Source organism: Tenrec ecaudatus, unplaced genomic scaffold (assembly GCF_050624435.1).
Source record: "Tenrec ecaudatus isolate mTenEca1 unplaced genomic scaffold, mTenEca1.hap1 Scaffold_3720, whole genome shotgun sequence".
Lineage (NCBI taxonomy): Eukaryota > Metazoa > Chordata > Mammalia > Afrosoricida > Tenrecidae > Tenrec > Tenrec ecaudatus.
In genome coordinates this window covers 1-137,201 of record NW_027459140.1, presented here as the reverse complement: position 1 = coordinate 137,201, position 137,201 = coordinate 1, and the positions used below count along the sequence as shown (strand labels likewise).

General features: G+C 42.8%; 1 long non-coding RNA gene across 3 annotated transcripts; it reads left to right on the top strand.

The window, feature by feature from the left end:
* The first annotated feature begins 65,551 nt into the window (after positions 1-65,551).
* On the top strand, positions 65,552-132,053 carry LOC142436506 (uncharacterized). 3 transcript variants are annotated; one of them, XR_012781976.1, is made up of 7 exons: positions 65,552-65,685; positions 65,980-66,022; positions 111,674-111,874; positions 117,862-118,007; positions 123,055-123,166; positions 126,871-126,997; positions 130,964-132,053. It is a non-coding gene; the product is annotated as an uncharacterized LOC142436506 (long non-coding RNA). The 3 variants fall into 3 exon arrangements; XR_012781975.1 differs by lacking the exon at positions 111,674-111,874; XR_012781977.1 differs by lacking the exons at positions 65,552-65,685; positions 65,980-66,022 and adding an exon at positions 109,645-110,096 and having other exon boundaries at positions 111,701-111,874.
* The last annotated feature ends 5,148 nt before the right edge of the window (positions 132,054-137,201 follow it).

Sequence of the window (137,201 nt, the reverse complement as noted above, 5' to 3'; positions counted from 1 at the left end):
GATTAGAACAAAGAGTCAAGAAAAGAAATGGAGGAACCAATTGGTTTGAAAAGCTACTTAATTGGTCAGCCTGGCTAACTACCCTATGAACGGCCCTAGCCGGCCCCTAATCCTCCTCCTGCTAAGCCTCACATTTGGCCCAGTAATAACCAATAAGCTAGTGGCATTCCTTACACAGAAAGTACAAGCCACAAAACTCTTAGTGCTGAGCCCACCATACACTGGGCTGGCTACCAAAGATTCAATGATTTGAACTTGGCTAAGAACAGGAGAGTATATAGCAGCTCTGGGCAAAGCTTAAGTAGCCTTGACAAGAGAAGTCATTTTGAGCTTTCAGAAGCCATTATGAATAGTAAATAAACTAGCTATGAACTGCCAATGAACTAGCTGATACTGGGGAGTTAGGCTGTGCAGACGTAGCCCAAGGGAACGTACAGAAGGAAAAGGCTGTTCAGAAGGCTTGCGAGAACGACCAGAGCAGTTTTGGTTCAACTAAGAATGGCTAACCACAATACCCCGCTTCTGAGCTCTGCCTGCTTGCACACCTGCACATTGCAAAAGTATAAAAACCTTTGGAAAATTAGACTGGGGGGCCGCTCAGTCTCCCCTCAAGAGAGCTGATGGTCTGGTCCCTGCGCAGGAAATGAAACTTGTTCTGCTGAACTTTCCGGCAGTCTGGGCGGTTTGCTGTCTGGGAATGGAGTGTAGCTACAACAGACACAGGTGGTGCCATTCTGCCTGTGAGTGGAGTCACGTGGCTGGGAAAATGGAGGCCCCAGGTTGTGGCCTAGCCGAAAGCCAGCCTGGAGCCGGCCACCCAGCCAGAGTCCTGCCCAAACCAACAGGGTGGACGCAGGCGCCCCCAGGCCTGCTGCTTGCCGGAGCCGCGGCACAACACTGTTTCCCAGTCTTGGCACAACAGACTCCATTTTGAGTCCTGCACCTCCATCTTAGCTCTCAAGGCTGACCCCTAACCGACCTCCCCTCCCCAGCTCAACCCCAAATTCCTGGAACCAGCTCGTCACAAAGCCAGAATGTTTTCTGAAGATATGGTCACTCCACGCGTCCCTGACATATAGGTAAGATTAACGACCTTCTCCCTTCTGAAGCACCTGTGTGCGCAGATCCTCCCCAGCTTTGATCCTCCCCAGCTGTGCCTGCCAGCAGTGGGCATAAAAACGCTGCCAGGATTTTTTCCCCCTGCGCGGCTTCAATAGCTCAATACCCTGAGTTGCTGAACCTGCCCGCAAGCTTCTCAATAAAGCCTGCTTCTAAAACTTCGTTAATTGCATCTTTGATTCTGTTTTCACGTCCAAATAAACCTTATACACTGAGCCTCGAGAAGGCTTTTGGAGTCAAAATCCTCCCAGCCTCCAGGCAGCAGCGTCCCAGCCCCCTCACAAATGCAGCCCGGGAAGGCAGGCGAGTTCCTGGGAAAGCAGGCACGTCAAGTCCCGCACACCAGCAAGAAACGGCGCAGAGACGGACACCAGCAAGAAACGGCGCAAAGACGGACACCAGCAAGAAACGGCGCAAAGACGGACACCGTGAATTCAACCCAACAATTCTCCCGAGGGTGGTGAGGTAAAAGGAGCCCAGAGGGGCACCCAATCCGTGAGACCAACATGGGAGGGCCCACTCCTGGGGCCGGCTTACCTCATAGCTCCAAATCACACAGCACCGCTTCTGTTCGACCTCTCCGGGGACAGGTGTGCCTCAGTCCATGGCTCCACGCGAGAAACAGCTCACAGCGAGGCCTGGTTTGGGATCCCCGTGAGTTTTATGAGCGGTTAGGGAGGCGTGGTCGATGACGTGGGTCAACCCCATTGGCTGAATTGTTGAATTGAATTCACCTGGCCTAGGTGAGCCAATGCAGGTACAGCCCCACCCAGGCATAGCTCCCCCTCCTGGCTGGAAACCTGAACTGCTGAGCATGCAGTGAGCCACTGCTTCATGAGCCGGTAGCTCGGACCTCTGAGCATGTGTAATAGGCCTGCCAGTCCCTATGCTAGCTCCCTAACAGGTTTTCCAGCCAAAGGTCTGCCTTCTGGAGCTGTTCTACAGAAAGCATTTAGTTCCTGACCCCTATGCATTCGGGGTAATGGATGCCCTCGCTTCCATGCTTGCTTCTATTTCATTCTGGAATGGTCCTTGTTTCACAGGTCGGCGAGGTCAGGAATTCTGGGCTGGTTGGCTACCAAGCACAAAATAAATAGCCAACAGATTGAAATCTCAACCCCTATATTGGTTTATTATCGACCACACAAACTTGTCTTCTGGAACTTCCCTCCTAAATTTCTGAACCCTTGAACTCCTTGACACATGTACTTGGAAAGCAAGGATTCCAAACTCTGATCACCATATCTGACTGCTCCCCCAGTCCCTCTGCACTGTCAACCAGCAAAGTCGGGCCTCTCCATTTCTCAGAAGCTGCAGATTGTTACGTGACATCACCCTGTGTTTAAATGTTAGTGATTATGCCATTTAAAAAACAAATGTGTGAGCCAACTGGGGGCAAACAAGACTCGTTTCAAACACCAGCTCTGTCTCCTCTAAGGGCCCGTGTACAACTGCGACAACACAACAGTGGGTCCTGCTGGGTCTCCATTAGCATCTGGGAGGAAGGTTATTTATTACAGGGAATCCTACCTTTGTCCCTTGGTGTTAATTGCAGACTCACTTGGTGATGGATTGTATCTGACACGCACCACGTTTGCCGCAGCAAACACCAACACTTTGTCAAACTCCGTTTGGTATTGCTCCATCCCTCCATTATTCTCCCTAAAGACAAAAATAATTAACACATTCATATAAAAGCACAGGATGAGGATAGCTTTAATTTATGCATCTAGTTCAGGGTCATCCCTCTTATCAAGATATGACAATCTAATGAGGCTTAATTAAAAGTAGCAGTGAAGCAATTTAGGAAACTGAGGGATTGTCACGAGTCCTGGTTGTGACAGCATGTTCTGTGCACCATGGAAGATAACAGATTTGTCTTCTGTGGTATCTCATATCCATCATCCCCAAACTACCTGCTCTTAGGGGTAGAGAGAGCGAGCTTGTCTTTGAAAAAAGTGCCTGGCTTTGGTAGCTGCTCACAGGATGGCAGGTGTAATGTATTATGAGAACTTAACAAGGCTCTGAGAAGATGGCTATTGGAAGGTCTGGCTGGAGGGCAAGGTCATGGCCCTGAAGGATTCAGGATCCAGAAGTCAAGTCAGAACTGGATGCCAGAGACTTTCTCAATCCAGCCCTCTTTGCCCCTCCCCTAAGGCCAATACATTTCTAAGGGTTATGGATTCTACTTCAGAATCTTTCTCAAACCCAGGGCCCTCTTCACCATTATTGTCTAGACCTGGTCACCTCTTGCCTTATAAATACAAATATGGGTTTATTGTAAGTCTGGGTCTGTTAGGTTTCTCGGGTGGGAAATGTCTCGGTCCTTGGCTACACACTGGAAAGAAATTCACACCAAAGCCTGGGTGGTAATCCGAGTGGGTTTATATACATGAGAGAAGAAGGTTCCGGCGTTACACTAAACTGAACACGGGCACCCTCATGACACTGCACACTCAGCCCTGCTGAGTGGAAGGCAGAGAAGCAGCTGAAGGGAAGGGGCAGTGGTCTCCAGATTCCAGCCTTGTAAGGGCTTTCAGCTGGGAGGCATCAATTAAGCTCTCCTGGCTTGGGCTTAGCCCGCATTGGCTTCCAACCTCCTGTAGGGGGCCCCCTAAGCATGGAGAGGAACAACCCCTTGTCTTGCTACCTAACCGGTCTACATTCCTGCATGGCTACATTGAGATGGAACTAGCCCCTTTAGACAGCCTGAGGGGTTCACCAGGAGACACGGGCCCCAGTGTTCCCTGTGACCACCTTAAACCTTAAACTACTGTTGGAGTTTATATTACCTGTGTGGGTCTGTGGGCATGGGACGTTTCCATGCCAGAGACCTGAAGTTACACAAATAGGCATCCAGAACAGAACTCATACAGGCTCTAATAAGATGCTCGGATGCTTCTCGCTAGGATGAGAATTTAACGAAGTGTGTGAGCAGTTCAGATCTTGTAAGGGAGAACAGGTCAGTAGGGTATCCAGAGAAGAGAGCAAAGGTCAGGGGAAAGGGAGGGGGCCCACAGACATCTGTGCTCTGTGTTTGGCCACAAGACAAGAAACCGGGTCTCCTTGCAAAAGAAAGCAGAACAGCAAGTCCCTCAGAACTACGACATTTTTAAACATGACCTACACAACACTCGGCTCTGGGAGGCGCCTTGGAAAACCATAAAAGCCCCAAAAGAGGGGCAAGGAGGAAGCCCAAGTCTTTGATTTTCCCTGCTGTGCTTTCAGTGTTGAAATGTCTGTGCACGGAGCCTTTGAAATTTCAGAATCAGAGAGTGGATTCACAAGCCAAGCTCCTGCTTTTTTCTTCAATGCATTTTGGCCAAGCTTCTCCTTGGTGAGACATGTAACAGAAATTCTGGACTTAGGAGCCACTTGGTCCTTGGACACTAGGAGATTTCAGTGGAATCTGAAACAGGGCTCTAACCACCAGCTGGACTGGCCTAGGAAGCCCAAGTATTCATTCTCCCAAACACCAACCTCCCGTTGCTCTTCATCTGCCTGCACCTTGTTCAGCTTTAGTTGTCCGTGGAAGCGTTTGGCACCCATCTGATGCTTTGGAACCCAGAAAGGAGGAAAGGTAAAACTGGGATTCAAATGAAACAGACTTAAGCAGGACCATAGCCAAGATGTGCCCAGGGCTCCTCGCAGCATTTGTCACCTTCATTTCCCTCTTCGGACTCAGACGTGGCAAGGTTCAGAAACAAGCTTTACCAGAAAGAACAGCTGTGAACCCAGCCTGCTTCCAAGTGAGAAAAAGCCCTTTACACATGAGTTCCTGAGGTCAGCCCAGCCCTGTGCGTCCCCACCCCTCCCAGAGTCCCTGGCTCTCTGGCGAAGCATTAAAGCAAGTGGAAGCAGAGATTTGCTCAGAATAAAAATATCGTTTTTCACAATAGCACGGCACGTTCTGGATGGCAATCACGGCTGCACAAACCATATCCATCCTCCAGCCATAATGTTGGCGCCTCAGTGACCATGCACATACATTGTGTGGCGAGACTCAGAGCCTGTTCCATTTGTGGTCAATTGTTTCCTCCCTCTCCATACTTTGCACTTAGGAGACATGCTCTCTGGAAGTGGTTGAGGCTTGTCACCAATAATCATCTCCTACACCTTCCTTTACAGTCACTAATTTGATGTGTTCACTCAAAGAAATGCCAATAATATGAGGTTTCAGAGGAGAGCTCCTAGAGCTCCCCCAGACAACAAGGAGGCCGAGTGTCACCGTCATTATCCTGAGCTGGGAGGGGGCACTAGTGTTCTGGAAGCTGGGGATCCGTCACTGCCTGCCCACCGCACAGACAGAGCAGGTGCTGGTTATAATTGCTTCTAGACGTCCTGCCATGCTGAGTTGAAAGTCAAACCCGTAAACGCTGCCCGACTACAATAACACTGGAGTACACAGACATTTCTGCATCATTGCTGGGTGAAAATATACTGAGTGGAGTTGGATGAGATGGCAGCAAGTGCCTAAGGAGGGGATGCTGTGGGAATACCAACAAGATGACTGTCAGTCGCCGTTTCCTCCTCTCGTCTGCTTTTCCCCCCCTTTCTTTCAGGCCCAAAAGACATGACAAATATGTAAGCAAACAAATTTGTTCATTTTTAGAGGAGTCTCCCACCCCACCCCACCCCCATCCAACTCTGGCCTCCTTTGAGCAAGCCAGTAGAACTTTTTTTTTTTTTTTTAAACCTGGCTTCTGCTATGGCAATTTCCGGAGTTGCTATGTGGCTGTGTTTAAAAGTCGCCTTTGGGATCCAGAGCACAATCCTTGTCACAAAGGCATTCTCCCAGTCCCAAATAGCAATGCGACCTCCTTTCAGAAGGTTGTTCTTGTTTCTGTAGACCCAGAAAGGAGTTCAAGCTGTTGATCTTGACCGTGGTTGTCGAGTCAGCCTCTCATGGACACCTCATGGGAAGCAGAGCAAACTATGACAGTCTGTGCTATCACCAGGGCTGGGAAGGGAAGCCAACCGTGGAGGGCCATAGGTCGATGTGTGGATGGAGATAATCAGGTCTTTCGTCCTTATTCTATTTCAGTCTGGAAACATCCCTGAAGCCTGCTCAGTGTCATAGCAACACACAAACCTTCACTGACAGTCTGGGGCACATTGGCTGCAAATCGAACCCGGGTCTTCCCGGTGAAAGACGATGAGAGATCTACCACTGAAGCACCGTGGCCCTCACCTCAAACCAGGGCAGTCATTTCCCACAGATCTACCAGAGTTCAAACCAGACCACAATGCGTGATGACTGAGATTGCCACCAGAATCTGATACTGATGCAGAAAAAAACCTAACTACCATTTTATTGACTCCCACTCATACCGGCCCAATAGGACAAAGAACTGCCCCTTTGGGGTTTTGAGACTTTAAATCCTTACAGTAGCGGTTCTCAACCTGTGGGTCGCGACCCCTCTGGGGATCAAATAACCCTTTCACAGGGGTCAACCATTTCATAACAATAGCAAAATTACAGTTATGAAGTAGCAATGAAAATAATTTTATGGTTGCAGGTGACCACAACATGAACTGTATTAAAGGGTGGGGGCATTATGAAGGTTGAGAACCACTGCCTTACAGAAATAGACAACCTCATATTTCTCCCACGGACGGGCTAGTCAGTTCAAACCCCCGACCTTGCGATTAGCAGCTTAATGCACAGTCCACTACACCACCTGGGCTCCTAATGCTATAATAAGAGATACTATTGTTAGATCTCTCCTGGGAGAGATATACCTCAGGCCTTGGCTTCGCGCGAGAAAGAATTCAATTCGAAGCCTGGATTGTGATCCAAGTGGGTTTTTTGAGAGAAGAAGTTTCAGGTTTACACAGGCACCTCGGGGCCCCTCACGGGGCACAGCCTACCTAGAAGCTGCTGGAGAGAAAGTCACTCAGTGGGCTCCGGGATCCTGCCTTTTTTTCTTTTTAAAAAAATCGTTTTATTAGGGGCTCATACAACTCTTATCACAATCCATATATACATCAATTGTGTAAAGCACATTTGTACATTCATTGCCCTCATTATTCTCAAAACATTTGCTCTCCACTTAAGCCCCTGGCATCAAGTCCTCATTTCTCCCCTCCCTCCCCGCTCCCCCATCCCTCAAGCAACCTTGATAATTTGTGAGTGGTGATACTGAGAGGATTGTGGGAGGGTGGATTGGAAAGAGGGAACTGATTACAAGTATCTACATGTGACCTCCTCTCTGGGGGACGGACAACAGAAAAGTGGGTGAAGGGAGACATCGGAGCGGTCAAGATCCTGCCTTTTCAATTCCTCCATAGGGAGGCATGGTTGACGGTCATGGTCAACCCCAATGGCTGGATTGAATTCACCTGGCCCAGATGGGCCAATCCAGGTGTAATGCCCACCTAGGTGTACCACCCCTTCCTGGCCGGAAGTTTGAACCTGAGCATATGTAATGGATGACCCAGTCCCTATGCTAAACCACCTAATAGTATTTGCAAGATGCCAAGCACCGTTCTAAGCTTTTTGTGTATAGTAATTCAATTATTCCACTTAACAAGCCTATGTGTGGACTCTATTTGGCCTCCTTTTACAGATGAAAAATCAGTGGCACAGAATGATAAAGTCATGAGCCTAGGACCACACAGTGAGGAAGTGGGAAGGAGAGATTTGGACCCAGGCTGCAGAGCCCATGCCTTGGGTGCCTACAGCTGCCATGTAGGACACAGAAAAGCATGGAGCAGACTCGGCGTAAGATATTAGGGAGTTGGGAGGACTGTAGCATGAATGTATGTGCTATGACTTCATGAGAGTAGCTGCTACTCAGATCCAGAAGAGAATACAAGCCTTTTGCAAAAATTATTTTTCCAAGAGAGGGTGGAAAACTGCATCTTGTGCGAAATCCCCCCAACCTGCACATGTGCATAGCTATTTCAGAAGGTTCCAAACAATGTGTGCTGTGCGGCAAACCAAACTGAGCTCAGGGGGAGCTGGTCTGTGGGTTATGTTAGCCAGAAAGTGAGCAGTTTGAACTCACCAGCCACCACTCCAAGGGAGAAAGAGGAGGCTTTCTGCTCCCATGGACTTACAGCCTTCGAAGTGGCAGGGAGCATTTCCATGCGTCCTATGATTAGGATCTCAGAGGGTGAGGGTGGAGTTGGTTGAGACCTGTCTTCAGGGCATTTCCCAGAAGGGCTTCCTGCAGTGGCTCTGCCTTCAGGAATGTCTGATGACCTTGAGGGCAGCAAAGTCCTAAACACACTCGGGCAGTGGTTCTCAACCTTCCTAATACAGGTCCTCTTGTTGTGGTGATGCCCCCCTCCCCCAACCATTAAATGATTTTCTTGCTACTTCATCACTGTAATTTTGCTACAGTTATGAATTGGGTGAGCCCTGTGAAAGGGTCATATGACTCCCAAAGGGGTCGCAACCCACAGGTTGAGAACCACTGCACTAAGGGTTCCCCTCCCAGGCAGCCCTACCAGTGTCTGGTGTGCATAGTTCTGTGAGGTGAGAGAAATGGACTTAGTGTCTGCTTCTGGTGACAGTTGATGTGGGTGGGCTTTCTCCCTATGTCAAATCCCTCTCAAGCCATTTGTCACCACAACAGAGGGAGCCATGCACTAAAAAGCAAGAAGAGGATGCAGCACAGCAGGACAGCAAGCAGAACAAAGATTGAATAAGCACAATTCACTTCAATCATGAATCGGGTGCCCTTGAGATGTGAGGAAGACCCCAGTCTAGTGACATTAGATCAGGTTTAGGGATTGAGTGAAGCGACCCCTCTTGGCTCCCCTCAGCCCCTATTTTGCTTTCCCATTGATCCTGACCCTTGCATCGTGATTGGTCCTTATTCCAGCATGATGGTTGGTTTCATAACCACGGCATATGGGAATGTGTTAGTCGATAGGTTATACAGGCACAGCCTCTGGAATGGGTAAGTGAGGAGGCGATTTGGGCTCGCTCATGCAGACCTCTAGTTGTCCTTGACATGACTGGTAGAATGGATCATGTGAAGTGATTTGAGATCGGCGTTGAGATCTGATAGGTCATGCAGACTTCTAGCTGATCCTGGCAGTACCCTATTTTAAGGAAACAGAATGTTTGGCGTTTAAGTCGTATTTGAGCTTAAATTTTGAGCAATAGGCTGTGGCTCACAGTGAGAGTCTATGTGGAGACCCTACATCCATTTTGAGGGGCCACAGATTCAGCCACCATTGAGTTCTTTCCTACTCTGACTGGCAGTGGAAAGCTTGTCCCTCAGGCAGTGTGCTTGCGTCCACTCCCCGGGCCACACTCCACGATATACGGTAGTGTGCACATCCCAATGAAGGTCCCGCTCATGCTCTCACAGGCCCTCCTGAAACTCCAGGAATTGATCTGTCTTCAGTCACAATTTTGTGACAAAGTTGTTTGTTTTCTATGTCTTATTTAAGTTTTCAGGAGCCCAGGTGGTAATGCTGGATAGTGTTGGACTATTAAGAGCAAGGTCGCTGGTTCAAAGCCACTAGTCATTCCACAGGAGAAAGATGAGGTTATTGCTTCCTGTAAAGGTAGCAACTTCAGGATCCCTACACAGAGTCACTATGAGTCAGAGTCAGCAGGACAGAATGGGTGTCATTTTATTTAAGTCACTGTGGCTGTGGGTCCTTCCAACACCATTGTGGCCTCATGCGGATGCTCTCCTTCATCCAGAACAGCAGTTTGTGCCTTTTTCTTGTGTAAAACTTAGCAAAGGAGTTCCTAATAAAATATAATTGGATTGGGAGTCTTTTTCCCCTAAAAACAAAGTAAATACAAAAATAGAAATGAGACTATGGTGGTAATAACAAGTTGGAGAGTTGAGAGAGCTGAACTCTCAATCCTGATAGAAAACCATTGTGACTGAGCACCTGCTCAAGGTCATCCACAGCCTATGAGGTTGAGCCTATGTGTTGGGGAGTAATTGTGTACATAAAGTTAACCATTTCTCTTTCTAAAGATTCTGTCTAAAGCTTACATTAAATAATAAGCTTTCCCCTGGGCTAGGTAAAGTTCAGGGAGTTTAACCCCCTAGTATCCACCCCCTCTCAGCATTCATCATGTTAGGCCAGAGGAGGCAAATCACACCCACTACCCAGAGAGCACTGCTTCCAAAAGCACATTGCCTGTGCCGGGGAAGAGGGGAGGTACCCGGACCAGAAATGCTGACAGAGTGGAACCAGAGAGCTCAGCCCCCAGCTTCCCGAGGGAGCAGCTGTGATGGTTCACTTCTGGATGAATATGTTTAAGCAAAGGCCAAGGGCATGACTTGGGCAGCACGAAAAGCAGATGTGCAGAGGTTGTTCACTGCATTCCAGAAGTTCACACACTCTCCTGAGGCTCCTTGGCTCAATGGCAGGAAGTCATTGGTGGCTTCCACCTTCAATCCCAAAAGGTCACTGCCGTCCAGTGGATTCCAACCACAGTGACCCTATATGGAGTTTTCAAGACTGTAAATTTTCATGGGAGCCAGCAGTCTCATTGTCCCCCTTGGGACAGCGAGCTAGCAGCCCGTTTTGCCACCAGGGCTCCTTCCTCTCAAATTCTGGATCCAGTCCCTCCGAATATCCTGCCCTGCCCTTGTCTAGGCTTCTTAAATGCGTTCCACGCTGCTTATGTTAGTCTGGGTGCATTCGAGAAACAAATCCACAGAAACACGTATGTATAAGAGAGTTGTATATAAAGGGTGAGTGCACATCAAGAAAACATGCTCACATGTGCTTATGCACCCGCTTTGTCTTCAGCGATCATGTTGGTGTAGGCTGGTGTGCTTTTTCCATGTGGACTTTGTTGTTTCTTAGCTACATGGCCCCCTGTTTGTCTTCCAGCCTTTAAGACCCCAGACGCTATATGCTTTGATAGCCGGGCACCATGGTGCTTAACTACTACACCACCAGGGTTCATTAGCATGTGACTTATCTCCTGTCATTCACACTAGATGCTCAAAATGGCAGAAGACCAGGTTTCTCCTGTGTGGCCACACCAGGTACTGACAGAACCAAGAACAGAGACACAGTTATATATCTTGACTATCATTTGCATATTATATGCCAGGAATCCCTAGGAAGTGTCTTGGAATTGTTCTACTCTGGTTCAAATTTCACACACCCTCCCAGTTTCCATACTGACTCTGCCAAACCCCTAGTAACTGATTTGCACCTCCTATCAACTTGGAGAAAACACCCTAGGCCAGATATAGAAGTGGACATACTTGGTACCCAGAAAAACTGTTCAGTGTTTTGAGGGCGGCTCAGCAAACAAAATGGGCACAGTGATTAAGCATTCAGCTGCTAACACAACGCTCAACTCTGTAGTGGTTCTGCAAGAGAAGGATATGGTAGTTGACCCCCCAAAAGAGTTACAAACTTGGAAACCCTACGGGTATTTGTATAGGGTCGCTATGTGTTCCAATTGAGATGATTGTCATAGGTTGGGTTTGGTTCAACCCGTCTTACTGAGGAGACTCCTTCTTTACATGCGATCAGTTACTTTAGAGGAAAAAGACATGCCTGTCCCAGAACAATCCAAGGACTGGTAAAGGCAACACCCACAAAGACACTCCCTCTGCCTGCCTAACTCTAAAATGCTGCCCATAAAACACTCTGCCTGGTAATATCTGGGCAGCACACTGGGGAGGTGCAGCAAATGTGTGTTGAATGTATGAGGCCTTTCATAGTTTGGTTGCACGATCAGGGTGTCTGTCATAAAGCCCATCTCTTTGACTCCACCTCTCAGCAGAGATGAACACAAGCTTCCCGTTTTTTTCTCGGCAATGTCCTTGTCAAATAAAAGTTCCTTGTAGATCAGTAACTTGCCACAGAGCAAAAGATATGGGAAGAGGCTCATCTTTCTCCTGGCTATGAAACAGAATGGCAAGCCCCTCCCTTCAACACACACACACACACGCACGCACACACACACACGCGTCCACGCACACCCCTGCCTTACAACTACATTCGGTTGATTAGCAAACAAAGCTCTACAACCCAACTATGTGTTTTTCTTCTCCAGAGGAATGACGGACTTATATACCCTGCATTGTCTTTTTTTAATGGAATTGCCCCAGTTCTCCTCACCTTTCCTTAGATAGTGCAGTGAACTATTAGATGACTGCAGGTATTGAAAACTAGTATTGATTTCCGGTTTGTGTCACCTTTGGCTTTTAGCACCCTCCACTTCTCTAGTAAGCTTTCCATTGCTTTGGGGAAATTTTCTCTCTCTGAATTTATTATGTGAGGGTGGTAGTGTAATAATCAATGTGCCTATGGAGGACTATCCTTCATGACCTAAACTCATTAAGGGGCAGTGCCTGATGGAGCATCAGGTTGGAGGAAGGCCTATTAACAACCTGCATTATACAGATGACACAATTTTGCTGAAAATGAGAAGGACTTGATTCACTTGCTGATGAAGATGAAGGATTGATTAAAGCCTTCAGTTTGGATTATGACTCAATGTAAAGAAAGCCCAGACCCTCACAACTGGACCTATTGATAACATCATGATCAATGGAGGAAAGATCGAAATTGTCAAGGATTTTGTCTTGCTTGAATCCACAATCAATTCTCATGGAAGCAGCAGAGAAGAGAACAAATGACACATTTCACTAGTCAAATCTGCTACACGAGACCTCTTTAAAGTGTTGAAAAGCAAGAGATTACTTTGAGGACTGGGGCGGGTTGACCCAGGCCATGGTATTTTCAACTGTCTCATATTCATGTGAAAGTTGAACACTGAATAAGGAAGACCAAAGAAGAATAGATATATTTGATTAGTAGTGATGTAAAAGAGTAATGAATGTACCATGGACTGCCAAAAGAACAAACCCATCTAACTTGGATGAAGTACAGCCAGAATGTTCCTCAGGGCAAGGATAATGAGACTTCGCCTTAACTTTGACATGTTGTCCGGAGAGATCAGTCCCTGGAGCAGGACATCGTGTTCTGGAAAGTAGAGGGGCAATGAAAAAGAGGAAAGCCCTCAACAAATGGGATTGACACAGTGGCTGCAACAATGGGCTCAAACTTAAGAACAACTGTGAGAATGGTACAGGACCGGGCAGTGTATGATTATGTTGTATGTATGGTCACAATGAATCCAAACCCTCACTATGACACTGAACAACAACAACAACAACAACCTGACTGAATCCTCTAGGAGGACTCTTGAATGTGAGAAAAATGGAACGAAGCCAGAGGAAGGATTGGAGGATGTCTTAAGTTTCTGTCTTAATCTCCTTAACCAAAAATTATCCAACAAGTCAGTAGCCTTAAAACACTTTTCCCCCTGCTTTGGAGCTTACAGGTTCAAATTTGGGGTGCGACTCTAGGTCAGGGTCCTTCTTTGTGGATAGCAGAAAGTTCCTTGGCATTCCTCGCTATCTTTCTCCCCGTACTGTGTGTTACTGGGTCTATCCTGGCCTTTAACTCAGAAGTGTTTAGGTTTAGGCTCAAGCCTATTCTCATATGGCCTCATTTTTTAAAACATTTTATTAGGGACTCATACAACTCTTATAACAATCCATACATATACATATATCAATTGTATAAAGCACATCTGTACATTCTTTGCCTTAATCATTTTCTTTTTTTTACATTTTATTAGGGGCTCATACAACTCTTATCACAATCCATACATATACATACATCAATTATATAAAGCACATCCGCACATTCCCTGCCCCAATCATTCTCAAAGCATTTGCTCTCCACTTATGCACTTTGCATCAGGTCCTCTTTTTTTTCCACTCCCTCCCCGCTCCCCCCTCCCTCATGTACCCTTGGTAATTTATACATTGTTATTTTGTCATATCTTGCTCTATCCCGAGTCTCCCTTCCCCCCCTTCCCTGCTGTCCATCTCCCAGGGAGGAGGTCACATGTGGATCCTCGTAATCAGTTCCCCCTTTCCAACCCACTCACCCTCCACTCTCCCAGCATCGCCCCTCACACCTTTGGTCCTGAAGGTATCATCCACCCTGGATTCCCAGTGCCTCCAGCCCCCATATGCACCAGTGTACAACCTCTGCCCTATCCAGCCCTGCAAGGTAGAATTTGGATCATGGTAGTTGGGGGGAGGAAGCATACAGGATCTGGGGGAAAGCTGTGTTCTTCATCGGTACTACCTCGCACCCTGACTGACCCATCTCCTCTTCTAAACCCCTCTATGAAGGGATCTCCAGTGGCCATACGGCCTCATTTATATTACAAAAGAACTCCCTTCTTTTCAAACAGGATCATGTCGACCAAGGTTCAAATTTCTCACATATTTTGAAGGGGCTACAGATCAATCCATAATGGTTCTTTTGGGTAGCTGTAACAAATGGCTACCAATCGAGTGACTTAAACAGCAGGCATTTGTTCTCTCACTTTTCTGAAGGACAAAGGGTTAAAATTAAGGTGTGGGCAAGATTCATTCCTTCTGAGAGCTCTGAAGGAGAATCAAAGTAGCCTCTCTCTGCTTCTGGTCACTGCTGCTAATCCTTGATATTTCTTGGCTTATAGATGCACTGATCCAATCTCTGCCAGTGTCTTCACACGGGGTCTCTGTGTGCCCACTCCCCTTCTTATAAGAACACACCAATCAGTGCATGTAGTATCCATCTGAAATCTAAACCCAGAAAGATGGAGCTCTTGAAATACTTATCTAAGCACATCTGCCAAGACCTCCTCTCCAAGTAAGGCCATAGCCTCAGGTCCCATGTGAACATGAATGGGTGTGTGTGAATGTGATTTAATGTACTACAGAGGGCACGCTTTGGCCTCAGGAGGAGTGTTTTGCCATTACCTGCTTCACAGCCCTGAGATTGCCCAGGCATTTGCCACATTTTCTTGTCTTCCCAACATTTATCCACCATTAGGCCTTTTTCCCTAAGTTAGTCAAGCGTCAGTTTCTGTCACTTGTGATCATGACCCTCCCTCCCGCCCAGCTCACAAATTTAAAGTGACACAGGCAGTTTCTTTAATGGGCACTATGTTATCCTGACTAGCAAGCATTGCTAAGGAGGGAGGATGAATCAGGGAGAACCCGCTTGCTTCATCTATCTTCGGGGCAGTCCACAGAGGATTGATCCCTGAGCCACTAACGAATTTTGCAACTGTCACAGAACAATGCAAATAAGTAAGATCCACATCTGCTGAACACCATCATGAGGTCAAACTGTGTGTAAATCAATGCCTGTTTCAAAGAGTGAGTAAATCCTAAGGTAAGGAGTGACAGGGCTTTGTTGGCATAAACCCAGCAAGGCATTATGGGTCGGATATTAATGAACTCATGCTCCTGGGCCTCACAGAGCCCCAGCTCAACTGCTTCAGCTTGTTGACAAACTGAACTCAGGGTACCCGGAGAGAGCACTACCATTTTGATGAACAAGGTTGGTTGGGGATGATGCTTCCTAACTTGCATTTTAATATAAATTTGATGATTCATCTGAGCAATGTGGAAAGAGCATTCAGATAAAAGAGAGGGACAAACATCAAGTGACCAGAGGATGAAACTTCTATCTAATCTGTGCCCACTGGAATTGCTTCTTGGGAAGGTATATTTTGGGGGTGTGGGGTTGTTCCCCTACCCTGCTCCAAGCTTTCCTCCTCATGCCCACCCCCACCCCAGCATACATCCTACTGGGAGAATGTCTCTGAATAATGAAGTTTTAATAAATGAAGCTTTAATGAGCCTGATAGTCTGCCTAAGACCCCTTCAAACTGTAGTCTTTCATTTGTATTCTTCCATCCTTTCTGAAGAAATGAACCTGATGGCAGGTAGTATGTTTCCTTTCCAGGATGAGCTGATAGAGCCTCTCGCTGCTGCAGTGTGAGGTGAAACATTAAAAGGCCCTCTGTGGCCATGAGACATGCCCACTCTCCAAGAGACACTGGGCAGGTTTTCTGAAGCTCCTCAGAATTGACTAGTGGCCCTGGTCCACCCATCTCAACCAACCCAGTCTTCATTTGCACTGCATGCCCTCTCTGAGCTCCAACTGCATGCTTCATTTGAGGATGACAAAGCCTCTATTGTCTGAGAAGATGCGCAGACATATGAACTAATCAATGCTCCCCCTGTCCCCGGGGAGTGTGAAATTCTCCCATCATGACCCACCAGCTTCCCTGGAAATTCCTGTCTTAACTCAGGCACTTAATATCAATGGTGTCTCTGCTTCCTTTCTTCTTGCACACCCCCCAGGCATTAACTGTCATCCTTCCTCTCCCTAAAATATACTTTGAATCTATTCACTTCATGCCATCCCTACTGCCCCAAGGTGTGTCTTGCATTGACTATGAAACTAGATTCTGTATCCATTTTCCAGTGCTGTCAAAACAAAGCATCGTAAATCAGGTGGCTTTTAAGAACAGTCCACCACCTGTCTATCAGTTCGTGGTGCAGTGGTAGCTAGAGTGCTGCTGTGAAATTGGAAGCTGTGCCACCGATATGACAAACCCCAGAAGGGTCAGCAATGATGGGCAGGCTTCAGTGGAACCTCGAGCCCTGTGGTGCTCAACCTTCCTTTAATACAATTCCTCATGTTGTGGTGACCCCCAACCATAAAATCATTTTCCTTGCTACTTCATAACTGTAATGTTGCTACTGCCATGAATCGGGTGACTCGTGTTAAAAGGTCGCTGGACCCCAAAAGGGGTCACAACCCACAGATTGAGAACCACTGCTCTAGCCTAAGGCAGACTAGGAAGAAAGACCTGGTGATCTACTTCCAAATATTAACAAATGAAAGCCTTATGGGTCACAACAAAATATGGTCCTATAGAGTGCTGGAAGATGAGCCACTGACCTGCACACAACAGCTACAAAAATAGACTCAAACACACCAACAAAGGCCTGCTGAACTCCAAAGCCCTAACAAACCCACTGCCCTCAAGTCCATGCCAACTCATAGCGGCCCTATAGGACAGGGGCGAACTGTGTATTAGTCTGGGTATGCTAGAGGAAAATCGAGGGAGACTCATGTGTATGAGAGAGAGTTGGTGGTTTTTAAAAATCATTTCCCTATTATTTAATCATTATATTAGGGATTTATACAACTCTTATCACAATCCATCCATCCATCCATTATAAAGCACATTTATACATTCATTGCCCTCATCATTGTCAAAACATTTGCTCTCCACATAAGCCCCTGGCACGTGCTCCTCATTTTTCTCCTCCCTCCCCACTCCCCCCTCCTTATGAACCCTTGATAATTTTATTGGGGGCTCATACAACTCTTATCACAGTCATTCCATCCATCCATCCATCCATCCATCCACCCATTGTGTGTCAAGTACATTTGTACATGTGTTGCCCTCATCCTTCTCAAAACATTTGCTTTCTACTTGAGCCCTTCGTATCAGCTCCTCATTTCCCCACTTCCATCCTCCTCCCCCTCCCTCATAATTCCTTGGTAATATATAAATTATTTTGTCATATCTTACACGTCAAACATCTCACTTCCCTCACTTTTCTGTTGTCCGTCCCCCAGGGCAGAGATTTTATGTAGATCCTTGTAATCGATTCACCCTTTCTACCCCACCTTCCCTCCACCCTCCTGGTATTGCCACTCTCACCACTGGTCCTGAAGGGATCATCTGTCATGGATTCCCTGTGTTTCCAGCTCCTGTCTGTACCAGAGTACATGTTCTGGTCTAATTCTACCTTATAAATCCAGAGAGAGAGTTTTATATCAAACAGTAATTGTACATTAAGCAAACATCCCAGCCCAGTGCACATCAAATCCATAAGTCTGATATTAGCCCATATGTCTGATACCAATCTATAAATTCCTTTTCAGACCCATAAAACATGTGCAGTGATGCTGAATGCAGGATAATCACAGGCCAATGGGTGGAAAGTCTTGTGGATCCAGTGGCATTGTAAGCATCTCAGTGCTGGCTGCGATCTCTCTGAGGCTTCTTTGGCTTCAGAGGTCTGGTCGCATCCATTTGGCTTGCCTTCTGCAATGTCTCCCAAGGAGTAGCAGAGAGAGAGAGAGAGAGAGAGAGAGAGAGGTGTCTTCCACCTCCAAGGAGGAAGTACCAGATTTCTCAGAGTTCTCAGGAGAAGGCTATGCCCACATAAAAATCTCACTGACTATCTCCAGATTGGCAGCCTAGACTCCACGCCTACACTCCTAATCCTTAACTTGACACAAGATTAGGTGACTACCACAGGCTCCTAATCCATAACAAGCCCATTTATTTTTTCCCTGCATACCGACACCAATCCAATACCCAAAGCTTTACACAATGGGTGGAGATCTACTTCTAAAACATGAATATAGAAAAATCGCTTTTGCTTGAAGGCTCTCAAGGAAATGCTCACTGAAAACTCCATTCCTATTATCTCACCTCCCCCAAATTAGTCTTCTTCTGGGCTTTCAGTCACACCAAGATCTCTCCTGCCCCAAGGCCTTTACATGCACTGTCACCTCTTCCAAGCCCTGAAGTGCCAAGTTCAAAGTTCCAGTTAATCTCCCTGATCCTGAATTTTAAGAACGGTGTGTGTGGGAGGGAAGGGGTTGGGCTGTTTGTTGAACTGCTGGGTTTTGGAGCCATTTGTCATGCAACCTCATTTTGTCAATGACTGGTTAATTAATGCAGCATTCATTTGCCCTTCTTCCACTCACAGCACATGGCTTGTATCTTTGGGATCACTCTTCCACCATGCTCCATCTCCATGCTTCTGCTGGCATTGACCCAATCTGCCAGCTCCAGGCCTGGCTAGTCAGGGCATGACTTTCCTCTGTCCAAAGGGACTGGGTCAGACTCAGTATGAGACTCATGCTAGGTTAATGATATCTAACCCTAAAAAATGCCCCAGAAACAATTTCCCCATTGCCAATGAGTCCATTTTGAATCATAGAAGGTCCCTGTGGGGTTTCTCAGACTGTAAATATTTATGTGAGCAGAAAGTTCCATATTTTTCCCTATGAGGTAGCTGGTAGGGTAGCACTGCCAACCTTGCAGTTAGCAATCCAATGCTTACCTGATAGTACCACCAATGATTAGAAAGGAAAAGAGCCTCTCTCTAATAGAATTCCTGAGCTTCTAGATAAAACTACAGCTGTCATCAGGAAGCCTGCGTGAAACTCAAAAGGAAACAGCTCTGAAAGGAAAAGGTTCAAACTCTGATGGTATCAACTGAGTGCCAGAACCCAGCTATTCCTGATGCTCTGTCTCCAGACTTACAAATTCCATAAACCTACCCATTAATTCCTTCTCCTGCTCCTTCCCTTCTCACGCCCCAAGGTACTTTGACTTAGCTTTGAAGGCACTCACAACTTCACGGGTTCTGCCTTGCACAGGTGTCTGCTTGCTTCCAGTTCAGTCCTGACATTGTCCCTATCTTTAGCCATGTTAGGCTTGCGTCCTAGAGCTTTCCTTTGCTTGTCTCCCTATTGCTCTTGTCCTATGAAGTCTGTGGCTTTATCTTTAAGTCTAAGTCCTGCCCTTTCGCTTTCGTAGAAATCTGTCTCTGTATCTTGGCTCATGGCAGGTTGTGTCCTTCAAAGATGACTGTCCTAACGTTGCACATCGCACATTCTCTTGTTACAAGATGAGTTTGTGTTCATTTTTCCAGAAACAGGGCCTGCTTTCCCTCTTCCTTGCATCTTGGCAGGCCTTTGACTATGGCAGAAGTGTTGCTCTGTGACTTCCACCTGGTCGTATTGGGTTGTTCACCATTGGGACCCTATCAGGATGTTGCAAGGAAGACCAAGCCAAATGAAAATGTCACATATAGGGTTCTTCTTGAGCTCCAACCAATAGAAGTATCAGTCGTGTGAGGGAGTGAGTCTTAAGAGAGCTGCAGCGTCTGTCCTTTGAGCTACCCCAGCTAATGCTTGATGAAGCCAAAACTAGTGTCCTCACTGAGCTCTGCCCAGATTGCAGATTTGTGAGCAAAATTGATATTATCATTACTTTAAGATGTTATTTGTGGGGATACTTTCTGTTAGCAGCAGATTATCAGAATACTGCCTAATCAGACTGCATTGCCAGTTTTACTCTCTCTCTCTCCATATATAGATATAGATATCCTCCACTCATCTGTCAGTTGGTTGTACTATAATGGTTTGTGTATTGTTATGGTGCTGGAAGCTCTGTTCCCAGAATTTCAAATACCAGCAGGATTGCCCATGGTGGACAGGTTTCAGTGAAGCTTCTAGACTAAGACAGACAAGGAAGAGGGGCCTGCTAGTCCACTTCCAAAAATTACTGAAAGAAAACCTTATGGATCACAAGAGAACACTGACTGACTAATGTGTTTTGGACACACTATCAGTGGACAATTGCTAGAGGAAGACATCATATTTGATGAAATAGAGGGACATGGAAGATCCTTATTGAGGCAGATTGACCTAATCGCTGCAACAATGGACTTCAACATTCAGGAATGTGTGACAATGGTGCAAGATCAGACAGCACTCCATTCCATTTCATATAAGGTCTCCATGGATCACAGTAGACTTGATGGCACTCTCTATATGTTTGTCTTCAGTGACTTCCCAGAGGGCTGCTCTGCCTGGCAGCCTCTATTCTTCATGCTTCCAAATGGGGAGCACAACAGGTCCATAGTCACTGATATTCCCCTCAATCCCCAGGTCAAGTAAGGAGGCATGAAACTAACTATGTTGTTCTCTTTGCCTTGTCTCTCTTCCTTTTCCCCTCCTCCAACAGGGCTAGAGGGGGTAAATACTTACCTTGCAGTCTAGAAGAGAATTTCTTCCACACCAAAATCTTCTCCTTCCTCAAAAGGCACATACATGCTTTTCTCCCTGTTTTGAATTAAAATGGCAGATGGGATGGTAGGAAAGAAAATGAACTAGTCTAACAGAATGGCCAAACAGATTTACCTTCCACATAAGAATGCAAATAACTCCTCAATCTTGTTATAGAGTCATGATATGATGAGCTCCATCAAAGCAGAGTAGAACACCACGGAGGTCAGACCAGAAAGACCATATTGAGTTGATTTTGTATGAGAGATTCTAGTTGCTAATTATACTTTTCATAACAGACAGATGGCAGGTATAGAAGCCCAGACTTAAAATGTCTTTATCTAATTGCCTGCCTAAATATATATTTGCAATATGGTCCTCAAAGGGAATACTTTCTTTACCTTAAATTCCATTTCTTTGTCCCCTTTCTTATGTAATTTTATTGAAGTATCATTGATGTACAATAAACCATAGTGTGTTTTGCTCTTTGAGGTTTTTAAAAAGAATCATTTTATTGGGGGCTCCTACAACTCTTATCACAATCTATACATACATCCACTGCGTACATTTGTTGCCATCATCATTCTCAAAACATTTGCTTTCTACTTGAGCCCTTGGTAGTAGCTCCTCATTTCCCCTCCTTCCCCCTTCCCCTCCCTCATGGACCCTTGATAATTTATAAATTATTATTCTGTCCTATCTTACACTGTCCGACATCTACCTTCACCCACTTTTTTGTTGTCCCTCCCTCATGGAGGAGGTTATATGTAGATCCTTGTAATCAGATCCCTCTTTCTACCCCACCTTTCCTCCATCCTCCTGTTATTGCTACTCTCAGCACTGGTCCTGAAGGGGTCATCTGTCCTGGTTTCCCTGTGTTTCCAGTTCCTATATGGACCAGTGTATATTCTCTGGTCTAGCCAGGTTTGTAAGGTAGAATTGGGATCATGATAGTGGGCGCGGTAGCATTTAGGAATGAGAGGAAAGTTATATGTTTCATCGTTGCTACACTGCATCCTGACTGGCTCATCTCCTCCCAGCGACCCTTCTGTAAGGGGTTGTCCAGTTGCCTACAGATAGATCTTGGATCCCCTAACTGTACCCCCCCTCATTCACAATGATATGATTTTTTTGTTCTTTGATGCCTGATACCTGATCCCTTCTACATCTTGTGATCACACAGGCTGGTGTGCTTCTTTCATGTGCGCTTTATTGCTTCTGAGTTAGATGGCCACTTGTGAACCTTCTAGTCTTTAAAACCCTAGACTCTTTATCTTTTGATAGCTAGGCTCCATAAGCTTTCTTCACCACATTTGTTTATACACCCACTTTTTGTCTTGAGTGATTGTGTCGGGAAGGTGACCATTATGGAATACCAGTTCCTTAAATTCCATATCTATAGGCTTAAGTCTTACCCACAGGAAACCTATTTTTATTTTATCCCTGGAACAAAATCTTGCAATAATTTTCTCTTTTTGGGCAAGTCCATCCTCAATCACTTATCCTTTAACATTTACAAGAATTTATCTGTAACCAACCCCATTTACATAGTCTCATTCATGCTATTTCCACAATAATTGCTAATAACCCTATTTTTTAGAATTGGCAGAAAGCATCAGCATCAATATCCCATTGCCACTGGGTTGATTTCAACTCAGTGGTACCCTATAGGACAGAATAGTATTGCCTCATAGGTTTCCAAGGCTGAAAAAAAATCTCTTTATTGTGAGTTGGGTGAAGGTTTACAGAATACATCTGTTTTCCATTTGACAGTTCACACATATTTTGCTTCATGATATTGACTGCAATCTGCTCAACGTAATATCACTTATCGCACTTCCTCCTTGTATTTCCTGTTTCCATTCCCCCTTCTTTCCTGAGCCTTCTGAACTTTATCTTTGAATAAATTATATCCTTTTGATTCAAAGAGTTGATTAGTGTTACTTTTTACCTTATAAATCTACCTATTGTTTGGCTGAAGATTGAGCCAAGGGAGTGAGTTCAGTTCCAGATCTGAAGGTGCCTAAGGACAACAGTCTTGTGGGTTCCAAGAATCTCTCTCTGAGCAATACCACTGAAAATTTAAAATAAGTTTAAACTTTGTTGCTCATATTTCTCCTATTCTATCCCAAAATTCCAAAGCAAACTCATTATCATTGTGTTGAAGCTGACTCATAGAGACCCTACAAGATAGAACAGAACTTCACCCTTTGATTTTCCAAGGCTTAAATCTTTACCAGAGCAGACAAACTCCTATTTCTCACATGGACCAACTGATAGGTTAGAACCACTTTCCTTGTGGTTAGGAGATCAATGAGGAGTCCACTCTGCCATTAGAGCTCGTTAAGAATGCGATCCAGCATCCCCTAATGCTATCCCTCTCAGATCAGTTGGTAGTGGTAATCAATGTAAATCTTAAGGGGGTCAGACTGCCACTTCGTAACTCTTCCTTGGGGAAGATGGTGGGTTTGAACTGCTGATTGATTAGCCCTTAAGTGCTTAATTACTGCCTCATCAGGGTTCTCCTTAACATCAAAACAGTGGACACTTATTGGTTTATCTTACTGGTCTCTGTTCCCTAAAAATTGCACTTCATCCACAGGGTTTTCTTCTACAACACACAGCTGCTAGTGTTTTTGGTTTGTTTTTCCACATGACTTCACCTTCCTGGTCAAAGCTGATTTGTCCAGGGCTAAACACACAATGAAAACATAGCCATATTTGCACACTACAAAATTTGAAGTGAGACAGCAAGCTATTTGTTGAGTTTTTTGAATGACTGAAGTCTAAAAGGAAGTGTTATGATACAGGAAACAGTGAGTTTTGATGTCCAGGATCTATGCTGGGGACCCAGTTGGCACTCCGAATGACTATTCAAAGTGATGGTATGAATTCTCCTCTTCCATGACCTACACATATAATAGCTATAACCACTAAGTCCATGATTTGACAAATGTCTTGTGTGATTGAGTTTGGGTTCCCCATAGGATTAGATCCTGAGACAAAGGTTTTAATTAAGCCATTTTCTGGGGAGATATCAATAAGGAAATGGGAAATAGAAAAGAGAAAGAAGGCAGCCAATGAAAAGTACATTATCAAACAATTTAAAATTGTGAGCAACTGGAGGTTAATCTTACTGGAGACACTGTAGAAAATCCACTAGTTATTCTGCCCAGAATGTGAGGGAGTGTGGCTATTTGTCCAACAACTCCTATGGGTCATTGGTTAAGGGTTACTCCAGGAAGCAAGAATTAACTCCACAACCTCCTAAGCCATGCATGCTCAGGTACAGTGGTCTACAGAAACTAGAGAAAGCAAGAAGAGAGATGTGCTGGCCATTCGGAATTAGGCTAGCATGCCAAGTTGTCAGACATGTCAGGTTCTTGAACTATCATAACTTGAAAGTCATCATGATCCTGTGAGATATACCACTGGTATTTCAAACACAAGCATAGTTACCCGTGGTGGAAAATTTTCAGAAAAGCTTACAAGCTAAATAGACTAGAAAGAATAACCTGCCAATCTACATCTGAAAAAAATAGTGGTGTTTGTGGAGCACATTGATAGCAGTGGAATATTGTTTCATATAGTGCAGGATGATGAACCCCTCAAGTTGGAAGACACTCAAAATATAATTGGGGAAGAGCTGTCTCCTCAAAGTAGAGTTGACCTTAGTGATATAAAGTTTTCAGGACCTATATTTGTTGATGTGGCAATGACTCAAAATGAGAAGAAACAGCAGTACTGCAATAACCACTAACAAGAAGATGGGATGCATGAAATATGGATCTAGAAAAATTGGAAGCCATGAAAAAATGGAACACATAAAGATCAAACACTCTAGGTGTTATTGAACTGAAATAGACTGGTATTGGCCATTTTGAATGTCACAATAATATGGTTTACATACCAGAGTAACAAATTTGAAAGGAATGGATGACTTTCATGTTAAAAATGAGAATGTTTCAACATCGATTCCAATGTTCACCATTGTTAGGTGTAGGATATATTACACCTACAAGGATGAATAATTAATAAAGCTATTATTCAAATTTACACACCAACCACTAATGCTAACAATAAAGCCATTGAGGATTTTTACCAACCTTTTCAGTCTGAAATTGATGAAACATGCAATCAAGATTACTGATGACTTGAATGCAAAAATTGGAAACTAAGGAGGAGGATCACTAGTTAGAAAATATGGCCATGGGGATGGAAGCCACATGGGAGATCTCATGATAGAATTTTCCAAAAAGGATGGCTTATTGATTGAAGATTTATTTTTCAGGGATGTAAACAGTAACCATAGACATGGATCATGTATATTCGATAGAAATACACAGGAATTAAATCAACTATATCTGTTGAAATAAACTACTATACATACTCGAGTATAACCCAAGGCAACTAATTTTACCCCCCAAAGCTGGGGTGCTTTTTCAGCATAAAAAATGTGCTGAAAAAACCTCGGCTTATACTCAAGTATTTACGGTATAAAGAAGTTCAATATCATCAGTCACGAGACTGGAGACGAACTGTGGAACAAACCATCAATGGCAAATTCAACTCGAATTCCAACAAAATTAAAACAAGTCCCCAAGAGTCAAAGTATGAATTTGAGTATATCTCATCTAAATTAGAGGATACTTCAAGAAGAAAGTTGACACATTGAACACAAATCACCTGAGATGATACGAGTTCTGCAATAATATCAAGAACATCATAAATAAAGAAATTCAAAGATAATTAAAAAGATAGAAACTAAAGAAAAGACAAAACGGATGTCACCTTGAATGTGGAGTAGCTGAAGCCAATGAAAGAAATGATGAAGTACGAAAAAGAGAGAGAGAAATATAGAAATAATTGATGAAGTAAAGACGCTGAATAAAGAAGCTGAACATAAAATTTCAAAGGGGAATTAAAAAAGATGGAATAAAGAATTATATGAAAAGGTGCAAAGACCTGGAATTAGGACAGCAAAAATTAAAAGCATGTGCATTTCACTAGCTGAAAAAATGGAAGAGAAATTCAAAATACAGAATTACACAGATAGCATCAAAAGAAGATGAAAGGGATTCACTGACCACATGAAGCCCAGGCTCCACAGCGCTGAGTCCATAAGACCAAGATAGCATAGGGTTCTCACTGCAGATTGCTCTGAGAGTGCTCACAGTAGTAGGCCCTGGATCAACTGGGGAAAATGTAGAACTCAAAATAAGAAGACTAACCTTAGGATATGATAGGCACTAGTGGAATTCCCATTTGACACCTGACCTCACCTCCATGGCTCAACTTTCAGCCCCCAAATAGGAGACCTATACTGTCAACGATGTACAATTCAGAGCCCAGCATTTGTCAGGGAGTTACTCAGAAGGCAGGAAGGCATGGGAACGAAAGACCAATGGAAACGGCAAACAAAGGGAGGGAATAGGAAAAGTAGTATTGCATTGTAGGTATTGCAATCAATATCATAAAACATTGCATGAATTGTAAAGAAAATCAATTTACTCTGTAGATTTTCCCTCACATCACAATCAAAACAGTGTAAAAAGAAAATAAGTCATATGACCGAGTACACTGGTAGATCTTGCTGAAGACCAATTTCCAGTGTTAAAAGATGTCACTTTGAGGAATAAGGCACAGCTGAGCCCTAGTGGTATAGTGGTTACAAACATAATGCGTCAGAACCAACCAAGTTGGGTTGCTCAACACAAGATCAGCAGTTCTGCTCCCATACAAAGTTCCAGTATTGGAAACCCACAGGGATATCTCTCCCCTGTCCTATAGAGTTGCTAAGGGTTGGAATCAACTTGATGGCAGTGAACTGGATGTAAGCCAGGCTGACTAGAGACACAAATCAAGTGACACTCATATATGTGCAATAAATAGTTTTTAATCAAGAAGTCATTATAGTATTTCTATTTCAAGGAAATAGCCCAGGCCAGTCCAACTCAAGTCCATAAGTCCAACACTAGCCCATAAGTTCCTTTCCAACTTACGCAGTTACATGCAATGATGCAGAATGCAGGGATGTCAAAGGCCAGTGATTGCAATGTCGTGTGGACCCAAGGTCGATGGAAGCATGGCAAGACTCTGGCAGCTCTCAACGTGGGCAGGAAGCAGTCAGGTGAATGCAAAAAGAAGGGGAGGTTCCCAGGGCCCTCCTTATGAGAAGGCCATGGTCACAATGAGGCACCATCAGGCTATGGTGTGATTGACAGATTGGATACCAACCTTACACTTTTACATATCTTCAAACTGACATAAAATTATATACCTATCATACTATGGCATTTTCAATCACCTCATATGTACTTGAAAATGGACAATAATTATGAAAGGTAAAATAAAAGTTGATGTCTTTGAATTATGATGCTGGTGAAGAATATTGAATATTCCATGGACTTTCAGAAGAAGGAACAAATCTTTCTTGGCGGAAGTAGAGCCAGAATGCTTCCTAGACGTGAGAATGGCAAGACTTCATATCACATACTTTGGACATGTTAACAGCTGAGCATAGTCCCTAGAGAAGGATATCATACTTGGTAAAGTGGAGTGGTGAAAAAAAGAAGAAGGTCCTCAATGGGATGAATTGGCATACTGGCTGCAAAAATGGTCTCCAACATTAACTGTGAGGAAACAGGCTGTGGGTGCTATGAGTTAGAGCCAAATTAACAGTGTCTAACAATGAAAACTCCCCTCCCGCGCCCCATCTGTCAATTTGCTGCACTGTGGTAGCTTGTGCTTTGCTGTGATGCTGGGAGTTAGTCCACTAGTACTTCAAATACCAGGCAGGATCACCCACGGTGAACAGATTTCAACACAGCTTCCAGACTAAGAACTGACAGGACGACAAAACAATCAGTCCATTTCTGAGGGATTCACCATTGAAAACTTTATGCATAGCAGTAAAATATTGTCTGATATAATGCCAGAAAATGAGTCCCTCAGATTGCAAAACAATCAAAATATCACCGAGAAAGAGAGCTTCCTCAAAGTAGAGTCCACCTTAATGATAACTCAAAACCTCACAACAGGAGCTGTAGATAACATCATAATAAATGGAGAAAATATTGAAGTTATCAAGGATTTCGTCTTGCTTAGATTCACAGCTAATGCTCATGGAAACAACAATCAAAAAAACCAAATAACATATTGCATTAGGCAAATCTACTGCACATAACCACTTTAAAGTACTGAAGATCAAGAATTTCACTTAGGATTAAGTTGCGCCTGGCCCAAGGCATGGCATTTTCTGCCACACCTTATGCATGTGAAATTTGAACATTGAATGAGAACGACTGAAGGAGAACTGGTGCATTTGAATTAAGGTACTGACAAAAAAATACTGAAAGTACCATGGGTGGAGAGAAGAACAAACAAATCTGTCTGAGAAGAAGTGCAGCTAAATGTTCCTTGGCAGATAGGATGGCGAGACTTCATCTCATGTACTTTGCAGATGTTATCAGGACAGACCAGTCCCTGGAGGACATCATACACATTACAGTGGAGGGGTTGCAAAAAGAGGAAGACACCCGATCAAATGGATCGAGACAATTCCTACAACAATGGACTCAAACATAACAAAATTTTTGAGTATGGGGCAGGACCAGGCAATGTTTCATTCTGTTGTGTAGGCATTATTATGAGACAGAACTGACTTGAAGGCATCTAGCAACAAAGTGTACTAAAGCTTCTTCTGGCACCTTCATTTGCTAATGGATTATAATTCAAAATGAGAAAAATCATTGCAACCATTCATTAATAATCAGAACATGAAACGTGCAAAATAAGAATCTAGGAAAATTGGAAATCATAAAAAAACGGAATCTGACCTACAAAGATCAATATCCTAGGCATTGGTGAGTTGAAATAGTCCCTTTGAATCTTAAAATGATAAGAATGACTATGCTGACAATGACAAATTCAAAAGAATGTCTCTTTCATCCTCAAAAAGAGCATTTTCAGATCTATCTTGAAGTGCAATGCTGCCTGTGACAGAATAATATTTATCTTCATACACAAGGAAGGCCGGTTAATAGAACCATTATTCAAATTTTCTCACAAACCACTAAAGCCAATGAAGAATTGTACCAACTTCTTTAGTCTGAAATTGACCACACATGTACTGAAAATGCATTAATAATTGCTGACAATTGGAATGCACACATGGAAACAAAAAGGAAGGAAGAGTAATTAGAAACTATGGCTTTGGGGATCAAAAAGAAGCTGAAGACTGCATGAAAGAATTCTGCAAGAGCAATAACTTCCTCATTGCAAACACCTTTATTCAACAACAGGAGCGGCATATATACATGTGGAATACACAGGAATGGAACTGATTAAATCTGTGGGAAGACAGGATAGAGAAGCTCAATATCATTGAGACAAAACAAGACCGGGGGCCAACTATGTAAAAGACTATCAATTACTAATATGCAAGTTCAAATCAAACCTGAAGAAAATTAAAATAAGAACGCAAAAGAGCCCAAATACAGTCTATATTATATCTGTGGTCGGCTGGGGTTTCTAGAGAAACAAACCAGTGATACTGATACATGTAGAAGAAGGAAATTTATATCAATAAGAATTTTACATTAAGAAGTCCACACAACAAGAAACCCCAGTCCAACTCCAGCCCATAAATCAGATGCAAACTAGAGGCCCTTCCAGACTCCTGAAGCTGTTGGAGGAATAGCCCAAGAAACAGGAAAACCACAGGTTGGTGGAAGCAGAGTTGGGAGAATCCAATGTCAACAGGCAGTTGGCAGGCCACAGACAGCTCTTAGGGTCAGCAGGTCTCATGGTGATTGCCATCCCAAGAAGCCAGACGTAGGGTCCAGGGTCATTTCATCAGGAAGAAAAAGAGTGAGCCCATTCTCCACAGTCTACTTATAGCTATGAAATAGGTCATACCCCCAAGGAGAGTGTGAGCTGCACCTTCTGAAGATCCTGGTCAAGCTAAATTGACACGAAACCTTACTATCACAATATCTCACCTGAATTTAGAGCCTATCTCAAGAATGGTTCGCACATATTGAACATTAATGATCAGCTACCAGAAGACTTGTGAAATAGCATAAAGGTCATCAATCTTTTTTTTTGTCATGTAAACTGTGGCAATTTATTTATTTATCATAAATCATTTTATTGGGGGCTCCTCAAAAAGATCATTAATAATACAGGAAAGAAAGAAAATACTACAGTGGATATCAGAGGAGACTGGGAAACTTGTTCTTGAACCTAAAGCAGTTAAAGCAAATGGAAGAAATGATGAAATAAAAGAGTTGAACAGAAAAATTTGAAAGGCCAGCTTGAGAAGATAAAGTAAAGAATTATATTGTAACGTGTAAAGACCTGGAATTAGGAAAGCAAAATGAATGAGTACAGTCAGCATATCATAAATTGAAAGAACAGAAGAAAAAATCCAAGCCTCGGATTACAATGTTCAAGGATTATTTATCAAACTATTGAATGATGTAGGGAGAATCCAAAGAATATGGACGGAGTGTACAGAGTCTCTGTTCCCAAGAATTAGTTGAGGTTCTACTAGTTCAAAAGGCCAAGAGGAAGTTGAAGCTGCAATGTAAGTATTAGTGAAAAGCAAGGAAGGGATAGGAATGGAAATATTTCAACACGCTCATGCAGTGATAGTCCATGTCAAGAAATTTGGAAGATAGCTCTCTGGCCAACCAACTGGAAGTGATTAATATTTGTGTCCACTCTAAAGAAATATGACGCAACAAAATCTGCAAATTAATTTAAAATAACATTAATATGACATGCAAGTACAATTTTATTGACGATACCTTTAAAAGTAGTTATAGCAATATGTCAACAGGAAGCTGCCAGAAATCCAGGCTGTATTAAAAGAGGGCATGGGGCAAGGTATATCAATGCTGGTTTCAGATGGACCGTGGCTGAAAACAGAGGATACAAGGAAAATGCTTACTTATGTACTATTGACTATGCAGAGGATTTTACTGTGTATCATAACAAACTTTGGGTAGCATATGAATACATATGAGAACAATGGGAATTCCCGTACATTTAATTGTGCTCCTGTGGTACCTGTACACAAACCAACAGGAAGTGGTTCGAATAGAACAAGTGGATAGTGCGTGGTTTAAAATCAGGAGAGTGTGTGTTGTGGTTATATCCTTTCACCATATGTGTTAGACAGGGTTCTCTAGAGAAACAAAACCAGGACATTTATGATTTGATAGATAGATAGAACACGAAGGAATATAACAGCTAATTAGTCCACATAGCAGTACAAAGGACTCAGTTTAACTCACTTCCATGCAACAGTAAATATGGCAGTACAGCCAGGCAGCAAACTGCAGAACTAGGTAAGGCAGCCACACACTGGTCTGATCACCAGAGAGCAACTGAGAGATAGGTGTGGCTTGCTGAGCCATTTATCTCTTTGCCCACGAATCAAACTGCGAACTTATTAATCCCACATGTTCTTATTGGCCAGGTTGGCACTATAAACCTACCTATCTATCACACTATACTTATTCAAATAATCTGAGAAGCTGCTCTGTATGAAGAAGTTGAGGCATCTGGTTTGGAGGAAGAATCATTAACAACCTGTATTATGCAGATGACCCAATCTTGCTGGCTGAAAGTCAATAGGCCTTGAAGTACTTACTGATAAAGCTCATATAGTACACCTTCAGTATGAATTAGTCTTCAACACTAAGAATACAAATGTCTTCTCAACTTGACAAATATAAACACACAACATCATTACAAATAGAGAAATGTAGCTAAACTCTATTTTACTTGGACCCACAATCAATACTCACAGAAGCAGCAGTCAATAAATCAACGTATTTCATTGGAAAAATCTGTTGTAAAAGACCTCTTTAAAATGTGAAAGAGCAAATGTTTTACTCTGGGGATTAGCAAATTATGCCTGCTTTTAGCCTTGATATTTTTAATCACCTTAGATGCATGTGAAAGGAGTCTTAATTTCAGTGTCTGGTATGGGTTGAATGACTAACAGCAAGGTTGGTGGTTCAACCCACTTGCTGCTCCACAGAAGAAAGAGGAAGCTATTTGACCCTGTAAAGATTTACAGCCTTGGAAACCCTATATGGTCACTATGAATAAGAATAGACTTGATGGTAATGTTTGACATATGCATGTGAAAGATGGACCATAAATAAGGAAGACTGAAGAAAATATGATGCCTTTAAAATATGATGTTGCAAATAATATTGAATATACCATGAATGCCCAGCAGAACAAAGAGGTCTATCCCGGAAGAAGTACAGCCAGAATGTATTTTAGAAGTGAGGATGGTAAAACTCCATTTCATATACTTTGAACATGGTATCAGGAGAAATTAGTCCCTAGAAAAGAACAAAATACTTGGTAGAGCATCGTCAAAAAACAGGTAAGCCCTGAATGAGATGGATCAACACAGTGGCTGTAACAATAGGCTAAAATATGACCATTGTGAGGATGTCACAGGACTAGAAAGGCTTTTATTCTATTGTGCATAGGGTCACTATAAGTGGCAGTGCGTGAGTTTTTGTTGATTAACAACACTGGGATATGAGCAATGTGCCCATGGCATATGCTAAACTGTCACCATGCTGGACACAGTTGATCTTTGTGGCTTTAGAGGGTAATTATTTAGAGGGTTATGATTCCACTGAATTTTTTTCTGTGTATTCAAACTATTCCATCCTAAGATTCCACAGATCTATCCAAACCAAGCTCACTGCCATTGAATCAATGCTAACTCATATCGACCCTACAGGACATGGGTAAAATTGTACCTGTGAGGTTCTGAGACTGTACCTCTTTACAGAGGAGAGTCCCATCTTTCTCCCGAAGAGCAGCCGGTGATTTCAAAATACCGACCGTGCAATTAGCAGCCCAATGTGTAACCAAGAACTATTCAGGGAAGCTAGAGGGAGAGCATGAAAAGAAATGAGTAGTTGAGGTGGTTGGATGCGCATCCGTCCCTTTGTTCTACTCTCTATGACTTTTTCTGAGTTCATTCAAAATGTAAATTAAGACACAAAATAGAATTCTACCCAACCCTGCTATATGCCTAAACAGTATCCATTTTTCTCATTCTTACTACTAATAGAAGCTCAGTTTTGTTTAGGGTGATAATGTACCTACTTAAATCGCTCCCTCCTAGGCTCCCTTGCAGCTATGCATAAGCATTTGACCCAGTTTGGGCCAAATATGTGTAGGTGAAAGATACTGAGTAGGACTCCCAAGAAAGTTTTTGTTGTTGTTTAAGGCAAAACACTTGTCTGGCATAACCCATTTCATTTTTGTCCTTGGCTCTTCTGCTGTCATGCTCCCTAGTCAGAATATTGAAAGATGAGAGAGTCACATAGGTTACATGAGTTTGGCAGACCAAAAAGCATGCATTCTCCTATATCCAAGATGAGTCCCTGAGCAAATACGCCAGACCTAGGCTACCTATTTCAAGACTTACTATTGTATAAGGCAAACCCCTGTGTGGTGCAAAGGGTTAACACAATTCACTGCTAAGACAAAGATGCCTTGGAAGAAAAACCTGGCAATCTACATTTAAAAATTCAGCCCTTGAAAACCTTATGGGGCACAGTTCTACCCTGAATCATATGGGGTAACTGTAAATCAGAATCAATTCAGTGGCAACTGGTTTGGTATTTTTGGTGTTAATATAAGAAAAATGAAGCTTTTGTGATTAGACCACTAGTGTCGATTTGTTTTTTCCCATGTAGCCAGATGCAATTTGGACTGATAGAGAAATAATTAAAAGAATGTAGAGTTAAGTAAGCGTAATGATTATGGAACTAATCATTTAGCAATGGGCTGTCACGGTGTATCATATGAGGTCAGCCAGCAGGCCTTGGGGGCCCTTCCCATTATCCATAGATATTTGAAATAAATGGAGGCCCTCAGCAAGATGGGCTGCAGACACCTCCAGGACTCACTTGATCCTTGGGAAGCTCCCTTAGCCTTAGGACACCACCTGCTGGAACTGTGGCTTTGCTGCCTCTCCTGGCTCTCAACTTCCCTCCTAGAGGACTCCAGCCACCCTTCTCCTTCCAGATCCTTCCAGCAGGAGGCAGATATTGGTCTCTATGCTTTTGCATGTGGCCAGTTTTCTAGGGACATATCAGCCTCTCCCAAGAATTTGGGTTGACCAGAGTGAGCGTGCCCACAAGTCTGCAGAGCGTACGGCCAGGCCTCTGAAGAGAGAACTGCTGGAAGATTTGCCCCTTTTCAAAAGCGCTAATTCCATAGTTGAGAGCTCGTCTCCTGGGGACTCAGCTTGAGTCTTAAGGAGCACATCCCCTTTGACACTGCTGGCAACTCGAGGTGCTGTGGATCATTTTCTTGCCTTTGAGGAGTGCAAGGGAAATGCTACAATCTGTCCCTTCACATGAACCACAAATCCTTATCTGGAGAACTCTCCGAGATGACAGGGATGGGAGGGAGATGTTTCTGGGGCACGCTTTCACCTGCACATCTCTCAGGTGAGTCAAACATTTGACCCCCCAAAAGTTGAGTGTGATGGTGAGAGTTCAGGCTGGGAGATAGAGTGTCTGGGTTCAAATCAAGAGACTGCACATCTCAGCTCCCATGGTTCTCCTGCATAAAACCCAAGCCAAGCAGTTTATCACTTCCTTGCTGAGCATCCTACTGAGGCCAGCTAAACTCAATCTTTGCTGATGACAACGTTGCTTGTACCAAATGGCTTTGCCATGTAGCCCTTAGCAATGGCCAGAAGGGCTGCTCATCAAACCGCAGAGCAGGGCTTCTGGCGCACATGTTAAGAAGGGGGCTATTCACAACAAAGTCGGTAGTTCAGAACCCACTAGCTGTTTCTCTGGAGAAAAACTGTGGCTGTGTGCTTCCATAAAGATGCCCAGCCATGGAACCCCCCTGGAGAGGGCCATGATGAGCTGGAGTGAGCTCTACAGGAGTGGGATTTTTTACTGTGGATGTAATCCCACCCGGGCAGAGATTTTCTTTGTGACATTAAAGAGGCTGTACCTTACACCAATCACTTGGCTGATACAAAAGGATTCAATTCAACACTGAAGCAAACCAACTCCAAGGGAAGAAGGCAGAGAGCTCCAAGGACCACCAACCTTGGAGGTTTTTGAAGTCAAAACAAGAATACCGCCCACGAGCCCTCAGCCCCCAGGGATGGACAAAGAGAGCCTGCCCATCAAGCTGGTGCACTGGCATGATGCTGTCAGCCTCCGGTGCTGTGAGAACATTGACTTTAGTGTGTTAAAGGCACCCACTTGCGGTATGTTTGTGATGTCAGCGTGTGGAAACTATGGCAAGCCCCCCTCCCTGCCTCACAGCAGCAAAGCCTTCGCATTAAAACCCCATGCCTTCTGTGGCGCTTGCCAGCTGTGAGAGGGCAGTAAATGCCCTTGGCTTTTCTGCTCCTTGTTGCGACCTCCCGCTGAGGCAGGGAGCAGAGGATGTGAGGTTGGAATCTGTTTTGTTTCATCACTACCCTTTGTCATCTCTCTGAACACTGTCATGTGCTCCTCACCAGTGCTTCGCCCTCTCTATCACCAAGCCATGTGCTCTTTAAAACATGCACACACACACACACACACACACAGACACACCTGATGTTCACATTTTGAGGCACATTTGTCTTTAATTCACTAATAATAACCATAATTATTCAAGCCCCTTTACCATCTGAAAAGAAATCTCTATGCATACACTTAGATCATGGATGCCAACTGCCTTCTTAAGAACATTTCCCAATGAAATATTCAGCAGCGATTATATTAAGCCTGAAGCTGTTCATCCAGTTTGTGTTAATCAAAACAAAAACAAGAGACGAAGGGATCCAAAAGGACATGTAAGATCATAGACTGAAAGTAGCCCCCTCGAGCACCAAAGGCTTGTCCAGAAGGGCAGAGCCACAGGTAAAAGCTATGTCTCTCTGGAGTTGCTGGCATTTAACTAGATGCAAAATGTCAGCGCAGGAAATTGCTTGCCCAATGCAAATACTAACAAGGGAGGCATGTGTTCCTGTGTAAATGGAGCTTCTGCCAATCCGGGCCTTCAGGATCCAGCTCCCATCGCAGCATCCACAGGAAGCACCAGGGAAATGTTCCGTTTGCTTATTTTCCCTCTCTTTGCTAAGAAGAAAAAGAGCCTTTGTGGCCTAGTGGCTACAGGTTGGGCTGCTAATTGCTATAACAGCAGTTTGAAACTACCAGCTGCTTTTTGGGAGAAAGATAAGGCATTCGGCTCCCATAAAGAGTTCGAGTTTCAGACATTCACAGGGGCAAACTTACAGGGGCAGTTCTACTCTGCCCTATAAGTTGGCTGTGAGTCAGCATGGATTCGATGGCAATGAGTTTTCTAAGAGTAAGGAGTATCTAGGGGTGTAAACAGTTAATGAGCTCTGCTATTAAGGGAAAAGTTGTCATTCCCAACCCACTTAGAGGAGCTGTGAAAGAGAAGCCTGGCAATCTTCTTCAGAATCCTCGGCCATTGAAAAGTTTATAGAATGTATTGGCCTTGGTTGTTAAATAAATCCAGGTATATGGTGGAGCATACAGGGACCAACGTCATAAAACTGGGTGGGGGTGGAAAAATCTCTGAGACAGATGCAAAAACTGTGAGGGAATGAGTTGTTGAGCCTGGGGGATCAGGACCATCGTCTCTGGGATTTTCAAAGTTCCTGAGCAATCAGGAAAGGGGCAACAGTTGGTCTCTCCCCATCCAGAGGACAGCAGAAGAGGAGAACTGATTGAGCACAATGAATTAATGACTAGTGACTCAAGCAACGATCACCCTCCACCACTGGAGACCAGAAGAACTAGATGGTGCCTAGCTCTCACTATCGACTGCTATGAAAGAGATCACATTAGAAGGGCTTGATTAGAGTAGAAGGGAAATGTGGGGCAAAACTCAAAATCATGATAAAACACCAAGCTTACTGTTTGGATAAAGGCTGGTGAAATTGCAAGACTATGGTGCTTAGTTACCCTGCAGGTCTGGAACTGAACTCATCATGGCTCGATGTTCAACCAAACAATAGACAGGTCTATAATGGGAACAATGACATTAGAGACATACAAATACCGTAGAATAATAGATCACATGAGATCAAAAGACAGCATTCCCCCAAGAACGAAGTTCAAAAAAGTTGAGAATGAAGGAAGCTTGGAGACAAGAAACAAGAAGATGTGGGGGAAGTGATGGTACATTGTGGGAATTGCTGTCAATGACATGAAACAAAATGTGTATGCATTGCTCAATGGACAGCTGAGCTGCTCTTTAACCTTCACCCAAATCACAATAAAAATGTTTTTAATCAAAGAAAACTTCATGGTTCACTTCTACTCTGACACACACGGGGTGATGAGGAAAGAGTGTCAACCGGGTTTGCTGTGGTCCAACCACCAGACATGTGCTTATGGGAGAAAGAGCATGATGACGCTGGCAATACCGAGCAGGACCAAGATGGTTTTATTTGCCTGCATCATGAAGATGGTAGCCTGGTGGTGAGATGATTCAGAGCTCAAGTGCTAACCAAGAAGCCACCCAGTTTAAACTCACCCAGCCCTACTGAAGGAGATTTCCCTCCTCAAAGGTGTTGTTGGTTGTTATGTGCCATTGAGGCGATTCTGACTCCCTGTGACGGGAAGGAAAGGCACACTGTGCTATAGTGTTAGGGTTTTCAGCGGCTACTTCCTCTGAAGTGGGCAGTGGGACCCTTCTTTGTATTCTGTTCTAAGCCTGGAAGTTTCCCTGACACCTCTTCACTTGGGGTAACCCTGCTGGCATTTGAAATACCAGTCACGTGGCTTCCAGCATCACAGTAACACACAACTCACCACAGCACCACAAATGGATAGACAACAACAGGCTAGGAGTCTTCATGGGAGCAGGCAGTCACGTCTTCACTCTCTCGATGGGGATCAGCGAGTTCAAACTGCCAGTCTCTCTGTTACAGCCGCACATGCAACCCCTGTGCTGCTAGGTACATTTCCTTAAAATTCTGCCTAGAAAAATCTGTGGAACAGTTCTTCTCTGTCACAGAGGGTCACTGTGAGCCAGGATGGGCTCTGAGACACACAAATGCAACACCATGAAGCCACCTTACTCTGTCCTGCTCTTATTTAACTCTATTCTTTTCTGAGCTATCTTTTCCATATATTCAGAAGAGACTGGCACTGAGCAGTGTTAATTCCACCAAGGCCAGGAAGGACATCAAAGAGTCACAAAGGACTATCTCTTTGCTCTCATGCCACTGCACTAAGGAGGCTTGGGTGGCAGCTGGAAGCTGCACATTTCACTCCCTGTCCCTACACTCCTGGCTGAGTCTCCTCAGAGTGAGACTGCCCCTTTACCCAGCTCACTGCATTGACTGTCTTGCTCTGAAAAGAGAATTCGCACATGTGAGTCTGACTGGGTGGCAGATGGGAATCTTAATGCTGCTCTTTGGAATATGAAAGGTCTTGGATCAGAGTGCTGCAGGGGAGTGATGTCTGCAGAAGACCTGCTGGTCTCCCAGTTAGAAAGAAGCCTTCCCCTTTGCCTCAGAGGTGTGTTCACTGTGGGTGGCAAGTCAGATCCTTGGGCTGGCACTCTCAGTAAACAGATCATATGGGCACCTTGAGAATCGCTTGCTCACTGACCCAGCTCCCCAAGGATGTAAATATACCAACCAGGATGACTAAGGACACCAGTGCCAAGAATGATCACATTCTTTACATGTGTACAAATGAGGTGGGCAGCCACCTTCGCTGATGGTGGCTGCACAGTGAGTGTCTGGAATCACACCTGGCTAGGTGGACCATTGAAAGAGTTGGTGACATGATAATAGGGAGTACACCCCCTTGCCAGTAAAGCTGAGGAAATGGCATTTGAGGAAGCAGGGGCAGCCGGGTCGCCAGAATGAGGTCAGCGAGAACCTTGCTTGTGCCTCCTTTGTTCACTGGTGGCTGCTGGCATCTGGGTAGTGAGGACACCATGGCTACTGCCAGAATTCTCCACGGTCCCTGGTTCCACTCTCAAGTCGCTGGCTTCATCACTACCACTGCCATCGAGTCAATTCTGACTCACAGCAACCCGAAAGGACAGAGTAGAACTGCGGCTGGTGGGTCTGCGGGGACTGTGGATCATTATGAGAGCATTTCTATCTCGCAGTAGCTAAAGGGTCCAAAATGTTGACCTTATGGTTAGCAGCCCAACATAACCCACTTGGTCATGAACCCTTGCCAGCTGATCCAGGGAGTCCATTCCCAAGTGCATATCTAAAAGAATGAAAGACGAGTACCCAGATGGATGCTGTACTAATCACTATGGGCAAAAGGTAAACAATAAGCCAACAATACCCATCAGTAGAAGAATAGAGAAAATATGATCTACACAGAGTGGGGTATACATATAGTCTGTCACAAGAAAACTAAGGCCTTTGATTCGGACAGACTCTGTAACACAGGTGAACGCAAGACATGAAGTGAAAGACGCCAAACACCAAATGCCATGTATTGTGAGTCCATTTAGAGGGAAAATGCTGGACAGGTAAATCCCGTAGAGCCATAGAGTAGATTGGTGGTTTCCCAGGGTGGGGTGGGAGGGGCAATGGGGAATGACTGCTTAATGGCTGCAGGGTCGATGAAAATGTTCTGGAACTGGATGGTGGGAAGCTTTCACAGTGTCCTTAAAACTACTCTTAAAAAGGGGAGAGAAAGAATCTGCAGAAAGCACAGTTCTGATTGACTCACATGAATGCGGTCACCAAGAATTGGAATCCACTAGAATTGGAATGGCAGCTAGACTATTGTTTCCTTGGGAGGTGCCTCCAGGAAGGACCAGTAGAGAAGGGTAATACTGATAGAGCAAAGGGAAGGGGCCGATAAAGAAATGTCATTGAGTAGGTTCCCAGAGACAGTATAAATCCTCTTGTAGTTGTCCCACCCAAAGGCTGAGGGAACTGGAGTGTGGCTCCACCTATCCCCATGTGTCATTGGTTAAAGTGGCATTAGGTCCTGGAGGATGTCAACTCCCCTGTCTGCTCAATGACTGTTCCCTGTGTGGGGAGTTACATGTGCTTCCTGTGAGACCATTGGCATTTATGGGAGTGGTGGATGCCAAGTGCTAATACATGGGCACATTAGCAGCTGCTACAGCAAGTGTTGTACATTTTTAGCTGCTTGAGTGACAGGTGGGCCCTACCTCCTGCCTATATTCAGTGGTAGGGTGTTCAGATGGGGGGCATTCGAAAAATAACAAGGCCCTATTCTTTGCAAATAGACATTATTATTATTTTAATCTGTCCCAACCCCCTTTCTTATCTCTCCCTGTGAACTACCTCACTGGCTGAAATATCAGTTCCCTGGGGAAGACACCACATTTCAATACGGTCACAAGGCTGTTTTCATTGGCCCAGTGGAGACACTGACATAAGATGGGTCAACTAGATGCTTTTTCTGGAGCATTTCCAACCAAAAAACGAAAAAGAAAGTCCCGCTTTTGCAAGTGGCCTGGCATCTAAGAAGCATAATTCAGAAGCACATGTCCTGCCACGTGGAGGAGGCGGTCTATGTTGCGAGATTACAGCATGTGCCCTGAGAGACAGACACAAAGAACACAGGAACATGCCAGTGGTGGTCAGGAATGGTCGACAGAGCCAGCTGTCCTCTTGTTCTCCCCACCTTTCCATTCTCCTAGGATTCTCTCTTCCAAGTATTGGTCTCTTTGCCTGTTTACAACCAAATGAGCCCCAAATAAGATCCAGATCATAGAAATAGAAGGAGGAAGTTGGATGGAGACTGCAGTTCATACTCCCTGGAAGCCATTCAGACTCCCTGCAAGAAGGAGACACTGTGATGGAATTAGCTCTGGATTCCTGACATTTATTGAGGAATGCGCAGGGAATAAGCACCTGTGGGGGGAATCAAGGAAGGGCACAAGAGGGAAATATCAACAGAGGTCTCAGCCCTGCCTATGGAGAGTGTCATAGTCAGTGTTCCCTAGAGAAACCAAACCAGTTATATAGCTGTAACTGGAGATATCGATATATCCACCAGGGCTCCTATGGTTAACCACTGCACCAGCCACTCATTGCCATCAAGGTGGACTCAAAGTGACTGTGTAAAACAGTATAGAACTGACCTTTTGGGCGTTGGAGACTGTAACTCTTCAGGAGATTATGAAGCTTCATCTTTCCCTCAAGGAGCCCTTGGTGTTTTCAAACTGCTGTCCTGGCTGTTGGATGCCCAATGGGCCACCCACTACGACACCAGAGCCCCAGAGAGTGAGGCTTATTTCTAGGAATTGGCTCACATAGGGAAATGGCAAGTTCCAAATTCATAGGTCAGGCAACAGCCTAAAGAGCTCTGTAGATGTTCATCCTAAAATCGATAGGTTAGGTGATGGGAAAAGACAAGAATAAGAATGGTCAGAACACACCCTAGGGAAACTCCCTTTCTGCGCTGAAGGCCTTTGGCTGAAAGGTATACCCCTTCCCACATTATGGAAGGTATTCTATTTTGCTTGAGACCAACTCCTTCATAAGAGCAAATAGATGAGGTGAACAAGCGGCCATCTAGCTCAGAAGCAATAAAGCCCACCTGGAAGAAGCACACCAGCCGGTGCGATCACGAGGTGCCAAAAGGACCATGTATAAGGCATCATGCAAAAATAAAAGAATATATATATATATATCTGTGTGTATATGGGTATATATATATACCATAGAGAATGAAGGGGGAAGTGCAGAGTGGAGACCAGAGGCCCAAATGTCGACCACTGGAGATCCCCTCATAGAGGGCTTTAGGAGAGGAGATGGGTCAGTCAGGGTGCGATGTAGTACCGATGAAGAACACAGTTTTCCCCCAGATCCTGGATGCTTCCTCTCCCCAACTACCAGGATCCAAATTCTACCTTGCAGGACTGGATAGGGCAGAGGCTGTACACTGGTGCATATGGGAGCTGGAGGCACAAGGAATCCAGGGTGGACGATACCTTCAGGACCAGGGGTGTGAGGGGTGATACTGGGAGAGTGGAGGGTGAGTGGGTTGGAATGGGGGAACTGATTACAAGGATCCATATGTGACCTCCTCCCTGGGAGATGGACGGCAGAGAAGCGGGGAAGGGAGACTCCGGAAAGGGCAAGAGATGACAAAATAACAATCTGTGGATTATCAAGGGCTCATGAGGGAGGGAGGAGCGGGGAAGGAGGGGACAAAAAAAGAGGACCTGATGCAGAGGGCTTAAGTGAAGAGCAAATGCTTTGAGAGTGATTAGGGCAAAGAATGTACAGATGTGCAGACCTTCAGATAGGGCTTTGGTTAACAGGCTCATGGCCAAGAGTCTCTCTTTGTGAATAAAATTCTATCAGCACACGGCTATGTCCTTCTCTACTGCTTGCTGCTATTTTCACACTCCATCAGTTGGGTTCAGTAATAGTCTCCAAGAGTATATGACCAGTGGAATCATAAAGTATGATTTTCAGGCCTTTTTCAAAAAAGAAATTTGCTGATCCTTGATCTAGGGGAAGAGTCAGGAAGAAAAACAGCAAGACTTTCGGAAATATATAATTTTAAACTATAATGATTATTTGACAGAATATAATATTTTAAAATTTTCACTTGAATGGATAGGTAAGAACTACCTACCATGGTTGTACAGTGGTGACTTGCCCAGTAGTTAAATGAAAAGTCAATCATTCAGACCCAGCAACTGCTCTGTGGGAGAAATTTTTGGTAGAATAACCTCATAAGGAACTACAGGCTTGGTATTCTTATATGAGAAGTTCTCATCTGTCCTATAGGATTACTAGGAGTTGGAAATGATCAGTTTTAGCAGACTTTTAGTTTGGGTGAAAAGCAACTTTTTTCAATATATTATACTTGAATAAATGACACCAATTTTCAAACCACCAACTTTACAGCCATTAGTTGAGTCCTTAACAGTTAGCACTACCCAGGAACTTCACTGAGTCTGCCTGAAAGCTATTCGACTGTGGCAGTTAAGTGATTTCCTGTCAACTTGCAAAGGAATGAACTCTAGCCTGTCAATCAGTTTGCAGCTAAATGACCTAATTTGGAGGTGCAAATAAGATAAACATCTCACTAGAGGCCACATACATTCTCTCCATGCGAGGCATTCCTGTTCACAAGTCACATGGAGCTACGCAAATAGCAGCCAGAGCCTTGGAGCTGGAGGAGTCCCATGGAAACCCATGTTAGCACTAAGATGCTTTCAAGGCCACTGGATCCACAAGACCTTCCACCCACTAACTAGCCTGTGATCTGCCTGTACTCAGCGTTGTTGCATATGTTGCATGAATCGAGAGGAATTTACAGATTGGTGTCAGACATATGGACTACTATTGGACTTATAAGTTTGATCTGTCCTGGGCTGGTATGCTTTCTCAATTTACAATTGCTGCTTCTATAAAGCTCTTTCTATACACATAGAAGTGCCTATGAATTGATTTCTACAATCCACCCAGACTAACATACTGACCTCAAGACATATGCTGATCACCCCTGACAGAGTAATATACACTCCCTGTAGAACAAGCTCATTTGTTTGTTTTCCTCTCCAACAGAATGTTTTCTCTTCTTACAACTTTGAATCCACAAACATTAAGGGTAGGCACTGAATCATAAACAATATAGATTCCAAGTGGGAAACTATGAGATGAAGAACCCTGGATCAAAGTAAGAAACCTGACTTGAAACTCCCTCTCCAAATGCTCCAGAGTCAGAATGCTTCCTTCTTTTCAGGCCCTTACAGCACCCTACAATACACAGCTCCCTCCCTGCATGGGCGGTTCGTATCTGTACTCACACTGACTTCCCTCCGTGTGTCTTACCCACCGTAATACATGGAATTGTGATTGACTTTTAGACTGTCCATTCGCTGATACAGTGTGTTCTTGGCAATGTTTCTAGAGATGGTACACCAGCCTTCACGGAATCTACATAATATGCGATAGCAACAGTACTAATATGTGAAACCCACTGTAGGCCTGGAGCATGACTGATACAGGTCACAGCAGTGCTACTGAAAGTGAATCCAGAGATTGCACAAAAGAATCTCAAAGACATCTTAAGCTCCCTCAAGTCTCCTTCAGACCCAGCCGGTTGCACATTAGTGTTGACACTTGCAAACATAGAATATGCTGGTCATGAAAACCATGACATATTTCCAGTCTCCTGCTCCACACACTAGCTCTCAATAAAATGACTTGTTAAAATACCTGAGTGAGACAAGTCTGTGTTCATACAAACTACTGAATGGGCTTACCTGGGGACTCTGGTACTGAGGATCTTTGCCCAGAGCTGTATGGTTGGGAATGGTGTGGATTTTATTAGCAGAAGGGGGGGGGCGGTATTTGCATATCTTCCTAATATACAGTGGCAACTATGGCTGAATATTTTCAAAATGCTCACTGTTCCACCTTAAACGTAAATGAGTCTCCCAGAAGGATTCATTGGGATTATTACTTGGAAATGGTTCCTTATTATGTGATTGCGATACACAGAATACAGTCCTGTTCATATTGTTTCATACACAATAAGCGATTTATATATAGCTGATTTAAGACAGTATGTATGCTCATTTGCTTAACATATTTCACTCAATTTATTTCATTTATGTGGCAATAGACCCATAAGTTTATATCTAGTCAGCATGAAATGATTTTAATGCTTAACATCTTAGAGAAGGAACACGCATATACTACAATTTATCTCTTTTTAGACATTTAGGTTATTTCTCATTTCTGGTTTTATAATGAAAGTTACTATTTGGGTTGAAATAAAAGAGAAGAGAAAAAAGCATTCACATTAATATTACAAGAAATCACAGTAACAGACATGGCCTTACAGTAAACTTTTCTTCAACACAATTGTAATATTAACAATAAATACCATATTTTTAGTGAGAGCGTTCCCATTAGGACAGAAACACACCAAAGTCTTAACTTTGCTAGAGAAGATGTCTTAGATGACATTGGAACTGCATAAAGATTTTTCTAAAATATTTAATAGTTTAAAGCCTCTTGTGTCAAAGTCAATAGGATCTCCCAGAAGCACAGACTTACGACAATACTTGTTTTATTGCAGAACATATCTTAAGATGTAGATAACAAATGTGGCGAAGAAAGCTGATGTTGCCTGGCTATCGAAAGAGATAGTGTCTGGGGTCTTAAAGGCTTGAAGGTGAACAAGCGGTCATCTAGCTCAGAAGCAACAAAGTCCACATGGAAGAAGCACACCAGCCTGGGCGATCACGAGATGCCAAAGGGACCAGGTATAAGGCATCATGCAAAAAAAAATGTGTATATATATGTGTGTGTGTATATATATACATACCATAGTGAATGAAGGGGGAAGTGCAGAGTGGAGACCCAAGGCCCATTTACCGGCCACTGGAGATCCCCTCACAGAGGGGTTTAGGAGAGGAGATGGGTCAGTCAGGGTGTGATGTAGTACTGATGAAGAGCACAGCTTTCCCCAGATCCAGCATGCTTCCTCCCCCAACTACCATGATCCGAATTCTACCTTGCAGGACTGGATTGGGCAGAGGTTGTACACTGGTGCATATGGGAGCTGGAGACACAGGGAATCCAGGGTGGATGATACCTTCAGGAGCAGGGGTGTGAGAGGTGATACTAGGAGAGTAGAGGGTGAGTGGGTTGGAAAGGGGGAACTGATTATAATGATCCACATGTGACCTCCTCCCTGGGAGCTGGATGGCAGAGAGGGGGGGTAGGGATACTCCAGATAGGACAAGATATGACAAAATAACAATCTATAAAATATCAAGAGCTCATGAGGGAGGGGGGAGCAGGGAGGGAGGGGAAAAAAAGAGAACCTGTTGCAAAGGGCTTAAGTGGAGAGCAAATGCTTTGAAAATGATTAGGGCAAAGAATGTACGGATGTGCTTTATACAATTGATGTTTGTATATGTATGTACTGTGATAAGAGTTGTATGAGCCCCTAATAAAATGTAAAAAAAAAAGAGGTAAGTAACAAACAAAATTGATTTCCTTCTAATCGCTTGATCGTGGCTAGGGTAGCAGGAGAGTAATCACTGACAAAATGCAACCAAACTTACCTCTCCTGAAACTCAACAGAATAAAATCACTGAAAGGCTAGGTGTACATTCATAAAAATCTATATCTGACACAGATAAGAACAAATCTGAAATTATGTCCAGAAGTTACTCTTCAGTTTGTTTGTGTATGAAGTCTTCCATTTCAAGAGGAACATAGACATTTGTAGCTGAAAATATTTTTCAACAAGGGAAAAAGGAAAGGGCAGGCACAGCTTCTCGACCTTTGCAGGAGGAAAGAAACAACGAGAAAGTCGTATCTCAGATGCAGGTTCTAAAAGGAAAGAAATGGGCTTACTTCAGGCAATGGTAGTTACCTGGACTTGAGGTGGGTGATCTTCAGTGGGGCCTTATACCCTGGGTACCATCAATCCTCCAAGGCCAAGCCAAGCAGCTCTTCTACTGAGGCATCTTGAGCAGGTTGCTCCGGAGGTGTAGTGGAATAAACTGTACCACACACTTTGTGTTCAGTGGGGCAGTCATTTCCCCAGCAACCTTTCTGTTCATACAATGGACATTACTTTCTTGGAGGTAACAAATTAGGACATACATTTGCCCATGGCCCCGAGTGGGAGCATCTGAAGCAGGGTGCTCATGGTTAACTCGTGGGCGGCCCAATAACTAGTTTAGATACACCCACTCGGTCCTGGAGGGCACTTGCTAACATTTGAAATTTAACCTTAAGTCTTGATAGCTTATATAACTTTTCCTGATCCTCGCTACTGTTGAAAACTTTGAATGCTGCACTGCGATCTTGCTGTGAAGTCTGGGGTCACAGTCTAACTTTTTAAGGTTTCTTTTAATGTCTGGAGCTGATTGTGAGATGAAATTTGAGTGACGTACAATGATCCCTTTTGGTGTAGTAGGGTCTACTTTCATGTATTTAAACCTTCTGGAAGATGATGTGACAGAAATTTGGCAGAATTTTCATTTGGTTCCTAAATGATTTCCCTAATTTTGTCATAATTGGCTGCTTTATTTGAGGCTTTTGGCAAGCCCTCAATGAGATGAAAATCATATCATTTTGAAGAATTGGGTGCTCATGATCATCTGATAATTCTAATTAGGGTTGTGCTTGGGAACTGCCTTGAAGTCCACGGGCTTAACCCAGTCTGGGCATACCCTTCATCAGCTCTCATTGTGCAGCTATCCAGATTCTCTCCCGATCTTCAGGGGTCAAGGTAGTTGTTAAAATCATATGGATGTCATGGCAGGTAAGATCATATGACTGAGTGACATATTTAAATTATTTTATTGTTTATCTTTTATTTCATAATCATAAACTTAACTCTGCTTTCCAGCTGGACACAGGAGAAATAAGGAAAGTAGGAAACCTGAGTAACTGGAGGGAGAGCACAAGATTAAACGATACTGCAAGCACATTGGGAACAGAAGGGTGATTTCTCAAGCTACAAAAGGAATGGTCTGGTGCTTAAGATAAAACATGAAAATTCAGATCAAATTTAATTAGAGTTGTCCACAGTCAGCAATGGTGATTTTCTTGCTGGTTTTGCCATTCGTGGAACCAAAACGATCCATGGCTTCCACAATATTCATGCCTTCTTTCACCAGACCATCCAACCACTCAGTCTTTGCGGGACAGATAACTGACTGGGAACCGTTCGTAGTGGGCCCAGTATTTGCATAGACAGGGTGCCAGGACTTGTGTGCTTCAGGATGAAGTTCTCATCTTCAAATTTCTCTCTATAGATGGACTTGCACCAGTGCCATTATGGCATGTGAAATCACCACCCTGGCAAATGAACTCTGGAATGCGCCTGTGAAAGAAGGAGCCTTTATAACCAAAGCCTTTCCCCTCAGTACTCAGAGTGCGGAAGTTTTCTGCTGTCTTTGAAACTTGTCTGCAAACAGCTTGAAAGAGATGCAGCCGAGGGGCTCACCATTGACAGCTATGTCAAAAAACACAGTAGGGGTGACCGTGGCTGGACCAGAAACCCTAAAAATTCAAGCTGCAGCATCTGCAAAGCCGATATTTAAATTCTTTAATGTAAGTGTCTGGGTCCAATGTATAGCATCTAAGATGTTTTCCTAAGCCTGAAAAATAATTTAACAAAAAAGGGATCTGAATTTTTACTAGCCTCTCTGCTCCTGCAACATCACAGAGGGTACTGAGGGGGGATAGGATTGAGCATGGATGCTTTGGATTTGAAGGAGCTGTCTTTGTGCTGGAGAGGGCTGGACATAAAAGAATGAGAGGTGGAGATGGTGCTGGCAGTAGGGGACAGGTGTCAGATGTCTTATAACATGGCAAGGGTGGGAGGGGAACTGGTGACAGAGAGGTGGGAGGACTGGACAATCATGGTATGGACAAGGGAGGAGTTTGGGTAGGAAATGTATGAGGTAACAGGGTAGGGGATACTGGATTACAGAGTGTGGGCTCAGAGGTGGTGGGAGGGTGTTGAAACAAGGCAGGAGTGGGAGGAGGTGGTGAGGAGGAAGGCTGAAGAAGAATGAGACACTATAGCAAGAGATATAGGGTTACAGTCTGGCAACTGGGAGAATGTAGCAGCATCCTGTGGGTTGGAGAAACCTGAAGGAGGTTGTAAAGGGGAGGGAAGAAAGAAGGCACAGCTGCAGTTTGGTCAGAGACAATAGGCACTGAAATTGGCGGCATATCATGAACAGAAGGATCACAGACTGATTCTTAGTCTGAGAGAGGAACATTCTCCTGAACCAGTAGGACTTGCATAGTGGAACAATTCTGAAATAAATGAGGTTGAGCACAAAGGAGAAAACTTGGATATACGGAATATCAGAATATATTTTGTAGATTAAAAAGAAATTATTGAGATCTTGAAAAAATTTAAAATCAAGTATACCACTTGGTGACCATCTTGAATTGTTGTCCAATTTGTACTGCAGTCATGCATTATTACATGAGAAAATCAATTTTCCCCTATGAATAACTGATTTAAGACCGAGTGAATTGAAGTTTGCCAGTACACAAACTAGAAGTATTTTATGCCATTGCTTAGTGTGGTAGTTATATAAACATTTGACAATTTGATGATTAAGACTGAAGGGGTGGAGTCCAGCCTGCCAATCAAAATATAACCAATGGCCCCTGTGTGGGTACGGCCTTCTCCTGACAATTTTGGAATTCCGGAATTTCCTTCTTGGAGGCAGGAGACAGTCTCTCTCTCTCTCTCTCTCTCTCTCTCTCTCTCTCTCTCTCTTTCTCTCTCTCTTTCTCGGCTCACTCTCTTAGAGACGCTCTACTGACCAGACACATGATACTATGCTGATAGACCCCATGCCCTGGGAACTAGAGAAGCCACATGGAGACCCCTGCCAATGCTGAGATGCTTACACCACCACTGAATCCAGACTTTCTACCCACTGGCCTGTGATTATCCTGCATTCAGCATCATTGCATGTGTTTCTTACGTCTGAAGGGGACTTCATGGATTGGTATCGGACATATGGGCTAATATCAGACTTATGGGCTTGAACTGGACTGGGTGGGAATGCTTTGTTAATGTACAATTTCTCTTTATATAAACCTCTTATACACACGACTTTCTATGAATTTCTCTAGCCTACCTGGACTAACACACTGAGCATTCTTACAACCCATTTTAAAATGCTGAGTGAAAATGTGAGCTCTGTTATATGAGGTAGTAAAACAGGAGAGCATCCTTACACTGGGTAATTACCACCTAAGCCCCCGGGGCTGGGAAGACAATCTGACTGAGCAAAGCTTTCTGGTACGTGGACATTTTCAGAAAGGCCAAGAGAAAATGAGCAGATGACCTTGAAGTAGGGAGCTTTGGATTTAACACTCACCAATGTGTTGTCAGAGGGTCTTTAGCTGAAGATGTGGAGATCCCTCTGTTAGGCTCACTGGCTTGAAGGGGGTCCAGGAAGGCTGCTGGGAACTTTAGAGGCTAGGGAAAGGAAAGTGCCGCTCCAGTCCTAGCCTCGACAGCCCCCCACCTCCCCCGTGCAGGCCACCATATCTCAGGTTTTACAGAGATAAGAGACAGAGTGAGACCTTTAATTTATAGACTTATTGAGGGAGGTGTGGTTTGTAGGGAACAGGAAATCATAGGGGTTTAGAATAGTTAGGTAAGAAAGGTTAGAGCTGGCCCTTCGTCTAAAGCCAGAGGATTAGCTAAATTAAAATGTGTAAAATCCATGAGACCCACTATTACATAAGAGAACATGAACGAACTACAGTAGAATTGGTGAGGAAGGGGTTAAACAGCTCTAATGTCTGCTGTAGAACCTGCAGAAAGAATCTAAGTGGGAGGGAGAGCCAGCCTTACAGGTAGAGAGAAGAGGTGAGAGCAAAAGAGGCCAGAGCAGCAGGAGGGTAGAAGGAGCCCAATCCAATCCAGGCTCAATTTGAGTGTGTAAGTCTATGGGATATCTGTACTCTTTTTGATAGGAGGGTTCCCCCACATCTTTGTGGGTGGTCTGGATAACTCCAATGGACTGGCTGCCAGCTTCCACAGACTGACAACACAGCTGGGTGGCAAGATAGATGGAGGAAGCTTTGTAAACATAAAAACCTATGCTTTCCTTAGTAAAGGCTTCCAACGAACCCTAGAAGGGTTCTGGCCCTTCTAGAGACCTATAAGCTTTTCCCCAAAATACTGGGTCTCCCTTTGACTGAGTTCCAGGTCACTGAACCCAATCTTTCTAGGGCAGGGCGTGTCTCTTCTTCTCCTGCCAGCTGCCAAGGTGTCCACTAAGAGCCACCGAACTGGGCCATCTCCTTGAGGCCCCAGTCCTGGAAGGGCTTAGCCCAGCAACCTGGGAATGCCAATCAGTTTCAGTGCATGGTGGCTGCACTGGAATACCACTTCTACACCCACAAGGCTGAGGCTCCCTGCGGCCACACAACAGCTGGCACTAAGAGCCAGGGAGTTTCTAGAACTGGACCTTGGGTTCTCCCCCGGCCCTGCTTCAGAAGAAGGTACCGCACAGGTGACAAGTCTTAGCAAACCTCCGGAGGAAGCCCTAATGTTTTGCGCACCAGCTGCAGCCACTAGCTTCTGGAGACGCGTGCTCTTCTTCGTAGTGAGAGAAACAACAGACCCCAGGGCTCACCGTTGAGCTGATGAGGTGCAAGGAGTCTCTGGGAGAAGGTATCGATGTATGGAAACAATGAAAAGGGGGGTGAGCAGAAACCCACAAGGCAACGAACCTGGGAACCTCGAAGACAAGACCCCCAGCCTGGGATTACCTTTCTCCAACAGGGATTTCCACCAAGAACCCCAACCAATCCAAAAGTTGGGGGATGGGACACCAGCTCACCTCTCACCAGGAGAGGAGCGTCCCCTGGGGAAGGTGAGGAGAAGAGAAAGGTCGCTTACACCCCAGCAGGACTTCTGTGTGCACCAGGGTACCCCAAACTGGCTGCTGCCCACACGCACATGCTTGGGAAAGAGCGGCCCTCACCTGGGATAGCTGGCTACTACGCAGAACTAAGGTACCAGGAGGTTCTCTCGCACCACATGCAGCGCACAGTAAGTAGGACGCTAGGACGCGCCCAATAAGCCACACTTCCAGCTGGGACATCGCCACTTCCACCCCATCTCTGAGCACCCGGGTTAGGAGGAGCCGGCGGGGTTGGTCTCTGCCTTCACTTCACCTTTGAGGCGGTTCTGGACCGGACCATTGGCTTGGATGCACACACCCAGGTGTCTGGGGAAGGGAAGAACCAGAGTGCTGTTTAGGCTGGGGGCGGGGCCAGAGGCGGGGCCTGGGGCGGCGCAGGGAGGAGCCAGTGATAGTCCTCCCGCAAAAATGGGCCCTCAGACTTTGATAATGATGGCCAAGTCACCTGAGGGCAGAAACGGTACTTTCTCCCAGCACCGAGAGTGTGCATGGGAGACATAAAACGATGTACAAAGTACGTGGACTGTGTAAGCTTGTGATCAGATTCCCCAGATGGGGCATCCTCCTCACTAACATGAACCATCCAGCCATTCAACCCTGCCACGGTGTTAATGGTGCTGACGCAAGAACCGAAACTAATGACCTTTGAGGTGAAGGGCCATTCTGCTCCCCAAAGCATTGTCATGTATGAAGACTGCCTTTAGGAAAAAAGAAGTAGCTGCCATCAAATGCTCTAGGTAAATTTTATGTCAGAGTAACAAAATTTAAATATAAAACAAGCGGGAGCACTAAAACGTGATGGGAGAAGGGGGAGGGGAGTTGTTAAACTTGACTGTCCTTAGAGTTGGAGTTTGTACTTTTATCTTGTTTTATTTTGCTTGAATGCTATTGGGGCAGTTAAACATGACAGTTTGATTCAATTATGCATATCATGATTTCCCCACTCTGCTAATTTAATTTATCACTCACCAGAGGTTCTATCAATCCAATGGTTTCAAGTGCATGGGCAGAATATTTGTAGAGACTCTTCCAAATTGCGAGGTCTGGAATTTAAATTTAATTCCTCCAAGTAACTCTGTTTGGTCTCTCACAACAAGTGCTTATGGGACAGATCAAAGTGAAGCATGTCCCTATTAATTTGCATCCATAAAGACTATGCTTCTTTTATGGCTGTTATACTAGATAATTTCATTATGAAAGTTCGAGTCAGATTCCAAAGTTGCTGGCTGAAAATGGAGATACAAGAATTTCAATATTGTTACATTTCCCAATTTGGTGAGATCATTCCACAGACGATGGAAAACTGTCGCCTAACTTTATAAGGAATCAAAAAAAAAGTCACTTATCAGCAAATATTTACTGAATTAAACTGATTTATGTTGCCAGTTCTGATGGACTCGCCATATCTTTAAATCTTGGGAAACAGAGACTAGATTTTGCAAAGAAAAGGGGACTTCTCTTGAAATACCTGCCCTGTTCGACTGGGTAGGCTAGAGAAACAAATCCAGGGACATTCATAATGTATACGAAAGAGCTTTATATCAAAGAGTAATTGGATATCAAGAAAACATCTCAGCCCAGTCCAGACCAAGTCCATAAGTCTGATATTAGCCCATTACTCCAATACTAGTCCATATATTCCTCTTCAGACTCATGCACCACATGCAATGATGCTGAATGCAGAAGGATCACAGGTCGGTGGCTGAAAATTCTTGTGTATCCAATGGCGGTAGACTTTCTTAGTGCTGGCTCAGGTCTCTATGCGGCTCTTTTGGCTCTCTGAACAGTGTGAAGGTGAAGCATAGAGAAAGAAGTTGGCCAACTTCCAGGGAGAAAGAGTGGAAGTTCCCAGAATTCTCATGAGAAGGTCAAGCCCACCAGGAAGCATCATGGAGCTGTGACATGAATGACAGGCTAACCTTCACCCCTAGACTAATTTATCAGGGGAATATGAAATTATGTAACTACTACACCTGCTTTCATGTGAGGTTTTCTGCCCCCATGGATAAATCATGAATTGTCAAAAAAATAAAACAAGCAAACAAAAAAATCAATCACTGCGATCGAGTCAATATGGACTCAGAGGGATGCTTATAGGACAGGGTAGAACTGCCCTTGTGAGTTTCCAATTCAGCGTCCAAATTAAGTTCCCATGGTTCAGATGTTTACATATTTTTGCAGTAGTTGATTTCACAGTACATGATTTTACATTTACCCTGTAATTATAATTCATGAAGTGTTGTTTTACTTCCAGTATTGCTGCTTCCAACCCAGTAGCTGCTTTTAACAGACTAGATACTTTCAACACAGCAGCTGCTCTCTACAAAGTAGCTGCTCTCTACACATGTGTTACTGGTAAGCAAAAGCACATTATGGCACTAACCCTGTCACACACACTTGCATTTGTACGGGGTGTATGTGATTGGGTTGGAGTTATGATATCATTACGCCAGTTACTCATATGTGGGTGTTTTTTGCATGTGGGAGGATCTGCCTGGAGACAGATAGAGGATTGGTGTCTTGGTTCCTAAGACCATCAGAAATATGTGTTTTCTGATGGTCTTAGGCGATCCCTGCAAAACGGTGTTTGTCTGGGTATTTTAGAGAAACAAATCCAAAGAAACTCGTGTATCAGAGAGAGTTTTATATAAAGGTTAAGTACACATCGAGAAAATATACCAACCCAGTGGTACCCAAGCCCACAAGTCCAAGATTAACCCTCATGTCTGACACCAATCCATTAAGTCCTCCTCCACCTCACAAAATACACACAATGACTGGAGGAAAGCCAAATCAGAGAACATGTAAACATCTCAGTGCTGGAAGGGGTCTGCCACGGCTGCTCCAGGGCTGTATTGGGGTAGGTCCATGCGACTTCTCCTTGGGGATGTCTTGCAGGAAGTGAACCTTGTCAGCTTAAGCTGAGAACTGGCCAAGGCCGCTGCACCCTGGTCCGACCATCACAACGCAAGAGACTTGGGAACTAGAAAGGCAAGGCTCACCGAGTCATTTATCCCTCGGCCCTTCAAACAATCCCACATGTGTTTATCGGCCAGGTAGGCACAATAAACTAATTACCTTGAGTAGTTCGACCTTCAAAGGGGTATCGACCCTCCAAGTTGAGAACCAGTGCTCTATAGGGTTTATATCAGTCTTAAGTGACTGGACAGATGTGAATTGTATGTTTGGGGTCCAGCCTCTAGCGTTGCACCTGAGATAGACCCAAGGTAACAAGGACAATCACAGTTAGCCATGTGTTCAAGAGGAGCATCTCCCCACTCTCATGTCTGAATTCCTAAGGTACTCTCCTCTGGAAACAGCTCCCAGAATGGACTCACTTGATTTGATTTTTCTAAATATAAATCAACCAGTTTTTAGGGAAGAGGCTGAAAAGAATTTATTTCTACATAAGTCCAATGGTCACAAATCATAATATGCTTCATAAAGGAAAGGCAGATGAACCACTCAAGAGAGATTTGAAAACAGTTTCCCCTTGCAAATTAATGGATTGAAACCTGAGGACACAGGCTTGAATGACCCAGCAAACTATAGTGAAGAGCAGTCATTGTGAACTCCAATGAGGCTAACCCTACTCTCTACCCCTGGTTTTTCCAGCTTTCCACCTGACCACTTTTTAGCACTTATTTCATGGAATATATTTGTTTTCCCTTTCCACAACGTTTTACCTTATGCTACTATTTCCTTTCTAAAGCTTTACAGCAATCCCTTTCTTGTTGTTGTTCTACTAATTCAACTACTTCTGCTTCATCTTCGTTTTCTTTTACATTAAGAGAAAATAGAATGGTTCCTACTGGAATTCCTACTAAATCTGTTGCTAAAATCCAAATTTTGTTTGAACAAAATAAACTAAAAACCACAGCAGACCATCCTATTTGTGCTCTCACTTGCACCTACTCCTGGATCCTGGGCCTGTGCTTTTTGGGCCTGAGCACACCCATTACCCTGAATTCCCTTCAGTTCAACCCCAACCCTGTGCTGCAGGGTGGTTTATATGGGAACTCACATTAACTTTCCCTCACTGTGTCTTCTTGCACAGTCATACGCAGCTGGGTCCTCCACGGTCACAGTGCTCAGGTGCAGGGAGAACTGGTTCTTGGATGTGTCTGGGTTGATGAATAGATGATCTCTGAAGGATGGTGTGTATTCGCTAAACCACTCTTACCTGTAGAAGCTCCTTCCTATCCACCCAGGGCCTCTCCCAGGGCTGCCTGATCTGCTCCCAAATAGCGCTGCTTCTGGAGCCTGAGTCCCCAGTGATGGTGCAAGTGCGCGTGAGGGTCTGTGATGCCCTCACCACCTCATGGTCTGACTCCTGCAGCTTCACTTTGGACGGGACACAAGGAGACTTACAAAACAAGTATTAAATATCCCACCTGTCATTAAAACTGCTGTGACCTACTGTATCTCCCTGCCACTGACACGATGGGAGACACAGTACCATCAAAATGAGAAAAAGAATGCAAGCAGACCTTTCTGTATCAGAGTCTCCCTGGTACAGCAGGCTCTGGAATTCTGCTGGTTCCAGAGGGGAATCTTGAGGGTGGGGTGGGTGTTCATATCATTTAAATAATAAACCACACCAGGCTTTTGGTTATGAGTGTTACTGGCTGTTATCAGGGGGTCAGAGGATGACTATTAAGAGTGTGCTAATTGACAGGGCTCACAGCTCCACATGGAAGCTTCTCCAGAGCTGGTTCTTGAAGCACGTTGTATGGCAGTGATATGTAAGCAATGAGAGTGGGGTGGCCCACAGGCATACACTGAATTTATACCCTCCCAGATCCTAATATTTGCAATCATAAAATTATCCGAGTTCCAGTGTACCTTGTATTGTTTGATTTGAAAAAATGCATCCACTAGTGTGTGCATTAATTTATTCATTTGAGTTCTGAGAGCTATGAACACGCCAGACATTCTTCTGCACTGAGGGAAAATCAGTAAACCACGCAACTGAGCTAGGAAATGAATGATCTCTTCCTCAAAAACTAAACCCACTGCGAGTGCACCTGTCCTGATTCATGGGAACCTTATAAGATTGATTAAAGCTGCTCATAGAAATTCTCTGACTGTAAATAATAACAGGAAAAGACAACCTCATCTTACTTAGGAGGAATGGTTGGCTGGTTTGTGGTGAGCAACCCAATACTTATCCCATTACATCACCACATCTCTGTATATCTTTATACTAAGAAGCCCATATTAAGGGCTTTTTAAATGTCACTTTGAGAAGCCAAATGGTGATACTTTCAATATTATTATATGAATATGAGCCCTGGACTATGAATAAGGGGGTCCATAACCAAATTTATGGCCATTCACTTACCTTTTGGAAAAGAATGTTGAAAGTACCGTGGACTGGGCTATCAATATAACAAGCAGATCTCTTGTGAGGGAAACATAGCCTGGGAGTTCCTTAGAATGAAGGATGGTGAGACTTAGTTCCATGTACTTGAACATGTTATCATGACACCAGTCCATTGAGAAAGACATCATCAATGATAAAGGGGATCAGTAAAGAAGAAGGTGATGGACTGACACAGTGGCTGTAACAATGGGCTCAAACATATTTATTGTGATAATGGTGCTGAACTAGGCATTATTCAGTTCTGTTTTGCGTTGAATCACTGAGATTTGAAATTGATTCTGTGGCACTTAACATCATCAAAATTAAATGAAAAGACACAATATTCTTCCAAAGTTGAATGACAGTGCTGGGGAAAGGATATATGTTTTATTTTCCGTAGCAAAAGGAAATATGTAACAGACTACACTCTTTATAATTGTTCTTATGTGGAATTTCATTTTGCCTTGGTTAAATATTGGTTGCAAAAGTCTTGTCTTCGTATTTATAGAACATTAAGCATCCAAGGTTGTTTGGGTGCAGGAACATAAAGACTCTTAGTGACCCTACATGAAAGAGAACTCTCTGAAAGGATTTTCTTTTCTGTAATAATGATGGGATAACCTTATCAGGTCTTTAACCAACTGAGTCACCATGTGGTTTTGAACTGCCAACCTTTTGGCTAGAAGTTGAGCATTTAATCATGCCCACATAGTTTCGTGGTCCAGGTTCTACTACATATAATTTACATGTATCTACTTTTACTTCCTACAGGTGAATATTTATGTGTATGTTGACTGGTCTTAAGACATTATGTAGAGTTCTTCTAGGTCAATACTATTACTATTATTTGTTCCTTGAGTGTTTAATATGGGATTCTGTCCAATGCATTGTGTGATTTTAGTAGTAATCCTGGGCACCGTCTTCAGTGCCAGAAACACCTCCCAGAATTGTGAAAACTAAGAGTGACTCCTGTAATGGCCAAATACCCCATAAGACATATCAAGGAATTGATGCATTTGGGTTATGTTGTGGCAGTTTCATCATCTCTTGTCAACTTGGGAAGGGATGGAGTCTAGCCTGTCAATGAGATCTCAGCTTGATGACTTCATTTGTAGGTGCAAAGGAGATGAATATCTCCCTGGAAGCCAGACCCAGATAGCATCTCTTCTTGTTGAGACATTCCTGTTTACAAAGCCACATGGAGCTACACTGATGCAGCTAGAGCCCTGGAACTGGAGGGGCCATGTGCAGACCCATGACAGTGCTGAGATGCTTCCATCACCATAAGAACCACAAGACTTTCCACCCACCGGCCTGTGATCTACATCATTGCATGTGTTTCATGAATCTGAAGAAGAATTTATAGACTGATATCAGACATAGGGGCTAATATTGGACTTATGGACTTGATCTAAGCTGGGATGTTTTCTTAATATACAAATACTCTTTGATATAAAACTCTTTCTTACACACATGTGAGTTTCTCCCTGGATTTGTTTCTCTAGTATACCCAGAATAGCACATGGTGTTAGAGAATAATATTAAATCTGTCATGGGCTGCCTGAAGGACAAGCAGGTCTGTCTTGGAGTAAACACATCTTGTTTAATTCTTGTAATCATTCAAATAAGATTGTAACTCACTTATTTGGGCATGACATTAAGGAGAACCAGAACCCAGAGAATGATCTTGTACTTGGTAAAGTAGAATGTCAATGAAAATGTGAGAGACTTTCAATGGGACTGATTGTCCTAAGGCTGCAATGATGAGTCCAAAGAGAGGGATGATTGTAAGGATGGCGCACTTTCGGGCAGTATTTCATCCTGTTTGTATTAGTCTGGGTACTTTAGAGAAACAAATCCAAAGAAACTCATATGTATAAGAGAGTTTTATATAAAGGCAAGTGCACATCAAGAAAACATCCCCAACCGGTGCTGCCCAGGCCCACAAGTCCAACATTAGCCCATACGTTCAACACCAATCCACAAAGTCCATTTCCATCTCAAAAATACATGTATTGACACCGACTGCAGGAGGAAAGCTGAGTCAATTAATGTGTAAGCATCTCAGCTCTGGCAGAGGTCTCAACATGGCTGCTCCAGTATCTAGGGTGCATTGGGGTGGGTTCATGTGGCTTCTTCTCAGGGATGTCTTGCAGGAAGTAACCCTTGCCAGCTGAAGCAGGGAACTGACTAAGGCAGCTGCACCTTGGTCCAACCATCAGAAAACAAGAGACCCGAGAACTAGAAAGATGAGGCTCACCGAGCCATTTAGCACTCTGCCCTTCAATTAAAACCACGTGTTTATCCGCTACATTGCACAATAAACTAACCACCTCACTGTTGTTCATGTGATCACTGTGAACTTAAGCCAACTTAAAGATCCCTAACAAAATATTATGCAGGTTATTGTAAGTTAAAATTATTACATAAACATATATTTGTGAGTATTCACTGGAAGGAAAATATTGGACATGCAGCTGATGGATTGGAGAAAATTTGAGGCTCACATAAGAATTTTATACTGCATTAATATTTTTATAAGGAGTTTTGGTGGCATAGTGGTTATGCATTGTGCTAAGATTTGCATTCACCAGTTTGCAACTACTAGCCACTCCATGGAAGAAAGACAGGGGATTCTACATCAGTAAAAATCAGAAACTCACTATAAATTGGCATTGAAATAATGGCAGTGGGTTTGGGTTTGGTTTTCTTTTAATATTTTTAACTTGACAACAAATGGCACTAGTTAGTGTCCTGAATTGTAAACTGAGATCTGAGTACATATTGTTGTGAAGTCTGCCTTTGGGTAGATGGTAAATAAAGGCCATCCCTATAAAAAGAAGTATGGTCAGATGCCTGGAGATTCCCTAGAATCACACTCTGCACAATGCTCCCTAGAGAGGTGCTGACAAGGCGAGGGAACCACAGCTTCTGAGAGGAAAGCATCACTGACCTAGTCTCTTGCATCTGCTTAAACCATGACCTGATGTACTAAGGTTTGTGTCTGGGCTCACACTGACTTCCCATCACTGTGTCTCTAGCACAGTAATACACGGCTGTGTCCTCAGGATTCACAGAGCTCAGTTTTAAATAAACTTGGCTCTTGGAGGTGCCCAGGTGATGCTGACTTGGGCCTGGAGAGCTGGATTATAGTCTGTGCTCCCATCACCCCGTATATCACCAACTCACTCCAGTCCTTTTCCTGGGGCCTGGCAGATCCAGTACACATCATAGCTGGTTAAAGAGAATCCAGAGACAGTACAGGTGAGAGACAGGGTCTGTGAGGGCTTCACCAGTCCAAGACCTGACTCATAATTGCACCTTGGCCAGGATACCTGGGTATAAAGACAAACACAGTGAGTCGTGTGCTCAAATGCTGTAATCTCAGACTTCATGTACGAATCTCTGAAGCACTCACCTCCCAGAGTTGCCACCAGAAACAAGAAAAGCCATACACAATTCATGTTCATGTGGCTGAGATTCATGATAAAGGAATGCTCTCCAGGGTGAGAAGGCATATGACTTTAAGTACATGTATGCTGTGGTTTCATCTGAATGCATATTAGGTATTTGCATGTGGGAGGTGCGGTTGTATGTAAAAAGGTGGAAAGGGCAGAATGGTGGTGTCCAAGTGTGTAATCTAAAAAGACTTTTCCCCAGCTTTGTCTTCCCTAAAAATATGCCAAACATTAGAGGCTATTTGCCAGCGTATTGTGGGAGGTAATTGTTTCCATGGAGAGCCAGAGAAGTGGTCAAACCTGCTCAGTGACATCCAAAGTTAGGCTGCCTCCTGAATCTGAGATCCGTCCATCTTGGCACAGGTATACCCCAATCCCTCCCCTTCCTATTGCCTGTATACCCCTAGATTTTCATCCTCTCATTACTGTATTACCTATAGTATGACCCCTCCCTGTGATGTGTGTCTTTACCTGAAATTAGGGGGCTTGCACACCCTCAAAGGTATATAAATCTTGGTTAGAAATAAAGAATCTCTCTCCCGTGGTGCTCTCCTCTGCGGTCCTCGCTTCCATGTCCCCTCTCCCCTTGTTCTCCTTCCCCTCACTCTCCTGCCCTCAGGTCTCCCATCTCTATGGGAATCACCCAGCGGGGCTACGGTGAGCATGCTAACATGAAATTTGTCTGATTCCATCATTTTACTCTTTCTTCTATCGCCTGTATTTCTCTATGAGTTTACTATAATCTTTAATTATTATCACTGTACAATTGTGCCTACCAGACCTGGGATGATTTGTGAGGCGCTGGCTACCCTGACAGCCATGGGAGAATACAGTCTTCTCCCTGAGGTCTTCACTCTAGCAATCATACAAACATCTGTGCAGATTTCATGTTTAATGTAGCTTTATGTCATTTCCATCAAAATACCCAGATGTTCTATTGAAATTAAAGACAATCTCTATCCTCACGATATTTAGGTAACAAGACCAGGCCTACCTGAATCTTTCCATACATCTGAACACATAGGGAAACTAGAGTATGTCATCCATAAAGCTCCTTGGCCCTATGATATTTCAGAATATTTAGAAAGGAGTAAAAATACTTTAACCCTATCTTCTAGATTTAGAGTTGGAATAAAAGGTTTCCTAACAATATGGTTATTGTGTGGTTAAAAGAAACCACAGAAATAAGAAAAAGTGCATTTATCCTCTCATGAGTTATTACCGAGGGTGGGCATTGGGCTCAGTGTATTTTGAGAGGCGCCTGCTAACAGCGAGAGGCGTTTCCTGGACTTACACTGTCTTCCACAACTGTGGGTACCTCAGCAACATTCTTTTCTGGTACTGAGCTTTCAGACTCTTGGTCAGGAGTATTACCTGGAGTTGTCTCTGCAGGTTTCCTGCCATGGGCAGTAGAGCTACCATAGTGGTCAGCACAGCAGTTCTAGCTGACCAGGCACTGCAGTCCTTACCCAGACTCCTGTCTTCACTTCTATCTTCTCTTGGTCCAGAGCTGGTGGGTCCTTAGCATCCATGCAAGTCTGCTTTCTCCCTGAGACTGGTTTTCTGTCTGGACTCACACTGACTCTCACTCACCGTGAAAAGCTTGGGCCATAGAGAATGATACAAGTTGCGAACACTCTGAATTGTTTGCAGTGAAATGAAGTGAGATCGATTCATGTAGATATTTATATAGATATTGTTATGAGATATATGCCACAATAAAATATCAATCAAGAAAGACATTTGCATGAAAGACAATCAAAGTATTAAACAGAGGTTAGGGTTCATTCTGTCCACAGAAATAGGAACCATACTTAAAGCAGATTTCTATTCAAAGTAATTCAAGCAAGAGAGTTATAGAGTTATTTATTCCATGTTAAGGAAGAAATTGTCAAGTGAGAATTCTTTTTATGGGTTTCTGTGATGCGTTTGGGAGGGAATTTTGCAGCTGTTGGTAATTGTTGAACACAATAATAATCTAATGCCATTTGTGTTAGTCTGGGTACATTAGATAAATGATCCACAGAAACTCATATGTATAAGAGAGTTTTATATAAAGGTTAAGTGCACATCAAGAAAACATCCTAACTCAGTGGTACCCAAGCCCACAACTCCAACATTAGCCCATATGCCCAACACCAATCCACAAAGTCTTCTTCCATCTCACAAAACATGCACAATGAGGCCGATGGCAGGAAGAAAGCCAAGTAAGAGAATGTGTAAGCATCTCAGCACAGGCAGGGTCACCCCTCAGCTGTTCTAGCACTCAGGGCTTCATGGGGGTAGGTCCATGCAGCTTCTCTTAAGGGATGTTCTTGCAGGAAGTGAGCCTTGCCAGATGAAGCAGGGAACTGTCTAAGGCAGCTGCACCCTTGTCTGACCATCAGAAAACAAGTGACCCTAGAACTAGAAAGGCGAGGCTCACCAAGCCATTTATCCCTCGGCCCTTCAATTGACCCCATAAGTGTTTATCGGCCAGGTTGGCACAATAAACTATGTACCTCTCCATTGAATTATGTATGAGAAGAATGTTGAAAATATTATTTTGTAGCACATATATGATAAAAATAACAGAATATGACATAGTTTTCATTTTTTACTCACAATTAGAAACTGATGGAGAGTGTTGCTGGTACAACATTTCAAAAGACTAGCTAAAATATTCAATCAGAAAAGAGATTATGATATAAGCCAGAAATTTGAATTTATAAAAAGTGTTAGCAATGGAATAAATATTCTTTATTTAATATTTTATTTATTGTCTCACTTTTCCTCCAAAACTGTTTTATTGGGAGCAAATGCAGTTGTCATATCCATCCGTAGTTCAAGTGCATCAAGCAGTATTATACAACTGCTACCCCAATTAGCTTGAAAACATCATCTTCCTTTCTCAACTAGTGGCACCATCTCCCTTTATTCCACCACCACCACCACTCCACTGTAGTCCCAGAAACCCCTATTCTACTTGCTGTCTCTTTATGTTAATCAATTCTGGCTTTCATCTACCATCAAAAAGAAAAACATATCGCTGAAATTCAAGAATGCTATCCCCCAATGACAAAATACATGAGATAAACTCCAATAAGAATTTAAATTGAGGAAGCAGGCAGTCCAAGTGCAGTCAGCAGCCCTTCCTCGGAATCCATAACAGACCTAGGTGTGCTTCGGATGTGTCAGTCTGGCTACTGGAATGTGAGGATCTTGTCAGTTGACTGCCTTTCTCAGGATATTCTGGATCCAAAAGCACTCTTTAGTAGTTGGTGTCCTGCAACACGCCCTGTGGCTCATGCTGAACACGCAAACTGCTTGTCATATGCATGATATTGAATACAGCAAGAAACAACAAAAAACACCTACTCCCTGCCTTCAAGGAGATTTCAGCTCACAGCACAGCCTTATTTCTCTATGTTTGCTGTTCTTCAACTGCAGCACAAAGGAGGGATGCTTGCAAACCTCCCTCCCTGCACTGGCCACAGAGTGAAACCACTGGCTGTGAGGACTGCTGCCTACTCTGATGGTGAGCCGGCTCTGTCTCTTCTCTGTGAGCAAACTACTGTTGCACACAGAGCCTGTGTGTGAGCTGAGCTTTTGTCAGTGACTTCCGACACTGGTTTAACAGAAATCAACAGTTATATGTGTGCAGTACACAAGAAGGGGAGTAATTCAACTGGAAGGGAGAATAAGGTTATTTTTATAAAAGAACCTTGTAAATTGAAGCACAATCAGGAAAAATATATTTAAAAGGAAAACCATTAACATGTTAAGAAAGATTTTTAAAATAATATAAAAGATGTCACAGAAAAGGATGATATAATTAAAATGAGAATACGATATATGAAGTTTTGTGGAGACCAGGATGATGGAAAAAATAGAACAATTTTTAAAAATAGAACAATTCCTGATAATAATATGAAGTATGATTAAACACAATGCAGAATACACAGAAAACAAATTAATGGACATAAATAAACAAAACAAGATGCAAATTCAGAAATTCGATAACTATAAGCCATTGGCACCGTTGAATCCCGAATCACAGTGATTCTAGGACAGAGTAGAACTGCTCCGTAGGGTGTCAGACACTGTTAATCTTTTGGAGGAGCAAACAGCCTCATCTTTCTCGCTTGGAGGAGCTGGTGATTTCAAACTACTGACATTGAACTTTGCATCCCAATGTAAAATAGATAAAAAGATGGCAAAATGAAAACCTGTGCCAGGGGAGGCTAAGAGTTAAGTGAGAAAGCCCTAATTCCAACAGGAAATCCTCCCTGTCATCCATCTGTGCCTGTCTAAGGCTGGTTTCTCTGCGCCCCCTGCTGCCCAGTGTCTTCCCTGCAGGGGAGGTTTGTGTCTGGGCTCACACTGACTTCCCCTCACTGTGTTCCTTGCACAGTAATACGTAGCCGTGTCCTCAGCGGTCACGGAGCTCAGCTGCCGGGAGAACTGATTCTTCGATGTGTCTCTGGTGATGGAGAGTCGGCTTTGGAAGGACGGGTTATAACCTGTATTACCACCATAATCTATGCACCCCATCCACTGCAGCCCCTTCCCCGAGGTCTGGCGGATCCAGCTCCAACAGTAACCACTGCTTGTTATGGAGAAACCAGAGACAATGCAGGTGAGGGACAGCTTCGGGGACGGCTTCACCAGTCCTGGACCCGACTCCTGAAGCTGCACCTGGGACAGGACGCCTGCAAATTAAAAAAAGAAAATTCCATGTCAGTCACAACTATCTCCATAGACCCAGGTCGGATATCTGAATCTCTCACCTTGGGGAACTGTCACAGGCACAGCAGAACACACAGCAATAGCATCTTTAGACCACAGCTCTGTTTCCCAAGAGACCCACAGCCCTGTCTGAAGAGAACTGATAGTTTTCCCACCCCAAGGGTGAAATTGTACCCTAGTGCCTGAAAGATAATTTGCATATGAGGGAGTCCTGTCCTTATAAACAGAAAGTGATAGAGGCCAGGCCCCCCTTTATCTTCTGAGCCCATGGTACGGTAACTGTTTGAACTCATATGTTAAGCAGGGACCCTCAGTTCTTGCTTCAGCCCCATTAACACTTTGGCAGAGTTGGGGGGTTGGGTGTTTCCAGTTTGTTAGGAGGATACACATCCACACCCAACGTACATGGTTCTATCTCAACCATGTCACCCATGCACTCCCTCTGCAAAGGGCCAAATTACTGGTGCCTCAGCCATTGTTATCTGAGTCTTTGCCGCTGGAGTTTCAGCCACAGGTGTGGGCCCTTTGGCGTGGACCGCCTCTCTCCTCTCTGGCTCCTCCCCGAGCCCCGCCCCAAGCCGGCCAGGCCCCGCCCACCCCCTCACCAGGCGCCTGTGCTGGCATCTCAGCAGAAATGGGCGGGGAAAGAGCTGCCTTGAGAGGAAGTGAAGGCAGACCCCTACCCCTCTCTGACCCCGCCAGCTCCTCCCACCCCGGGTCACGCCCAGACAGGGCCGGAAGTGGCGGTGTCTTATTCTGAACTGCAACTCACTGCAAGGATTCCACTGTTGGTGCTCTGCTTGGGGTGCCAGAGAAGCGCCCACAGCCTGAGCACCCTGTTGCCGGCGCTCCCAGGTGGGAGGCTCTGGGCTCCGGGACATGTATGTGGGCGGAGGCTGTTTTAGTCCAGCTGACTAGGGTGCAAGCGCCCTTTCTCTCCCCCAGGAACCCTGCCAGCGCTTCTCTTGGTGAGAGGTGGGCGGGTGTCCCCAAGGCCGGTCCTATTTCCCTGCTTTCAGATTGGTTGTGGTTCATGGTGGGAGTCCCTGTTGGAGAAAGGGGATCCCGGCTGGGGTTTGGGGCTTCGGGGTTCCCTGATTCTCTCTTTGCGGGTCTCCTAACCCCCCTCCCTTGTTTCCTTCCGCACAGCGATGCCTCCTCCCGAGACTCCTTGCGCCTCCTCAGCTCAAAGGTGAGCCCGGGATCTTGTTCTGCTGACCTCTCTCTGGACCCGACCAGAGTCTGTTCTAGGCGCAAGATCTCTTGCTGGTCCGTGACAGAAACGTCTTCCCTGGCTTTAAAATATTGGTGGCCGCCCTTTCTTCTTACTCTTTGTTTTTATTTCTATCTATATATTACTAAGGTTTTTAAAATCATTCCCATTTCATTTCCTTTCTATTCTTTATTGTTTCTGTTGGGTTCAGTTTGTGAAGCACAAAAGGAGTGGATGCCTAGAGATGAAATAACATGCGAGTGTCTGTAAGGATGCCTGGGTGGGGTCGGGGTGGGTCGCTGGCGGAGTTGGGGAGGGTGAGGGGACTTGGGGAGTAAGAATGAAGGATTGAGGGGACTGAACACTACAACCGAAGGTGACTAATAAGTCTGCTTAAAGGCGATTTAATCATAGTGGGAAAATAGACGATGTGAAATCGATTGTGGTAATGATTGTGGAATGCTTAAGATGGCTGAATTGTGGGATTATGTGGGATATGTGGATTAAGTGCCCCAAAACATGTTAAAAAGAAAGAAAGATGCTCTCCATCACAAAAGTAATCTAACTAAACTATGCACAGAAGAATCAAAAACCAAACTGAAACAAAGGAACCAAAAACAAGGTAATGTTAAGGTGTTCAACCTCTATTTGGGGGATGAAACTGGAAGTGACCCTGAAATGGGCCCTTGGCGTTTGAATGTTGTGAGGCTGAAGGACAATTTATTTGGGGCTGGTGTAGTGGGCGTTGGCCCTGGGGCCCTTGGCCAAGGCGCCTCTGCCAGCTGTCCAGGCAGCAGCAGGCTCATGGTCACCAGGATGTCGCAGGCTGTGATGGTGGAGTAGTTTGGAATGTGCCAGTTGAGATGCCTGGTCGGCGATGTGCCCAAAGGTGTCTTTGATCAACGAGTGCACAACGCTCATGGCCCTGAACGAGATACTGGAGTCTGAGTGGACCTACTGGAGCATCTTGTGCACATAACACACAGTAGGTCTCCTTGCCGCTGCATTGGCATTTCTTGCTGTGCTCCCTTTGAGCCTTAGCTGCAGCCTCCTTGGGACTCCTCCCTGGAGCAGGCAGGGACTTAGCAGGGTCAGGTGGGTTGTTTGACTGGGACGGTACACCTGGTAAAGGTAATGTAGGTGTCCTAAGGCGAGTTGAGGGAGGACAGAAACCTCCCCTGGAGCAGAAATTGTTGAAGCTCACTGGATCTTGATTTTTAGTAGGAATTTAGACCATGAAAGAAGGACCTCTAGATCCCTCTGACCTGTTGGGGTTTCAGCAGGAAGTGTTGGAAAAGTTACCACAGGGATAACTGGCTTGTGGTGGCCAAGTGTTCATAGTGATGTCACTTTTTAATCCTTCAATGTCGGATGATTTGATCTAATCTTCCTTGTAAGATGGGGGTGGAGGGGTGAGGGGCAGGAGTAGAGGAGGGAGGACAGGAGAGAGGAAGGAGGTGAGAGGGAATGATTGGAGCTGCCTCCACACTCCCTGATCGCCCCTAGCCTTGAACCCCGGGCAGCCACATGCTGGAAAAGGTGTGTAGGCCAGCCACTGAGTGGGGACTTGTTTTTCTCGACACTACCTAGGTGGTCAATGAGGAGGTCCTGTTAGGAAAATGGGTTGGAGATGCTCACATTGTGCACTTGTGTGTCAGCATGCCGTTTGGATCCCTGGCCCGCTGTCGGCACTCTCCCACCCTGGGGTCCCCAGGCTTTCCCACCTGTCTCACAAACTTGAATAGTTGAGTTGGATCCCATTTTATTTTTGTAGATCTTATCATTGTTTCAAAATGTTTCACACACACAAAAATATATTTTCAATTTCATTATTTATGTGATTTTGGTGTGTACATAAGTGCATGTGTGTGTACCATACACATGTTTTTGTAGTATCCTTTTTGATAACAACTAAGGATGTTTACCAGTAGTTTTGTTAGGGCAAAATGTGTGCTACCTGCTAACTGCATATATAAATCTCCTAGTACTGCTTTTGCCCATTTTAGCCCTGCAGGCAGGCTGGCCGGCTCTCCCTGCTCTCTGGCAAACAGCATCACCTCCTCCTCCTCTTGTGTTTTAGAAGGGTATAGGTGTGTTTGAAAGATGGTCAGCATCTTAATATGTAAGGGTTAATGGTTTGGGGGTTGGAGATTAGCAGTTTATCATTAGGGATTTAAGTACCAAGTATTTTTGTGTGTTGAAATGTTGCCTAGAACATTTTAACATTTACTACCTATATATAGTATTTATGACCTATTTGGCAACTTTTAAAAAATTGAATAAATCTTTTTATTGGGGCTCATACAACCCTTATCACAATGCATAAATATATCAATTGAGTAAAGCACCCTTATACATTAGTTGCCCTCGTTATTCTCAAAATTCTCCTTCCACTTGGGTTCCTGGAATCAGCTCGTTTTCCTTTTTATCCCTTCCCTTCCCTCCCCGCTCTCCCCTCCCCCATGAACCCTTAATAGTTTATAAATTATTATGTTATCTTATACTTCCAGGCCTCTCCCCTCACCCACCTTCCCATTGCCCATCCCCCAGAGATTAGAGGAAGGTGATCACACAATGATGGTTTTTGTTCTTGGTGTCTGCCACCTGGTCCGTTCAACACCTTGTATTCGCTTAGGTTGCGCACTTCTCTGTGGGCTTTGTTGTTTCCGAGCTAGATGGCCGCTTGTTTGCCTTCAATTGGCAACTTTTTTACATGACATCTTCAATTTATGATGAATAAGGAATTTTCTTTTCTTCTTTTTGGAAGTCATTTTCTTCTTTTTATTAATTCTTTTTTTCTGATCAATCTAGCTAGTATCATTTTTAATATGAGTGGTGAAAATGGATATGTATGTTTATCCTGATTCTGCGATGGGGTGAACTTTTTTCTCTTTCTCTTACATGTGACATTTTCAAAGTTTTTTTTACAAGAATGTATATTAGCATATTGAGTTTTACCTATTTCATGTTAGATTTGTAGTTGTTTTTTTTTTAACATGAAAAGCTTTTTACTTTGTTTATTATTCATTCTGTGTCAATTTAGATAATTGACTTTTCCCCCATCACTAGGCATATTTGAGTGTTCATTTTCTTGTGTTAAATCAATTCTGGGATGAATTAGAATTAATCTTGATGCATGCTTATTTTAATATATTGTCTGACTCAGTTTCCTATTTTAAAAATAACTTTTTCATTCAGATCCATTATCAACACTCGTCTATATTTTTCTTAAAATATCGTCATCTGACATGGGTATCAGGTTATTTCTTGTCTCATAGAAAATGTTACTAAGTGCTCTAAAAACTATTGTTATGTTGGAACCCAATAAGTTGAACTTAAGCAACAAAACAGTAAAAAAAGTGCTTATTAATCTTATGTGAATACTCTAGCTGCCAGAATTTTTAGTTTTCATCTATCTTACAGTTAGGCTGGAAGTTTCTCAAGAAATTTTATTTTGATTCAATTGATTATAGACCTTCTAAGCATCCTGCAATCCAGTGAGTAATTATTGTCAGTCTCTTGCTCTGCTGGATCCTCTGAACTTCCAGCTGAACCCTCAGTGTACAGGACTGCATGATTTACAGTTTCCTAGACAGACAAATAGCTGCTCACCACTTAGTGAGTGTGTTGTTTTAGACTAGAGCCCATGTTCCTGAAAGTACTCTGCCACCTGGCATGCTGTGAGGCCCTTAGAGAACTGCCTTCAGCTCACCAAAAGAATGGACTAATGAGGGGTGGAAATGCCTCAGTGATTTTGTTGTCACCTTGTTTGTTCCAACTTTTTTTAACTGAAGAAACCTTTTCCCTTTTTTTCATGAGAGAAATAATATCTTTTGTAAACATAACACACTAATGTCTTTGTGTTTGCGCTGGGTGTATATTTGTGGTTTCTGAGACTGTTGTCATATCAGCTGTCATTGAGTCAGTGCCATCTCACTGGGATCCATTGCACAACAGAACAAAACATTGCACTCTCCTGTGCCATCCTCATAATTGAGGATGAACGCATGTTTTTAAAAAATTTATTTATTTTAACTCATTTTATCATGGGCTTGTACAGCTTGTATTACAATCCATGCATATATCAATTGTGTTACACACATTTGTACATGTTGCTATCATCACTTTCAAAACATTTTCTTTCTACTTGAGCGCTGTATCAGCTCATTTTATTCTTCCCTCATGAAGCCCTGATAAATTATAATTTTTTATTGCTTTTTCGTGTCTTATACTGTCTGATGTCTCCCTTCACCCACTTTTCTGTTGTCCATCCCCCTGAGAAGGGGTTATATGTAGATCATTGTGTTCATTTCCCCTTTCACCCCTCACCTACCCCTTACTCTCCTGGTATTGCCACTCTGATTATTGGTCCTGATGGGTTTATCTGCCCTTGATTCCCTGTGTTTCTAGCTCTTTTCGGTACCCATGTGCATTCTCTGGTCTAGCCAGTTTCGTACAGTAGATTTGGGGTCATGATTGTGGGGTGGGGGGAGCACTAAACAACTAGAGAAAAGTTGTATGTTTCATAGGTGTTATACTGAACCCTAACTGGCTCATCCTTGTGACCCATTCTGATAGGTTAGTTTATTGTGCCAACCTGGCTCATAGGAACATGGTATAAATAATGTTGCAGTTTGATTGGAGGGCAAAGAGATAAATGGCTAGGCAAACCGTGCCTCTCTCTCTCTTGCACTCTTCTCATCAGATCTGGGTGCGCCTGCTAGTTCTCTGCCACAACTTGTGAGCTACACTAAGTGTTGGCCTAACAACCTGTGGATCATGTCGCTAGAGCTTGAGGTTCCTTTGAGAAGTGCTTCATCATGTTGCTGATGTATGCATCACTTGAGCTTGGGACTGTTGGATCCTATCTTCTTGCTCTTTGTTGATGATCTGCCCTTTGTTTGCTGCCTGTGTCCAGACTGCCTGCATTGCCGTACATAAGACTCACCTGTCTGCTTCCTTGACCTTGGACCCAGTGGCCCTCATGAGTTGAAGGACTTCCAGTATATTAAATGTTTCACGGAAGTGAGTTGAACTGAGCACTCTGGACAGCTGTGTGAACAAATTAGCTGCTATATTCTTTTGTGCTTTATATGTCTATCCATTATATAGAATATATAATAATATATAATGATTATATATAATGGTTTTATATATAATGATTATATATTGTATATGTAATAGATGTATGTATGCACATATCTATATATATTCACAAGTGTCCTGGTTTTGTTTCTGTGTAACACACCCTACTGTAAGGGGGTGTCCAATTGCCTACAGATGGACTTTGGGTCTCACTCCACACTACCCCTCTTTCAAATTGATAGGATTTTTTGTTCTGTGTCTCTGATGCCAGATTCCTGATCCTATTGACACCTCATGATCACACAGGCTTGTGTGCTTCTTCCATGAGGACTTTGTAGCTTCTCAGTTTGATGGCCTTTAGGACCCCAGAAGCTATATCTTTTGATAGCCAGGAAGCATCAACTTTCTTCACCATATTTGCTTCTGCACCATTTTGTCTTAATCGATTGTGTCAGGAAGCTGAGCATCATGGAATGCCAGGTTATTAGAACAAAGTCTTCTTTCATTGAGAGAGTACTGGGGTAGAGGTCCAATGTCTATCTGCTACTTTTATACTTAAAATTTAAATATATTTACATAGATATGTTACCCTTTTGTCATATATATGTGTACATATGTAAATGACTGTATTTAGAACTCTATAAATGCCCTTTGTCTCCTACTTCTTTCCTCTATTTCCTTTTACTTTCCTCTTGTCCCACTATCATGTTTGGCCTTCATCAGTTTTCAGTAATTCCTCTCATTACATTGCCCTTGATCACGCCCTACCAGGAATCCTACACTCTCCTCAACGTCGATTTTAGATCACTTGTTGTGCCCTTGACCCCAGGCTTACAGCCACTTCCTTTCCCCCACTTCCCTGTTTCCTTTATCCCCCCCCCCCAGAACCATCAGCCCCATTGTTGTCTCCTCTGGTGTGTTTATCCTGCCAATCTTATCTAGATAGACATGCGGAGACAATAATAAGCACAGAAACAAGACAGAGCAAAATAACAACAACAAAAAAGGAAGCAACCACCGGAAAAAAAGAGAAAAGACTTAAGAATCATTCCAGGTTTGTTCGTTGATCATTAGGAGTATTTTACTGTTGGTTGAGTCTGATGTGGTACCATGCCTTGGCCACTCAGTCTGTTTTTTTGTATTTCCCGGGCACTTCATTGCTTTGCTCCTCTTGCTGCTCTGTTGCATGCCCTTAGAGTTTTGCCCCAGTGTGGTGAAGTCAGATCGAGCACATTTCCCACAGTGTGCCACAGTGTTGTCCCTCATAGCGCTGTGGGTCATTAAGGGATGCCGTGTCTTGTGATTGGGATGGCCCTATGGTCCTCTCTGTGCATTAGGCAATTTGAGCAGGAATATCATTCTTCGGGTTTGGTGAACCATTTGTCGCAGTCACTTTGTTAATCCATTTGGTAGTGGGATTCATGTTTTTCACTGCCCGTCATCTTTACCAAACAAAATATCCTTTTCGAGGAATGATCTTTTCTGATATATGTCCAAAGTATATAATATGAACTCTCACCATCCTTGCCTCTAAGTAGCACTCTGACATTACATCTTCCAAAACAGACTTGTTTGTCCTTTGCATGTCCATGGTATGTGGGACATTCTTGTCCAGAACTACAATTCTAATATATTCATTCTTCTTCAGCCTTCCTTTGTTCATCTTTCAAATGCACAAGAGTCAATTGACAATAGCCTGCTTTGGTCAGGTGAAACCAGTCCTCCAGGTAATATCTTTTCCTTTCAATACTCTAAAGAGGCATTGTTCAGCAGATTTATCTAATGCAATGATTGATCTCTTGACTGTTATACTTTCAGTATTCAGGATATTTGTTTGTTTGGTTTTTTTTTTTTGGTTTTTTTTTATTATTTTTTATTTTTTAACAAATTATTGGGGCTGATACAATTCTTTTCACAGTTCATACATATACATACATCAATTGTATAAAGCACATCTGTACAGTCTTTGCCCTAATCATTTTTTTCTCCTCTTTTCTTCTTTTACATTTTATTAGGGACTCCAACAACTCTTACCACAATCCATACATATACATATATCAATTGTATAAAGCACACCCATACATTCCCTGTCCCAATCATTCTCAAGGCATTTGCTCTTCACTTAAGCCCCTTGCATCAGGTCCTCTTTTTTTTCCCCCCCTCCCTCCCTTTTCCCCCCTCCCTCATATGCCCTTGGTAATTTATACCTCATTATTTTGTCATATCTTGCCCTATTTGGGGTCTCCCTTCCCCCCTTCTCTGCTGTCCCTCTCCCAGGGAAGAGGTCACATGTGGCTCCTTGTAATCAGTTCCCCCTTTCCAACCCACTCACCCTCCACTCTCCCAGCATCGTCCCTCACGCCCTTGGTCCTGGAGGTATCATCCACCCTGGATTCCCTGTATCTCCAACCCTCACATGTACCAGTGCACAGCCTCTGTCCTATCCAGCCCTGCAAGGTAGAATTCGGATCATGGTAGTTGGGGGGAGGAAGCATCCAGGATCTGGGGGAAAGCTGTGTTCTTCATCGATACTACCTCACACCCTAATTAACCCATCTCCTTTCCTAAGCCCCTCTATGAGGGGATCTCCATTGGCCGACACTTGGGCCTTGGGTCTCCACTCTGCACTTCCCCCTTCATTTAATATAATATATATATACGCATACATATATACATATACACATAAATACACATACATACACACACTTATATCTTTTTTTTTTTTTTGCATGATGCCTTATATCTGGTCCCTTTGGCACCTCGTGATCGCACTGGCCGGTGTGCTTCTTCCTTTGGTCTTTTTTCTATACACCAACCAATTTTTTTTCTGGAAGGAGTTAAAATTTACTCAAGCTTTAGATTAAGAATTTTGATCAAGGAGGGGCTGTCGGAGCCAGCTCAGGAGTCAAACCGTCCTGAAAGAGGGGGAATGATTATTAGGGTAAAAAGAAGAGATTAAAAGTATTGGGAGGGCAACAGTGAATACTGAAGCTTCGGGTTTGTTTTACATACTCCTTTTATCCATGCAGAAACAACCCGGGGTTTATTATCTCATTGTTAAGCAAGCACATTTGCTACACATAGCAATTTTGTCTTCTGCCAAGGCAGACATCCCTGAGAAAATTAAACAACGTATCTTCCCAGACTTTGCATACTTTCTTGTTCTTTTTTTTTGTTGTTGTTCTTGTTCTTAACAGTATGTTCAAAACGTAAAGTCACAGAAGAAATCAGCAAACACTGACACATAGTTCATGAGACTTATCAGCTGTTTCAAAGCTGAGTCTTAATGGCCTTCAACAGCCCCTGCTTTTTTATTTACTGAAGACGTCTTTACTCAAAACGTCAGCAGATCACTGTGTCTGTCTTAGGTTGTGAAGTCCTGAAATCGCCCTTACCCGTCATCAGTCACTGTCTGCAGGAGACTATGACCTGTCTTAGGTTGGAATACTCAGACTCGATTTTACCCGTCTGACTAACCAGCCTCTGCCTTATACTCCTGTTTGGGGAGGGAGTGAAGTATGCAGGTGTACTTCCTGTAATTTTGTTCCTAAAGCCAATAATTCAACCATAACCTTGTGCAGTATCATAGGGAGTATGCATAAGATAAACAATACACACACTCCCGCTGTGACTAGAGAAAAAGCATGTGAGGTAGGCCTCTGAGATTTCCTAACGAAGGGAAAGAATCTTGAAAATGCTGGAGCCAATCCTCAGCAACCTTGTCGACATCAAAATAAAGAGACTTAGCATCTTTTATGGCTAATATTTCTTGATGGAGTTGTAATCAATCTAAAGACTCATTAGCATTGTGCCAAGTACCTTGAAGATGATTCTACACTTTAATCCAGCTATACTGACTGTTAGTGTACTATTTAGGTGTAACACAGATCCATGTATGTACAGCATGGCACTGTAGACTAGACCTGGCCTTAAGCCCCTGCACCTCGTCTCCTAAATACATGACCATGTCATAAAGAGCATTTACTTTTTGTTCTAACTTCCTGTCTATATCTTCTTGAGTACCCAAAACATTAGTCACATCTTTGGATAATTCATTTCCACAGTGGGCAGTTTGTAAGATTTGTGAAAGTACAATTGCTGCAGTAGTAGCAGTAGCAACTAAACTTAATATAGCTAAAATACTTGCTATAAGCAAACCTACAAAACACTTAAATCTGGTTGATGCTTTTTCAGTCTCTTCTAATACCTGTAACCCTCTTTCTGAATACCAAGGCCCAGTAATATTCACTGGCAGCATAACAAAAGAAGGTTGATATAAAATGGCGATGACAATACCTTCAGGGGACCAGGTAATACAATTAGACAAATTGCAGTTATTACAAGACCTGTTAAACTTAGAGTCATCATGATCTATAGTAATATTCCCTGCCAAAAGTACATAAGGCGATGGTACGCAGGCAGTAACATTTCCCTGTGGTCTGGAGGTAGGGCCCATAAGCTTCATGTCCCCCTAAGCAGCCCCTATTTTCCACCACTGAGTTTGTGGAAAACCCAAATCTGACCACCAAAGCCCTGCAGACAGCCCCTTTTCCCATTTGGCAGTGTTTTTTTTTTTTTTGAGTATTGTCCTGGTTGACAGACCAATCGATGATATATCTCTCTTTTGTGACGTTATACCTGATGGGCTTGTCTGTGAGACACGATCTCCACAATATGGTTTTATTATTCTTTTGAATCTCTAGTCTACATGAGGAAAAAGACTGTGGAGTGGGTGGAATAACATTTCCTTCACTTTGTACAGGGAGGGCGTGAGTCATTAACCCACATCTTGATTTCCAGACCTTCCCAGACAGCAGGAAGTAAGAGTGGTGGATCAGAAACTTAAGCCTAGTACTTCTCACTGAGCCATGTCCCCAGAAGCACTCTGAGGCAAATTACCATCTGCATGGTTTGCAAACTGCACCAACCATTCAGGCAGCCCCCATGCTCCATCAGCATCCTGTGTAAAAACCCAAACATGCCCTCCTCCCCATATTAATAGCGGGTTGGGGCCATTCCTCCAGGCAAAACAAGCCAATGATATCTCTTCATAGGCTCTTTGAAGTTGGTGGAAGGGACACTAAAGGCAAATCTTTTACAATATTTTGGATCCAAGGGCGTGGTATAAAAACAATCTTTTAAATCTAAAATGATCTTATATGTATTGGCTGGAATAGCAGAGGGGGAAGGGAGCCCAGCCTGCAGGGCTCCCATAAGTTCCATAGTATCATTAACCCTCCTTTACTGTTTTTCCTTACAAAGCAGCTGCTATCGCAAGCCCCTGAGTAAAGAAAGGTTCAATGTCTGAGCATAGTCTGATATAATCGGACAGGTTGCCCTTTTTTCCAAAAGGTCTCAGCGCTGCCTGGCAGGCAGTATTTGCATTTTCAAAAGCCAATTGTTTCCATTCTGCGGCGGGAAGCACCTCGAAGGAAAGTGTATCTAATAAAGATTGAGTAAAAGAGGCAGTTGGGCCATATTGAGCACAAGCAACCTTGAGTTCTTTTAGCTGTTTGAAAGGAATAGGAGTAAGCCCTCTCCAATAGTTTGTGTTATTTTTCATCAGTTAACCTTATGTAGAGAGCTTGAACCCCATTCTCTGGGCAAAGATGATGGAAGATAAGTCATCCTTTTCCTTGATCCATCTCATTTACCTTTAAACTTCTGCATTCACGTTGGCTCTTGGCATCACCCATGTACCTACAACTAGACATCCTTTGAGTGTAGCGTGCATTCTTTTACAAAGGCTTTATCATTGCCATCCATAAACACAAGAGCTTCAGAGAGGAGAAAATAAACATCCCTCTGGGCCTGTTTCCTAGTTAAGGATGTCTCTGCATTGACTAGTTCACCTCTAGGATTTGCTGTTCATGTCCTTCTGTTTCTTATTGTCCACTTTAAAAAGAAGTTTCACGGATTAGCGTACTCTGCTGTGCATATTACTATGGGCCTCTAATGGATTCCCCCATGCTTAGTAATTTCTTAACACTCAATAAAGTATTTTATTCAAGGAGATGTGAGCTCATAAAGTTTGAAGAGCTCACATGGGTTGGACTGAACACACGCAAGCAGGAAACTCACATAATGGCATTTGTGTTTTAACAGTCATATTAACATACACATGCCTACTATGAACAAATCAGCACATATACTAGAACTAACAAATCTTCATACAATACCCTCAGATTAATAAATATACATGCATTTACTTAAGAAAAAAACCCACAAAGACACACTAAAATATACTAGAATTATAATAATAGAATCAATGCAGAACAGACTACAAGTTCTGTCACATAGTATAACATATTAAGGCACAGAGTAGTTCATGTGTACTAGCACATACAAAAAAACAGACAAAGTGCATACAAGAATATACACACTGAGCTACAAGAATGTGGAGGTGTGTGGCAGAGACATTTTCTCTGCAGGTAGAGGAAATAGGTACCTAATTTAACTAATCCTTCTTAGGCTCCTCTACATTTCTCCCCTGAGGGTCCCTGTTATCTGTGGGCTTGAGTGACCCCTGAGCCCCGCCCTCTCCCTGTATGGGTGTATGTGTCTGGGTTCCCATAGCCTTTCCCTCTGTGTTTGCCTGACTCAGAAATATGTGATCATAACTACAGCAGTCACAGTACTGATTGACAGAAAATCAGTCCCTGGGCATGTCTCTAGAGAAGGATATTCTGACAGAACTTGAAGGGAACCTGTGGGTGCCCTGTACAGAATAGGATGCTTATAGCCCATGCAAAAGGGGACATAGGGCAGGAAGGGAGGTGAGGTCTGTGGAGGCATGTTGAGACTAAGCATAAAATGTGTCTTATCTCCCTTTTCCTACTCTTGTATCAATATGCACAACTGCTAAATTAAACAGCCTTTGGAGAAAAAAACACTGACTCTCAAATTAGCCTGTGGTGGACAAGGACAGACAGGAGCTGTGAATGAATAAAATGAATGAACTCAGAGAAGAAAGTCTCCATTTGGATGAATGGAGAGAGGTGACTTGATCTAGGATTGGGCTACTGGTGGTAAGTTCATGTAGTATGTTGTGTGGAAATATATATATATATATACACACACACACACACATACAAAGATAATAAAGTGAGATCCTTTGCACAGCAGGGACTGTTATCCCGAGGAAGGAGGGAATACAGGAGGGTTATTGAAAGCAAGGGATAAAGTTTTTGATGAAGCCGATGATTTGAACAGAATTTGTCCTAGATGCAGGAATTACCAATTACATGGGAAATTTGAGACAATTCAAGGGAAAAACGAAACAAGCTAAATTTGAAATCATCCTATCATCAGAGGGAGATTGGGTGAGTGTTTCAGAAAGATGGGAGGAGATGCACTGATTCCCTGAGGGATGCTGAGAAGGAGAAGAATCCCCAGACACAACAGGAAGCCAGTAGTGAAGCTCCATTTGGACCTGCTCCTGGGTCTGAGTCCTGTGCTCTGCAGATCCTGAGGGGTTCCTGCAGCCTAACCTCTTCCACTAGGGTACATTCATGTCTGGGTTAACTCTGACTTCTCCTCACTGTGTGCGTTGGTCTGGGTAGACTAGAGAAACCAATCCATAGACACACGTATGTTGTGTATAAGAGATTTAATATAAAGGGCAATTGTACATTTAGAAAGCATCTTAACCCCAGTTAGGGCCAAGCCCATAAGTCCATTATTAGCCCATGTGTCGGATACCAATGTATAAATTCCTCTTCATACTTATGAAATACATGCAATGATCCAGAATGCAAGATGGTCACAGGCCAGTGGGCAGAAAGTCTTTGGATCCAGTGGCATTGTAAGCTTTTCAGCGGAGACGGGTCTCTACATGTCTTCTCCAGAACCCAGGGCTGCATGGGGTAGGTCCATGTGGCTTCTATTCAGGGATGTCTCACAGAGAGTCACCCTTGTCAGTAGGGTGTCTCCCAGGGATTAGAGAGTCTCTCTTCCACCTCCAAGATGGAATACGGGATTTCCCAGAATTCTCAGAAGGCCATGCCCACGCAGAGGCTTCATTGGCTATGATCCAATTGACAGACTCCAACCCTTCCCTCTTTATCCTCTGAAGTCCCAAATTCACACCAGATTATGTAACTACCATACCGTGCATCTTTTGCACAGAAATACAAAACTGTGTCCTTGAAGTTCAGGTTGTCCATTTGAAGTTATAGTATGTCCTTACCATTGTCTTTGGAGATGGTGAATTGGCCCTTCGGAGAGTCCTACCAACACTATTCATGTATGAAACCCACTGCCGCCCCCTCTCTGGGGCTAGGCAGATCCAGTGTATATTATAAATACAGGCAATGAATGCAGAGACTGTACGGGAGAATATCAGAGAAGCCTCCGACTGCCTCAAGTCTCCCTCAGATGCCATAGCTCCACCTCACACTGGACACCTGTAAACACACAGACATCCTGATCCTGAAAATCATATTTACTGCCTCTCACTCATGCCCCCTCATGCACACTTTCTCTGCATCAAAGCATCTTTTGAAATTCCAAAAAGGAAAATTGAGCTCAATAGAGATTCCATTGTGACTTGATTTGTTCAGTCTTGAATGGGGGTACCTTGGAATTCCAGAGGTGGAGCAACTGTCCAAGAGCTTCAGAGTTGGGACTTGGATGGTTTTCCTCAGCAGGGGAGGGGTCTATTTGCATACCTTCTGCCTATATAGTCATAAGTAATGTTGAATGACTTCTAAGAGAGTCACTCCAAGAGTAGATAAGAATGTTCTAGATATCTTGGAAAGCCCTGCGTGTGGGGTTCATTATGCAGTGTGCAGCTAAATGCAAGGTCAGTCATTCTAAATCTCCAATGGCTCTGCAGGGGGAAGAATTCTCTACACACCCATGAAGATTTATAGACTCAGAAGCCTACAAGGGCAGCCCTATTCTATAGGGTTGTTAAGAGAAAGAATTGACTTAATGGAAATGTCAACCTACAGTTAGAGACAGTGCCTTGAAATGTGCCCTCCTCCTCTCCACCCCTTAAGTGTGGTGCTTATTCATTTCTTGATGCAGTTAAATAAATATTCCCCTAGAAATATATATTTAATCTGACACAAGCTTCCCTTGTCTAATTCTCTTTTAAATTATCTTTTGGAAAAGAAAATTCATATGCTAAAAGTAAAACCCTCCCCAGCCCCTTCTAGACCTTCCCTTAATTGTCCCCTTGAGCTGAATATGACAGCGGCTCCTGAGTCTCGCTCCTTCCCTGCAGGTTTGTCTTGCCTTGAATCAAGCTTGCCTTCCCTTCACAAATCTTTTGCACACCAAGAATTTTAAGGTACTGAGTTAAACTTAGAAGTTCTGTAGATGCTGAAGGTCTCTACATACCCAGAGAAGCCAATGCTGTCTGTGAATTTGCATAACACATCGGGACGTTTCCAGGGCATCTTCCAAAAACTAGAGGAAGTCTCCCATGCTTGAGGAGTTGATTGTGCTCTCCAAAATCTAGGTATTATGCTTTACAATACTAATGCTTTCTTTTTTATTAAATACTTTTATTGGGGGCTCTTAGGGCTCTTATCACAATTCATGCATTCATCCATTGTCAAGCACATTTGTACATATGCTGCCATCATCATTTTCAAAGCGTTTGCTTTGTACTGGAGCCCTTGATATCAGTTCCTCATTTTCCCCTCCCTCTCCCACTCTCCCTCTTTCATGAACCTTGATAAATTATAAATTATGATTTTCATATTTTGCATTGTCTGCTGTCTCACTTCACCTACTTTTCTGCTGTTTGTCCCACTGGGAGGGAGTTCTATGTCAATCCTTGTGATTGATTTCCTCTTTCTACTCCCACCTTCCCATTACTCTCTTGATATCTCTATTCTCATTGTTGGTTCTGAGCGGTTTATCTGTCCTGGATTCCCTGTGTTGTGAGATCTTATCTGTAGCAGTGTAAATATTCTGGTCTACTAAGATTTATAAGGTAGGATTGAGGCCATGATAGTGGGGGGAGAAGCATTAAAGAACTAGAGGAAAGTTGTTTGTTTCATCGGTGCTGTAGTGCACCCTGACTGGCTCTTCTCTTTCTTGTGACCTTTCTGTAAGGAGATGTCCAATTGTCTATAGATGGGCTTTGGGTCTCCACTGCACACTCTTCTTCATTCACAAAGATATTATTTTGTTCTGGGTCTTTGATATCTGATACATGATCACGTGTACACCTCATGATCATACAGGCTGGTGTGCAAAGAATGTACAGACGTGCTTTATACAATTGATGTATGTATATTTATGGATTGTGATAAGAGTTTTATGAGCCCCTAATAAAATGTAAAAAAAATAATTTGACAAATCCTGGTTAAAGGATATGTTTTTCTCAAGAGAATAATTACCTATTAAAATAATAAATATTGACAAAAATAATATACAACTGTCAATTATTTCAGAAATGGTAAAATCAGGTTTGGTTTGGTTTTCTCTTCACAGGAGATACTTGGGCTGGGATTCACACACATACAATTTCAACCTAAAGTAATTTGGAAAAAATAATTAGGATGGAGAGAAACTGATTGTGTTGAGTGAAGCACATGGAGGTCAGAATTTAACGGCATAGAGAGACTACCAGTCCTTCTGGGATTGATTTCAACTTGTCCCAAGTGTGATTTCTTTCTCCCCTGTCTTCTGAGGAAGAATATGGGCTTTTAATTTTTAGGATCTGCCCTCCAGGAAAATAAGAGACATGCGAACCTAGTTGCTGAAGGTTCCTTGAAGTGGTCTTCCACATGGGTGAATTGGAAAACTCCAGACACAAGAGCAAAGAAACACTTGGCACCCCCTGCACCTGCTCCTGTGGCAAAGATTGTGTCCCATGTACCCTGAGCTCCCTCTGCTGCCCAATTAGGGTTGTGATGCTTGAGATGTTTGACCATTAAGCCTTCATTGTGTCTCCTAGTACGTTTCCTACATTTTACATGTCAGTGTCCTCAGGTTTCAGATTGTTAAAACACATGCAGCTGGTTGAGCTATAGTGGTTGCAATGCATCAATATGTGAAAACTGAGTTGTTGCTAAGACTCATCACAAGGCTTCTGTGCCACCTAACACAGGTCGTGTTTCCCAGAGCCTTTTAGATCTAGAAACATTGATATTTTCAGACCTGGAAGCTAGACATAGCACTTTGAGACATAGCACATAGCTTTCCCAACTCATGACTGGTCTGTAGCAGCTCTACCTGCACGATCACACCTAGGAATACGGGGGGAAATATAATTTAAAACCATTCTAAGATGAAAAGAACTGCTTTTGACATGAAGGTGCTTACAGGGTAGGACATTCATGTCACCAAGAAGAATCCAGAAGGGTGTCACCTCCACAGGCATCTCTGATTAACATGGTAAGGATGAAGGCCTAAGATACCTGACTTTCATGTGTGACTTGGAGCTCTGTTACCATATTTTACTGTAGGCGATCCACGTGTGCTGTGCTTGTGGAAGCAGAAAGAGGATGGCTCTGAGGAGGAGCAGTAATGGCCTCTAGAGGGGATTTTCCTGACCTGTGTTCTGTGAGGTCAATCTCTACCCTTCATCATTTGTACTGACTGTGGACAAACAATTTCTTCCTGAAAACCATGGGTAGATTTGTAGAAATGCAGACAGTTGGCCTGAGGTGTGAGCCATAATGAAGGGAATTCCTGGGGATACTATTTTCCTAGGAATGTTCCACTTTCTCTCTGGGCAGCCCAGTTCTACCCTTAGGACAAGGGTAGCCCATGAGATGTGCAGGCTGTTGAGTTAAAGTGGAAGGTAAAATGATGAACATTTCTGAGCATCCACTTCAAAACAAAACACTTTTATTAGAACTTTCCCCCTTATATAATTCAATACTTCAACCATATCAAGAAGAGTTGTATAATCTTTACCACAGTCAATTATAGAACAATTTCTCCCCCTCTGTAATTATTATTCATGTAATATATTTCACATACTTGCAAAACTGTATGCAACAAAACTTTCACCGATTCAACGCCTTCTACATGTGTAATTCAGTGCCATTGAGTATTCTTTTCAGGTTGTACAACCATTATTTTTATCCCCCTGCATATTGTTTCACTGCAGTTAAACTTAATTTAATGCCCCCCCTAAGCCAAATCTCTTCCCACTTCACACATGGTAACCATAGATCGTTTTCTTTCTTTCTTTCTCTCTTTCTTTCTTTCTTTCTTTCTTTCTTTCTTTCTTTCTTTCTTTCTCTTTCTTTCCTTCCTCCCTCCCTCCCTTCTTTCCTTCCTTCCTTTTCTTCCTTTTCTTTCTTTTTCTTTCTTTCTTTCTTTCTTTCTTTCTTTCTTTCTTTCTTTCTTTCTTTCTTTCTTTCTTTCTTTCTTTCTTTCTTTCTTTCTTTTCCTGATATAACATTCACATTTCCATACTTAAAACACTTCTAAAAAAAATTTGTATGCCCATTTTCAAAATAAGCTTAATGCTCCCTCCTGCTTCACAGATCCACTGATTACTCCTCCCCCTTCCATATAAACCATTGCCTCAGTTATGGTCTCTATTCATCCACTCCTTTACTTCCAAACTTGGAGATAATAACAAAAACAATTAAAAACAAAGATATAATTAAACATAAAGAAAAATTATAATGACATAAAGATACAAATAAGAGTAGAGTACAAAACAAATAGAGAAGGTACCTACTTCGCTTTTCCTGTCCTGCTCTTTATCTGCCTCCATGGTTGCTGTGGTAGTTGTATAATCTGCTGTCAATTTGAGACTTAAGATGAAGGGATGGAGTTTAGTCTGTCAATCTGGGTGCAGTTTGATGACATCATTTGGAGGCACTGAGGAGAAAAATAGCTCGCTGGAGGCAGGACACAGTCTCATGCCCTATGAGACATTCCTGTCAACAATGCACAAGGAGCTACGCTAGAGCCCTGGAGCTGAAGGAGCCACGTGGAGACTCTTAACAGCTTTGAGATGTTTCCACCCATCTCCACTGGATCCACAAGACTTTGCACCCACTGGCATGTGCTCTTCATGCATTCGGCATCATTGCATGTGTTGCATGAGTCTGAAGAATTTATAGTCTGGTGTCAGATATCTGGGCTAATATCAGACTTATGGACTTGAACTGGACTGGGCGGTTATGCCTTCTTAATGTACAATTTCTCTGTGATATAAAGTTCTCTCTTGTACACATATGAATGTCTGTGAATTTTTTTCCCTAGTCCACCCAGACTAACATAGTTGTGGAGTTTCACATGTTCACTTTCCAGGCACTAGTTAGAGGTGCCCATGGTATATGACAGGATTTAGCTAGATCCATCCTCTAGGTGATCATATTCTGGGTACAGGATCTTAACATGGCTCTGCTCAATACTTACCTTCATTGAAAAATCAATGAAGATAGGGGCATTACAGCAAAGTGGTGTGAAGAAAGCAGATGGTACCAGGCTATCAATTATCTGGGATCTAAATGGCTTGTCTTCAAGCAGCCATCTAAGTCAGGTGTCAAGGAAGTCCACAATGAAGAAGCACACCAGCATGTGTGACCCAAAGATAGTGACAATTCAAATGTGATGAAGGAAAAACCTTCAGAGCTCAAATTATGAACATCCAATTTGTCGAAGGGTAGGTGAACAGTGAGAACTCAAAAAAATCCATCTGAAGAATATTTAGTCATATTAAACCTCTGGCAGATCCCCTTGAAAAGCTTTACTCTCAGACAGAGATAACTGCGAACTTGATCACGGTGGATCAGACCATGGCATAATATGACAATTGGTCAGTTGACCTACCTCTCGATCCAACCTGTACTTGCTCTAAGGTAAAGCATTTCTCACTTGTTCCATGACAGGATTTTTTTTTTTTTGCTGAACTTTAAAATATTGATGGTAGTCTTTCCTTCTTTATTCTTCATTTTCATTTTTATCTTTATATTATTATTATTTTCATCTTGCTGTTTTATTTTGGTTTTGTTTTTTGTTGTTTCTATTGGGTTTCAAAGTTTGTAAAGCACAGAAGGCGCGGATCCCTAGAGACAATAACTGATGCAATGGTCTATAGGGCCCTAGGGGAGTAGAGGAGTAGGAAGGGTGAGGAACTTTCGGGAGCAAACAATGAATGTGGGAGGGGGAGAGAACCAAAGAATTCATTATTATATATATGCATATATACATATAGTACAACATTTTAAACATCTATGTAAATGAATACTATTTTTAAAAAACATTTTATTAGGGACTCAGACAACTCTTATGACAATCCATACTTACATTAATTGTATAAAGCACATCTGTACATTCTTTGCCCTCATCATTTTCAAAGCTCCCTCCTCCCTCATGTTCCCTTGACAATTTATAAATTATTATTTTGTCATATCTTGCCCAGTTCAGAGTCTCCCTTCACCCCCTTTTCTGTTGTCTGTCCCCCAGGGAGGAGGTCACATGTAGAGCCTTGTAATCGGTTCCCTCTTTCCAACCTACTCACCCTCTACCCTGCCAGTATCACCCCTCACACCCTGGTCCTGAAGGTATCATCCTCCCTGGATTCCCTGTGCCTCCAGCTCCTATCTGCACCAGTGTACATCCTCTGCTCTATCCAGACTTGCAAGGTAGAATTTGGATCATGGTAGTGGGGTGGGGTGGGGTGGAGGGAGGGGTGGAAGCATTTATGAACTGGAGGAAAGCTGTATTCTTCATCAGTGTTATATCACACCCTGACTGACTCAAGTCCTCCCCTAGACCGCTCTGCAAGGGGATCTACAGTGGCCAACAAATGGGCTTAGGGTCACCACTCTGCACTTTCCCCTTCATTCACTCTGGTAAGATTTTTTTTTTCTTATGATGCCTATACCTGATCCCTTCCACACCTCTTGATGACACAGGCTGGTGTGCTTCTTCCATGTGGGCTTTGTTGCTTCTGAGTTAGATAGCCGTTTGTTTACCTTCAAGCCTTTAAGACCCCAGACACTATCTCTTTTGATAGCCGGCACCATCAGCTTTGTTCACCACATTTGCATATGCACCTGTTTGTCCTCGGTGATTGTATCATGGAGGTATGCACCCAATTATAAAGATTTTTTTGTTCTTTGATGCCTGATATGTGAATATTATATACATCTATTTTTAAAACTATATAAAAACAAACAAAGCTTGACCAATGGTTACCATGGGTGAAGGTGAAATGGTTGTTGCTTAGGGGGAATTCAGTTTATATTATTGGTGATGGGATAATTTTGAAAAGGATATCAATAATGGTTGTAAACATGAAAAGTATCATCAAAGATACTCAATTGTACATATAACAGTGGTTGAATTGGAGAATGTTTTCTTGTGTACATTTTGCCAAAAATGTAATGATATGAACAAAAGGAAGAAAAAATTTAATCGATAGTGATGATGATTGTATGCCCCCCACTTTTTTTAAAAAAAAGAAGCATCTTTATTAATACAGTATTTATTTGTCTCTGTCAAACCTTGAGCCAATTATTTTCCCCAGGCTGTCCGGGGAGGTGCAGGGAAGGGAAATTTTGGGCAGAGAGACTTGGGACAGAGAAATGTGGGGGGTAGATATGGCTCCTTCACATGGCAAAAAGGATGAGGAAGGCCACCATCAGGCAGAAAAGCCCGAGGGCCTTCGAGAAGGCAAAGCCCAGGATGGCATAGGAGAAGAGCGGCTGCTTCAGAGAAGGGTTCCTGGCATAAGCAAGGATGAGGCTCCCAAACCCAGTCCCAATGCGGGCTCCAGAGATGCCACTCCAACTGTGGCAGCCCCAATGAGCTTGGCTGCTGTGTCAATGTCCTTTGAGATATGCTGGTTTGGAAGCTGTGACTAGGGATCAATCAAGTCAGGGAATGTAGGGATGCCAAGCTGCTGAAGCGCTCTTCTGTCAGTGTCTAGGATGTTTCTGCGCCACAGATGGGACACCTCATCAGCTGGGAGGCATTCCTGACCAAGGGATGAGTGGAGAAGAATTTGGCACTGGCAAAAATTTTTAGGGGATGAGGGGTAGTGGCAGGCAAGCTGCTCCTACTGCAGAGAAAATCAAGACAGGTATATGCCTCTTCTTGATATGATTGAATTATATCATGTGCATGAAATTCCAATAAAACTGTTTTAGAAAAGAAACAGAAGATCATCTGTTACTTACACAGACCCTCATTGAAGGGCTTTGGTTAACAGGCTCATGGCCCAGTGCCTGTCTTTGTGAATAACATTCTATTAGCACACAGCTATGCCCTTTTCTCTTTCCTGCTGTTGTTTTCACAATCAGTAAGGTTGAATAATTGTCTCCAAGTCTATATGACCAATGGAATAATCAATTATAGTTTTCAGAGGTCTTTTTGAAAAAAGAAATTTACTGACCCCTGATCTAGGGGAAGAATCTGGATGAAAAACAGCAAGGCTTGATGAAAAACATAATTCTAAACTATGAAGATTGTTTGACAGGATATAATATTTTTTAAAAATAACTGATAGATAAGTAAGAACTACCAATCCTAATGGGACAGTCATGACTTGCCTAGCTGTTAAATGAAAATTCAGTCATTCAGACCCACGAACTGCTGTGTGGGAGAATTTGTGGTGGAATAATCTCATAAGGAAATACAGGCTTGGAAATCTTGTAGGAGCAGTTCTAGTCTGTCCTCTAGGATTACTATGACTTGGAACTGATCAATGTCAACAGAATTTTAGTTTGGGTGAAAGCAACTTTTTACAATATATTGTACTTGAATAAATGACACCACGTTTCAAACCACCAACTTTACAGCCATTAATTGAGGCCTTAACGGTTAGCACTCCACTGAGTCTTCCTGAAAGATATTCAGACTGTGGCAGTTACATGATCTCCTGTGAACCTGCGAAGGGGTGCAGTCTAGCCTGTCAATCAGGTCATGCCTTAATGACCTCATTTGGAGGTGCAAAGGAGATGAATAGCTCACTGAAGGCTAGATACACTCTCTCCCTGTGAGGCATTGTTGTTGACAAGCCACATGGAGCTATGCTAATGGCAGCCAGAACCTTGGAGCTGGAGGAGTCACGTGGAGGCCCACGCCAGCAGTAAGATGCTTCTAATGCCACTGGATCCACAAGACTTTCCACCCACTAACCTGTGATTTTCTTGCACCTGGCATTGTATCATGTATTGCATGAGTCTGAAGAGGAATTTACAGAATGGTATCAGACATATGGGCGAATATTGGCCTTATGGGTTTAATCTGCACTGGACTGGTGTGTTTTCTCAATATACCGTTGCTCTTTATATAAAGCTTTTTCCTATACACATAGGAGTGTCTATGAATTTGTTTCTCCAGTCCACCAGGACTAAAACACTGACCTTCTCAAAATACACACTGATCACCCCTGGAAAATTTCTACTCCCTATGGGACAAGCTCATTTTGGTTGGTTGTTTTTCTCTCTATGAGAATGTTTTATTTTCTTACAATACAACTTTGAATTCACAGATATTAAGGGTAGGAACTGAATCATAAAAAGAAAACAAAACATAAATTCCCGTGTGAAATAGTGAGATGAAGAACCCTGGATCACAATAGAGATCCAGACTAGAAACTCCCTCTCCAAATGCACATGATCCAGAATCATTCCTTCTGTTCATGCCCTTACAGAGCCCTGCAACACAGCTCCCTCCCTGCATAGGAGGTTTGTGTCTGTACTCACTTTGACTTCTCTCTGTGTTTCTTCCCCACCATTATACATGGACGTGTGATTGACTTTTAGACTGTCCTTTCGCTGATACGGTGTGTTCTTGGCAATGTCTCTGGAGATGGTAAACCAGCTTTCATGGAATCTGTACAATATGTGATATCAACAGTACTAATAAGACACCCTGCAGGCCTGGAACTTGGCTCATACAGGTCATGGAAAAGTTACTAAATGTAAATCCAGAGTTTGCACATTAGAATCTCAAAAATGTCTTATGCTCCCTCAAGTTTCCTTCAGACTCAACCAGTTGCACATTGCAATTGCCATTTTCAAACAAAATATATGCCGGTCATGAAAGCGATCACACATGTCAACTGTGTGCAACTCATACCCACTCACACACACTTGCTCTCAATAGCATTACTTATTAAAATAGCTGCCTGAAAAACCCAGCTTAGTACAGACTCCATGATGATTTTGTGTTCATACAAATTTCAGAACAGCGACTCTTGTAGATTATGGTACTGAGGATCTTCTCCAAGAACTGTTTTGTTGGGATTGGGGTGTTTTTTTTATCAGCATAAGGAGGGCCTTTATTTGCATATGCTTCTCCTAGAGAGAATGAGCCTGATTCACAGATAAAGCAGTCACAAAACCCCATGCTTCAATCCCTGAGCGTTTCACCTCTGAGAGTTTCCCCAAGAAGAGGAAGAAACTGACATATTGGCAATGAGGCCTATTTTCCCAGGTGTATTAAATCAGAATAAGAGCTAAATTTGAGTAAATACATCATGAGACTATATCCAATGGACTATGTGCAGATTTGCATGTGAGTGGTAACTTTGTAATAAAGTTTAAAAGGGGTCAATCTGAGATGAGAATGTTGGCTGCTTCCTCATAGAACACATTCCCTTCCGTGACTTCTCCATTCTTCAAGAACAAGGCCTATTCTTTCAGGCCACAGAAAGTGATGAAGAAGATGGTTGAGGAGGGAGACACAAATTAAGTTTGAGAACAGCTTTGGGAATAAAGGCAGTAGTCCTCTCCTCTCAGGGACTTATATCTTTCTAAGATACTCAGAACAAAACCAAGAGCATTTAAATTGTCAGATACACATTTTCTCTCTGCAATAGATTATGTAAAATTAGATATTCAAATATTTGAAGGTCAGCTAAATCTAGAAATCTCATTGAATTCAGCCAAAAATAGCTCCCATTCAATGTGTGCTGTAAATAGGAGTGGCTTTTGTAAGTCACTAAGAAGGAAGAACTTTTCTTTGACAACTACACTCCTACATCTACTCAAGAGTTATTCTAGTGTGGAAAGAGTACATGCAACACTAAAAAAATTACCTTTGACACAGGAAGACATGTAGTATCCACAAAGTCATCATTAATAAAGTTATTCACACCTAATCTTACATTTCATACAGGATCTTATACCAAAATAGCTGAAATTCTTCACTTAAGGTTGTGTGTCAATGGATACTGGGAATGTTACCGGTATCAAACAACAAAATACTAGCAAAGCCACTAGGAGGAGGATGAGCTCATTAATAGGACAAATGTGGACCCTCTGGGTGAAACCAGAAGGAGTGGCCGACATTCTTTGGGGCTGTGAAGGTGAAGATACAACATCCAGCATGAGGAACTGAATGATCCCGTTTGGCCCTAAGCTCTCCCTGAATCCTGAATTTTCACAAAATGTTAGTGTGTTTCCTGGACTATCATGGGCTGCAGGTTCTGAAGGATAGACTGATATAGGATATTAACACCCAGATAATAAAATGCAGTTGGCGAATTTATGTATTTTCAGATGGGATTCCAGAAAAGATACACACACACACACAGCCACAAAGGTTAGGAAAAACAACCAAAGCTGTCCTGACCCCTGAGATTTCCCCAAATGTTGGAAACTTGACTGAATAATTTGTGGTAGTAGAGCCCTGCGTTTGCACTCTACCCTGGGGTAAAAAAAAGGAAAACAAAAAAAGCAAAAATCAGCAACAACAAAAATTGTGTCATTTGAAGAAACAATTCAATATAAAATAGGCAGACCGCCTATCTTTTATTAAATTATTAGCTAGATGATTGCCAGAATTCCTCAGAGTGTGCTGAAAGAACATACTGTTAGACTTTCAGCCAATACTCAAACACTTAATAGATACCTTTACCCAGGCACCATTTTCCTGAAGTATGATTGGAAAATATTTTATCTGAGCGTCTTGAGAACTCTGATGCAGGGACAGCTGGCAAAGTCATTTCCTGTCCTTAAAGGTTAAGAAGCGGATTGTTGCTGTGGGGCAGAATATAGTTTTGGTTACAATATAACTTTGAATTCACAGATGCCAGGAGTAGGCACAGAAGTATTATTTTTTAAATTAGAGATTTCCCACAAGGAACTGAGATTTCTGAGAATCCACATATAACCACAGGAAACCAGCCTTGAGCTCCAGCTGCTCCTGGGTCTGAGTCCTGTGCTTTGTGGGTCCTGCGCACCCCCTGGAGACCAATATCCTCCCACCAGGGGAAGTTTGTGTCTGGGCTCTCACTGACTTCCCCTCACTGTGTCTCTTGCACAGTAATACATGGCTGTGTCTTCGGCTTTCAGGCTGTTCATCTGCAGATACAGCGTGTTCTTGGCGTTGTCTCTGGAGATGGTTAATTGGCCCTTTACTGAATCTGTATAGTATGTACTAACACCAGTACTAATGCCTGCGACCCACTGCAGGCCCTTCCCTGGATACTGGCGGGCCCAGCTCATCCATGGTCACTGAAGGTGAATCCAGAAGCTGCACAAGAGAGTCTCAAAGACTCTCCAGGCTTTCTCAGATCGCCCACAGACTACACCAGGTGCACCTCACACTGAACACCTGCAAACAGACACTCTGATTAGATGACTTACATACAAACACATGCACTCACAATTATACACACACACAGCAAGCTCTACAATGATTACCATGTAAAATGGCCAAAATGAAAGCCACGTTTGGTACCAAATTCATTATGTGTCCTCTGGACTAGCTCTTGCTTTCAAAATATTAACAGCAGAGACCCCAGAAATGGGTACTGTCCTCTGAGAAGTCCCACATCAGGGCCTGTGGTTGTTTTATCAGCAGGCAGAGAGCTGCATTTGCATGTCCCCTGATATTTAGAAGCAGATGAGTAGAGAATATGGACAAGAGTTCTCCCTCAGACTGAACGAGCACTCCCAACAGAAAACAGCTCTTAAGCAGGTTGTTTATCAAGCATTGCTTTAATTGTTATCAATTATCAATCTTTTTAAGAAATAGTTTTCAATTTGTAAACTTTATATTACATACATAACAAACTTTCTAATTGAGTGGTATGAGCATTCACAATGCATCCTCTCTGATTCCCCTTATGGTGTGGATTCACATGATGATAGTGGACCGTTCTATTACCTGTTTCTTGTGTGGGAACCTTACTGATTTTCTTTCCTTCTAAGCATTTCCATATTTCAGTGATATTTGTACAGTGTGGACAGGAAGTTCTTCATAAAGCATGTCCACAAAACATGCAGAATGGTGTCTCCTCTCCGGTTTCTGATCTGAGAGATTCCAGTCCTCCTGCTTTTGTGATAATCAGGAAACCTGGCTATTTATCACTTTTCTTCATCTTCTAAAAGAGTCAGTTTTCATATAATCAGCTTACTGGTTGTGTTCCTGTTATTTCATTTATCTTGGTTACTTTTTTATTGTCTCTCCCAGGCCCGTGCTACCTATGCCATGGATATTACCTATGCATACTCACCTTTTTCTAGTTCCATTAGTTGGAAACTGAAGTAATCAATCTCAGAGTTTTACTTCTACACTATACAACTGTGTGTTGCTATGAATTCCTCATTAAGTTCTCTTCAGATGAACCCCACGGTTTGTTGTCTTGTGATTTCATTTAATCCAGTACAGCCATCTAGGATGTGAAAATCATTAAACACATGTTCATGACACAAATAATATAGTATATATCCATATATTCATCACTCACACTCACTGCCATGAGCCAGTGCAGACTCATCATGACCCTATAGACAGCGTAGAATTGTCCTTGAGCACTTCTGAAACTGTAACTCTTTAGGGAGAAGAAAGCCCTGTTTTTCTACTGTGGAACAGCTAGTACTTAAGAACTCCTGAAATTTCAGGTCGCAGCTTAATGAGTAACCAAAACACCACCAGGATTCATTTATGCATACATATATTTAAATGTGTTTATGCATACAACATATAAATGAATGAATATTGAAATTGATGTGGTGTTTTGTAATATTTAGGAAGACAAGATTCTCAGAGAAAATGTTTTGGAGGGAAAGGAAACCCTAGATACTAAGAGGAAGCTCCTTGCTCCCATGCCTCCCCCATTGCCCTTGCCCAGAAGTCTGGCTCCTGTGCTCTGTGCAGCTCATGTGATCCCTATAGACTAAGGTCATTATTACAGGGAAGGTTGTGCCTGGATGGCACTGAGTCCTCTCACTGTTCCTCTCACACAGTAATGGACAGCTGTGCCCTCAGTGGTCATTGCGCTCAGCTGCGGGGAGAACTGCTTGGTGGATATGCTTTTGGCGCTTGAGAGTCAGCTGCATTAAGGCAGGTAATTGTTTCCTGATGCTCAAACATATTGATAACAAGTGCTGCAAACTTTTCTGCTGGTTGTGGTAGATTCAGGTCCAGAAATATGGAGCCACAAGAGACAGCAAATCTTAGGGAGAGGATTTGTGAGGGATTCATCACTCCTGGGCTCAAATCCTTATGCTGTACCTGTCACGGGGCACCCAGGACAGGGAGGAAAAAAATCCATGCTGACAACTAATGTAAGTCTCTTTTATGTTAACCCATTTTTGGAGTCTCTTGCTATTACCAGAGACATAACTTCCAGACCAAAGAATACATGAAAGAAAATAAAAACTTGCGGACAAGTTATACAGTTTCTGGAGAATTGTGACCAGTGTGGTGCCTTTCACCATGTTTTGAACTTTAACCTGGAAATTGAAGGAGTGATCTGCATGTTAGAGCCCAAGGAGAACAAAGTAGAGATACTTTCAATCTTTTCTCAAAAAACCGAAAAGAGAGTCTAATGTCTTCATCTTCTCTGGAATTGGCTTCCATTTATTGAGAACTCAAGTTCCTTACACCAAAGAGTGGAGAAAATGTCTGGACACAGAAAGCTTAGAGAGTGTTAAGAAATTCTGATTTCATTAACCCCCAGCTGACAGTGGATATTACTTCTACTGTGTTCTCTCATTTCTCTGAATAGTCTCTTGAAAATTCAGTCCTCTTTCTTTAGCCTAACATGTAAATTAGCACGAGTTGTGATGGTGGACATGTACAGAGTTTTGAGATGCAAATGGGCAAAGGACATGAATAGATACTTGACTAAAGGGGACATTCAATTTGCAAAGATACACATACAAATATGTTAATTCCCATTACTCATTGGTGGTGTTATTGTTTATTTGGTTGACTTTGTTTTTGAGATCTTTTCTTGGAATGGTTACAGAATACCTGGCCATATTTTCTGGAAAACATTTTAAGCACTTTCACGGAATATTTTTTCTAAAACATATATGTTTAATACAACCTGTAGTGTGGTTTGTTTGTTTTTTCCATGAATTTTCATTGTGCATCACAGTAATACAGAATCATTGAAAGCTGTAGTAGTTTCTCTGTGCAACACGCTGTTCTGAGCAAATAACCTGAGAAGCTGTACTAACTGAAAACTATGACATCAAGATTGAAGGAAGCCAGGTTCATAATCCGGCACATGCAAATGACATAAAACTACATGTTGTAAGACAATATGACTTGTAGAACTTACTGATAAAGAGCAGGGATTACTGCCTTCACTTTAGATTAAAATTCAATGTAAAGAAAATTAAACTCCCTAATATGGGACCAATGGAAAGTATCAGGATAAATGGGGATAATATTGAAATTTGGAAGAAGTTCATCTCTCTTGGATCTACAATCAATATTCATGGAAGCTTGACTCAATCAACTGCTGCATTTAGTTGAGGAAACCTGCTGCACAGACCTCGTCAAAGGTGAAGAGCAAGGAAGTCTCTTTGAAGACTCAGATGTACCTGGCCCAAATTATGAGGTTTCCAATTGTCTCATGTGCATGTCAAAGTCGGACAATGAATGAAAAGGATGAAAGATCAAACGATGTACCTGAATTATGGTACTGGAGAATAATTTGATGGTAGGATGGACCACCAGAAGAACAAACAATTGTATATTGAATGATGTGCAATGCTTAATAGAAAGAAGGGAGGAGGTGATTACTTCATCTCAAGTACTTCGGACATTTGTTAGGAAAATCAGAACTTGGATAAGGACCTAATGCTTTATGAAACATAAGGTTATTAAAAAAGGTAACCTTTAACAAGCTAGATTGGCACAGTAACTGCAAAAAAGGCCTCATACATCACAACTGTGAGAATGAAGCAAGACCTACGCTTCATTCTGTTTTCTCTAGTGTTGCTGTGGGTCCAAATTTATTTGATAGGACTTAAAACAGCAAAATGCAAGGTCAATGACAAACATTGAACTCAATGCAGAGTAAGTGAAGGCATTCACCTTTCAAATTGGAATCAGATAAGGCTATCATTAAATACCAATCTTAATTCGTATTGTGCTGAAACTGTGGTAGTTAAATAATCTGGTGTCAGCTTGAGAATATTGAAAGTGAAGGGGTGGAATTTAGCCTGTCAATCGGGTCACAGCTTGATGACCTCATTTGGTAATGCTATGGAAATAAATAGCTTGCTGGAGGAGGGATACACACTCACTCTAGTTGTGGGATACAAAATGCCCCCCAGCTTTGTCTCACACAAATTTCTGACAAACAGAGGTTATTTGAAAGCTCATGGTGGGAGGTCAGATGCTTAGACATATTCCTCCTGCAGGCATCTGTTCCACTCTAGGTGGGGTACCCACCCAACTGTTAATGGTTTCCATGGAGAGCCAGGAAACAGGTCAAACCTGCTTGGTGACATACAAAGTTAGGCTGCCATCCTGAATCTAGGATCCACCCATCTTATCACATGTAAACCCTTAATCCCTCCTCTTCCTATAGTGTATGTACCCCTATATCACCCCCCCTACCACTACTGTATTACCTATTCCACAACCCTTTTCTCTGATGTATGTCTTTACCTGTAATTCGGGGGCTTACATGCCCCACCCAAAAGAAGATATATAAGCCTGGGTTAACAATATAAAGCCCTCTCCCCTCACTCTCCCTGGCTCTCAGCTCTCCCTTCATCTCCCTCCATCCTTGCTCCCCTGTTCCCTTTCCCATTGTCCTCCTTCCTCTCCCCCTCTCTCCTGCCCTCCTGTCTCCCATCTCCACGTGGACCACCAAGTGGGGCTGAGGTGAGCATGCTACCAGGAAATGTGTCTGACTCCATTATTTCAATCTCTCTTCTAATCTCTCCGTATTCTCTAGGACTTTATTATAATCTTTATATATCTCAACTGTACTATTGTGCCTATCAAACCTGCAATTAGTTGTGGGAGGCTGACCTTTACCTCACACTCCCTGTGACACGTTCCTGCTGATAAGACACATGGAGCTACACTAGATTCCTGCAGCTGGAGGATCCTGTAGCATTGAGAGTTTCCATTGCCTCTGGATCCACAAGTCTTTCCACCTACTGGCCTGCGATCTTCCTGTATCCAGGGTCATTGCATGTGTTGCATGAGTCTGAAGCGGTATTTTTAGATTGGTATTGGACATATGGGTTAATATAGGACGTATGGACTTGGATAGGATGTTTTCTCAATATACAATTGCTCTTTTATGTAAAGGTCTTTCTTAAACAGATTTGAGTGTCTATGAGTTTGTTTCTCTAGTCCACCCTGACTAACACAAACTTTGAACAATAGCTATCAGTCAACAAATGAAAACCAAATGCATCCTAAATGGCAACAAAGAGGTAAAACTCTCTATAATTGCTGATGACAACTCTCTGTAATTGCTGATGATTTTCTAAACATAGAAAATCCAAAAGCCCTAGAAGAAAATTGTTGAAAGCTCTGAAAAGGAAATCAGAAAATAATATCATTTACAATAGCTATCTAAAAGATAAAATAAATGGAATAAACCTAAGAGAACCAAAGTCTTGTAGAAAGAAGTCTATAAGAAAAACACTACTCCAAGTTACCAAAAGAAATGCAAATAATGAGACTAATGGACCATGTTCATGAAGCAGAAGGCTCAGCTTTGTGAAAATAACACACTCTAAGCAATCTATAATTATAATGCAATTACCATTATAATTAACTTCTGACCAAGATCCCAGTGTCTATCTTCAAGGACATGGAATTACTGACCATATTTTAAAAGAAATGGGAGGAGATGAGTCACTCAGGGTTCAGTGTAGCAACAATGAAAATCAAAACCTTCCTCTAGTGCTTGAACGCTTCCTCCCCTCAATTCTCATGATCCCAATTCTGCCTTGGGGACCTGGTTAGACCAGAGGATGCACAGCGGTGCAGTAAGGATCTGGAAACAGGGAATCTAGGACGGATGAACCCCTCAGGACCAGCGGTGAGAGTGGCGACACCTGGAGGGAAGGGGGTATAGAAAGGGAGAACCGATCTAGGGGATCTACATGTAACCTCCTCTCTGGGTGATGGGAAACGGGAAGGAAGGTGAGGGGAGAGACCGGACAGTGTAAGATAAGATAAAATAATAATTTATAAACTATTAAGGGTTCATGGGGGAGGGGGGAGAAAAGAGGGAGGGGTAGGGGAAAAAGGAAAATGAGATGATTCCAGGAACCCAAGTGGAAGGCGAATTTTGAGAATGATGAGGGCAATGAATGTATAAGGATGCTTTACTCAATTGATGTATGTATGGATTGTGATAAGAGTTGTATGAGCCCCAATAAAATGATTTATTAAAAATTACTCTTCAACTTAAAAAAATGAAACAAATCCATCATAAAAAGGCCAAAACTACACAGACACTCCATACCTAGGAGATCCAGTGGTGTTGTAGATTACAAAATAGACTACTATTTGCAAGTTCTGCAGTTCAAGACCATCATCTAATCCTCAGGAGAAAGACAAAGCTTTCTGATCATGGAAGGTTTTACAGTCTCAGAAATCCAAAGGGGCAATGATGGTTTGTCCTGTACAGTTTCTATGAATCTTAATTGATTCAACAGCAGTTAAGTTGGGTGTTTGGGGGTGGGGGGACAATCCCTATAACTGCACCTGAGATTGACCTATGGGAAAACGGACAATCACAGTTTAAGTGGATCATCGCTAGACTTGTCTCTGAGTCCCTAAGACAGTCTTCTCTGGAAATGTCCACCTGGAAAAAAAATCACTCACTTGTGTCTCAGGTATTCTGGATGTGAATGAGCTAGTTTCTAGAGAATATACTAGAACAGATTGATCCATATATAAAGCCAAGGGTCACACAGCAGAATATGTTTCACAAATCCAGGCAGATGAACTACCTCAAGAAATGATTTCAAAATACTTTCCCTATGCAAATGAATGGATTGAAATTGAGGACACAACCTTGTATGAGTGTGCAAGATAAAAACAAATTTTAAAAAAATGTCCCCAAACAAAGCAACACACTCAGGGAATTAAAATAGAGATAAAATGACTCCAGGTGGGAATACACAGTTAAAATGGAGTCGGCATAAGTCTAAACATAGGACAAGCTACTAGAAACTTCTTCAGAGGAAACAGAAATTTACCTTTGGGCAATAAATAAGCAGGAGCAGCTCCCACACTCCCCCGGCTTTGTAAAAATTAAAGAAACAACGCAAAATTCTTGAAGAGTGTATGTGGGAAGGGAGATCTTCCGTACTTGGCTCTTGCCCTTCTATCGAGACCAATACGCTTTCCCAAAGAAAGACTGGCCTTCACTTTGGCTGAGTTCCTGCTCACTGAACCCCATCTTTGTACAGCTGGGCCTGTCTCTTTCTCCTTTTACTTGCCACCTGCCAGACTGTTGACTGATAGCCACCAACCTGGGTCACCTCGCTTGAGGCCTCCAGTCCTGGAAGGACTTAGCCCAGCTACCTGGGAATGCCAATCATGTCTCAGTGCGCCGTGCGTGCGCTGGAATATCACTTCAACAACCTCAAGGGTGGGTGTACTCCCCGCAGACACCCTACTGGCTGGCAAGGAGCCAGGGCATTTCCAGACCTGGGTTCTCCCCCCGCCCCGCTCCCCGGGGAAAGTTACTGCACAGGTCACAACATTGGGCAAACCTCAGGAGGAAGCCCTAACGTTCTGTGCACCAGCTGCAACCACTCGCTTCCTGAATAGCGTTCACTTCTTCATAGCGAGAGAAGAAAGGGACCCGGGGCTCATCTTTGAGCTGAAGATGTTCCAGGAGTCTCGGGGAGGTGGCACACTGTATGGAGACAATGCAGGGGGCTTAGGAGAGACCTGCAAAGGGACTAATCGGGAACACAGACGCCCAAAGCCAGTCTGGGATCCCCCTTTCTCCAACAGGTTTCTCGCAAGGAATTCCAACCAATCCCCAAACAGGGGGATGGGACCAGTCTCTGGGACACCCTCCCACATCTCACCGTACAAGGGGAGAGGTACTGGATAAGAGGAGGTGAGGGGAGAAGGGTGCTTGCACCCGAGCCAGGCTGCTGTGTGCGGCAAGGTCACCCCAACTGGTCACCAACACGACCCCAACGTGGGCGCGCCGACTACACAGAGCTCAGGCTGCAACACTTCTCTGGCTCCACACCGTGCACAGCAAGTAGGAACCTAGCTATGACCCTCACTTCCGGCTAGGACACTGCCACTTCTGTCCTGTCTCAGCGTGACCCGGAATAGGAGAAGCATAGTCATGGGTGTGATTGGGAAACACATAAGTGGAAATTCAGTCAGGACAGACTTCATTAAGCACAGATATTCAGGAAAATATGGATGTGGTAGAGGTTAATATGGATGTGGCAGAGACATCAAAAACAGTAGTTCCTGGTGCTTAAATTCCCACCAACGTATCTGAAAGTTTGTTCTTCATAACACTGACCATACAGGAAATAATTCAGATGAGTTGGAAATAATGCAATGTGTAGGTCTTAGTGGGGAAAACCCCCCCCCCCCACCAGATTCTTATCCTGAAAAACGGTTAGATTAGTATTACATGTATGATCAAAGTCACATATCCCATACAGCACTGAGCTAAAAGCACCAACCTGTGACATTCAGTATCCACATCGGAAAAGGTGACGCCTGAGTCACTGTGATAGTGGGTCAGGATGTCATTCTCTTACAACCAGAATCTCACAGCTGTGCTCAGGGCCTCATAAAACAATTAAGAATACACTTCTACCATATCGACACAGTTGTATACAAAATAAACTGAATATGTTCTTCAGCTCTTGGATAGTCGAGTACATTTTAAGTTCCAGGTGGTGCTTATACATGTCTGAGACTGAGAAAATCAACCACTGCATCACCTGTCTAGTTTTGGACTATTGTCTATAAGGACACTACTTGCTGTGGTAAAGATGAAACATGTTCTATAAAATGTAAAACACAAAAGCCTAAGGAGCTGTTTCTCTGCTCTCTGTGGTTCTATGAGTCAGAATTCACACAACAGCTCTGACTTTATTGTTCTTCTTTTAAATGTATTTTCTTATTCCATATATGTAAAACCTTTAGAGTTTTGTGTATTTGCAAACCGGAGGCAAAAACAAGAGATATATCACTTCAACCATGGAGCTTGGTAAACAAGAGGAAAACTTTTTAGATTGAAAGAGGCTGAGACAATGGGCTCAAATATAAGAACAATTATGAGGACGGTTTAGGGCAAGCCAGTGTTTCTCCCTGTGGTGATATGGTCACTATGATTTGGAACTAACTTAGTGACACCTAACAACCTCTCTTGTACAGGGACTGTATGTACAATAAGTACTGAAATGTTAGAGTGTTTCTTTTTAAAATAAGCAGTAAAGTAATAATCATTCCAGAATCTTGTTGAAAAAAAATATAATCATGGTTTTAATATGTATACCTGCAATATGAATCAATAGTAAAGGACAAAATTGAATAAATATAGATTTGTACAAGAAACCTTTTTATTAATGCATGAGAAACTTTAAAAGAAAATTTTATGACTACAGAGAATATGGGGTAAAATTATTTATAAAATACACTCTACAACAGAATATATGATACTAATATTTTAACAATAAAGGAACATATTTGATGATTACATAACTATTGGTTTAGGTGAGTGAGTAGATCATACATCAGACCAGTTTATCTTTACATTTGTGGAAATGGGATGGATTGAGTTAGAGAGCGCCTATCCCTGACTTTGAGTTCATATTTCAACTTGATTAAGTGGGATTATTACCAGGGATACAAGAATGTTTTGATATTAGAAAATATTAATGTAACCAACCACATAAATAGGACAAATAATAAGAACCATATCATATTAATAGATGCGTAAAAGGCATTTGACAATATCTACTACCTATTCCTGATAAAAACCCTCAATAACATAGAAATAGAAAGGAGAGACCTCAACACATGAAATATATTAAAGGAAACATTCTGTGTAGGACAATTAGTTGACTGTAACTTGGTCAAAATAGACACTTGTTCACATAGAAAGGTTTCATAAAAACCTATGTGAACATAAGAACCCACAGATTGGGGGGAAATAAATCTTAAGCAGTGCTGGGAGAGAGAGAGAGCAAGGGAGGAGAAGAAGACAACAGGATAACTGGCATTTTCAGGGATTCCCCATCTTGATGCTCACCTGATCATACACAGGGAGCAGAGCCTGAAGCACAGGGAGCAGAGCCTGAAATCAGTGTCTGAGTTTCAGAGGCGTCCAGGTGAAAAGCAGGAGAGATGTGGTCAGGTGGAGCAGATGGCAGCAGATGCTGTCAAGTGTGTGTCTCTGTGGCCCTAGCTGCTGGAGTGTCTCTTGGGGAAATTCCCACTTGGGAAGCATGCCTTCCACCCATCACTTTTCTTTCAGTTTGTCTTTGTGCCTGGACTTGTGTGGTGTTGGGATTCAAATGCAAACGCTTTTCAAATGCAAGCTGGGCCACCCAAAGTGCTCAGATTTCAGCAGGGCTTCCAGACTAAGAAGAAACTACTAAGAATGAATCCTTTGCCTTGCCAGGCCCTGAGCCTCACCTCCAGGAACCTCCCTCCACGACACCCTCATTACCTCCAGGCCCCGCCCCTTCCCACAGAGACCACCCCACCCCCTCCCCAGGTGATAGTTTCCTGCTGAACCCATTTCCTCTGAGTGAGAAGGATCCAAGAGTGCGGCCCAAGAGCTTCTGTGGGTGAGTTTCTGTGTTTCTGTGCTGATCCCTGGCGCGGAATCCCCTGCAGGCCTGGAGTCCCAGCTGTGTCCGGGTTCCCGTGGACGTTACACTTCCCGCAGCCCATACAACAGTGTTCCAGGTCGCCGCGACCCCCTGGGACATTTCCAGTTAAATCCTTATTGAATTGGTTGCAGGCCTTTGCCTTCGGGCGCGGGAATACTCTGGCCGCTTTTTCTGCTCAGAGCTCCTCCGTCCAGAAAGGCGCGATTGCGTGTTTTTTTTTGTTTGGCGGGGGGGGGGGGGGGGGGGGGGGGGGTTGCCTGGGGCCTGTCCCTTCGTGTCAGGTCGCGGGCATGAGAGCATGGGGACCCCAGAGTGGCCTTTACTGAAAGGAGAGGCAGCCTTGCAGTCATCAGGCCACCCCACTGATGACCGAGGTCTGTATTAGAGCTTAACTTCTCAGCACCCTGCTTTGCAAAGGGGTACCAGAGCAGTGACAGCCCCAAATCCCCGCACAGATCTGGTCCTTGCATAGATTGCAGAGCCCCACATGGAGTGAGCCTCTATTGAGTGGTTTCTGCCCAGGAACCAAGGTAGTAGGTAATCTGGCCCTCAGGCTTTGCAGGGTGGCTTTGCTTCACCTCTGCAGGCAGCCCATGGAGAAGCAGTTTCTCTTGGAGGTTTGCCTGAGTGTGTGTCCTTGATGGAGGTCACCAAACTGGAGACAGTCCAGGGGACTCCTAGTCAGGAGCCACTTGCTTTTAGCCTTTCCCTGACTGCATTGGTCAGGAGGCCCTGGACCCATTTTGTAAGCCTGCTATCTAAGGATGGAATGTCTGCCATTGAGATGCATGCTTTTGTGAGTTTCCTTTGCCCCGCCCCTCCCCCACACCCTCTTTGGCTCACATCTCAGTTGTGAACCTTGGAAGCCATTTCCACCTCCTGTTGGTGGCTTCCTTCATTCAGATGATGTGTTTGTGCCCTTGTGCTGTCTTTGTCTCATAAGATTTAATAGATGTTCTCTTTAAACTATATTTAAAACGCGGTCTCCTTTTTACTCTACTGCATGTTCTTAACCATTTCTGCCCATCAAAAACTAGCTTGTGCTCTGATTTGGACTACAAAAGGAACTCCAATCTCAAATATAATTTACGGAGAACATTTATTAATTATTAAAAGAGACAAAGAGAATACAAAGACGCGGACCCATCACCGGATGGAGATCATAGTGCAGTTCAGGGAAACAGTCAAGTCGGGAATCGAATGAAATAAGATTGCAACAGAGGAAACGGTCACACGTTTCTGATTGGTGGAGCATCAGTACAGCATGTTATAAATGGGACTACAGAAGCAGGGACAGGACTGTAACTGAGCCACCTTCATTGCCAGATAGAGCATTTTACAAGATTGTTCCAAGTCCTTCTGACCCAGGCAGTCAGGGCTCAACTGCTAAGGCATTTTGGGCTCCTGACTATAGGACCCTCTGCATTACCTGGAGATCAGTGAATGGTGTTCACCTTCCCAGTTCCTCTGTCCCTGGGCCAATTTAATCTATTTCCTTGCTTGATGATCAGAAAGAATTCAATGGAGGCTTAATCTACAGCCATCTATCCTATAGCGCTTTACTCACTGGAGTGCTAAGACTTTAATCTCTAATACAGCTCCTGAGATTTGTGTCTGCAGATGCTGGACTTTTCCACTTGGCGTGTGAAGAGCCCCAGGCGGGGATGTTTCCCCTATAAGCCTCATCTCAGAGATTGGTTGCATTGATGGCTCATCTCTCTTTAAACTGCCACTTTCCCCCCTGCCGCCACCCTCTTATGATCCTTCTTGGCTCTTAGAGCTTGCTGGCCCAGATTTAATATCCACTCATATTTTTAATAGGGAGTTTTGGTTTCCTTTTACATCCTTTTGATTTGCAGGACCCAGCAATTATTTTACTTACTTATTTTCAAGTCATTTTATATATTAATGTGGAGAAATAATAGGTCTTCCCCTGTAGTGTTTCAGTTTTGAAAATCCACAGGGCAGTTCTACTCTGTCCTCGGGGGTCACTGTGAGTCAGAATTGATGTAAGTTAGTGGCACATGTGGTCAAGGTCAGCACTTTTTGGTAATTTCAGTTATTTTATTTTCACAGTGACATAGATTGAAATCCATCATTTATCCTACTGGATACAGAAAGCGTTTGAAATATCCTGATGTTTATTAATTAACCAGATGAATTTAGCTTCTATATTTTCCAGCTTATGCTTGAGTTGGTCCCCATCCTCCCCAACCCCCTCTCCCCACATGATTTATTTTGAAATCATTAATAGTGGACATACATCCACATCCTAATGGCTGCATACTGTGACTGAACGACCCTAAGTCTCATTTGCTAACCTGCTGACACTCGCCTCTATATTTCCATTGCTTCAGCTTGCTATTTCTGCATTGGTCCCCGGACCCACCAGATTCAAAATGTTAGTGGGCTGCTGCCCATGCCCATGTTGGATATCAGCAGGAAGTTCCCTAGCTGCTCCACCCCCCTTAGTCAGCGTGTACAGTTGTGATCGGAGGAGAAAAGTATTCCCGACCGTTCCTGGTTTCTTGCTGTATAAACCAGAGTTCAAGTAGTGCGCTTGGGGCCAGATGGATTGAGCGCCAGCTGTTTCCTGGCGGCCAGCTCCAGTGAAGCTTTGCATTTGATCCTTTTCCCTGTGGCCCTGATTAATCTTTTGATTTACTTTTTTTTCATATGTTAGCTCTTCAATTTGTTTGCATTTTCTGTTCAAGAACAGAGTCCTACTAATAGCTCTTCCTTTTAAAATTTGTGTCATGATTATTTCTAATAGAAGGCAACCTCCAGATATATAACTGTTATATATAGTAAGATAGCATGTTATTTTCTCTGTGCCCCACTGCATGGTAATGCTTGAATGTTCTAGCCTTTTATCCACGCGTTCTTGATAAGAGGCTTGTTTTGTCCACTGCGCTACAGTGGATTCTGTGAGTGATGTCACAGCACCTTCCACTCCTCGTTGGGGTTTCTAGGCTATAATCATGCGTTACCAGATGGCCACTTCATGGAGCTGCCAGTCCTTTAACCACTGGAGCAGTGGGGCTTCTTCACGGACTAATTTAGATGGGCCACACTGACATGTTATTCATTGCAGACATGGTGATTCTTAATGGGAATTATATTTGTTTTTGATTTAGTCATAATTTCAATGTAATATCCATGTGTATACATAGACAAGAATATGTGATCATGTTCAATTTCCCCTTTGGTTAGGTGTCATGGAGTTAGTTCCATCTCATGGCTATGTCATGTGTTATAGAGCAGAACTGTTCCATAGTTTTTCTGGAGCATCATGTTTGTGGAAGCAGATCTCCTGTTCTTCCACAGTAATGCGGGCTGTTTACCCCCATCAAGCCTCAGGGGAACAGTCTAGTGCAAGCTGTTTGTGCCACCTAGAAACTTTGTCCCACCCCCCAAAACAAACTCACTGCCACACAGTCAATTCTGACTCATAGTGTTCCTCCATAGGTATCTGATAACAAAATCTATACAGAAGCAACCAGCCTCATTTTCCTTTTGCAGATGTGCTGGTGAGGTTGAACTGCCAGCCTGCAGAGTAGCAAATGATACCAGAATTCATTTTTCCCCCAAAGGAATGAACCAAATCAAGCATCTGCCATCAAACCCACACCAACTCCTGGGGACTCCATGTGAGTCAGAGTGCAGGGATGTTGCCGAGGGGTTTCAGTGACTGGTTTCTCAAGTGCATCACCCAGGCTTTCTTCCCTGGAGACTGAGTAGACACAAACTTCCAGCCTTTCCATGAACACCTATCCATGGTAACCATTATCATGCTCAGGGACATAAAAAACTAAGCAAGACACACATGTGTGTATGTACACACATGCCAGAACCTATGAAACCTGGCAATCTATCAAAGAAGGAAAATTCAAAACTACAAGGAGATTGAGTTTCTAACTATAACATGAAAAACCACACAGTTGAATTTGTAAAATTTGCAGGACCCAGAAAAATAAAGTCATTCTGTAAATTTTCAGCTCTCAAGTTTTTATGTGTATCGTACATATATACGGTAACCTAACTGGTCTCTTTACCATAGATAGAGAATAAAATTAATATCAGCTTTAATAGATTTTTAAGAGAGATGCTATATGTAAATAGCTTAGTATTCTTTCTGAATTATCATGGAAGATGAACAGGGATCCTAAATACTTTTAAGATGTACAATATTTGAGGAATTAAAAAAGATTTATGACATTATTCTATTTAGCATAATTTTGCACTGTTTAGCATAATCTATTAGGAAAAGATATGCAGTAGCTTCCAAATGGAAAAATTCCATTATTTTTATTCCATTTTCCCATGGCCTTTTTCAAAAATCCCTTGTGCATTCATGGCATGAAGGATTGGCTACCAATGAGCTCCTTGTATCTCAATTAAGTAATACTTGTTAAATATCAATCATTTTGCCTACCATTGGGTTCCATATGGTGACCGTATGTGGTTTCAGAGTAAAACTATGCTCCGTAAGATTTTCATTGGCTAATTTCAGAAGTTGTTGATTTCTTCTAAGGTTGCCTTCAGTCTCTAATCATTTGTTTGGTAGCTGAGCACTCTGTTGCTCACACTACTCAGGGACTCCATTTAGGGACCTGCATCTTGAAGTGTGAGTGCTTGCAGGCAGAGCCCTGTGTAGCCTGATGTGTCAGGAATTAGCTTCCCTTACAAATTGGTGGGCCTTTCTGGAGCTGCTTTTCTTTTTCTGTAGGTCTTTCATGAGTTCCTGTAATGATACTTTATTGTATGTGGGACACGTGAACAAAGGAGTCCTTTTGTCCAGTGGGTTAAATATTGGGCTGCTGACTGCAAGGGCAGCTGTGCACACTCACCAGAAATGTGCAGAGAAGATGAGTCTGCCTGCTCCACTAAAGATGTGCAGGCGTGGGAGTCCTACAGGGAGTTCTGCTCTGTGATAGCTCTGCTGTGAGTTGGACCAGATGTGGTGGCAGGGAGTTATGTGCGGACAATGCCAACCCTTGTTCTTGACCCCTTATTAGCTATTTGAGGCTAAATGCAATTTGATTCACATTTTTTGTGTACTCTTGTGAAGTGCAAAAAATAGAATATTTTTTGTTGACAGTTTTGGGAACTGATATATTAGTGGAGGAGAGTTTTTTGGAACATGCTATTTTTTTTAATCATTTACGTTGGGCTCAGACAACTCTTATCACTATCCATACATCCATCCACTGTGTCCGATGTCTCCCTTCACCCACTTTCTGGTGTTCATCCCCCATTTGTCTTTAGTGATCTTATAGGGAAAGTGAGCACACAATGGTATGAAATTTTGGAACATGCTACTTTTTTATTGATTTCAATCTTTTTGCATTTCTTCATTGAAATCCCAACGACACACCTTTCTGACTTCCTTTATCCTTATAAAAATGTATTTGTTCAACCTGGGCTTTGACTATCCTTAAAACATAGCAAGTACATTTCTTCCTAATACCCTGTGGTCTGGTATTTTCTCCTCTAGGAACAAACTCTTTTGGACTACCCATTAGTTAATCCCATCACATCCTTCAAATCACTGTTTTCAATGAATGCAATTGATTAGACTACTAAGGGCAGATAAGGAAAACCACTTGTAAACAAAAGGGCCCCATAGGCAGGTACACAGAATGATTTCACAATGAAATCAGCTGAGAGAGTACCTGTTTTCACCGCCCCTCTGTATTGAGGACAGATGTTTGCTCTGGGTCCTAACTAGAGTAATTAATTAGAGGCATTTAAAAGGATGCTTTTCTTGTTGTTAGTTACCATCTAGTTTTCTCCAATTTATTACAACACTGTGCACCCATGGTGATGTAGTGTGCTATGCGTTGGGTTGGTACCCACATGTTCAGCCATTCAAAACCGCTCACTGGTCCACAGTAGAAGATGAGGCTTTCTACTCCCTTAAAGAGTTGCAGTTTCAGAAACGCGCAGGCCCTGTTCTACTCTGCTCTGTGGGGATGCTTTGAGTCAGAATTGACTCAATGACAGTAATTTTTTAAAAAAATGTACACCAGAAAGAAAAACATGCCCTGTGACCTCCGTACTCTGACTTCAACATGGTCAGCTTTTATCTCTGAGACTGGAATGGTGACTTTGAGCTCTTCACATATTGGTCATAAACCTGAACGTCCTCATTTGCATTTCTTTTAACTATTGCCTCTTTTGTTTTACTTTCTTGCTGGTGCTTCTTCATGCTCCACTTATTTTCCAGTGTGGGAAGTTCCATGAATGCTTATTGCTAACGAGCTTTTCATTTAGTGGCTGACCATGGAGCTTCCCTCTCCGGCCCCTGAAGACCTGGGTGCTCTTTGACTCCTTAGCCTGTATGTTTGAGAAACGGAAATCGAACTGAGCATTTGCAAATTCATCACAGAACCTTCCCATGTTGTTAGAATTTCCTTATCATGCCAGGGTTCTCTGGCTAGTGTTTCCTAAAGTGATCATTTTATTTCTCCCTACACTAGCTCACGAAATGTAAATATGTATGTGTTAATGCTTAGACTCCACCTCTGTTGCATTTCTCATAAGAGTTATTATCATTTGGCCTTGTGCTTTTGTTCTTGTTATTTACTGTGGAGTGTTTTCAACTCATAGCCACCTCATGTGTGCAGGGTTGAACTGTTGGTTTTGGAATGGTGTGCCCTCTCAGAACACATTGGTCTGGTTTTGTTCTGATTTGCTCAATGGTTTTTTATTTGCTCAATCAATCTAATAATTTCTTATATGCAAGAGCCAGTTGTACGGCCCTGAGGTAAGCAGTATTGTCTGAGGGTCCTGGCTTTTCCAGGACAATGCGTTCCAGTTATCTGAATTGAATAGATTGTTTTCTTCGTCTCCTCTTTGTACTACACAGAAGATCCAGATCATCTCTGTAACTGATGACTGACAGAATAAAAAGCTCTGGGCATATGAACAGAAATGTAATTGCCAGGCATTTAGTTGTACACACATGGACCTGCATGCTGACCTGGTTCAACAAGTTTTCATTTGAGCAATACTGAAATTGTGAGTAATGTTGGTGACTTCAGCTCTATCCCATTGGGAGCAACATCTGCTTAAAAGTGAGTGACAAGAGGACTAAATGAGCCAATGTGGCCAAATCTTTTTGGAAATTGCCTCAGAATCGTGGTTGCTGAATAAATGCAGTGTTTTATCATGAACATGTTGTGTGAAAGAGGCCCTAGTGGTTCACTGGTTTAATCGATGCCGCTGGCCAGACCCTTTGTGGCTCCAGCATTCCAGGCCCATCAAGGGAGGCCAAGGAGGCTGCGTGGGCCCGTGAAGATTTACAGACTTGGAAACACTAGCGAGCAGTTCCACTCCCTGTTTTATGGTCAAAATGAGTTAAAATGTACTTGACCGCAGTCCATTTGGTTTTGGTTCATCATGAAGGAATGGGAAGGCTTTAAAACCCGGCACCCGATGCACTGCTGTGGATGAGATTTTGAAAGGCTTATTGGATCGACACTAGGTTACACTGTTGTAGCAGAATTGTGGAGTGACCGTGACAGCTCATGCGACTTTATGCCATAGCTAGTTGGCCATGCTGTGAAATCTTAGCATAAAGTGCAACCTTTTCTATGTTGTTGTTAGGTGGCTTCGTGTCCATTCCAGCCCCTAAAGCCCTCTATGTAACAGCGCGACACACTGCCCTGTCCTGCACCATCCTCACATGTTCCCACGTTGGAGCCATTGCGACAGCCCCTGTGTCGATCCATGTTGGCGAAGGCCTTTCTCTTCTTTGCCTCTCTCTCCCTCACCAAGCACCATGTCCTTCTCCAGGGACTGGTCTCTCCTGAAAAGATGCGGGAACAAAAGTATGACAAGTCATGGAGGCCAGTCCCACAGCTGAGAGAATGCTAGTGGTCATCATGTTCAGCTAGTCGTCCTTCCATGATCTGCAAATGTGAAAAAATCTTTAAAAATCTAAAATGTGAAAAACATCTCAAAGCCTGGTATGTAAGTCCTAGTATCCTAACAGTTTAACATTGAAATGCACTGAAGTTCAGTCAACTTATAAGAAAATTGGAACCTAAGTACATTTTCCCAATCAGCAAAAAGGACATGCTATTATGAAACTGAATATATTGTGCTCTTTTGTCAGTATATCCTATGAGCTTAGTGTGTATTGATGTGCGTATCCAGTATTTTTTGAGGGGAGCAGTCCATAATAATTACATGACAGTAGCTTTGTCTCAGTGGGAAAATTTTCAAGATATCTGCATATATTCTTTTTTTTAATCATTATATTACAACTCATCACAATCCATACATCAATTGTGTAAAGCACATTTGCACATTCATTTCCATTATCAATCTCAAAGCATTTGCACTTCACTTAAGCCCCTGGCATCAGCTCCTCATTTTTGCCCCTCCCTCCCCACTACCCCCTCCCTTATGAACCCTTGATAACTTATAAATTATTATTTTGTCATATCTTATACTGTCCAAAATGTCCCTTCACCCACTTTTCTGTTGTCAATCCCCCAGGGAGGAGGTTATATGTAGATCCTTGTAATCAGTTCGCTCTTTCCACCCCACCCTCCCTCCATCCTCCTGGTATCGCCACTCTCACCACTGGACCTGAATGGATCATCCACCTTGGATTCCTTGTTTCCATGTTCCTATCTGTACCAGTGTACAGAGGGTATCTATATTCTATTGTTACCTTTCACTCTTGCCCGGTTTCCCTTTTCAATAGCTTGTCCTATCTCATTGAAAATACAAAATACACAAGCGTGCAACTGCAGAGTGACTGGAAAGTAGGCGAGTAACATAGACACTCTATAGAAAATTTCATAATTCCCCAAATAATCATCTCTATCACCAGGTAACACGTCAGCTCTTGATCACGTAGAATTCTCCAAGAGGATACCATGACTCCAGGGCTTTGGGTCCCTACTTTGTTAGTTCATACCAGCAGCTCTCCAATGGCTAAGGAGGGGCGACAGGGAGAAGCACAAATTCTGCAGTGTTTCCTAGTTGTCATCTTCCTTTCACCCTGTGCTTCCTGTTCTGATAAATATTCTAATTTCAATCCTCCCTCCAATGGAAGAGAGGATATGAATTTGGAATCGAGGCTTTTATTTTTGATCATTCATCTGATTTATGTGTTCTGACTGTTCTCTATTCTGAAACAGCTAGATAGAAATAAGGCTGCAGTTGGTCACAGACAAACTGTACAGAGATAAACTCATTATGCTAGAAGCATGCAGTCCTTGGGATAACATGTAATTAGTGAGGGAGTGTGTCTAGTGCAGTGGTTCTCAACCTTCCTAATGCTGCAACCCTTTAATACAGTTCCTCATGTGTGCTCACCCCCCAACCAAAAAATTATTTTCATTACTGTAATTTTGCTACTGTTATGAATGGGAGAACCCTTTGAGAGGGTTGTTCAACCCCCAAAGGAGTTGCAACCCACAGGTTCAGAACAGCTGATCTAGTGGGTGAAGTGGGTTAGCTAAACCCTGATGGAAATCCTTAGAGCAAGACCCCTGTGTCTAATGCCCATGTGAAGTCTCTGTTTCCCCAGGACTGTCTTCTTCATCCTTTCACATAGTGGAATGCATGGTACCTTGCCAAGCCAGAATATACGGGATGTTTTAGGACACTGTGGCTGTTGAGGAGGTGGCTCTGAATTTCTCCGAGGAAGAATGGGCATTGCTGGACCTTTCTGAGAGGAAACTATAGAGACACGGGATGATGGAAACTTTTAGAAACCTGGCCTCAGTAGGTATGAATATTTTCATTAAAAACGGAAAGATGTGTGCGTGCGTGTGTATATGTATATTTGTGTATGTTTCATACTCAGTGATGCTATTGCAGTATGTGAGCTGAGTAATGGGAATACTTTGTTATATAAACAAGTGTAGTACTTTCCTCTCAGGAGCATGATGTCATGTTTCCCCATGAATATAAGGCTCTTAGTGTTATACTGATTTCTTATATCAAGTGTGACTATGAGTCTACTAAGTTTCCTTACGTGTTATAAATGTGAGTGTTGACCTTTGGTGCAGAGAGGCTATGTGTGCATTGTGCCTTGTAAGAGCTCTGTGTTTTTTCAAGGTTAACATGATAGCTTTATCTATTTATTATCTATTTATCCATTGTGTGTCAAGCACAGTTGTACATGTGTTACCTCATCATCCTCAAAACATTTGCTTTCTACTTGAGCCCTTGGTATCAGCTCCTCAATTTCCCCCCTCCCTGCTCACTGCCTCTCCATCATGAACCCTTGATAATTTATAAATTATTATTTTTTCATCCTTACACTGTCCGATGTCTCCCTTCACCCACTTTTCTGTTGTCCATCCCCCAGGGAGGGGGTTTTATGTAGATCCTTGTAATGGGTCCCCCCTTTCTGCCCCACCTTCCTTTCACCCTCATGATAGCACCACTCTCACCACTGGTCCTGAAGGCATCTTCTGTCCCAGATTCCCTATGTTTCAGGTTCCTATCTGTACCAGTGTGCATCCTCTGGTCTAGCTGGATTTGTAAGAGAATTAGGTTCATGATAGTGGAGGGGAGGAGGAGCATTTAGGAAGTAGAGGAAAGTTGTATTTTCATTGTTTCTACACTGTACCCTGACTGGCTCGTCTCTTCCCTATGATCCTTCTGTAAGGGGCTGTCCAGTTGCTGACAGACGGGCTTTGGATCCCCAATCTTCACTCCCCTTCATTCACAATATGCCCGATACTGATCCCATCGACACCTTGTAATCAATCCATAGGTTGTGTGCTTTTTCCATGTGGGCTTTCTTGCTTCTAAGCTAGATGGCCACTTGTTTACCTTCAACCCTTTAAGATCCCATATGCTATATCTTTTGGTAGCTGGGCTCCATCAGTTTTCTTCACATTTTCTTTGCACACAGTTGTCTTCAGCTATCATCTTAGGAAGGTGAGCATCGTGGAATGCCAGGTAATAGAACAAAGTGTTCTTGCATTGAGGGAGCACTTGCATGGAGGCCCAATGTCCATCTGATACCGTAATACTAAACCTATTAATATATGCACCTAGATCTATTTCCCCACCCTAATATAAATATATTTACATATGCACATGCTTGTATTTAGACTTCTGTAAATGCTCTTTGTCTCCTAGTTCTTTCCTCTATTTCCTTTTACTTTCCTCTTGTCCCACTATCATGCTCTGTCTGTAGTTCAGTAATTTCAGGGTTTCAGTAATTCTTCTCAGTTACATTGCCTTGATCAATCCCTACCAGGCATCTTACACCCTCCTTGCCACTTATTTTGTGTCAGGGGAAAGGCCAGACCCTAACACATCACAGCGGGTCGGTTGGTGCAATTGTACAGTGATAATAAATAAAGATTATAGTAAAGTCATAGGGAGCATGAGAGATAGAAGAGAGATTGAAATAATGGAGTCAGACACATTTCATAGTTGCATGTTCACCTCAGCCTCACTTGGTGGTCCACATGGGGAGAGAAATATTTATTGCTAACCAAGGCTTTTATATCATCTGGGGATGTGCAGGCCCCCTAATTACAGGTGAAGAAATCCATCACAGGAAAGTGTTGTGCTATAGGTAATATAGTAATGGGAGTGGGATGCTGTAGGGGTTCATATGCTGTTGGAAGAGGAGGGAGTAAGGGTGTGCATGTGACAAGATGGGCGGACCCGAGATTCAGCATGGCAGCCTAACTTTGGATGTCACTGAGCAGGTTTGACCTGTTCTCTGGTTCACTGTAGAAATCATTATCAGTAAGGTGTACTGTAAACCCACCTTGCAGGGTCTAAATTGAAGCCTTTAGGGGGAAGTATCCCATTGTCCTTAACAGCAGGGATGGGCCCTATATGTGGCGGGACTAGACAGTCCTCTGACAGCTGATTGCCTTCAGGGAGGTAACTTGACAATTATTTACCATTAATTGTGAGCAGTGTCCTAAGTCTAACATATATTTGGGGGAGATGACTTGGAGAAATCTTTCTGTTTCCCACTATTTTGGATCACTTATTGATTGTTCCCTTTTCCCTGGGTTGGTTAACACCACTTTCTTTCCCCCACCTCCCCTTCTCCCATGTCATGCTCCCCGCCCCAACCATGGATCCTGTTGCTTTCTCCTCCAGATTGTTTATCTGGCCTATATTATCTAGTTAGAAGTGCAGATATAATATGCACACACACACACACACACACATACACACACACAAGCACACATACACACAAAAGAGCAAAACAAAATGACAAAAGAAAACAAAACAACAGCAACAAGAAAAAAAGGGAAAAAAGAGAAAAGCCTGTAAAAAGTTAGAGGTCTCTATGTTGACCTTTAGGAGTGCTTTTCTGTGGAGTCTGATGGGGTGCCACGCTTTGGCCCCCGAGTCTAATTTTGGTACTCTTGGGACTTCCTTGCTCTACTTCCCTTGCTGTTCTGTTGCACAACACCCTTAGTGTTTTGCCTGGGTGTGGTGGGGTCAGATCGGATGCAATTCCCAAACTCTCTCCAGTGTTGTCCCCTATAGGGCTATAGGTCAGTGAGGGATGTCATGACTCATAGTCGGGGCAGCCATAGTGCTTCTTTTTGCATGGGCTGCTCAGAGCAGGCATATTGTCCTCAAAGCTTGGTGGGCCAGGATGTGTGCTCCACTCTCTCTTCCTCCCCCTTCATTTTCTCCCGTGTGCTCTGATCAGACATGTCCCTTTCCCTGAGCTGTAGCTTCAGTGTTGTCCTCTGAAGTAAATTCTTCTGGGGGAAGGGGCAGCTGTCCTCTTAGTTGGGATTGGGGCTGGCCCCTCTGATATTTTTGTTATAAATAGATTTTCTTCCACCAAAATTCCACAGACCTAGAGGAGCATAGGACTGGCTCAGTGTCAGGGAATTGTTGATTATCTTTTCACACTTTCCTTGTGATGTGTTTTTCTCCAAGAGCAGCATGTCAGGTACACCTTTTCGCCCTCATATGACACTAATGTGATGGGGATCTGCCTTAGGCTGGGTTCTCTAGAAAAATAAAACTATAGACACTGACATATGCATAAGAGAGAGCTTTTCATCAAGAGAACATCCCAGCCCAGTCCAACTGAAGCCCATGGGTCCAATGCTACCTAGAGCATCCATGGCTCAGTGTGTTCAAGTCCCCAAACTTCAGTTTTTGGGTGAGCATCAATCCTATCTGTTGTCCAGCTTGGTATATGTGTGTGTATCACATACATATATGTGTGTGTATCACATACATATATGTGTGTGTATCACATACATATATGTGTGTCTATATAGTCACTCTAATATTATATGTGCACACGAATGCCTTGGTTTAGTTTATTAATTCATCAGTATATGAGGACCTTCAACACTACAGAAAACTACAGGACTCTAAATTCATGCTTTCATCACAGAATGGGTGGAAACAAATTCCCTGTTTCAGGGTTTTAATCTGAATACATTTGTACTTCCTTTTCTGTAAGATAAATGCTATAATTTTGATCATGCTGTATTTCTTTTTTTATTAAATCACTTTATTGGGTCTTGTAGAACTCTTATCATAATCCACACCTCCATCCATTGTGTCAAGCACATTAGTACATTTGTTGGCATACTCATTCTCAAAGCATTTTCTTTCTACTTGAGCCCTTGCTGTCAGCTTCTCATTTTTATTCCCCCCTCCTCATGAACCCTTGATAATTTGTAAAGTATTATTTGTTCATCTCTTACACTGCCCTATGTCTTCCTTCACCCACTTTTCTGTTGTCTATCCCCCTGGGGAGGGAGTTATACGTAGATCATTGTGATAGGTTCCCTCTTTCTCCCCCCACCTTCCCCTTCCACTTCTGATTAACAATTAATAGTTAGGGAGTTAAGTACCAAGAGTTATTTCAGCGTGTTTAAATGTAGCCTACAATGTTTTAGCATTTATTAGCTATTCATGGCATATCGTGAATATTTTATGGATGTGATAATTAAATTATGATTAAAGGAATTTTTATGTCTTTTTGGAAGCCTCTTCCTTAAAAAAAGTGAACCTGGTAGCTCTAGTTAGAACATACAGTCAATTTTTAATATCACTGGTAAAAGTGGACATTTATGGTTGTCCTTTTTCTGACGTGGGGTGATGTTTTTTCAAGTATGACTTTTTCTTTTTAGAAATGTATATTAGCATATTAACATTTTGAACTATATTTGTTTTATGTTAGATTTGTAGAGTTATTTTTCCTTAGCATGAAAAGTCTTTGACTTTGTTTAGTAAGTTTTGTGTCTATTTAGATTATTAATTCTTTTTTACATTAATTGGTATATATTACAGTGCTCATTTTCTTATATTAAATCAACTCTAGGATAGATTCTACTTAATTATCAAGTGTAATTATTTTCATGTGTTTTCTGACTCTATTCCCAATGTTTTCAAGAACTTTTTCATGTAGATCCATTATCAATATTGCTCTACAGTTTTCTTGAAGTATCATTATCTGACCTTGTTTACAGGTTATTACTGGTCTCATAGAAAATATTAATAAGGTTACTCTGACAATTATTGTTATGTTTCACCCAATAACGTGAACTTAGACAAAAAGAATAAAGCGTCTATTCATATTGCGTGAATACTCTCCTGTCTAGCTGCCAGAATCTTCAACTTTAATCTGTCTTACAGTTAGCCTTGAAGTTTCTCATGGAATTGAATTGTGATTCAGTTGATTGTAAACTTTCTGAACATCCTGAAACCCACTCGACTCTCATAGATCACTTGCTCTGGCTGGATCCTCTAGAGTGATAAATGATTTACACCCCTCTTGACGGGACAAATCGTCACTCACACCTGAGACTATGGATGGGACATCCTTGAACCCAAGCCAATAAGCCCACTACTACAGTGTGTGTTGTTTGCCATCAGTCAGCATTACCTAGAAAGCTTGGAATCCAGAATTTAGGTCAAGATGACAAAATGGTTTGATCAGTCATCTCTTTTCTGGATACATCTTGCATTTTTAAGCATCTTCCCTCACCTTGGCTCTTACCATGACCCCTTGCCATTCCATGACTGTAAGCTGCAGTCTTTCCCAAAGGCTTTAAAATCGGACATCTGTAAACACAAGAGCTTAAGAGAGTAGCAAATAAGGATTCCCCTGGCTTGTTTTCTTGTTTAGAATATCTCTATCTTGGCCAAGGTACCTCTAGGATGTGCTATGGGTGTCGCTCTGTCTCTTGTTGTCCACCTGTACAAAAACTTTCTCTAGTTACTACACTATTGTGCATAAATGGGCTACCCAACCATAGGGATTTCTTCACACAATAGATATTGTAAAGAATACCCAGGATGCAAGGGGATTGGAGTAGGTTTTACTTAATGAGAAGCTCAGCCTGAGTTGGAGTGGCAGATATGAGCGTGATTCAGCTTGATCACTTTCACCAGATATGTCAAGGGTTTTGGTCTGAGGTTCCGTTATGGGCTTTTAAAGAACATTCTTCATAAAATATTCCGTTCTTCAGTTAGATTGCTGGTGAAAAGAAGATATTTACCTTCAATGGAGCTTGAGAAATTTGAGGCCTTAAGTACTTCCACTTTGTGGATCCAAAGTTGATCATGATATTTGGGAAATTAGTAAAATTGCTCTGCAAAGATAGAGTGGACCCTTGTTTGATGCAAACCCTCAGCTTTGAGCAGGATTTTGATCCCAGGTGGTGGGGGTGGTCACTATTTAGCGCAAGAAGTACAGGCCAAGAAAGTGATATGCCTTTTTCAACATTGCCTCCTCTTCTGTTTCAGAACAAAGATTTGCCACAGAGAAATACAGTCCAGTCTAGGGAGCTAGAAATCTGGTACTAGTGTCTTGCACATTGAAGCATGACAAGGAAGGACTTCAACTTCTGACTGGGTCATGAACCAAATCCATTCACCTGACTCCAAGCAGGGTGAGCATCCCTGGGGTTCCTGGGGTCAGCACTGGGCAGAGGAGTTTGAGGGGAAGCAGGAGGGATCTGAGCTTTCTGGGGTCTGAACCCAGGAAACACCAGTGTACAAGAACCCAGGCTGCCCCATTGGTCGGGGTCCGAGCAATTTGCGCATCTCCCGGAATGATAGAATTTGCTGATAATGTAACCATGTATAATTGTATTAGAACTTAAATTGTGAGCACTCCAATTTGCAAAAGGCGGGTGGCATAGTGGTTACAGATTGGACTGCTAACTGCAAGGTCAGCAGTTCAGAATTACAAGTCACCCCTGAGGAGAAAAACAAGGTTTCCAATCTTGGTAAGAGTTATAGTCTCCGAAATCCACAAGGGGCCATTCCACCTCCCTTTAAAGGGTCACTGTAACCAGAATCCACTCTGTGGCACTGAGTTGGGTTTAAGGTTTGCATTGCTGATGACAGTGACAACTCTGTCCATTTGCTGCCTCCCCAGTTTGATTAAGCCTCCATTGAATTCCTTTTGATAATTAGCCAAGAATATAGATCATCTTACCCTTGCGGAAAATGCCTTACAAAATAGATTGCCTGCACTCCTCTCCATCCATCCCCCTCCAAGGGCCTGCCTAGATGTATCCTTGATGGAGCTCACCTAAGCGAGGACAGCACAGGGGCCATTGTTATGAGTCTGGCCTTGATTGCCTCAGTTTGAAGGCCCTGGACCAATCTTTTAAGTCTTTCTATCTAATAATGTGCATGTCCCAATTATGGTCCCATTCCTGCTGCTGCAGTCCCACCTGTATCTGATATATTGCTTTGCCAACAATCATGATCTGTGACATGGCCTTTTGTTCTGTGTCCTATTTATCTAGGGTCCCGACTCTGAATCCTCAGTTGCATTTGAACTGCTAATGGCCTCCCTTATCCATATGATGTGTGTGCGTATCTTTTGTTGTCTCTTAAAGTTCAATAAATGCTCTCCTCAAATTATGTTTGACAAAGAAGTCACTTTTCCACCCTAACACACAATTTAGCATCATCAGTGCCTCAAGGTACAGTTCTCTGGGACAGCATCTTGACAGCCGTACCTGCAGGTGAGGTCAGGCCCTACAACCCCCTGGCTTCTGTCCTAAATGTACAAAAATTACAAAGTTCTCTTAGTTCTGCGGATAAATTCTCTCTCTGCACCTTAGCCTTATACCAGACACACTTAGCTCTATGTGGGTTGGCAAATCTAGTTCCCCAGATAAGAACTCAAATGTACCCCTATTTCACCTCTAACCTCCTGCCCAAAGGCACTTAGCTCTCTTGTTCTGTGGTCTGGGAATGCCACTGCTCTGTCTCAGGCTCTTGGTTCTGCTGCCACCATGTCTCTGTTGCTGCTTCTTCCCTTCATGTCCACTCTTGTGTCACAGCTGCCTGTCTGCTGGATTGAAGAATTTCTGTGAAAGAATCTGGGATCTAAAGGCCCCTACTCCTGGTTCTTTTTTTTTTTTAAAGTCATTTTATTAGGGACTCATACAACTCCTAATACAATCCATACATATATCAATTGTGTAAAGCACATTTTTACATTCGTTGCCCTCATCATTCTCAAAACATTTGCTCTCCACCCAAGCCCCTGGCTTCAGGTCCTCAATTTTTCTTCTCCCTCCTCACTCCCTCCTCCCTCATGAACCCTTGATAATTTATAAATTGTTATTTTGTCATATATTTCTGTGTCCCATTTTTCTGTTGTATGTCCCCCAGGGAGGAGGTCACATGTAGATTCTTGAAATAGGTTCCACTTTTCCAACCCAACCTCACTGTGCCCTTCAAATATCACCACTCACACCACCAGTCCTGAGGGGATTATCTGCCATGGCTTCCCTGCATTTTCAGTTCCCATCTGCACCAGTGTACATCCCCTGGTCTAGTCAGACCTGCAAGTCAGGATTCAGACCATGACAGTTGGAGGGGGAGAGGAAGCACCCAGAAACTTGATCAAAGTTGTATTTTTCATCGTTGCTACATCACACCCTGACTGTTTCATCGCCTCCCCAAGACCCTTCTGTAAGGGAATGTCCAGTGGCCTACAAATGGGCTTTGGGTCTCCACTCCACACTCCCCCGCTGATTCACTATGGTAAGATTTTTTGTTCTGATGATGCCTGATACCTGATCCCTTGATACCTTGTGATTGCACAGGCTGGTATGCTTCTTCCATGTGGGCTTTGTTGCTTCTGAGCTAGATGGCCGCTTTTTTACCTTCAAGCCATTAAGATCCCAGATGCTATATCTTTTGATAGCTGAGCACCATCAACTTTCTTCACCACATTTGCTTATGCACAAATCTGTCTTCAGTGATCATATTATCGAGATGAGCGTGCAATGTAATGACTCTTCTCCATCTATCTTGATTGATAATTTGGCTTGGTAGCGTATTCTTGGGTTTGCATTGTTTTCCTTCAATTTTTTGAAAATGTTACTCCACTCTCTCTTCTTCATAGTTTCTGCTGATAGGTCTGATCATATTCTTATTTGGGAACCTTTATATATGATTGCTTGTTTTCCCCTAGCTGCTCTCATGATTTTCTCCTTTTCCTCAAAGTTGGATAATTTAAATATTATGTGCCTTGATGACTTCTTCTTGGGATCCAGTCTTGCTGGGATTCTTTCAGCTTCCTGAATGGTTGCCTTGTTTTAATTCACTAAGCTGGGGAAGCTTTCCTCCAAGAATTCTCTCACTACTGTTGCAGATGACTTCTTTGTTGTGTCTTCCTCCAGTAAGCCAATAATTCTAATGATGTACCGCTTCATAGCATCAGACTTAGTTCTTAAGTTTTCTTCAGCTTCTCTGATGATCTTATTAGATTTTTGTTCTCGTTTGTTGAAGTCTGCTTGGCTGTCCTCCAAGTCACTGATGCGGGCCTCTGATTCTTCCAGTTGCTTGTCGAGGTCCATGAGTGTGCTACTGGTTTTTGTTATCTCCTCCCTAAGCTCCTGTATTTCTCTTTGATTTATGGTTTTTACCTTTTCTATCATTTCATCATTTTTCTGTATTGTTTCCCTCATATCCCCTGACTCCAAGTAACATTCTGAAAATTTCTTTCTGTGGCAGCTCAATGTCTGCTTCCTCTATGCATGCATTATGTTCAGGACATCTTCTGGCTTTGCCTTTTGTTCCTCTCCTTTTTTTGTTGAGGTTTTTGGGGCTGATGGCTGCTTGTGTTGCATTGTTTTAGATGAGCCAGGTGCCATTTTCCAGGGAGTCGAAGAACACTGGCTCTCTCTGGGAGACTTTGAACTGCCTATAGCTTATTTCACTATGGAATTAACCTACCACTTTGTCCTCCTGTGGCTTCCCTCTCGGGGGAGTGACCCAGAAGGGTTGCCTGCTTTGGTGTTGCAGAGGTTGGGCAGAGGCTCCTGCAGTAACTTTTGTTGAGGAGTGTTGGCCGAGCTGCCTTATGCCCCACAGGCACAAAGGCTGGAAGGAGTTCCCCAGTCAGAAGTTGAGCAGAGTATCCCCTGTTGGGGGCCAGCAGGGATTTTTCCAGCCTGCTAACTACACAGGGTGGAGCTCACCTAGCTGCGTGTGGCTCAGGTGTAAATGCCCTAAGCTAAGGGAGTGGTCTGGAGGTTAGCAGTAGAGTGTGAGAGACCAAGAAAGAGGAAAAGAGGAGAAAAAAAAGTTAAAAAGCAAGCCAAATGTGCCCATGAGGGGCGGGGGAGGGGGAATATAGTGAAGAGATGGATAGAAAGCAACAATGTAGCTGAGCCCTTATCCAGGCCAGAGGAGCTGCAAGGGTTTAATCCTTGTTCGGAGGTGGTAGCAGCAAGCTGTGGCTGTGTTGAGAAAAGGCTGCTGCACAGCCCTCCAAGACTGATAGGGTGACAGAGAGGAGATGCAAAGGTCTAGTGCCTGCCCCAAGGCAGGTGGTGGCAAACTGTGGCTGTGTTGAGACCAAGCAGCCCTACAGGCTCCAAATGGTCCTGGCTCTGGCAGAGACAGTGGCGGGGCAAAGGTCAAGCCCCAGCCGGCCTCCACTGAAGTAAACCAAAAGCCCCCAGCCCCTCAAAACCCCATGGGTCTGTGCCTACTTGTCTTTATGATGCTCCTCCTGCATTCCAGCAGTGTTCAGTTATCTCTAAGTAACTCTCCTAGCTTGAATTCTGTGGAGTTCCTCTGGTGTTTGTTACTCCTTCGCCATCTTGCTGGAAGTCCCCCTGGTTCTTCTTTTTTGTTGGTAGTGAGATCCCAATTTCTGTCTCTGAAATAACTCAATTAGTTGTAACATGAATTCCAAAGTAACTAATCTGTAGGTTAGGTTTCAGACAGTTTATTTACATAACCACAAGGCACAACGGTACCAATGTATTGTTGGCCAAGCTGCCCGATTGTCTTATATGACAGCCCCAGTGGGTTTCCAAGACTGTAACTTTATAACGGAGTAAAAAGCCATGTCACTCATGCTTTCGAGGAGAAATTGGTGGTTTCCAATTGCTGACCTTGCAATTAGCAGCCTGACAGTAACCACTATGAGGGACAACTTTTCCTCGTTCACATTGGCAGGCGACAAACCCAGGTAAATAATTTGGAGGAAGTTAAGGGGGCATAGCTAGACTGTGTACTTGTATAGACCACCTGTCTGACTCAGTGATTCTCAACCTTCCTAATGCTGCGACCCTTTAATGCAGTTCCTCATGTTGTGGTGAAGCTCCAACCATAAAACTACTTTTGTTGCTACTTCATGACAGTAAGTTTACTACTGTTATGAATCAGGCAACCCCTGTGAAAGGGTCCTTCAACCCCTAAAAGGGTCTCAACCCATAGGTGGAGAACCACTGATCTAACTGCATTAGGTACTACAAATAATGGTATATTAAAAACATTATCTATATTGGGATTCAAAAGTGCACTCATTATTGGGGGATATATACTTCTTCATTTACATTTATATGTAATTTATATATGTATAGATATAAATTTCAATCTAATAAATGTCATATAAATGTTTATTATGGAGCCTTGTTTTTGACATGTGTTAAGTGTTGGACTTCTATCCTCAAGGTCAGAGGTACACACCCATTAGCATCCTGTCATGGCTTTAGAATCTTGGAAGCTCTGTACAGCAGTTCTCCTGTGTCCTATCTGCAGCTTATATGTCTAACTCTACTTGATGGTGAGTTTAAAAGTGTTTCTAAAGTTATTTTACAATTTATAGTTCTCCTATAAAATAATCTTTAGTTTATAATAGCTCTTTATATATCCCATGTAAAATGTTTCCAGATGCTTTAATTAACATAATCATCTTAAAGGTTCATTGATTTGTCATTCTCTTTGAGAGTCACACAGTAAGGAATTGGTAGTTTGTATGCTGTGGGGTAGGGATCCAACTCTTTGTTTATTTTTTTATATTTATATTTGATTGCCCAATCTCTATTTGTTATAAAATAATCTTTTATTCACATGTGTGAACATTATGAGTTTTAGATTTTATTGCTCATGGTATAAGCATGTTTCCCATTACTCAATAAGGGCACCGTTAACAGTATTGGGGACTTTGGGTGTTTAGAAGAAGGAAAGAACAGTAACAGCACCTGGACCTATTGGTTATGTGTTACACTGTATTCTCCCATCAGCCTGCCGATGGTGCATCACCAGCAGCTTAGAGGAAGGAGGAAGAGTGCCTTGTATTATTACTTTTGGGATTTCCTCACGAGAGATTGAAATTTGTGAGCATCATTAGAGCTGATCCAGATAAGACAGAGCATCCCAGTTGCCTGTAGTGTCCTAAGGACCAAAGAAAATGGCCAAGGCTCAGGTGCTTCTGATGTGTTTTATCCTTTTCTGTATTTTCTACTGGAATTGTAGGAGCCTGTATAATACTGATTCAGTTCATTGGAAAAGCAGAAATTTGAAATAGTAGAACTTAGAGCTAAACTTTTACTCTGATTTCAACATTTGGCTGGAGAAGATTAGGAATATATTGATCATAGGATTAACAATAAACTATTGACATTGAATATAATATAGCACTGAGGATTCTTTGGATAACATTATCTTCCAGCTCATAATTTATTATTCTATGGCCAGCATATCTTTCAAATTATATGCTATACATGGTTTTTAAGGAGAAATAAAATCACTTCTTTAGGAGAGTTCAGTAGTCCATGGGATTTTTGTTTGAGTAACTTTCTTTAATGCTTATTTCTGAAGGTGATATGTTAAATACTCTCCCACACAGCAGCATTCTCATCAATGCATCTAAAATGGTTCTTGTTGCATTAGTGGTTTAAAAATGAGACAGCATCTCACCTCCTCTAACTAGAGATGCAGGAGAGAGAATTAACTGTCAACATCAGCTCTGATTCATATGAGGCAGAGCTTAGACAGACCTGTACCCTCCAATGGTTTTCCAGTCTGACACCAGTATCTTTGCCACACTCCTCTCCTACTCAGCTGATTCTTTTTTTTTTTTTTTTGCAGTGGCCATGGACTAATTACAGTCCAGAGTCACAGGTACAAGTTTTACTCAGTAACAGAGTATAATTTGGTATCAGAATTAGTAGGCTACACATTGACTTTCATATTAAAGAACCATGTAGGCACATTTGCTCTTCTTCAGGGAAGGCCTGTTTCCCTGTCCCCTATCAGACATTTTTCCTTCTAAAGATAGGCTCATTTCTTAGTTCCATCTTTATATGGTCCTCTCAACTACTTTTGGATATCCTCTTCTTGATCTTGCCTGCCTGTCCCACTTTCTTGGCTGAAAAGCCCTTTCTGGACCTGACACCATTGGCTCTGTCACTCTGTCCCTTCTGCCCTGGTCATTGTCTCCATTGGTGCAGCTCTTGACCCATGAATAGTACAGTTCATTTTGCAGGAGCAGCAGTAGACCCATCCCTATGTGGTAGAGGTTCAAGATGGTCCATGATTTGCTCAGCAACATCTCACAAAACTCAAAAGTCATCAAGTAAATAAATCACTCTTCAAGATGTGGAAGCTGGTGAGTTCCAGATCTATATAAAGGTCAGGAATCAGTCTGTAGGTTTTTCCTCATTGATTTGTTTATAAACGCTGATGAACCAGATCATCAGGTCAGACCACAGTCCACTGCCTCACAAAGAGAAGTTGTTGAATCTCGTCAGCTAATAGGTTGCAGGGGCTGAGGAACCCAAATTGGAAGGTCAGACAGCAAGCTAATGGCTCATAGAGTGGAGGAAGCTCTCAAGTCAGGTCACACAGGCAGCTCATAGTTGCGATTCAAGGAAATGCCACATTAATTTTTTGGAAGCTGCAAATCCCTAATCCATGGGTTCATTCTGAACTGTGTGGCTGCAGGGGCTAATAAACCCAAATCAACAGCTCAGATGACAGGATAATGCCTCACTGTCTCCTCTCAAACCATGCCTGCAGGCAGTTCTCTCTCTCCCTCTTAATATGTTGGCTTCTTGGGCCAACCCAGCATCTTCCCTGCCTAGGCAAGATTAGGAAGGCTCCAGAGATCCACCCAGCAGAATTAGGCTGGGGGCGCCTTGGAGAGCATGTGGTGAAAGATGGCAAGTTCAAGAGGACCTTGCAATTAAAGTTAAGATAATTCACTCCAAAGGTGGCTGAGGAGAATTTGTCCTAAGGTTGTCAAGAGGAGCTTGTCCTAAGGTGGCCTTTAAGAGCTTAGAAAGTTGTTCTGCACTCAGTAAGGGAGATAATGTCTATGAACATTCTGATCTTGGTTCTGACTTATAGCTTCTTGTTCCTGATCCCGAGTTGTACCTTGTTCATTAATAGACCACTTTGATCTATTGAGTGTTGTGTGACCACAGCAACAGATTATCAAACCCAGAAGTGAGACAGAGTGGTGTGGAAGGATTGACTTGTTTTAGAGTTGACAAAAAGTGTTGGAGAGTTGAGGTATGTTTGACCTCCCCCATCTGCACTGTTCCCAGTACTTATTGCCACTGAAGGTACCGAGCCTCTAATAATGGTGATGCTGGTAGAAACCCTAATGCCATTTAATAACAAATAGGTCTTTATCTACCTTGTGTGATTATAAAGCTGAGCTATTTCTAGAACATTCAGATAATGTCACTGGAACTCAAAATTCTAATGTTAAGAGTGGGTGCATTATTTTCAGGCACTGGGGTCCCCAACACTCCAAAAGTGATCCTCAGGAGTGACATTGCAATTGTGAGAATATTAAAAGACAGAGAGCAGACAGCTGGACACAGGGGCTCTCTTCCCATGTCAGGCCTGAGAGAGTGAATATATTTTCCAGTGGGTATATATAATGGAGCTTACAGGTCTTTCCATAAGGCGTTCGTGTCATGCAGTTAGCATGTACATAGTTAATGGGTCATATCATAAGCGGGTAAAATTCTAAACAAGCAAGATGCTGAGTTACCATCTTGACCTAGTGTTAGTTGACTTCAAACTGGCCCTGTGCCCTCCCCAGGTGTTTGCTACATTTATGTTGGGCTGGCTCTAGAACCTGATTGCTCAGATATACAGATAACCTTCAGGCATAGTGAAGTAGCCAGGTACAGAAATGATTCCTCTACTATGGGAGCTCCTTTAAGCCTGCTCCTTAATGTGGAGCTAGCTATTGTGGGGGCACTGTATTTGACCTGGAGAATGTATTTGAAAACATTTATTTCTCAGAACACTGGAGATCTTTCTAAAATTAGGGCTAGTTTTCTCGGCTGATGGTCGTGAATGTAGAAATAAGGTAAAATATTTTTGTACCAAGTCCTCAGTTAATGACGCATTATGGAATGAACTACCACAATAGTTTTTATTATTGTTTTCCTTTTTTTACTGTAAGATATATTTTTTTAAAATCTTCAAATGGAAAATACTTCATTAAGTAGACCCCTCTTACTACAGGAACCACTGACATTCAACGATGTGGCTGTAAAGTTCACCCGGAAGGAATTGTAGCTCCTGAACTCTGCTCAGAAAACCCTATATCAGGATGTGATGTTGGAGAACTATCACAACCTGGTTTCCATTGGTGAGGAGAATTCTCAAGTCATTGACCTCGTCACTGGCTTTTCCTGTCTTATATGTTAAAAACTTTGCGGTGTTTGTGGTATTCTCAAAGAGGTAGATTCTCATTGCATTTTCTCATCCTAGGTTAGTGGGTTAGGTCTTCTACCCCTGAAAGAATGCTATTTACTTTGTTCCTTTGAACATTATTTTTCTAGAAATACAAAACTGCAGTCTTTACACACTTTACGTTAATTTTGGTGTGTCCAAGATTCTGTAATTTCCCTTAAACAGGTTATCTAATTGTCACCCCAGAAGCTTTCTCTCAATTGGAACAAGAGAACTGTGTTTGGTATTAGAAGCAAACTATAGTGGAATTTTCTCAGATGCATGGTCAAAACACCTTAAGGGGAATTGGCTGGGGTAGTTGATTGAACAGGGAGAAGGCCTCATATCTATGAAAGGTGTCAGAAAATGCATAAAAGTGTGTGCTACTTTGTATGTGAGAGTTCACTTGTCCAAGATGTTGAGGGAAGTACACCTGTAGCTCTTATGAGATTAGATTTCCATTTTCTTGTTTTACACTAAGTGTGTTTGCTTCCATAATTTTCTTTAACATTCTGAAATTTTCCCTTCTTTTATGTTTCCACTTTACTATGAAAATCTGTCTTGCACACTTCTCTCCAAACAGAGAACTCTGAATTAGTAACTGTCCTCTGAATACAGCACATTCCTCCCCTACTGAGTAAGAATGGATATCCATTTGCAGTATGCAGCACCATCTTGCATCTTGAGCTCCCACCATAAACGGGTCTCCTTTGTGCTTCCTTAGCTTCCCCCCTTGGAGTTTCTCTAAAGATTTGGTGTCCATATTCTCATTTGGTGTCCTGTTCCTTTAAAGTTTTCTTCATGCAGGTGATGTCAGTTCTTTCTGTTTTCTTAGAGAGATGGTCAATTTGCCTTCTCTGTTGGAATTCTTTAACAGACATATTTCCCCATATTTTACTCCTTTTGGTGAAATATATTTATGACTTCTGTTGTTTCCGGGTATCTAAAATCATCTTCCTAGCAAGAAAATTATCAGCTTAAAGTATACTTTAGCACTGTACCTTACATTTTTTTCTACCTGTAAGATTTTTTTAAGTTGTCTGTTCCTCCAATAATTTTTGTAAGTGGAAAGGGCATGTTTTTTTTAAATTAAGCAATGTCTGCTATATATTTCTTACTATGTAGTGTCCCTTCCTTAGGCCCACCCCTTCTTAACAGGTCCAATACACGAAAGATGACTGTTGCTGCTTCTAAAGAACATTTTTGCAGTATATTCCAATAGGTTTTATTGCTGTTATTCAAACAATGCATAGTACATTCAATATTGCTCTCTTTTCTTTTCTGTCTCTTGAGTAGCCTTTTGGTTTCCATGTGTAAGTTGCCTTTCATTTCATCCCACATCTCATCTGGTCTCTGTCATTAGTCTTTAGTCAGACTTTTATTCCTCATGTTTATTCTTTACATAGTCTCTAAGCTGTGCTCTAGCTACTTTGGCTAGCTTCTACTTGGATTTGAGCAATTTATGATCTGTTCCACAGTTAACCCCTGGGCGTGTTTTGACTTATAAGCTTCTCCACCATTTCTTTCTGTAGATGTGGTTGATTTGATTTTCATTTGTTCCATTCCGGAAAATCCATATGTGTAGTTTCCATTTCTGGTGTTTAATAAGGAATTTGCTATGAATTCATCATTAGTCTCAAAATGTTATCAGTGAACCTGTGTGTCATTTCTGTTACTAAGGTCACATTTTCCAACTACTGCTACTTTCCCCAAATTTTACACTTATCAGTGTGTATGATTGTTTGGTTGATCAATGTCAGGCTGAAAAATTCATGTGAAAATTTCAATATATATTTTTAAATATTTTATTGGGAGCTCTTATAGATATCATAACTTCCCATAGTTCAATTACATGGAGCAGTCCTGTACAATAGCTACCACAGTTTGAAAACTTTTTCTTCTTTAATTCCTTGATATCAGCTCTCCTTTATCCCTTCTCCCCTCAATTTCATTATTGTGGTGGTAAACAGAACCTGGATGAAAGTGTGAGCAGCAGCCTTATATCTGTACTCCTGACCACAGGGCTTGGAAGACCAGTTCTAGTGCTGGAAGAAAACCCCCACAAGTCCCAAAGCTAGAACTGCTAATGAGCAATCTCCAGACAGAGATTTCCCCCCAACTGCCCTCCAGGAAGATGTTAGTATACAGCTGCTACAGGTGCCTGACTTCTTGCTTCTCAGCTGAAAGATGCCTAGCTTTGAAAGCAATCAGGTTCCCTTTGTTGCTGTCACTTAAGGAATCAATTATCTCTTTCTCTCTTAAATGCCCACTGGATGGGTCCTAAAGGACTGGTGTGTAATTGAAGGGCAGAAATAAAAAGGCTTTGCATTCTTTCACCAATTTATATAATCTCAGGGCATGCAGCTCCCCCGCCTCCCACACAAACACAGGCAGACACCTAGCTACCTAACAAGGTAGGCAGGATCTTTAGCCTCGGGATCCCTGAAATAATTGGATGAGCAACTTAAGACCGGTGCTGAGGGTAGGTGGAGTGGAGTAATTGTCTCCTGAGCGGGGAGAACAATAACAACAACATGTCTGCTCTTGTCGTTAAAGCTGCTGGCAGATAGTAATTAGCCATGCGCTTGTATGAGGTATCATTAAGGTGGCACTACAATGAAAGGATAGTGTGGCGATGATATTTAACTAAGAGTATGTGACTGGGACTCTTCTCCAACTTTGTGAATGCTTCTATGTTTGCTTTAATTGGTGCACAAAACTGAATAACACTTGTACTAACTGGTCTTGCTTGCAGGCATATGAATATTAGCCTACCACTGACAAAATTATACATCAGGGAAGATATTGCAGTGTGCTTTTGGATAATGAATATGATGCCAATCTTCTTGAATTTGTCGATCTCAGCCTTATAAACCACTTGATTATCTAATTAAAAATAGCCAGTACCAGTCTATTAAAGTTGAATAATGCATACACTATCAATTTTTACCATTCCATTTTGTTTTGACAACTTGCAATTTTTCATGACAATATTGCATGTATGCCATTTTCCATTTACTAGAGGATATTAGCAGCTATTTTTTCTCATTTTCAGTCATGCCATGTCAAGCACTGAAGGTCCCCAAAGCTTTTCCTCCATCTACATCATTATGGTTGACTGTACTTTGAGGATTTAGTACTTGTTCAGTGTTATTTCATTGCCATTAAACCTGAGGGGTTCATGTTCCAGAAGTCGATCACCAGATCTTCCTCCCAGTCCCTATTTCTGGAGAATCCACTAAGACCTGTGCACCATGGGTGGTCCTGCTTGTATTTGAAACACTGGGTGGCAGTGCTTCTGGCATCACAGCAACCTGCACGCCACCACAGGACAGCACTGTAAGAGGAGTGCTGTGAGCTAAAATACAGGCTCCACAAACATAAGGAATGTGTTTCTGTACCATAATCCCTTTCATATATACCTGTAAAAATGGTTTTCTCCCAAGTAGAATATTCGCCATGCTTCGCATTCCCAACTTTATCTAGCACTTAGTTATCTTTCAGTAAAGATTGATTAAATGAATACATTTAACCTCTACCAAATGGAATTAGCAAGTCATATCACTCCTGTGGTCTATTGGTCTCATGTCTTCCTTCTGTTATGTTTGTTGTATGTATTCATGTACCTCTTTAAGCAAATATCAAACCTGTGTCCATTTATCACTTTCATATCCAACCTGATTTCTATAGTAACTATTTTTACCATTTGAATTGTTTACATGATTGTATTTCGTCCAATGGGCAATAAACATTAAGCATAGTGTTTTATTTATAGTCATAAAAGAGGGTTGTCACTAAAGATCTACTTTATATCAATGTGTATTTTATGGGGTCCATTGAAAACCAAGATATTTAAAAGAGTCAATGTTGTGTTCTTTTATAGAAATCCAGAAAGATGATGATCATTTGCTTGAGCACTTGCAGTGTGAAAGATGCATTGACAGAATGGAATGGTGCTACAAATGTAATACATATTCTCAGCATAAAAATAATTTTCCTCCAAAGGAAACTTATGAGATGTTTGGATTACATGAAAAAAATGTAAAATCAGATTTAATCATTCTGGAATTAAATCAGAACAGAAGCAACAAAATACAGAAGATGAGAAAACTTTTCTCCACAGTGAACAAGAGCAATTTAATACTGAAATGAAATTCCCTGAGTGTGAACCACCCAGGTTCATGAAGTCACAGTGCATTCAGCATCAGGAGTCTGATGAAATTGAGAAACTACACACAGGCGATAAATGTGGAACAACCTTCATTGAAGACTCTGTGTTCTATGAACACCAGATTATTGGTATACTAGATAAGACCTACGAATGCAGTCAGTGTGGGCAAATATTCAAGAAAATGTTCAAACTCAATGAACATTATCAAAAAAGTCATGAAGGACAAAAGCTAGGAAAATGCTTGCAATGTGGGAAAAATTTTCACAGTGTATCATACCTCAAGGGACATCAGGAACCTCATGTGGCAGGAATGTCCTATGTATGCAGTGAATGTGGGAAAGGCTTCACTAGGAAGAGTGATCTCACTGCTCATCAGCAAACTCATACTGGAGAGAAACCCCACATATGTGGTGAATATGGAAAAGCCTTTATCAGGAAGACTCTTCTCACTGTTCATCAGCGAACTCATACTGGAGAGAAACCCCATGTATGTGGTGAATATGGCAAAGGCTTTAGCCAGAAGAGTAAATTTACTGTTTATCAGCGAACTCATACTGGTGAGAAATCCTATGTATGTGGTCAATGTGGAAAAACCTTTCTCACGAAGAATGTTCTCACCGTTCATCAGTGAACCCATACTGGAGAGAAACCCCATGTATGTGGTGAATGTGGAAAAGCCTTTATTCGGAAGCATGCTCTCACTGTTCATCAGCGAACTCATACTGGAGAGAAACCCCATGTGTGTAGTCAATGTGGAAAAGCTTTTATCAGAAAGAGTAAAGTTACTGTTCATCAGCGAACTCATACTGGAGAAAACCCCCATGTATGTGGTGAATGTGGAAAAGGCTTTATCCAGAAGACTGCTCTCACTATTAATCAGCAAACTCATAGTGGAGAGAAACCACATAAATGTAGTGAATGTGGCAAAAGCTTCATTCGTAAAGGAAATCTCAAAACTCATATAAAAATTCACAGGAGTAAAACCCTATATATGTGGCAAAGGCTTTATCCAGAAGATTTCTCTCACTGTTCATCAGCTAATTCACACTCGGGAGAAACCCCATGTATGTCATGAATGTGGAAAAGCCTTTATCTGGATGGCTTCTCTTACTGTTCATCAGTGAACTCATACTGGAGAGAAACCCCATATATGTGATGAATGTGGAAAAGCTTTCAGCCAGACACAATGCCTTACAGCACATCAGAGATTTGACAAAAGGAAAAAAGCCCTTTGCATGAATTAAATGTGGAACATCTTATATGTGGACATCAGATCTCGTTAATCATGAGAAATTTTCAACAAGAAAAACTTTCATTGGAGTTAGTGTAACAAAGCTTTCAAAACAAAGGAAGAGGTGCTGGAGTTTGGCCTGGGCCAAGTGTGTGAACGGACAGTTGTGACTTACCATATGGGTACCCGTGTTCTGTGTTGCTGTCCCTCTACTGACATGGCCCACCATCTTGGCGACAGATGACCTTCCAGACTTCCACAGAGTGCATGTTCTTCCTCAGATGCATGAAGGTTCCCTAGACTATACACAGTAGTCCCTGGAGAAGTGCTGACAAGGTGGGGAAACCACAGCTTCTGAGAGGAAAGCCTCACTGCCTTCATTCCCTTGTCTCTGCTGAAACTGAGTTTGTGTCTGGGCTCACACTGAGTTCCCATCACTGTGTAACTTGCACAGTAATACATGGCCGTGACGTCAGGATTCACAGAGCTCAGTTTTAAATTAACCTGGTTCTGGGATGTATCCCTGGTGATGCTGACTCAGTACTGGAGAGCTAGATTATAGTTTGTGCCCCCCATTCTCCCATATTATCCCAATCCACTCCAGATCCTTTCCTGGAGCCCGGTGGACCCAGGTCACATGATAGCTGGTTAAAGACAATCTAGAGACCGCACAAGTGAGAGATAGGGTCTGTGAGGGCCTCACTAGTCCAGGGCCTGACTCTTGTACCTGCACCTGGGCCTATACAGCTGGGGATAGAGAGAAACCCAGTGAGTCATGTGCCCCGATTCTTCACTCCCAGACTTCATGTCTGACTCCCTGAACCACTCACCACCCTGAGTTGCCAGAAAGAGGAAAACCCACACATGCTTCATGTTCATGTGGATAAGATTCGTGACACCCAGAAAATGCTCTCCAGGTGAGAAGGATTATGAATTTAAGTCCTTGCATGTTGTGGTTTTATTTGGGTTCTTGTCAGGCATTTGCGTGTGGGAGGTGCATGGTATGTAAAGGTGGAAAGGGCTGAATGGGGCCCCTGCCTCTGGGACTCACACTAGAAAAGTGATGCTGGTGGAGTCCTTGAGAGAACACAGCCCTCTCTTTGAGGTCTTCACTCTACCAATCATGCGGACATCTGTGCAGATTTTAAGTTTAATGTAGCTTTACATCTATTACCATCAGAAGTACACAGATGATCTGGTGAAATTAAAGACAATCTCTATGCTTACCATGCAATGGAATCAAGACTAGGCCTACCTGAATCTTTTCATTCCTTTGACCACGTAGGGAAACAAGTATATGTCTCCCTAAAACTCCTTTCCCCTATAACATTTCAGAATATTTGGGAAAGGATAAAATACACTGCGTTATAGTCCATGTTTAATATTGGAAAAAAAGTGTTTCCTACCAACAAGGTTATTTGTGGGGAAACAGGAACCCACAGAAGTCTTAAGAAGGTCATATTTCTTCCCATGGATTAGTACCCTCTGTGGGTGATGGGTATTCTGAGCCCCCTGCTGACAGCAACCCATCACATACAGGAGAGGTGTTTCCTGGGCTTACACAGTCTTCCAACTTCTGTGGGGCACACAGTAACATTTTCTCTGGTCATAAGCATTCAGATTGTTGGTCAGGAGTGTTACCTGGAGTTGTCTCTGCAGATTTCCAAACACGGGCACTGGAGCTACCATAGTGGTCAGCACAGCAGCTCTAACTGCAGTCTGTATCCAGGCTCCTGTGGGGCCTAAGCACCCCTGCAAGTCAACTTTCTCCCTGAGGTTATTTTTACCTCTGGTCCCTCAGTGGGAAAAGCTTTAGAGGTAGAGAGTGCTACAAGTTGCAAACACTGTGAGCTGGATACAGTGAAAGGAAGTATGATCTACAGACATAGCTCTTTATACAGATTTTGATATTGAGATGTACGCCACAAAAAATACTGGTAAAGAAAATCTGGCTCAAAGACAAAGATATTCTACAGGATTTAGGCTGCCTTCTTTACAGAGGAACGGGGAAGTATTTAAATCAGGCTTCTATTCAAAATAATTGAAACTGGAACGTTTTAGTTAATTATTTGATGTTAAGGGGAAAGTTTCTAGTCAGAATTATTTTGGGGGTGGTTTTCTGTTATGTTTGATGGGAAATTTTGCAGATGTTTTTAATTGTTGAAAACAATACTCTAATGCCACTGAACTACACCTGAGAAGAATGTTGCAAATAGTATTTTGTTGCATGTTTCATGAGAAAAATATGTTCCAATACATGACAGAAAGTTTTGCACACATAGCTGCAAACGGACAGAAATTCTTGCCAGTACAATATTTCAAAAACTTTAAAATATTGAACAGGAAAGGGATTGTGATATAAACCAATAACTGAATTTACAATAAAAAATTTCATAATGAAATAGTCTATGTTTATTATTTTATTTGATTATTTGTTTTTTGCCCAAACCATCTTATAGTTAGCTGTGGTCGTCATATAATCATTTGTCAATTTCACAGGATTAAGAGTGAAGGGGTGGAGTCTAGCCAGTTAATCAGATCATAGCCAATGTGGCCTCTGTGTTGGAGTGGCCTCCTGAGGATTCTGGGAACTCCTTCATTCCTCCTTGAATGTAGGAGTCTGTCTCTCTCTGTCTCTTTCTGTTGACTTCCTGGGAGACATTGCAGCTGACAAGACATGTGGAACTATGTGAGTGCTCTCAGCTGGAGAAATCACGTGGACCCATGCGAGCGCTGAGATGCTTACAATGCCACCAGATCCAGAAGACTTCCCACCCACTGGCCTGTGCTCTTGCTGCATTTGGCATCATTGCATGTGTTTTGTGAGTCTGAAGAAGACTTTAAAAATACGTATCGGACATATGGTCTAAGATTGGACTTAAGGAATTGATCTGGACTGGGCTGGGATGTTTTCTTGATATTTGAGTTCTCTTGTACATAAAGCTATTTCTCAAGGACGTGAGTGTCTATGAATTTGTTTCTCTAGTGTACCCATAGTAACATAGATATCATATCATCCCACAGTTCCATCACATCAAGCAGGAGGAAAACATCTTTCTTGAACTTTTTAATATCGGCTCCCTTTTACCCCACCCATTGCCCCACTGTATCTCCAAGAAATCCTTGTTTGTCTTGCTGCCTCTATACATTTATCAATTCTGGGTTCGTATACTGTTAAACAGAAAGACACATAACAAAACTCAAGAGAATTACCCCCAATTGCAAAATACATCTGAGGTGAACCCAAAAGGAATTGCAAGTTGAGGAAGAAGGCAGTCCAAGTGTACTCTTCTGTCCTTCCCTGGAGTCCAGGACTGAACCAGTTGTGTTTAGGATCAATTATGTCAGTCTGGCTCCTGGGATGTGGTGACCTTGCTGGATCACTGCCTTTTCAGGGGCTTCTGTGTTCAAACATACTCTTTAGGTCTGGTGTCCTACAGCCTGCCCCTTCTACCTTTGGTTGAACACATGCTAACATTCCCCAAACTGATTGTTAAATATATTACAAGGAATACAAACGACGACGACAAAACTAACTCCCTGCCTTCCAGTAGATTCTCCCTCATAGCACAGCCCTATTTTGTCATCTTTGCTGGTGAGGAGGGAACACTGTTCTTTTAGCAGCTCAAACGAAGGATGCTTACAAAACAACATCCCTGCACTGGCCGCAAAGTGAGACTGCTGGCTGGGGGTAGTGAGACCCGTTACTGATGAGCCAGCTCCATCTCTTCTCTGTGTGTGCAAAGTACTGTTGCATGCAGTATTTGTTGGTAAACTGTGCTTTTGCTGGGGACCGCAGACAATGGTTTAACAGATTCATGCTGTTAAGTTGACCTTACATTACAATAGAGGGGGATACTATTGGAAGGAAGAAGAAGGCTATTTTTGTACATCTACCTTTAAATTGAAGCAAAGCAAGTGAAAAAATATATTTAAAAGGAAAGCTAAGTGTTGGATCGGCCCTGTGAACAGCTCACTGCTGTGGGATTGCCAAATTTGCAGGTAGGTAGCTGGGTTGGGGCCTGGGATATAATACCAGGTGTCCTTTAAATTGGTTTATCCACAGAGAGCACAGCTGTGCTCTCAATCATGCCGTCGGAGTTCACAGCACCTTCCTGTGCTTTGCTTCCCTTGCAGGTGCTGTGGCAACTCCCGGCCGAACTGTTGATACTTCAGGATCATCCCACAGAAGCCTGCAGAGACAACTGGAGGCTTGATGGTGAACCACATGGTCTGCAGAGGGAGGAGAGCTCCCACTGGTGATAATCCCTAGCTATGCCCAGCTCCTTCCTGCAGATGATTAGATCAGGCCACGTGGAGAGAGTCTCAGCACTGGGGAAACAGGAGTGCTTGGAATCTGCCAGGTGCAGGGCTAGGTGTCGGTGGAGGTGTTTCTATATTGCTTTGAGAAAGGAATCACAAAATGCCTCACCGTGCTAGTAGAAATAGGACCTGGTATTTCCAGGTTTCCGGCACTTGTCCTGCACAGGCCAGGTACCTTTCAGAACTGGTGCCCAGACTGTAGCCTGATCCACTTCTGAATGTACACTCCTCCCTGGGCCATTCATTGTAATAGAAAATTGACACCCCAGGACCACGCATAAACAGCGGATAATTCTGAGCTGTTTAGGAAACCACTGTTATAAGCACAATAAAAGTGCACTCTTCTAAAAATAATTCACAGGGTACATAAGGGACTGTAGTGGATTGGTTATACTC